Source organism: Hypomesus transpacificus, chromosome 25 (genome assembly GCF_021917145.1).
Source record: "Hypomesus transpacificus isolate Combined female chromosome 25, fHypTra1, whole genome shotgun sequence".
Taxonomy (NCBI): domain Eukaryota; kingdom Metazoa; phylum Chordata; class Actinopteri; order Osmeriformes; family Osmeridae; genus Hypomesus; species Hypomesus transpacificus.
This window is the reverse complement of record NC_061084.1, coordinates 30,268-144,855: the sequence shown is the minus strand read 5'-3', so window position 1 is coordinate 144,855 and position 114,588 is coordinate 30,268. Positions and strand designations below refer to the sequence as shown.

Here is a 114,588-nt window from a genome sequence, read left to right as displayed (position 1 = left end):
ACACATGCACACTCTCCCCCCCTCCTTCCCTCCCTCCCTCCCTCCTCATGTGTGTGAGGTCCCATAGAGGAGTCATCAGTCACCAGGGCTATTTTTCTCCTGCTTTTTATTTTCAATCTCAGGCTACAACATGACGCTGGCCAACCAATCCCTCACACAGAGTTGACCAAAACACCTCAGCTGACGAATGGGAGCCAACCCCATCTGTCTCCTGCCACCGGGCAACAGGGCTGGATGTTCCGGACCCAAAACAGAACCCATGACATCACAAAGGACAAATCCTTTCTAGATCTCTATCTCGTCTGGGACTGAATGTCTGTGCTTTGGTCTATACTCTATCTCAGCCTGCTATGTCCTCTGTCAAACGTATCAAAACGGTGTGTCTGTCCCAACCTTTTATATGGGACTGTGTCTATATATGTGTGTAGGTGTTTGTGTGTGTGGGTATTTGTGTGGGTGTGTGAGTGTGTATATGTCCCCCAGTGGCAGAAGTATAACTGTTTAACAGTATAAGCAGCTGTATGATAGTGTGATAAACTATTGTTTTTATCCCTATGTTAATTTTAACTTGAGGTAGAATGTTCAACTGTGTTATTTTGAGACAAAGCAAAATTTAGTTTTTCTTTCTGACATCATTGAGTAATTTATGGTCTTTAGTCACACAAAACAGAACGTTTGATTTATATCATTTTCTCCATAAAATACAACTAACAAATTCCAAGCATAAATACCCAAAGCAAAATTTAAGAAACAGAAAACAGAAAATAATTTGCCATGATAAGACGTATTAAATCAGAATTTTTGCTACACTTTAGTTTTGTTCAGTCGCTAAAACATTTAGTCAGTAGAAAAAAACATTCTATGTTCTCTGGTTGTGAGACCTCTCTAAACAAGAGTGTTATAGAACGCCTTGTTACAACAGTAGAACTTTACAGAACAAAGGCGCCATGTAGGTTCCGGAAAGAACCATTTAGGATTCCAAACTGCACCAAAGGTTCTATCTGGAACTTAAGGAATCAGAGGAACATTCTTTTTGATGCAGCACCCCTTGATCATCACACACAGCCACACACACTGCTGGGGACAAGAGACTTTGATCGTTTTGGGATCCTTTGAGGCAGGGGAACAGGCATCTGTTTTCGAAGAACCTGGCAACTTCTCTCACGGAGCAGTCAGTGGAGAGGGAAGCCGTTTCTCTAGCCTTCCAGTGTGTGATCTTTCAAACGAGCGAGTTTGAAGTTCTCCCCATTGTGGTGCTATTCCATGTCGCCAAACTCCTTGGAGAGAAGGGGTCGAGCCCATCTTTTGTTTTCCCCCCTCATGGCTGGTCCTTTCTCTCTCCATCCTCCCGTTTCAGACGGGACTCTGCGTGGAGCAGACGAGAGCGGGGAGGGAGGGAGAGGGGGGGGGCTGAGGGGGGGGGCTGAGGGGGGGGCTGAGGGCTCCGTGTGAGTTTGGCCGTGTGAAGAGTGCGTGTGGAAGTGTGTGTTCGGCGTGACAGATTCCTCGGCCTCCTGCGCGGGTGTGTCTCCCGCAACGACCGAGTGTGTGTGTGTTGGTGGAGGATGTGTGTGTGCTGTGTACGCCTCAGTCTCTTGCTCTGGTATGAGATGAGGTGGGATATACCCCTTCTGGGGCTTGGCTATCCCCCCCTGGTGGTCCGGAGACTTCAGAGGGCAGCGCCCCCTCTTATCCTGCCCCCTGAACCCCCTCAGTTTGGGGGTTCCAGTGCTCACGCCACTGCAGTGCCAACGTCGACCTATCAGCCACCAGTCTGCTCTCCTCCGGGCCCCAGCCCCGCCCACCTTCCTCCGCACCAATCAGTAGGTATGTCCGGCCCACGTGGAGGGCGGGGCAGCCGCAGCCCAGGTCCCGGTCAGGGACCCAGAGGGCCTGGGGGCCTCTGCGCACGCGCGAGGGAGACCCTGTACGAAAGACGGTCTGGATCCAGATGGAGAACTGCCACCAGGGACCAGAACGTTCCATCCCCCGTATCTGAACCTTCAAAACTGGGGTGGGGGGTGGGGGAGAGACGAGAGAGAGACATTGGGGGTAAGAGGGAGTGGGGGCAGACATAGAGAGGAAAGAGAGAGAGTAAGAGCTGAAGGTGGCAATGAGATTTAGAGTGTGTTTATTGATAATGAAAATCAACCACCAGGCATGTTTACAAAGAGAACACCAACCATAGTCTTTTAGACAGTAGGTCTCCAGATTCATCTTAACTTCGACCTGGGAGGGCTGGCAGTATGAAATACATTCCTCAGCTAAAAGAGAGGAATAGATACGGACAAAGACAAAGACAGAGAGAGAGAGATAGAAAGAGAGAGAGACAGAGATAAAAAGACAGAGAGAGAAAGACAGATAGAGAGAGAGAGAGAGAGAGAGAGAGAGAGAGAGAGAGAGAGAGAGAGAGAGAGAGAGAGAGAGAGAGAGAGAGAGAGAGAGAGAGAGAGAGAGAGAGAGAGAGTGTGTGAGAATGTAACGAATGAGCGAGGGCATATTCTAGCAGGCACATCAGCACATGTCTTTTCCACTAATTACAATATGCCTGCTTGTATTTGTCATCACAGTATCCTGTAACTAACAGATGACTCTATGCAACAGGTGAAACATTCCTCTCTGCACCACAAGAGGGAAGCAGATAGCAAAAACTGAAAGCCAAGAACACAATACCTGCAACCTACAAAAAAAGTATCACAGCTCAGTTGAATATACAGTAATTGGAAGTATTGTATAATATATATTCTATTTTATTTCATTTAGATATTCGAAAGTTTGTTGGTCCTTTTTTGCAAAGCAGTTTTCCTCACCTATGCTGTATTGAGGCTGATACATGGCGGTGGGGGAAACCTCTTGGATTCCTGAGTGCATAAAGACATTGACATACACAGGTGAATGGAATGCATATACAAACGCCTTTGAGCTTGTCCTTGCTGAAACACATGGGCTGCCTTTGTGCGCTAAGTGACAGGTTATTGAGTGTGTTGTGCGTGTCTATGTGTGCGTGCGTGTTTGTGTGCGTCCGTAATGGTCAAGAATGTGAATATGTGGGCTATGTGCACATGCCTCTCGGTGGAATGTCCATGCAGGAGATGAGTGTGTGTCAGGAGGACGGTTTTGTGTGTGTGTGTGTGTGGTCGTGTGGGGTCCTGTGGGGTCCGAAAAAATGCCCCCCGACAACCACCCACACACTTACACTGTTCTCCAGTAAGAAAACAAAGCCAGATGATGTGTTTCTTTTGAAGTGTCTCTGCTAACACCTAGCCAGTAGCAGACGCATTTCACTTAATGTGTGTGCTTGCATGTGGGTGACTTGCTGTGCGAACCATATATTATCCTGGCCCCTCCGATCAGTGTGTGTGTGGCTTGCAAGGCCCTCCATATATTACCACCGCTCTCTCGATCTCTCTCTGCCCCTATGCCTCTCTCGTCCTCCCTGACACAACTGGGGCACTGACACCCTACACCCCCACCCGGCTGACTGGGGGGGGGGGGGGGGGGGGGGCAAAAGCCAATGGAGAGGTGTGTGTGTGTGCGTGTGCGTGTGCTTTTGGTTGAAGTCAGTTTTAAAGCCTCAATGTATCTGTGTGTGACCTTAGTCCATTGTAGAGGATGCGATGAGTACAGTAGACACCTGGCGCGTTCACCTCAAAGCTCACAGCTTTACTGATTATACAACCCTGGCTCATTCTTTTGACGATGAGAGTGCGCCAGTGTGTGTGTGTGCGATAAGTGAACTTCCTGTGCCACAAAAGGTGGGGGATTCACGGTGGCTGACTTTGTTTTTAGCTCGCGGTCTCCCTTTGGTGCATGGGGCGCAGGGAAGGAGGAGGGAGAGAGAGCGAGAGAGAGCGAGAGAGAGAGAGAGAGAGAGAGAGAGAGCGAGAGAGAGAGAGAGAGAGAGAGAGAGAGAGAGAGAGGGAAAGAGGGAAAGAGGGGGAGAGGGAGAGAGGGGGAAGAGAGAGAGAGCAGCTATAGATAGCCCCCTTAAGATGGACAAGTAGTAAAAACAAACACGGTTTTCTTTCACTCACTCCTTTCACTGGGAGAGTTATGAGTCTGGACTTGTGACGGGCTCTCTGAGCGGGGCGACAGGTGCGAAGCCGGTGTGGCTAGCGCCCGCATGATCGGAGAAAGGTTTAGAAAGTGTCGCCGTCCGCCGGTTCTCTTGTCGGCACTCCCGCTATTAGCCGCAGCAACACGTGCGGATTAGCGCTCGCCGTTGGTAAAGCGGGCAGCGACGGCCAAGAAAAAGCGTCCGAAAATCCCTCAGATTCTGAATCGTTAATCCTAGATCAGAATAGAGGGTTCATGGAGGCCTAACTGGCTGCCGTGGAAACTGTCGCTAAGAGGGAAATACCGGGTAACCCGGACACACCTCAGCCAGATATATAGGACTCAGTGAGACCTACAGCGGTCACTTTAGATCTGAGTTTAATAAGGTGTTAGTGCTGTTGGTTCAAGGATTAATCTAAACCAGGTCAAGAGCAAACAAGGCTGGAGGAGAGAGGAGAGTCACTGAGTTTGTCCTCATGAGTGACAATGACATTAATTGACTCTTGAAAGCCAACATTGTGTTCTCATATAAGCCTACTCTTTAGTCATCAACAGAAATTTGAGTTTGTGTTCTGATGGATTCTGAAGAGTTATTTTAGTCTATTCTCACATTGACTATCAATTAAGCCTTGAAGGCCAGTTAATAATAAAATACACTGTTATTTTGACATGTAAAGCAGTATATATGTCACAAACATGTTGCATTTCATATACTGGATAGAACTGTAGTACCTACTAAATTGCATGTGGTAAAAGTATGCAATTTGGGATTCAGGTTATGTAAAGTCTAGATCCAAGATGGCAGACAGTATCTCAGACGTGATCATATTTCCCCATACTACTGGTGAAACTGTGCATGGGCAGACTTACGTATACAGGGGCGCAGAGGAGAGCTTCCCTGCTTGTACCCAGCGGCACAGCGGTTACATCTGAGCCCTGTCACGCCGTCCCGACATAGACACTGACCAGACGTCTGGTTACACCAGTGGCCCACCGCACCCATAGGGTGACACTGACATGCTGGGGGGTGAGAGACACAGACAGATACAAGGAGAGAGAGAGAGAGAGAGAGAGAAAGAGAGAGAGATTCAGAGAGAGAGAGAGAGAGAGAGAGAGAGAGAGAGAGAGAGAGAGAGAGAGAGAGAGAGAGAGAGACAGAGAGAGAGCAACTGTTATAAAGTAATCCACATAATTGAATTGAATTGGACATTTGACTTGTACAGAAGTCAGTGCAACACCCACAAGTTATCCTCGAAGACCAAGTAGAATGATAATGAAGAAAGACGTGGAGGAGTAGGAGTAGAAAAATAGTGGAAGGAGATCGTGAGGGGTAGGAGGGAGAAGAGAGAAACAGAGGGAGTGGAAGCTCTCTATGTAAGTGGGTCTGTTTCAACTCCAGTGTGCTACTTTAAACAAACTCCAACAGCTACTCCAAACACTCCACTGGCTAAAAGAATGAGGCCTATCTGTATTTCTAGCAGGTGTAAATCACACAGACGTTAACAACATCAACGGGGAGAGGTACACCTGTGTGGGAGGCTTCAATCGAAAAAACACTATGTTAATATTGCAAAGATAGTTAGAATAAATAGATAAAATTATAGTGGTCATTATTCGAGAAAATATGGATAGCTGGTAAAACACAATATTGGACTTATTTTTGTCAGCAGTAAAACGCACACTTGGCCACACGCACCCAGCCATGACAGTGTCTAAATCCAACCCACTGTCATCCTAATGAGCAGTGTGCCACCGGGTGTCACTGTCACTAAGGACATGTGACCTGTCAAAGGTCAAGGGTCAAGGCAGATGCCAGCCAGCAGGACACAAGAGAAGGAAGAGCAAGCCTACACACACACACAAATACACAAACACACACACACAAAATACAGGCTAGCACGCAAATACACCACACAGGTTCACACACACACACACTTCTCACCATGTGGAACCAGCCCATAAACACAGTGACTCGGCTTAGAGCAGGCAGACCCATACAGGACTAGGTGGTGTGTATACTTAGATGCAAATCCATACTGAGAGCTATACCTTCCAACAGACAGGCAGACACACACCAACATAAACTCAGTCTCACACTTAGAATTTCTGGCAAGGAAATGTATAGCTAGTCACACACATGTACTTAACCTCTTAAGCATGGACAAGTGCGCTATCCCCCCCCCCACACACACACACACACACACATGCGCACACACACACACACCCATCGGGGGGGTGTTTATGTGACTGACGTTGGCAGGCCTTGCGGTGGCTGGGGGTCTTGCTGTGGTCTCGCGTGTAGCCGTTGTGGCAGTACTGGCAGTGGCGCCCTGCTGTGTGGTGCCGACACTTCAGACACACGCCCCCACTGCGCCGGCCTGACTGCTGGAACACCTCCATGCTGAACCTACACTTGGAGGAGTGGCCGTTACACTCACATGCTGGGGAAGGGAAGGAGGGTGGGAGAGGAGGGAGGGAGGGAGGTGGAGAAACACTTTCATAATGAAATACTGTGCCAATGCCTGTGTGGTAACAGCCCAGATTATATGCTGCTACAAGTTTACACACAAATAAGACACATTCTGTCACCCCCCCCCCAAAATGTAAAACCACGCACAGACACAAGATGTACTCACAGACACATGGGTGAGGCTGAGAGGGCGTGGCTCGTTGCCAGGGCCGGTCGTAGTAAAAGTCCTCACACACATCACAGTCCGCCCCCGCCGTGTGATGCTCGCACACACACACAGCCCGTCCTGAGTCGTCGCGGCGACACCGAGAGGCGTGGCCATTGCATTTACACCGACCCCCCACCTGAAGATCCGAGAGCGCCAGGGGGGGGCGGACAGGAGGGGAGGACATTAGCGGAGAGGGACGAGTCAACTGAAGATTCCTCGACTTCTGTCTGGAGTTACGATTGTTGTTCCTCCGTCGCCTGAATTCCCGCCCCTTGTTGTCCCGCCCCTGACCCTCAACCCTCCAATCACAATTCCCATCCTGGCATGGCCACAAATGGTGTCCCTCCCTCTTGCGGCCACGCCCTTTCCCCTTGTTAGTTCCTTTCTTAGAGGAAGTAGACGTATCCCTGGGATGTGGGTCCCCATCTTCCTTCCTGGTCACGTTATGCCCCTCCTCCCCCTGCCCCGCCCCTTTGTTGTGGCCCCGCCTCCAGGATTTATCCATCTTTTCAGCCCCGTTCCTCCCTCTGTTTTCTGTATTTTTTGTCCTTGTCTCCTTTTCCACAAAGCCCAACATGTTATCCCCAGTGACCTTATCTCCAGTCACACCTTTGGAGCCTGCCCGCCACCTCAAAACCCCACCACCTCCCCTTAAGACGCCTCCACCCTCCCCTGCCTTCTCCTCAACCTTCCTCACCCTCGGCTCAGGCTGGTGGAACACCACCCGGATGTCCGTGGCCGTCACCCAGTCTTGGAGGGTGGGGCTGTAGTCGAAGTCCGGTGAGGAGGGCCTTCCGTCCAGGGTGGAGAAGGCCAACACCATGCCCCCCCGGTGCCTCTGCAGAGGCCGGGGGTCAGAGCACAGTGGCTCCGTCTCCTGGTGCCTGGTCTGGGCCACGGTCTGGGCCGGCATGCCGAATCTCCCAGGGCAGTCGCTGGAGTAGTGCTGCATGGGCTTCCAGGTCCTCCCGTGGTCCATGGACTTGAGGACGGAGATGGAGACCGGATCGGAGGGCTCCCCCTGCTGGCAGAACTGCAGGCTGATGTAGGTGACCTCGAAGCGCCTGCCTAGGGGGAGGGTGACGGCCCAGTCCCCGCCGTCCGACACCCCTCCCTGGGCTGCCCAGCAGGTCAGGTTGTGGGGGTTGTGGAGATCGGTGAGGGCGGAGATGTTGGCGTCGTGCTCGGAGGGTCCCCGCACGGAGTGGGCGGCGCTGACGGGGAGCCCGTAGGCGGCGTTGATGAATTCTGACAGGCAGTGGCGCGGACGGCCGTTCAGGTGATAACACGGGTCATGCGGCGAGGTCCAGCTCAGAGGGGAATGGGAGAGGGCCGGGGAGAGGAGGGACGGTGGGAGGGAAAGGAGGAGGAGGAAGAGAGAGAGGGAGGGAGGGGAGAAGGGAGGGGAGAAGGGCAGGAACATCATGTCATCGAGCCTGTAGGATTGAAAGACAGAAAAAGTGAGTGTGTGTGGGTGGTGGGGGGGGGGAAGGGGTTCAAATCATGAAAGGAATTATTTCATTTATACGACTTGCTTTTGAAGCCAAAAGTGGGGCTATTCCGAGAGAGACCTCCTGGGTCAGGCTTTTTATTACAAACATACTAGTCCTCACCACCACAATGAATCCTACGATTGCAAGTGAGATTACAACTAGTACTATCAATGGAAAATCTCTATGGTTCAGGCATATTTGGTCCGATACATTCTTTCAGTTATCTCTTAAGGTGTCTATAGGTACCAGGAATTGGTACCGCTTCTGAAAATCTATTTAATTAAGGTTCTCTCTTGGGGGAACGAGTGTGGATGTGTGACCAACCAAGCGGGTCTGTCTGCAGATGACAGAAACCATGCCCAACAGCTGGGTCTAAAACACAAGCTGGACGACATCCATCAAGTTTATGGTCGTCCCTTTCACATCTCTCCTCAGGCTTTAGACGCACATGCGATATGGACTCCGAGGGCAGCGTGGAGAGAAAGAGAGTAAGAAACAGACGGGGTGTGTGTGTGAGATAGAGGGAGAGAAGTGTTTTGGAGAGGAGGGAGAGATGGAGATTAGGAGGGTGGTAGATGGAGGGGAAGATTTATAGGGAGAACGCGAGAAATGCGTGTTCGACTAGAGCCTCTGTCCGGTCGCTTCCGTGGCGCGGACAAACACAGACTTGTAAGTTTCAAGTGCTAACTGTACGTTAACTGTGTTGAACAAATCCTTTCCCGCATTGGAGGGATGGTGATAAATTCATCCCCCCGTCAGGAACTGATACCGGATAAGGTTTGCTAATTTGCGCTGGCGGACATAAGAGAACAATGCATCTATGTACTTATTTCTTGACAAAATTGATATATGAGGACAAAAAGACATGGTGGTTTTTCTAGTCCTCAAGTCGCCTTGGGGAAAGCAAGCACAAGTTCCACACCCAAGATTTCACACTAAACTCACAAAGACGACCATTGTTGGAATCCATCTCGTCCAGTTCCTCCCTGCGCTCTCTCTCTCTATAAATGTCTATCCCATTTGCGTTGGACCTCTCAACTTTCTCCCCCTTTCTCCCCCTCCATACATCTCTCTCTCCTTATTCTCCTCTCCCACTGCCCCTACTGCTGCCTCTTCCGCCTTCTCTACTCTCTCGTCCCCTTTCCCCCCTCGTTCTCTTTCTATCACCTGCCCCCTTCCTTCTGTTATGGGAGTTTTCCTAAGTGCTGCTAGATTGATGATGTCCTAACAAGCGTTTGACACTGACAGCCCAGTCAGCAGGGCAGTATAAACCTACCCCGTAGGAGAGAGGGAGAAGATAGAGGCGAGGGCAAGGGGACAGAGAGGGGAGAGAGGAGAGGGAGAGGAAACGGAGAGAGGAAGAGAGGAGATTAGACGGGGAGAGAGGAGAGAGAGGGGGGAGAGAGGAGAGAGAAAAAGGGTGGAAGGAGAGAGGGGTGAGAGGAGAGAGGGGGGAGAGAGATAGAGAGAGATAGGGAGAAAGGAGAGGGGTGGGGTGAGAGGAGAGAGAGTGGGGAGAGAGAGATAGAGAGAGATGGGGAGAGAGGAGAGGGGTGGGGTGCGGCTCCGGTGCGAGTCATCCTGCTTAATTAGACCTGGGGACGAAACATGAGGCTTCCCCCAGGACCCCCAGCACTGTAGGGGCTCAGAGGGGGGTTAGGATTCCCTCATCCACCGGAATATCTTATATTTCCCTATGCAATCCCTCAAACTAACTGAGAACACCCCTGCCGCCCCCAGAGCTGTGACAGAGTGGACCGGCTGCTCCTGGCCCAGGTGGATGAGGTGTACCGGGGGATATCGGGAGGCGGTGTTTTGCGGCGTTGCTGTTGGAAACGCCACGTTTAGCTGGCGGAGGTGACGAGCGGTCCGACTGTTGACGGTTGCATTCCGAGGGTCTGGTGTACCCCCCTATCCCGATTCCTCGCCCCCCAACCCCTGGACATTCCACACGTGTTGCGACATGCCCCATGGGAACCTGAACACACTGCTAAAAACCCTTGGCCTCATTAATTGATCCTCTGATTAATTGGATCTCAGGTTTCATTAGGCGTCAGTGTCTTGGCTGGGGAAGTCACTGTGGCAATAGGAGAGAGGAAGGGGAGACAGGAGAGAGGAAGGGGAGACAGAAGGGAGGCTGTGATCATTCATTTTCTATGTATGTGGTTATGCTTCACGAAACACTTAATACATCCAACTGTAAAGGCTAAAAAGGAATATCCTATACTGTACATGTAACTTTAAAGAGTTGGCCAAGGATAACATGAGCAGAGTGGCACTGAAATAAGTAAGTAGGTACATTAGTCGGTGGTGGTTGTGGTGGAGGTGGGGGGGTGGAGGAGGAAGGTTGGTTAGCAAGTGAGTGGTTATGGGGGCTAAGGGGGGTAGGGTTGACATTCCTGTAGCATGATCTGACACATATCTTGGTCAGGTTACATCACTAATTAAACATGGTCTGCACCGCCATCACAGCCACTTGATGGATGGATGTTCTTCAGAGAACATCTCTTGGGTCTTCAGTTCACCCCTTCCCCCACACCCGCCTTACATCCCCTCACCAACCCCTCTCCAGCCCCCAGGCCGAATCCGGACCCCCTCACTCCAGAGAAACCAGATCGGCAGTCTGGCACCGCCTGTGAAACCCACCGGATATGGTTTCAACGGTTTTTCTCCGGCGCTTTCCATAAATTCACACGCCCGCCTTGTCGGAAGAACGGGGGGGGGATGAGTGGCATGCCGCGACAATCAAGCTTTCAGACTTTAAAGAACTCTCGTGTGACGTTCCACGACAACTCTCTCACGGAACGAGCACACAAATGACTTCCCAGTATGCGTAGGCCTAGAACTTCACCATAAACATTCACCAACACAACTTCCCCATTTCAAACTCTCAAAGGATACATTTCCTCAACAAACAAAAAACGCATTATCGATCTAGTTTGACCAGGGGGAAAAGTTAACCGAACGGTTAAGGTGATGTCAAGGATATCTCTGGAGGGGTGCTCTTTACGGGCAGCTATGCTCGGCTTGGCAGGCCAAGTGCTGGAAAAATACTTGCTGACAACCCAGGACATGTTTACAGCATAGTCGAACATGGCAGGGTCTGGAGACTGGAGCTCAAGCCCCAGAAGCAGGGTACACAGGTCTAACAACCCACAAGCCCTGTCCTAAGACTTTTACTTGTGTGTGGACACGTGCAGGGCCGGCCCAAGCCTTTTTGGGGACTTAAGCAAAATTGATTTGGGGGCCCCTCGGCATCGCTTATCGTTGCCGATTTAAAAAAAAGAATATATATATATTTACATAATACATTAAACTGTAATTTAATTTGCTCTTGGGGGCCCTCTGGTTGCCACAGGGGCCCTAAGCAGCCGCTTAGTTCGCTTATGCCTTGGGCCGGCCCTGGACACGTGGTACGACTGGCAGTAAAAGTGTGTTAAGAATAATGAATGGGCATTGTGTAAACAAACAGGCTCCAAGGGAGGACACGGTTAAAGAGACTGATGGCAAGGTAAAGGAGGAGAGAGATAAAGCGACTGTGGTGTTTACGTGGAAATGGTGGAAGGAGGATTTCTGGCCTTCGCTACCTGTCAGCTCCACTTGCTGCTTGCGTTCCATGCTGAGCTCTGAGGCTGTGTGTGTGTGTGTGTGTGTGTGTGTGTGTGTGTGTGTGTGTGTGGTGTGTGTGTGTGTGTGTACGTGTGTGTGTGGAGCTAGGTTATAAGGAGCAGATGAGCTGGCTTTGGCCTGTCTCACACGTTTTAACATTCCTCGTCATGGGGAGCAGTCAGGCCTGTGCCCCAGCCGACCACGGCCCTGCGTCACCGCACAGCACGCATCCCAGCGTGACTATACGGAGCAACGAACAAGATGAGGGAAGGGGGAACTCTGGGATGATGACATATTTGTGTCCATGTTGTACAGTAGTCTGCAGACCTAGTTTGGTGTGTCAATATAATCACTTGTATTAGCATTGGATTTGTCTACACCTTGAAGTAGAAGGGTACAGTGAAACTATGCTTATTCTGAAGCTAGTTGTCACAAGATATTCTCTTTGCATCCTGTGCTAAGGCCTGAAGCTGTGTATTGTATCAGACTGCGCTAAATCAAGTCTATCTGGTCAATTACAAAAAGCCAACTGTGTGAAACTGATTCAGGCAGCTGTTTGGGCATGTTGTCACAGCTGACAGTAACACCTTTGTTAATTTCCTATTGTCCTTAGCCCGTTCGAAATACAACACTGCGTCTAAACCCGCGGGGTGAGACATGCAGAGAAACGCAATAGGCTGAAGCCTACTATACCGTCCCTGTATTCCCCAACGGCATTCCGGCCCTCGGTGTGCTCCCGCTTGAGCCCGGCGTGTTATTCCACACGGAGTGGATTCCAGGAGCGCTGTTTTAGGTGTAATAATCTAATTTTAGTGGGGCGGTGAGGGAGGTGCAACTGACAGGCCGCGCAAAATGGATTATCGCAGCTCGTATCTTTAGCTAAAGGCCGCTGTCTCTCAGGTCCTCACCTCCAACAGACCGCCAAAGGGCCTCTCGCGGGGACGCCTGACGTTCAGCCGAGATTCGAGAAGAGAAATGGGAAAGATTTGACAGAAATGACAAATAAACCAATGCCTAAAACATACCAGACACACTTCTGCTTGCCTGCTTTGACATATTTCGGTTCTGAATAAGAAAACATATGCCATGATACTTTTAAAGAGTAAATGTTTTCTCTTTTCCCACGCTAGTTTACAACCTATCACACAAGTTGGCAACGCACATCTCCTTAGAGGTTTCGCTTCAAATGTCGATTTTGAAAAACAGATGGACATGAAATCATTGTCCGTGATTTCATGTAAAAGTAATGCCAAAAACAACCTGAGGCGTAATGGAAATAAAGACGAGACCTTTAGGTCGCCTAATTGTGCGATTAGTGAATTCTTGGTAGACTAATTAATAGCAGGCCACCAGAAGAACTCAATTAAAACAGATTAATATGATATGTTTCTGTTGGTTAATTTTGACTGTTGACTTTGGTTTTGATTTGTCTATGCTGTAGACATTACAATTTAGTTGTATGTAGCCTTAACCTTTGATATGGAAAAAATGTATAAAATCTACCGTATAGTCTATAAAATAGCCTAGTCTGACTAAACATGTGGCTAAATAGGAACTAAACAAATATAGGCTATGTGGGAGAAATTAGCCTGAGCCTATTACACTTATTATTCAACAAGACGTAAATGACCTTGACGGAACTGGGACTAAAACGAAAAATAGTTTAACAATTAAACTAGGCTGCTATTTTTTAATGATGACCTGAACTGTGATGATGATTGCGATTCTAAATATTCTAATGATAATTATTACAAAACTATTGTGGTCAATTATGTCATTTAAACGTTCAGCACACAGCCTACAGCCAACGGCTGTTATCTTTGGAGCTTAAAAAGATTTTTGAAGTGAGCAACTGAGCGAAATAATTTGGATCGTATGGCCTATAACTTAGATAAATGGGTTTAAGAAAAATGCCGGTATTTGGATAATTTAACACAAATGATGGTCATATTTAGTAAGATTATTTTGGCAAGAGTCTTCGTGCGCATAGCCAAACTGTTTCCCATCCTCAATAACCCAAGCATGGTTTCCTTGCAGTAATTAGGATATGCTCAATTTGCTCTAACAAAACAGGATAATTTACGCGCTTTCAATTTAACTACAACCGCTAATTTATTATAATTATCACGATTAATCTTTTTTATTTCTGAAATAAGTAGCTAGCTTACATTCATGATGTAGGCCTGATTAATGTGTGCCTCAGGCCCTGGCAACATTGTTTAAGACAAACAACCGAAGTAGGCTACAGAAAATAGTTAAATACTAACACATATTCACAAAACAAACGGATAAGACCTTTATATAATAAAGGCCAGGCCTAATTTTAACTTGTCTGTCTGTCTGTCTGTTTGTCTGTCTGGCAATTAATATAATACACTAAAATCAACAAAGACAAATATTTTTACTAACACATACATTCACAAAACAAACGGAATTTTATGGCCAGGCCTAATTTTAACTTGTCTGTCTGTCTGTCTGTTTGTCTGTCTGGCAATTAATATAATACACTAAAATCAACAAAGACAAATATTTTTAAGAATTTTTGTCAAATTTGATAAATAGGCTGAATCGCAAATAAATAAACACACACACACAAAATAGACATGGAACCCATTACTGACCCAGATGTTCATTTGATCTCATAAGCACTAGAATAAACTGACCACCAAATTAATACAAAAGGCCTATTTCTTTTGTAAAATGACACTGAAGGGTGCAGCAGTAAGTTATTACGTTTAGCCCCCATGTGTCATTGTGATATACATTTTCTATTAAATCTACAACAATCGAGACTCAACTCGGGAATCTATTTTTTCATACTGAACACAGCTTGTAGCGCGAACTTTGGCACTCTCGTCGACTTCAACCAATCAACTTGTCAATGCCAATTCTAAATATATAACCCTGTGAACCGCGGTGAGAAATAAGCAACAGCCAGACATATGAAGGAAAATATAGATAATACACACCATATGCGTCCCAATGTCGGATCTCCTTTCGCTGTCTGCTCATGCGGTCTGGATCAATAAGAAAAGCAGCGCACAGTAAGTGAACAGTGCGGCCCCGGCTGTGCCGTCTGGAGTGAGGATCCAACTCGCAGCAGAACGCCCCGGTAGGCGGGCGGTTCAGAAAAATTGACGCAAACGCACAGACGCTGCCTCTTCTCAAACAACGCACATCTGCCAAGTATGTCCCTATAGGCTACAGTTGGGTTGGACTGAAGTCCATCTCAGCTGGCGGGCAATTTGAGGATTCTATGAGACAAAGTGGGTGACCTTCGTTCGTACATCATACACGGTCTGAAAAAGCTTCCGATCCGCCAATTTGTTCCAATTATCAGAGGGTGTAGTGGGAACTTCAGTGCGTGCGCATGCTGCTCACACATGTGGTAGTGAAGTGGAACCTACAGCAGACGAACAAAGGCTGATGCAGATGGAAAGCATGAAATAAAAGAAAGAGAAATGATGGAGGGATGGGGCTACGGGTGGATGGGAGAGGAGGAAACTTTCCCAGAGAAACCCATAAAACTGATTGATGACTTCCCTGGAGGAATGTTTCCCCAGGTGTGTGTGTGTGTGTGTGACTATGTGTGTGTGTGACTATGTGTGTGTGTGTGTGACTACGTGCGTGTGTGTGCGTGCTCAAGTAGTTAGAAATGCTATCCTTGGAAGGAGGACAAGTGCAATAAAGTAAATTGAGGGGGGAAACAGCACGATTGTGCATTATCACCATTACATTTTGGCACGTTTTGGTGTGAATAAAAGACACGCCACACTGTTCAGAGCCCTGAGCCAGATGCAATAAAATCACTATCAGACGTGATTTGATAGGTGTATGGCAAGAAACAGGGCCCTAGATGCGTTCACAACCCTTATATAAAGCAATGAGATATTTGATAGCTTAGGGGTCACCCAACTATTGTGGGAGGGTGAGGTTAGTAAACTATGTAATAGTTGTTTTACCCGCCCCTCAGGCAATCTCCATGGAGCTATATAAATGGATGTAAACAAGATGAGGCAATAATCAACTCAACCACTGTCTCTGCCAAACATTCTTCTAAATAATTAGGAAGGTCAACATGCAAGTTATTTTTTTTGACAGATTAAGAACAGATTGTACAAGGTACAGACATTGATGGGTGCTGTCTGACGCAGAGCTGACACCTAAAGTGTTGCAGCATGCTAAAGCAACACAGGAGAACACACAGAAACCAAATCTCCCCCCCCCTATCGAACTCCTTAACCACCAAGCTGCTGCTGGCATTGTAGCAGTGTATGCCAAAGAGCCCTGAAAACTGCCATTCCTAAAATGCCACTAGAGAGATATCCAGGAACTAGGATGGTAACAGGAAACTGGGCGTAAAAATGACTGCTACGGCAATACACCGTATTGATTACGGCAGTGCCGGGGGTCAAAGGTCAACTGAGGCTGCGATGCAGTGTGTAAGCCAGGCAGGCTCCTCTTCAGGACTGGGCTGGGGAGCCCCTCCCTGCTGGGCACCAGACCAGCGCCACCGAAGGCAGAATGTGGTGGCAACCTGCCACCTGTCATGGCCAAAACACATAAAAGTACGGTAAGTCTTCAGGAAACAGACCACAAAACTCATCTCCTTTCTGTTGAAGTGAAAGCGAAATGTAGTTAACCTGACTCATTAACAAAGGATATACTGATATACTGCAGGAATATCTCACTTTGTCTGTGGCTCATTTGAGTTTGTGTGCAGACAGGGAGCATGCAGAAGAATATCTGCTGATTGGAAAAGAGTTTAGCCTAAAGGTGAGTTGAGCAACTTGCCACTGGTACACCTGCATTGGTGCCAACATGCCTGCTGCACTCATCCTCACACAAAACTGATGGAAGAGGACCAAGACCAGGACCACCTTTGGGGGCCACAACAACAAACTATTTTGTCCCATTACAGTGAACTATTACAGAGAGGGCAATCATTAATCAGCTAATTACTGCTTGACTGAAGTGCAGTGTTCTCACTCAGCCACAGAGAGGCAGTGTTGCACACAATATCAATTACATCAGCACTCAAGAACTACTCAAGAACACTTCCTCAGAACTAGACCTATTCAATACCCCATTAACAAGCTACCATAATTTTATGTTACATGATAAATGTTCAGACGTGTTGCTTGATTTAGTGTAACAAAAGCTGAGTTTATTCAACATTAAAAATGTGCATATTGCATTTTTGAAAACCATGGTTTAGGTGAAAATATGTACTGTACAATAAAAGATAAAAATCAAAACAGTTCATGCCGATATGTAAAAACAGGTCAATTTCATCAGCCATGTTTCTCACGCTTCTTCCTTGACCGTGCTGCAAAATATCTGCTGGGCAAAGTATTATGGGATGGATTTGGAGGACAATCCTGACTGACATCAAACAATAACACTGACAATTATAAGGCACCGTACTGAAACATCAGGAGTGTAACAATGTCTATGACGAATGTCTTTCTATGTGAAGTCATTCTGTAATTAGATGCAGCAGCACACAATCACCACTAGATGGCCTCGTGGGCAAACATTCAGTTGTTGAAAGAGGACAGTCATCATGCTGTGTAGTCTGAAAGCATGAAACATTCTGGAAGACTTGGTACGCTCTTGCGGGTCTCCAAGTGGCAGGATAGGCTGACTATTGAAGCTATAATCCAAAAAAATGGACGCCGTATTGATTCTACTGGATGTAGTGTTGTAAATGTTTCCCGTTCCAAAGACCTCGTCAAAGACTGAGGTTCTTCTGCTGTGCAGTTCAGTTCTGTTGCAGGAGCGTTTGTCGGCCATTTTGGATGGTTTCACAGTTCTCCAGCATCATGCGTGTTCCCTCCGTCTCCTCCTCCCTCACTCTTTGCCTCTCCACCTGCTCCCTTCATACCCATATCCCCTTTCCACACCTCCTTCAGACAGTCTAAAAGAGACAAAGATGGAGGAGGAAGAGAGAGATAGAGAATGGATAAAGAAGAGAGAGTGACCAGTGTTTGAGTTCTTGCTTGTGTGAGTTAAGTCTGATGGTCTATTCATTAAGGGTGCATGTGCAGGGGTGTGGTAGGAGGAGGTACTGTATGGATCCCCCAAGGGAAAGTTGTAGAATGTTTGTGTGTGTGTGTGTGTGTGTATAACCTTGCTCAGAGTCGTTGAGCACGTAGTTTTCACACAGAAAGCGTTCCAGTCTTTCTTCCTGGTGGTGGAAGTACCAGTCCTCGACCACCTCCTCAAACTGCTCCAGCATGGTCTCACACTGGGATGCAGAACAGTAGTCAAACACACACATAACATTTACATCGTCATTTAACAGTCACTCTTATCCATAGCGACTTACAGTAAGTACAGGGACATTCCCCCCCGAGGCAAGTAGGGTGGCACGGCCAGGAAATCGAACTGGTAACCTTCTGGTTAATAGCCCGATTCCCTTACCGCTCATCCATCTGCCCCCCCCCCCCCCCTCAGACACACACACACACATTAAGAAGCACACCCACCTGCTTCTTCATGTCTGACACCTCCACAGAGGGCTCGTCCCAGAGCTCGTAGGGAAGCCCCAGCTCCACCTTCACTCCCTTGTTCACCAGGTTCTTCAGGGTTGACATGGTCTGACTGGTGCCCTACACGCCACAAACACACACAGAGACACACACACGCCCACACACACACACAGACACACGCACACACACACACACACACGCCCACACACACACAGGTGCACCGCTCGTTAGCAGGTGCAGAGCTTAGGTAGTTTGGAACCGCGTTCAGGGGCGGAGTTTGCCCAGATGTAGGTTGTAAAGGCTACATGCTGCCCTCAGACACACAGGGATGTCATTCTGGTTGGGGTTCGCGGGAGGGAGACCGGGGTTTGACCCCCGAGGAGTGTGTGTGTGTGTGTGTGTACCTTGGCGTATCGCAGGCTGCCAGGTCTCTCGGCGTGGACGCTGTACTGCAGGATGCCCTCACAGATGTTGTCGACCGCCTCGGTCAGACGAGTCTCTCTGGGAACACACACACACACAGAGACAGAGACAGACTGGCTATCAAGCCACTGTATACCTGCAATGAACACATCCTCCCCCACTGCCTAATACAACCGGACATTCTCAACAATAAAAAGGTGAAAGGTATGTCACACAACTGTCCACTGGTGAGTGCCCGGGTTCTGACAATCTCTAGAAAAACAGACTTCTGGATTTTCCAGAAAAAAGACTACAAACCCAAACGATGCTGCAACACCCCTTCTGAGTCCCACGTGTCCTTCATGCTGCAACGGCCAGCAAACTGATCGGTAACAGTGGACTAAGCGGTACAATGAACACAGGGTCCCCTTCCAGCCAGTGCCGGTGACTTACGAGGTGTTGTATTTGATTTTGCGCCTACGTTTCCCGTTGTCCAGCACCTCCCCTAGCTCCAGGACTTCCTTGGAGCGGCCGCTTTTCTCCAGGGAAGCCTGCAGCTCCACTGTCAGGAACTTACACACTGCTCAGATAAACACGGACGCAGAGATCAATTCAAGTCAAATAATGAATTGACTAGATCATAGATTTCCAATGCAGAAATAGATTCGTGTTTTCACAATGAAGACATTATGCAAATCTAGTTAGCTTCCTAACTTAGCATGCTAGACCGACTCATACGATAGGTGCAAAATTACAAAAATAGAGGAATTATTCTCACCTTCACATTTATTTGGCAACCTCTCATTCTCTTCAGCCAAAACAAAGCTGCAGAACCAAAGAAAAGACAAAAGGATAACTGTCATTTCTATTATTTCCCTTTCTCTTCTGCTTCAAAAGCCCTTTACAAAAGCCACATCGGCATAGTTGAAAAAGAGTAAACTAAGTTTGCACTTGCGCTGTAGGGTGGTTGATATTTCCCAAAAGGCATGAGTGTAGATCATGTTTCACTGATTAAGGACTCCTGGTCAATCACAGAAAACCTTGATCATATTTACAGGGATTTTTCTTCTTCAAAGAGATAGGACAGATTATCGAAAGTATAACTATCCTGAGTTGAATTTTACAAATGATTTTTTTTTGTTGCTATTTAGATTTATTTATTTTTATAACAAACTCTATTTACAGCCACGCTAGCAAATTCAACGTCAGCTTTCGGATTTTAACATGTATTTTCTGGGACCCAGTGATATTTATAGATTAATATAATTACTAAACCAAAGTGGGTTGCAGGGTGTTAGCGCCACTGCTGACAGTTTGGTATGGGACAGGAAGATAGTTAGAATAGACTGAGAGGTAGAGTGAAGCGATTAAAGGGTAACGGATTGATAAGGAAAGGTGTGGTTTATAATTAGCAACGACAGATGACAAGACATTTCATCTAGCTGCCAATGAACAAGTATTTTTAACATTTTGTTTCAGTTTGCTTTTGTAGTCCCCCCTTACAAAAAAAAACAGGTTTATGAGACCAAAATAGTCTAGCCAAACCAACAGTTTGGCTAGACTAGATCAATTGATGAGTCATTGTGCTGGCATTGAAGGGGTTAAGACTTAAATTGGTGGTGGTGGTGGTGGTGGTGAGGGGGGTGGGGGGGGTGGGGGTGCTCAGGTGTCACTGGGCACGCGCTTAATGACAACAGAAACTGTCCTATGGGAGGGACATAGAAAGAGAGAGAGAGAGAGCGAAAGAGAGATAGAGAGAGCATGATAAAATGAGAGTGATAAATGAATGAGGACTTGCGGGAGAAAGACCACAGTAGAGAGAGCAGTGCAGAGGGAGGGAGGGCTCCTGTGCAGAGAGAGAGAGAGCAGCTTCAGGCTGTCAGGAGAGGAGTGGGTTCAGGGACAGGACAGAACTCTATACACCAACCCTGATGAAAGGAGCAGACCCAGCAGTAAGAGAGACGTACACACACACACACGCACACACACACACGCGCACACACACACACGCAAACACACCAGGAGCTGATGTCGGTAAGCTAGGTAGGAAATCCCCAAGCAATGCCTGTTTCTGCTGCTTGCTTTACATGGAACACACATTACCCTTTCTGCATGCTTCCAGGTTGGTTTTGCTTGTATCTGTGTGCGTGAGTGGGTTTGGTTTTCGGTGTGGTTCTCCTGCTGGTAGTCAGGCAGAAGGAGGTAGAGGTGAAAAGTGGCGGAAGAAGTAGAAGGTCTGAAGTAACAGTCTTTTTATTTTTTACTCGCTGTGGCTGTCGCTAATTGTATGTTACGTCTCAGAGCATGGAGATATTCTCTATAGCTATTGTCTGTCTGGAGGATAGTGTTACAGCAACAGCAACAGATACACACACAGGTCTACTGATGTTCCTCTACCCTGTCATGGTTATGCACACACACGCGTGGCACACACATGCATGCACGCACAAACTCCCACATATCCAGAACCACACAAACACACAAACAAACACACAAACAAACACACAAACAAACACACAGATCAGTTGATGTCACATAGAGACACATGCTTGTCCATGCTCTGGGACACAGGTAAAGGGTTTCCCCTGAGTATAGGATGACAGCCAGGGAGCGGGTTACGCTTGCGTAATCACAAACACACTATTGCTAGGCTCTTTAAAAAGTCATAATATGGAGCGGTGGCAGAAGACACAGAGATCAGGCAGTGCAAAGTGTTCACTCACACAAACACACGCAAACACACATCTACAGTATGAGGAACCCTGAAAAGTTGCAACAAATGGATGTTCACTCCACAAATAGTGAATTTCTGATTTTTTATTTGTGTAAAGGTGTTTTTTATCAAAGTACTTCTTAACCAGTTGGATTAATCAAGAACTTGCAAGTATAAAGACAACATCAACCTCCTTTGACAGGAACCTGGTGGACAGTAATGCTCGTCAAGTACTGAAGCGAGCGACAGCTTGCGAGCCCGTGTCGGTTGCCTTGGAGACCGGAAAGACAGACAGAGACAACAGGAGAGAAGATTACACCTCTGGCTCTCTAAACATACTCCAAGGCAGCAATGGGTCTCCCAGACAACAGGTGACCCTATAAAACATATGACAAACAAAGACACAAGATCGAAGTAGAGGAACCATTTCTTGGATCAAGAGGGAACGTGACGTACCTGGGCTCTGTGAGTTCCTTCCTGCTCGGAGAGTGAGGAGAAGCCTACGGGTCTTCCAGAGCAGGTATTGTGCTAGCTTTTACAGTTAAGGGACAGAGACACACAAAGTATTCAAACATTTGGGTTTGCTTCATTTGAACTCTGCAGGTGTTTTGATAGTATTGATAACATCCTTGTGTAACTCATGGATTATTACAGTAAAGGGGGGTTAATGGGTGTGCTTTGTGGGTGTTTCCGTGTTACCCTTTCAGCCCCCCCACCCCCCGACCCTAACCCTGGGGATGCTTGGACCCACTGTTCCTCTGGACTGCGCATGTTCATAGTTGATAAACATCCCCTGACATTGGAACTGTTCTAACCATCCACTATCTCTTCATGATCTCTCTCTCTCTCTCTTTGTCTCTCTCTCTCTCTTTCTCGCTGTGCTCGCTCATGGTCCTCAGTATGCCGGAGCGTGTGTGTGACTTCCAGGGCCAGAGCTACCACAAGCTCAAGAGGGCATGCATGAGGAGGGGCGTGCTCTTCAAGGACCCCGCCTTCCCCCCCTCCGCCCAGTCGCTCTTCTACAAACGAGAGCCACCCCCCGGGCTCAAATGGAAGAGGCCAAAGGTGAGAAGGACAGTAATGACAGTGGAAGGCACCATGGTGAAGAAAGGGGGGACTGGGTGTGGTTGGAAGTGTCAACAACAACAAGACATACAGAAATCTAGGGAGTCAGATGGCTGGGTGAGGGAGTCGGGCTAGTAATCAGAAGGTTGCCGGATCGATTCCCCGCCGTGCCAAATGACGTTGTGTCCTTGGGCAAGGCACTTCACCCTACTTGCTTCGGGGGGAATGTCCCTGTACTTACTGTAAGTCGCTCTGGATAAGAGCGTCTGCTAAATGACTAAATGTAAATGTAAATATCTAGAGTGCATTTAGTTACAGACTATACACAGAACATTTCCATCACTTGCACACTCCAGGCACACGCACACACATTGTACACTCACAAACGCATGCTCCTGCACACACACACTTACACACATTTACACAGGATTGACATAGTGTCAGAGCAGATTTAGATACATACAGACAGTTATTTCCATCACACACACACACAAACACACACCCTACACACACACCAATATACCTCATGGCCTCTCCCAGGACTCGGGGCGCCCCAAACATCCCCTTGTCTAAATCTAGTAGTCCGCTCAGCAGTTTGTATTCTAGATCGGTTTAATTAAAGTCCTTTCTAATGTAAGAGAGGCGTCACTGCAATTTCAGCTGCTGAGAGTGTGTGTGGCGCGTGTTGCGGACTGAGACTGGGACCCTGGCAGGGTGTCACTGTGTGTTTGCTCTGGGATCTATGAAAGCAACACTTGATTTAAATAGCATATGTTTACAGGCTGTTTTTAGGACCGGAGGGTTGTTGTAGCTTGGAGTGTGGGTTATATTATGAATGTACATTGTATGAAATAATAATATAATGTAGTCCTTTAGCGAATGCTTTTATCCAAAGGGATATACAGCAGGGCATTTCAGCCTAGGACATCTTGAACTGTAGTCAAACACTGTTGAGCTGTACCCATTTCTGCGTGTTGAACCATCTGTAACCAGAGAAGAACTCTGGGGTTCAACATTGAACCTGTTTTAGTTTAGTAAGATCCTGTATGGAACTGCAAGTAGTTCTTTCGGAAAGATTCTTAAATGGAACTTTGCAAACTCAAAAGGAACCCATGTGGGCCTTCTTGATGGTTCATGATTAAGTAACAATAAACGGCTGGGGTTGTGTTTCTAATGCTCTGCTCAGGTAGTTTAGGAGTCCAGTCACAGGGAGTCAAATGATAGGCTGACGTCAGTCACCTCCCTCAGTAGTCACACACACACACACCTAAACACTTGGACACATGACTTCCCATCCATAACCATCAAAGCCAAAATCGGGTCACCTTCCTGAGGTTAACATGATATCATGGAGTTCATAACTTTTCTAGAGTTACATTTATACAGGGATTGACCCCTTGAAGTGTGTATTTGTCTTCTTGGACTTCAGTGTATGCGTGTGTGTGTGTGTGTGTGTGTGTGTGAGAGAGAGTGTATCTGCCAGTACCTCTACCGTTACCTGATAGTCCGAATGTCAAGAGTAAGATCAACAGGTCCATGAGGACAGGATCTGTCTTGTCCTCACTGCTCCCAAACAAGGCTAGCAGAAACGTAGGCCGCATTTCAGAATTGATAGATTAGATGGATAGAAGTCCCGAAAAAGTTGCTGCCGTGTGTAAATTTAAGACAAATGGAATACTGTGGCATAAATCATCTAATCATTGTACTTTACCTTCAATTGCTCAAATCCTTTATTTTTCTCTCCTTGTCTCTCCTCAGGAACTGTGTAAGGACCCTCGTCTGTTCGTGGATGGCATCAGCACTCGGGACCTGCACCAGGGCAGTCTGGGTAACTGCTGGATGGTTGCGGCCACTTCCTGTTTGGCCTCGGAACCCTCTCTATGGAAGAAGGTGAGAATTCAAAAGTCACCAGACATATTTTTCCTTTTCAACTTTTTTGTGTTTTCGTTAACCTGAATCGTCAATGAATTAATGAATACACATTTTAAATGTACAGAAAAAAAGTTAAAAAAGGATGGTCTTTTCTCTTATTAGTGAATTGATTAGACCCTTAGACCCAAAAAGTTCAAATATAATTTATTAAACCATGGCCGCCATCACAGAACATATATACTGGACATAGACATTTAACATAAACATAAAGTAAGTGGAGCAAAACCTGTATTTACACCAGTCTTTGGTCTCCTATTGGATAAAGTGTCAGGTGATCTGTATTTACACCAGTCTTTGGTCTCCTATTGGATAAACCGTGTCAGGTGATCTGTATTTACACCAGTCTTTGGTCTCCTATTGGATAAAGTGTCAGGTGATCTGTATTTACACCAGTCTTTGGTCTCCTATTGGATAAACCGTGTCAGGTGATTCCGGACCACCAGGAGCAGGAGTGGAACCCCAAGCGTTCCGACCTGTACGCCGGAATCTTCCACTTCCGCTTTTGGCGTCTTGGCCGCTGGACGGACGTGGTGGTGGACGACCGCCTGCCGGTCAGCGAGGAAGGGACGCTGCTGTTCTGTCGCTCGGCCACCCCACGCGAGTTCTGGAGCGCCCTGCTGGAGAAGGCCTACGCTAAGTAAGACTCGCATGGGGCGGGGGAACACGCTAACCTGTGTGCAATGTGCATAGGTTGAAGCTCAGGTTCCATCTGGTTGCTGTCACCTATCTTATGTTTGTCAGATCTGTGTGAACCTGTAGTGCAGGAGGCCGACAGTACAGCTTGTCAACGGAACACTTTTCGGTAATAAATCAGAGGATATATGAGTCGAGTTACCATCCTGGATCCTTGCACGTATTTTTTTATTTTCAAACACTGACGTACACAGCTCCTTAGGGTAAGATAAGTGACTGATGTGTACGGGATGGTTCAAGAAGTTAAACAGAGATTGTGCCACCCCTGTCTTCCACCACCACCTCTTCCCCCCTTCAGACTGAACGGCTGCTACGAGGCCCTGGAGGGGGGCAACACGGCAGAGGCCCTCATCGACTTCACCGGGGGGGTGTCGGAGCCCCTGAGCCTGGAGCGGGAGGCCCTGGGTCTGCACCCAGAGCAGAGGAAGACCCTCTTCCAGACCCTGGCCAAGGCCAGCGCACGCCAGGCTCTCATCACATGCTCCATACGGGTACATGGACAATATCCCTGCTGAAGTAATCATGATATGCGTTTATTTGAAATTTGTATTTGTGTACATTGATAAACATGTAAAAATGTAAATGCACCGGAATTAGCTAGATTAGCTCGTTTTCATCCGTTGTCCCTTGGCAGGGCATGACAGAGGGATATGGAAATAAAAGAAAGAAATAATAAATAAATACATTATTTAATTCAAGTGTTCTAAAGTACTCAAAGTCTGCGTGAGCCATCATGTGTTTGGTGTTATAGCACAAATAAACCCTGAGTTATAGTGTCCGCTTCGAGTGTGGATATGATAAACGTCAAGGAGAAGTTAAGCATCTTCCAATGAAACGCTATCGAGATGAAACTTGGATCACGGAGAAATAGACAGGCAACCTACAAGAGGACATTGTTTGATTTAAACGGCACTCATAAACAGCTGACACACCGGCTCAAACATTTAATGTGTAGCCATTAACATGACCTGCCGTTCTGTTCTACACAGTGGCACAGGGAGCAGGAGGACGGTAGGGTAGAGGTGGTGATAAATGGTTTGGAACTGGGCCAAGCAGACAGCTATGGTGGCAGTGGTCCTTGGAGAGGTCACCTAGGAGACATTTTTCGACCAGGTTGCAGAGGACAGACAGGCAGCTGTGTGGAACCATTGTCCAGGCATTTCACTGTCACCTTTACGCCATGACAGGAATGACACTGGCCTCTGTCTTTATCATTGCGGCACGTTCTCTCTGTTGGCAGGGACTCTGACCCCTCTCAATGGCCCTGGCCTGAGAATCGCTTGGTGTTGTCTGGGTGACAGGGTTCGCTGTTATAGGGTGTTTGAAAGTTCTGATCTCTGGGGTTGTTTTATGTTTTGCTTTGTGTTTGGCCTGTCTCCCCCCTCTTCCCAGCCCGCAGAGGGTGAAAAGGTGGAGTCTGTTTTGAACTGTGGTCTGGTGCGTGGCCACGCCTACGGCATCACCGCCGTGAAGAAGGTGCGCCTGAGCGAGAGGCTGCTGGGTCAGAGCCAAGGTCAGGGCCAGGGTCAGGGCGGGACAACCCGCCTCCTTATGGTCCGAATGAGAAACCCATGGGGAACCGCTGACTGGACAGGCGACTGGAGCCAAGGGTGAGTGAGGGGCCGGTCGTTACTGGCTGTTTCTAGAATATCTTTCTCAGTCAAGTGTGTATGTTTCTCAAGTGTGTTTCCGTTCAAATAGGCTCTATTCAAATTAGTGACCACACACTTACCAGTTCGAGGTGTACTTAGAAAGCTCCCTGGATCAAAATGTGAAACTGAGCTTGTTTGCGCCCCCTGCAGGTCGCTGCTTTGGCAGCAGGTGAGCCGAGGAGAGAAGGAGAAGATGGGACTTGTAGTCCGAGATGTTGGAGAATTCTGGTAAAAACTACACAAACAATCTGTACCAAACATGTCACCAGTGTTACAAAAATAGAGCTCAGCCTATTTTTTCAAGTGGACTCTCTGTGTTGATATATCTACTGCACAGAAGAACTGATGTTAGGACTACCACTGATACCGAACCGTATTACATCAACACAAACTGTAGGTTAGAATACAGTGTTGCCCTGAGAGCCGTAGAAGAACCAGTTCGCTGACTGCCTGATTCTACCTCCTCCCTGGTCCCCTCCCCCAGGATGGAGTTTGAGGACTTCTGCAGCTACTTCACAGACGTGGTGGTGTGTCGCCTGGTGGAGAGATCCCTCCTGTGGCGCTGCACCCACTGGAGAGAGGCCCGCCGTCTCGGGGAGTGGACCCTGGCCCCCTCCACCCCCGGGACCCGCCCTCCCGGCGTCCTGCTACCCAGCCGCAGGGCACCCGACCTCGGGAGGATCGTGGCCAAGCCTGGGGGGACCCAGCAGAGGGGGGACAGGAAAGAGGAGAGACTTGGGGAGAGGCAGAAGAAGGGAGGGCCGGGTAAAGGAGGTGGAGAAGGAGAGGTGGCTAAGAGGAAGGAGGGGGGGAAGAAGACGAAGAGTAAGGAGAAGGAGGAGGAGAAGGGGGATGAGGAGGAGACAAGTGGAAGCTGGGATGAGCAGTTGGATAAGAGGAGTCGGTGCGGGGGATGTATAAACCACAGAGACTCGTTTCTGCACAATCCCCAGGTAAATTCTTTTTTTTTTAAACACAACCTGAACAAACAGCTCTTGAACGCACATTTCTGCGACCAAAAAAAGCAGGAGATTGACAATGCCCATTTTCCTGCCCCTCTGCCCCTCTCTCGCCTTTTCGTCGATGTCTCTTTCCGCGTCAGTTCATGTTCGAGGTACGCGGGAAGGGGGAAGAGGTGCTGATCTGTCTGCAGCAGGAGGACAGGAGGATACGGAGAAAAGACGGCGGAGGAGAAAACCTGCCCATCGGATTTGAGGTGCTGAAGGTGAGGGAGTTCTCGACACAACGCCGGCATGCGCGTGCTTCTGAGGATTTAAAAGAGAAACGAACGACAACCCGCACCAACAGCTTTACCCCCTACCAGGTGGAGGTAAACCGCTGCAGCCGGGTGCAGTGCGTGGTGGAGCAGGCGGCCAGCTCCGTCTACATGGACTCCCGGAGCGTGGCGCTGCGTGTTCAGCTGGCGCCCGGACGCTACGCCCTGCTGCCCACCACCTTCCAGCCCGGCCCCACCGGACGCTTCCTGCTGCGGCTCTTCTCCCAGTCCCACGTCAGCCTCAGGTGTGTGTGGAGGGGGGGGGGCGAGTTGGTCTGTGTGTGTGGGAGTCAGGTAGCTGAGCGGTTAGGGAATCGGGCTAATAATCTGAAAGTTGCCAGTTCGATTCCCAGCCGTGTCAAATGATGTTGTGTCCTTGGACAAGGCACTTCACCCTACTTGCCTCGGGGTAATGTCCCTGTAGTTACTCTAAGTCGCTCTGGATAAGAGCGTCTGCTAAACGACTGAATGTAAATGTGTGGGGAGGCTGCGCGAGTGTGTGTGTGTGTGGAGGGGGGGGGGGAGGTTGTGTGAATGTATTTGTGTGTGTGTGTGCGTGGAGGGGGGGGGAGGTTGTGTGAATGTATTTGGGTGTGTGTGTGTGTCTGTGTGAGTGCAAGAGAAAGGCTGTGTGTCTGTGTATGTATGACATGTGTTCCAGCCGGTATGGCAGAGGAAGAAAGACAGAGGTAACAAGAGAAAGAGCATGTATGCAATGTGAGAAATCTCAGGCTTTCTTCGTTTACATTTTTGGAACACAGCCGCCATATCTCTCTGCCTCTCTCTCTGCCTCTCCCTCTCTCTCTCTCTCTCTCCCTCTCTCTCTCTCTCTCTCTCTCTCTCCCTCTCTCTCTCCCTCTCTTTCTCTCTCCCTCTCTCTCTCTCTCTCTCTCTCTCTCCCCTCTCTCTCTCTCTCTCTCTCTCTCTCCTCTCTCTCTCTGCCTCTCCCTCTCTCTCCCTCTCCCTCTCCCTCTCTCTCTCTCTCTCTGTCAGGGAGTTGAAGGAGGACCTGCCCTCTCCATCAGTGTGGCAGTGTTGTTTACCTCAGCCAACCGTAGTGACCACCGTCCACCTCCGCAGAGCCTCCGGACTCAGCCAGCCCAAACACCCAGGTATACACACACACACACCCAGGTACAGATGGTTGAGCGGTGAGGGCGTCGGGCTAGAAATCAGAAGGTTGCCGGATTGATTCCCCGCCGTGCCAAATGACGTTGTGTCCTTGGGCAAGGCACTTCACCCTACTTGCCTCGGGGGGAATGTCCCTGTACTTACTGTAAGTCGTTCTGGATAAGAGCATCTGCTAAATGACTAAATATAAATGTTAAATGTACACACACACACACACAGGTACACACACACAAGTACACAAACATCAGAATCAGAAGTATTTTATTCGCCATGAATGTTTGCACAAACAAGGAATTTACTTTGGCAGGGAGGTGCATACATTAAACATATAGGAATAATGAAACTTAAATATGTGGACTAAATGTACAAAAGGAGCAAAGTCTAGCTAATACTAAGGGGGGTCTAGCTAATACTAAGGGGAATAAAAAATAAAATATAATATAAGTAACCTAATTTACAATCTAACCTAAAAATACAGATAGTGCAAACAATACAATAGTGCAAATTGAAATGTGCAGGGTGTCATTGTGCAGATTGTGATTTAAAGTCAGTATGAGTCCTTGGCCTTGTTAAAGAGGCCAACAGCAGATGGGAAGAAACTGTTCTTGTGGCGTGAGGTTTTGGTCTTGATGGACCGCAGCCTTCTGCCGGAGGGGAGTAGCTGGAACAGGGAGTGTCCAGGGTGGGAGGGGTCGGCCACAATCTTCCTCGCTCGCCTCAGGGACCTCGAGGTGTGCAGATCCTCGAGGGAAGGCAGATTGCAGCCGATCACCTTCTCAGCAGTGCGGATGATAAGCTGCAGTCTGCTCTTGTCCTTGGCAGTGGCAGCAGCGTACCAGATGGTGATAGAAGAAGTGAGGATGGACTCAATGATGGCTGTGTAGAAGTGCACCATCATTGTCTTTGGCAGGTTGAATTTCTTCAGCTGCCGTAGGAAGTACATTCTCTGTTGTGCTTTTTTGGTGAGGGAGCTGATGTTCAGTTCCCACTTGAGGTCCTGGGAGAGGATGGTGTCCAGGAAGCGGAAGGACTCCACAGTGTTGACTGGGGAGTCACTCAGGGTGATGGGGGTGAGTGGGGCTGTGTTCTTCCTGAAGTCCACAACCATCTCCACTGTCTTAAGAGCATTGAGCTCTAAGTTGTTCTGGCTACACCAGGTCACCAGGTTGTCAGCTTCCCACTTGTAGTAAGACTCGTCCCCGTCAGAGATGAGCCCAATGAGGGTGGTGTCATTCGCAAACTTCAAGAGTTTGACAGACGGATGACTCTAGGTGCAGCTTTTGGTGTACAGGGAGAAGAGCAGAGGAGAAAGGACGCAGCCCTGAGGAGATCTGGTGCTGATGGACCGGGAGTCAGAGATTTGTGTTCCCAGATTAACGCACTGCTCCCTGTCAGCTTTCATTTCTGCCTGTATGCAGGAATCAGATGGACCATGGTATGGTCGGAGTGGCCCAGTGCTGCACGAGGGACGGCGTGGTAGGCTCTACTGACTGTAGTGTAGCAGTGATCCAGAGTGTTCTCTCCTCTGGTTGGGCATTTGATGAATTGTCTGTATTTAGGGAGTTTGTGGCTGAGATTACCTTTGTTAAAGTCGCCGAGTACAATAACCGGGTTTGCATGCTCCACACTCAGAATCTGGTCGGCGAGCGTGCGTTGGGCATCTTTAACCTGTGGGCCCGGCGCCATGTAAACTCCGACCATGCGGTTACACACACGTACACAAACACACAACTACACGCACACAAACATACAGGTACACACAGACATATACAAGTACACCACACACACAGGTACACTAAATACACACACGGGTACGTACACACACACACTCACTCCCTCTTGCTGTTGTTCTCTTTACCAGACGTCTACGCTGTGATTCGCTGTGAGGACGACACCGTCAGGACATGTGTGTTTAAGGAGAATGGAAGCCCAGAGTTCAATCTGAGGGCTATCTTCTACAGAAGATACCCTGACACACACATCTCTATTGAGGTTAGACACACACACCCTTGAGTGAGCAATAATTTTGTTTTTGTTTTAGTTGCTGACAAAATCATTTGTTGTGTGTATGTGGGTGTGTGGGTGTACAGTTATGGAGCAAAGGGATGGTGTGGGACTGTTTCCTTGGCGGAGCCCGTCTTCAGACGAGCGATAGTGAGAGAGGGAGGAGCAGAGTGATTGACTTGCGTGGTGGCCAATCACAGCCAGGCTCTCGGGGTTGCGTCTACGTGGAGACTTCGTCCAGTGAATACCTCACAGACTTGTGATTGACAGCTCACTCAAATCCTACCCACTTCACTGGATTGTGAAAACTGCTGTCACCACTGGAATAAATTGAAGATAATTAATGACAGAAAATGATGGACATATTACAGTATACAGAATAAATATATTGAATAACACTTTAACATAAATTGCCTATTAATGACTGTGTTAATTACATTAATAATGCTATTGTTTACAAATGAACGCTGAACCACCCTTTAGTGAATGAAGAGTTAAAATGTGTTTATTTTGTGCCCTTTATTTTGTATTTTTTACATTATTAGGCGTATTATTTACATATCAGCTTTGTTAACACTATTGATATTGTACAAATATATTAGCTAGAGATATTGCCATGTTGCCAAGGTTTTGTACATTTCCACTTAGGAATGTAGTCCTTTTGTAAATGTAACAATAAAATGATTGTTGAATTGAAAATATGCAATGAGTAGCTTTAGTTACCCCATTCCCACATTCTGGAATAGGAATCCTGTCATCTTTAGAACCTGCAAAAAATGACATGCCTTTCAAAATATTTGTTCTTGGAACACTTTTGACCACAGGTAGAGAAATCTGGTTTGAGCTCAATCTGATCACTTCTTTGTCTTCATTTTGTTTTTGAACATTCTTTTACCTACAGGATCAACTGTCAAAATGGCCTCAAGGCATGGCTGAAAAGACGCATACGACCCAATAAGTTAAGGCAGAACTACAATCAGCAGCATGCAGAACTATATATAATCTGCAAACCAAGAAACTGTGCAACATTGTGAACGTATTTGACCCAGTATTGATGCCTTTGACACAAGGCAGGATAGTGGACCCAAGTGCAGACAGGAAGCAGGGTAGTTTTACAATGTATTTGATGGCACCAAGCAATATCGTAGTCCAGGGGCAAACAAAGGTTGGCAACAAGGTACCAATGCAGAGGTACACTGTGGCAGGCAGGCTAGTTGGACAGTGGGAGGTCAGAGGTCGGTGGGAGGTCAGAGGTCGGTGGGAGGTCAGAGGTCGGTATCAGGACCGAATGGCAGAGGTACACTGGGGAAGGCAGGTCCGTGGTTGGGAGACTAAACAGGCAGAGATGAAAACCGTGAAGACAGAAAAAACGAGAAACTGGAATAACTAGTAACAGGGAATGCAGAGAACAGAAGTTAAATACCATGACAAGAGGGGAACTCGGGAACACCTGGGTGGAGACAAACCAACTGGTGAAACAAATCAGGGTGACTACAGGTCAGTATCAGCACTCACCATGGCAACCTGTTCAGATAAAGGTTGGAGAACGCCTTATAGTAAACACATGCATAACATCAGCATACTTATACAAAGAGCAACATTCAAAGCATTCCTCATCTGAGTACATTCCGACGCCTGCGCACTAACGCTAAACCAATTCCATTTCTATACATGTACGCCCAACTGTGAACTCGTCTGACGTTGTGAAGGTGCGGATCTGCAAACATCCAAATACCTTTTAATAGCTGGAACGTAACACACCCAAGGTATGTAATTAACTATTGACAAGCACATTTAAACTGCTTTATCAATATGCGATCTGTTCGTTGTAAAACAGAACAACTATCTTGCCAAGTTTCTCACCTGTAGCGCCTCTCACATGAGGCTACACTCACGGGGAACGCTCTCATCACGTCATGATGTAGGTTAAACTAGCAAGTTACATAATGTCATCTGTTTTCTTTTGCATCTTTTTTTACGTCAGCGCACTGCTGCTGTTTTGTTATTTCGTTAAATCATTAATAATCCTGTGAACCACACCGGGAATAATGAGAACGTTCATATGCTTTTTACATGTTTGCCCGTCAGAAAATCTAAACCTACTCTAGCTTTGACGTGTGTGACTTTGTCAGCAGCAGCAGCAGCAGCAACAACATTACATGAATCACCAGTTTTTAATGTTTGTTTTGTTTGTCCAGGTTAATCTATGCCTACAGTCAACGACTAACGCACAGTCACTCAGCGGTTTGAACTAGAATAGGGCTATTAAAAAGAAATGTGACGCAGTAGTCAGACTTTGCTCAGACTATTTCACCAAGAGGCCATATATCAATCATTGTTGTCGGAAACACTCTTGACTAAAGATATAAGGTAGAATCTGGTTGGACTAGATTAACTAAATCAGTTCTCTCTTTGTTTATTTTCTTCTGAAGCATATCTTGTCGTCAGGTGACAAGGGTGTGCCATGGTTAGGGTATGATGGTCATCCACATCTTTTGTAAATGACGAAGTCAGAATGGTTTCAAAGCAAGGCTAACAACTCCCGCTTGACTGAAAAGTTAAGGTACAGCTATTGCCGGGTTTCCCAGATTTGTTAAGAAGCTCTTAACGCTAAGATCTTCTTAAGAACGTTCTAAGAGCTCTAGAGCGCCCTTAGAACGTTCTTAAGACGCTCTTAGCGTTAAGAGCTTCTTAACAAATCTGGGAAACCCAGCCCATTATCAGTAGCATGCATGCTGATATAATCAGCCAGTCTCGAACAATTGTTCTAGAACTGTGCAAGATTGTAAGCAGATTTGACCCAGTATTGATACCCTTCATTGACCTGCCTGTCCTTCTTATCTACAGGCCATAATCAGCATCCGCTCCCACCATGGCTAGTCAACCAAGCTTTATGCAGCGTCTACCGAAACCTTCCAAAGAAGTAAAAGGTTAGAGAGCGTCCTACAGTATATTAAAAACACACGCGTATATGTATATATCTGTGTATATATAGATATTTAGATTGTGAGTTTGTGTTCCCATGTATGGTCTTTTTTTTTCTCTTATCAGCTAGTTCGAAAGGTTGCTGTATCTTTCCTATCGCTCAGATTGCCATCGGTGAGTAGCGTTCAGATCTTAGTCTATCACTGGGAGAAAAAAATCGTTATTTTCTAGTGCAGATTTTTTTCTGCGCTTACACATCCTATCTCATCATTATCCCTTATCTGACTGATTAGCCAGGCTGAATGTTTACAACCTGTTTGCTTTGAGCCACAGCCAATGTTTTTTGGGGGGTTGGACCCTTCACAGGTGCTGTGTACCTGAATGACTGTCCCAGGCAAGAATATATCCCTATCTACCTGATAGTGGCCGGTGTGTTTGGGCTGGTCCTTGGCCTGTTCTCCTGCCTTCCCTGCACTGAGAAGCCTGCCGACAGCCCCCACAACCCTGCCAGCCGAGCCTGCTCCGTATGGAACAGCCTGACCTCCACCTTCCTCTTCTGTTGGTTCATCTGTGGTGAGTGTGTGTGTGTGTGATGAGTAGAGAGAGGGAAGGGCAAGAGTGTGTGGGTGGAGCAACAAGTGTTTGCAAAGTCTGAGTGTATTCACTAAAGGGCACACCTGTTACCTGTGTTTCTCTCCTAACTCCTTTCCCAGGCAATGTGTGGATCTACTCCATCTACCCCCCCAACTACAACCAGACTCTGACCCAGACGGAGGGGCCTTACTGCCACAGAACCCTGTACCTCTTTGCTTTCTGGAGCACCACACTGACATACATCCTGCTGGGTGTGTTTCTGCTTGTGGCCTGCTGTGCCTTGGTCTGCTGCTGCATCCTGGGAATCAACGATCCCGACGACGACGCCAATGTGGTCTGAGGATGGAGATGTGGGGTGGGGAGGGCTGCATTCGGGACGGGAGAGCAGAAGAGAGTTGGGTGAGGGGGGGGGGGGGAGAGAGAAGGAGAAGAGCTTGTAAAGCTGCTAAACTTACTGAATTAGAAGTTACTCATGAACTGTTTTTAGCCAAATGGCGTGTTAAGGTGTCTGTCTGGACACAAACATAGGCAGGATTGCAAGCTACAATTGCGAATGCACACAAGCAGTACAATGCACATTTTTCTATTAATTTTGTGTGAAAAATATGTATTTTTATCACTCTTTAAACTACACTTCTACATCACATACAATTGATGATTAAGTGATTGATGACTGTTAAACTACCTCCAGTTTAATCACATAGCTAACTGACTATTGTTTGGTCTGGCCGCATGATCTTATGATATTCACAAATTACTTTTTTTTTATAGTTTCATTGATGCTTCTAATGTGTCCATGCTAAAACCAAAGTTTGAGTCCCAGACCTTTTAGAGTAACAGTTTTTTTTAATCAGTCACAGAGGACTGACAACAACAGACAAAAATATTAACATGTTTTGTCAAAACAAAACATTCCAGGCCTTAGGCATAGGGGCTTAGTGTTAGTGATATAACTAGTATAAAAGCCCAATACAATGGATAACACAAGTCTAAAACCAACAGGCAATCCATTTATCTAAAATCAGTGACTAGATTTTGACAGTTTAAACCATCATTTTGGTCCATGTCATCAAGCCATAGGATGGTATAGTCCAGCCATAGGTGTGGCTTGCAAGGCGTAGATGGGTTGGGAGGGGTGCAGTGTGACCTGCACGATGCCAGGGGGGGCAGTGGGGGTGACGTTGACCTGGGTGGGGCTGCGACGAGCCTTCAGCTCACGGGCCATCTGACACCAGCTGCAGCTGGAGCAGCAGGTGACCATGCAGCAGTCGTCAGCGATACTGCCCTGGTTTGGAGACGTGATGGATGAGTCATTAAAATAAAGGGAATAAAGTTTCTATTAACATCCTGGAAACTAATGTAAGTCTGGTCGTTCAGTCTAAATCATACAAAAATCGAGTATGTGTATGTATGTATGTATATATATATATGAGTTAAGTAGCACGGGATCCTCGTAAATGTACCTGTATGCGGTACCTCTCCCTCAAGGTGCTCCTGAGGGCCAGAGATATAGGAGGGATCATTCCACCACTGATCCAGTCCAGCAGGGGGAGACAGTGACTCTCCCCGAGGCCTGAGGTCACCTGACACGCCAGGCAGCACGGACACCAGAACCCTAGACAACCTGCAGGGAGCATAGGTCCAGTCAGGAACAGACACATGGTACAAATACAAAGGCAGACACACAAACACAGACAAGCACACATACGCACTCATGCAGGCAGGGCCAACATGAGTTTACGCACACACATTTGAAGTTGTGTTTTGAATGAAAAGCATAGACTGTTGTTTGGTATTTACAACACAGTTCAAGGCATAGTGCTCAAAACAACACACAGGTCTGGGTGTCTTGACAGCAGTCAAACATTCCGCTGGACCACATTTCAGTCTTGAGGTCTGGGCCCCGGAACGTGCCGGACTGGAAGGTGACCACGGACATGGGCTGCACGGACATGGTTGAACTTGGGACACAACTGAAACTGTTACATCACGTTCGTGCAGACTTGCAGATCTGAAACGTGTAAGGGATCAAAAATATTATTCCCCCCCCCCCCATGACATCATATGAGACCGGTTGTTAGGACGTCTGTCCCTGCATCCCAAGAGGGCCTGTCACCTTACAGAAAAACAACTGCTCCATTTAGTGATAGAGAAACCGCCAAGTATAGGAAGTTACATTCTAAGACATTACTGCTTTTGAGATTCAAAGAAACTGTATTCAATATGAGGTTAGAATATCCTAATTGACCAGAATTTAGGCTTGAAGAGGAATGAAACCTGGACTTAATTCATGTAAATACATCTATGCAGCTGTTATGGTGCGTTTAATATAATTTAGTACTCTTGATCCACTAAACTGTTCTTAGATCTTATTACAATGTTTGACCAAAAATAATGTTACAGGTTACCAAGCAACTTAACACACCCACAAAAACTATTAGAGAACAACATATATATTAAGAATATGAAGTAAACAAATGTAATGCAAAGAGGGATGCAATTAATATGAAATATTTGACTCAGTAAAATGAAACAGCACCTACCGAGAAAAAAGAGCGATCTTGTCTACTCGTTGTCTTGACAGGCTTGAGATGGAAACAGAATATCACAGAGATATATCCACCTCCCACAACGAACACGCACATGCACACATGCACACGCACACAAGCACAGGTGATGCAAACAGAATTAATGAGCAGGTATTAGCAAACGTCTGTATCGTCCTTTGTTGCCAACCAGGCCTCCTGGCAGGAGGACATCCCCAGTGAGGGAGTGGGTGTGGCTTGGAGAGAGAGATTTACAAGGAGCCATCGAGAGAGAAAGAAAGGTCCTGAGTGTGTCCATGTAAGTGTACACCTGTAATCTGTGTGTACCTCATCTCCTGTCCCCTGCCTTGTTCAAAATCTCCAACACAGTTTACATTGTCGTTCATTCAAAAGACTAGTAACAGTGTTGATCAGATTCGCTGTATTTAATGTCAAGAAAGTTTTTATTTCGATTTGTGTTTACAGTTCGCCGTAGCATAGCTTACAGTGTAGCATCATTTGAAAGGAAAGTTTGGTTTGGGTTCTTTGGAAGGCTATACACTACAAATATGAAACAACAGAAGAACTCCACTGACTGACTAGAACCTTCCCCTTTCCTCATTGCTTGGACCATGTCATGCCAGCAAAGGCATGCACTGTTCAGCGCCAGGTGTAGCTTGCATGACGAAGGGTGGCAGAGCTTGCATGCCGTAGGGTTGCTGAGCTTGCATGCCGTAGGGTTGCTGAGGGGGGTACATTACACCTGGACTGGCATGGTGCAAGAAGGTGGTGGTGGTGGTGGTCTGCTGGACTGCAGTGCGACGAGCCTTGAGCTCGCGGGCCATCTGACACCAGCTGCAGCTGGAGCACCAGAAGATCATGCAGCAGTCGTCAGCAATACTGCCCTGGTTTGGAGACGTGATGAGTCATTAAAATAAAGGAAATAACGTTTCTATTGACATCCTGGCATTCCTTCTGAGTGGTTATGTTTACTGGGCTCTGTAGACATCATCAACCATCTTAACACAACATGAAAATGATATTTTGCTTCCAGAATAATTACATTTTAATGACAGTGATTTCAGTATGTGTTGCAAAGTTAAGAAGTACATGTAAAGGCTGAAGTAGTAGTTACTAGGTTGTTCTGTACCTGTATGCGGTACCTTTCCCTCAAGGTGCTCCTGAAGGCCAGAGATATAGGAGAGATTAATCCACCAATGATACAGTCCAGCATGAGGAGACAGTGACTCTCCCCAAGGCCTGAGGTCACTTGACACCGCAGGAAGCACGGACACCAGAGCCCTAGACAACCTGCAGGGAGTATAGTGTATGCACTATGCACTATGCACTTTGCACTAGTGTGTATGCACATTTTGCATACACAAACACCCTCAGTCAAGCACCCATGTGAACGTGTTTTGAACACGTAATTGAAAGAAGAAGAAACAATTATGATTTGTTTTGTTGGCACTAACAGGTCTGCATGTCTTCAAAGCAGTCGTACATTCCGCTGGTCCACATGTCAGTCTTCACGCCTGGTGCAAGGTGCAGAGCCATTCCAGGCTGCGTGGTCACAACTGACATCGCCATGGCTGCACTGTGGACACCAATGAGTTCATTCAAGTCAAAGTAAAAAAACAGACTGAAAAACAAATATCCATAAACAGTGTAATCGCCGAGGCAAGTGCTGTATGCGTGCCAGTACGCTTTTTTGGTAACCTGGCCCACAACCCGTCGTTCTTCCAGGTAATTTCCATCGCGTCTTCTTGAATATGGTAATAGCTAAACTAGTACTTATCTCAGTCAGTGTAACATGGGGAAGTTTATCTAGCCTACACTGTGTTCAAACAAGTAGGTAAGTGTCTGTAACAGAATTCACATTAAATACCAACATAAATGGATGCTAGCTCTTAATTGAGATATTTCAATATCGTGATGGCACCATACCTTTTTCGAGAATCGTGTACGAATCCAAAATGTCCTCTTTTTATGGAATGGCCCAGCTGGGACAACTGTACAAAAACTTACCGATACCAACCTTTTTATGAAAGTCGACACGTTTCGTCCTAGAAGGATAATTCTCTGAGTATAGTGAAGAGAAACTATGCTATTCAACAAGTTAATACAACGGCAATGCTCCTTGAGTTAGTCAGAATCAGATCAGAATCAGAATGGGATTTATTCGCCATGAAAGTTTGCACAGACAAGGAATTTACTTTGGCAGGAAGATGCATACAATAAACATATAGGAACCTAAGATTAAAAAATGTGGAATATCTATACTAAGGGCACACAGGGTACATAAACCAGCAGTACTAAGTGGAATTAGAATTAAATAAAATCTACAATAAAATAAATCTAAGTTGTCATAAATTAAATGTAAGTTACCACTTACATTATAAAAATACAAAAAATACAAATATTATAAAAAATACAAATGTGCAAGATACAATTGTGTAATGTAATGTGTTTGAAGTAGCCTAGTCATTAGAGTCAGTGTGGACCCTTGGCCTTGTTGAAGAGGCCAAAAGTGGAAGGGAAGTATTGGTCCTGATGGACCACAGTCTTCTGCCGGAGGGGAGTGACTGAAACAGGGAGTGTCCAGGGTGGGATGAGTCGGCCACAATCTTCCTCGCTCGCCTCAGGGTCCTCGAGGTGTGCAGGTCCTCGAGGGAAGGCAGATTGCAGCCGATCACCTTCTCAGCAGTGCGGATAATACGCTGCAGCCTGCTCTTGTCCTTTGTAGTGGCAGCAGCGTACCAGACGGTGATAGAAGAGGTGAGGATGGACTCAATGATGGCTGAGTAGAAGTGTACCATCATTGTCGTTGGCAGGTTGAATTTCTTCAGCTGCCGAAGGAAGTACATCCTCTGTTGTGCTTTCTTGATGAGTCTTTTTACTTGAAATCTATAATCCCTCGAAGGATCGATCTCGGGATCGATCCTACTCTGGATAACCTTTACGTGTTGTTCAAATAACATCCGGTTGTGTATCAGTCAGAGGAAGTTTGAGGTTTTCTTCATAACCATTGGGTGGATAAAGAACCTACATGAGATGTCATGGGTGAAGGAGCAGAGGATGGTGTGTAGGGTCAGTGGACGGAGGAGAGGAGCGTGTGGTTAAAGCTGGCGGATGCGCCGACAAAATCTCCGACACAGTTATCATTGTCGTTCATTCAAGAGATCAGTAACAGTTTTATCCAGATTCGCTGTAGGCTTTAATGTCAAGAAAGCTTTTATTTCAATTTGTGTTTACAGTTCGTCATAGCGTAGCATAGGCCTACAGTGTAGCATCATTTGAAAGGAAAGTTTTGTTTGGGTTCACTACAAATACACTACAAATATGAAACTACTGGAGAACTCCACTGACTGACTAGAACCTTCCCCTTTCCTCATAGCTTGGAGCATGTCATGCCAGCAAAGGCACGCACTGTTCAGCGCCAGGTGTAGCTTGCATGCCGTAGGGTTGCTGAGGGGGGTACATTACACCTGGACTGGCATGGTGCAAGAAGGTGGTGGTGGTGGTGGTCTGCTGGACTGCAGTGCGACGAGCCTTGAGCTCGCGGGCCATCTGACACCAGCTGCAGCTGGAGCACCAGAAGATCATGCAGCAGTCGTCAGCAATACTGCCCTGGTTTGGAAACGTGATGAGTCATAAAAATAAAATAAAAAAAATGATACATTACATCTTTCAATATTCAAAATATATGAAATGTTGGCAAAGATGTTTATAAATTTAGAAATAAACTATTTATAATTATTCTTTACTTCGGCGTGTGGGTTTAAGTCCTGCCATGTCTCTCTTGTGTGGTGGATTTTTTTCCACATAACAACCAGCAGAGCTATACTGCCGTCTGATTGGTTATTAAACCTCCAATTAAATGAACTTGAGATATCATGTGGTGAAAAATGTCACAAAAAGTTTAAAAAAAACAAGCTGTCATGTGACGTCCATTGTAATGGACACAGGGTCTGAAGATGAAAATGATATTTTGTTTCAAGAATAATTCCATCTTAATGGCAGTTACGTCACTATGTGTTGCAAAGTTAAGAAGTATCAGTACACGTGTAAAGGTCGAAATGTTAGTAGGTTGTTCTGTACCTGTATGCGGTACCTCTCCCTCAAGCTGCTCCTGAGGGCCAGAGTTGTGGGAGAGATCATTCCACCACTGATACAGTCCAGCAGGGGGAGACAGTGACTCTCTCCAAAGCCTGAGGTCACCTGACACGCCAGGCAGCACGGACACCAGAACCCTAGACAACCTGCAGGAAGCACATGGGCGGTCAGGAACAGACACACACACACATTTATATGTTCATTCACACCTGCAGTCAAGAACCCATGTGAATGTATTTTTGAACACGTAAATGAAAGAAGAAAAAAAAATAAAGTTTTGTTTTGTTGGCACTAACAGGTCTGCATGTCTTCAAAGCAATCACAGATTCCGCTGGTCCACATCTCAGTCTTCACACCTGGTGCAAGCAGAGCCATTCCAGGCTGAGTGGTCACAACTGACATCGCCATGGTTTCACTGTGGACAACAATGAGTTCATTCAAGAAAATGTAAAAACCTAAACTGAAATCCAAATATCCATAAACAGTGTAATTGCATAATGCAGTATGCGCCAGCATGCTTTCATGGTAACCTGGCCCACAACCCTTCATTGTTCTTCCAGGCAATTTCCATCACCTCTTGAAAATGATAGTTACCAAGCTAGTAAATATCTCAGTGTAACATGGGGCAGTTTATGTACAGTGTTCAAACAATAGTTAAGTGACTGTAACAGAATTCACATACAATTCAAAACATGTTAATGGATGGTAGCTCCTAATTGATAGATTTCAACATCATGATATGGCACCATACCTTTTTCTAAAATTGTGTACAAATCCAAAATGTCCTCTTTTTATAGAATGGCCCAGCTGGGACAACTGTACAAAAACTGACTGATTCAAACCTGTCTATGCAAAACGACTTCCACAATTCTTAAACAACGAAAGTTACATCCTGAAAGGGTGAGTAGTGAATAGAAACCTATGCTATTCAACAAGTGAATACAACGGCAATGCTCCTTGAGTTAACCTTTTCCCTTTTAATTAATCTTTTATCCCACAAAGGATCGATCTCGGGATACATCTGTCCTACTCTCAATAACCTTATTTATGAGTCGTTCAAATAAGATCAGGTACTCAAGATCTTTATATAAACATAGGTTTCAGGTTATTTATCACTCAGAAGAAGTTTGAGGTTTTCTTCAGAACTATGTGGTTGGAAAAGGCGGAAGAGGAAGAGAGGAAGATATGCCATGCTGTGAATGCCCGTTCCAATCACATTCTAAACTGATGTAAACTGATTATCTCTTCTAGATGGACTGGTCCTAGATCACTTTTAGTTTGAGGGTTTAGTTGTACTTAATTCTAAATCAAAAAGTTCCTAAGAAAGTAAAAGAGGTGGCAGAGATGCACCCTTCACACTAAACAACAGTTGTTTTTATGAATTACTGTTCCCAGATTCCTAGATTGTTTTGTCATCTTATATGAGTTCTTATCATTCTTACCCTTTCTTCAGTAGGTCTCGTCACAAGGGCTGTACGGCTCTGGGTGTGATGAAGATTATCTTCTCACATTCTCAAGAACCCTCCGAGATCAGGACCTTTCTTTCCTGTCCCCACTAAAACATCCAATCGGCTTGCAGCAGCACTATGAATGTACCATTCTGTGGTTGTGGGTTATTATGCTTCCTGTGTTTTTCGCTTAGCTTGTCATGTCTCAGGCGTGTTTTAATCACAATGATTTTAGTTCCTTCACCTTCCTTTGTGGTTAGAGTGAGGAAGCAGGTGCTGGTGCAGGGCTGGCCGAATCTGCCGGTCTCTAGGGTAGAGATTTTTGGAAAGATCTTCAATTGAACTCATTAATGTTAAACGCCTTGGTCCAGTTTTTGTCTGGTCTAATGGTCTTCACCCATTCACAGAAATTGGTTATTGCAGTCAGAGTCTGATAGTGTCAGATGACAAAGATAGTAACATATTCTCTCAGTACGATTGGCCTCCGAGGTGTTCAGGGCATGTAAAGCGACCTACACAGGGTCTGGAACCACGGTCATGGACAGTGCTCCCCTGGACAAGGTGTGGAGGGAAACTACTAGTGAGTCATTGGAATACAGGACATTGGAGTTCTATTGGCATCCTGGTGTTCATTATGAGTGTGTTGTGTTGACTGAGGTTTGTAGACATCTGCAAGGTGTTACTGAGAGAGATACAGGAGGGATTATTCCCCCACTGACCCCATCCAGCAAGGAGACAGAGTTGAGCAAACACATTATTCTTGACTTCATTGCAGTGTAAGCAATGTCAGAGTCACATATGTGAGGCCGTATGGGCCATAATTCATACTTGGTCTCACATACACGCCATGACCTCACATATATACCATTATACTCTCACAAATATACCATTATACTCTCATATATATACCGTTATACTCTCACATATATACCATTATACTCTCACACATGTACCATTATACTCTCATATACCATTATACTCTTGCACATGAACTGGCATACTCTCTTACATGCACAGTCAAAATGTCCTTCATTTAATATCATACGCTCTTACACAGATTGCTTTTCTCTCTTACACACACAAAAATACCCTCTTGTACTAAAGTATGACAATATATGTAAGAGAGACAAATAGTTTGTGTGAAACACAATGATAATATATGTTAGTAAGATTACTAGTCTATGTGAATAATAATAGTTATATGTAAGAACCATAATTACTCTTTAAATGTAATAGAATAACAGGATCTGTAAGATAGAATACTTGTCTATGTGAAAGTTTTATTGAAACAGTAGAAAATTCGATTGAAAAGGAAGTAGTACTGAATTCTCAGTTTCTGAAATGATGTAATTAATTTAAATATTAACAATACTAAAATACTTGTGCACAATAATATTTGCGAATTTAAACGTTTTGAGCTTTTTTATACTATGGTATACTGTATATGTGAGGTTATGGTGTATGTGAGACCAAGTCGTTTATGTGCAAAAGTATAATGTTATATATGTGAAAGTATAATGGTATATGTGTGTGTAAAATGGTATATATGTGAGAGTATAATAGTATATATGTGAGGTTATATCAAACTCAAACTACAGGGCTTGGTATTGTTTATATTACCAATACAACCCACATAATGTGGATTATATGTCAAAAATCCACAAAGGAACTAGCAAACGAGAATGAATCAATGACTAATAAAATCACATTTTAATTGTTGAGCACTTTTTCCAAGCAAAGTCAAAGAGGGCTTCACATACGCCCGTAAAACTGGATCTTTGTCAACCTAAGATCCTCAAAGCACACGTGGAAAAACTCCCAGGATGAGTCAGAGAGAGGGGATAAAGGGAAGAATCCTATATTAAACCCATACATGCATTAATATTCTCTCAACATCTGTGTTTTAAAATAACCATTTGGGTCAACCATCTATTGGGTCCATGTCACTTTTAACTGGAGAGGTGAGGGGTGTACGGTGGCTGGGAGGGGTCCATATTGATCTGGATGGTGGTGTTGCCCCGAGCCTTCAGCTCACGGGCCATCTGACACCAGCTGCAGCTGGAGCAGCAGGTGACCATGCAGCAGTCATTAGCCAAACTGCCCTGCATGAAGCGTGGAGAGAAGGTTGAAAGAAGTGATGAGTCATTAATATCCTCAAAATAATGATGATGTGGTGTTTCGTTCATTTTATGGCTTGGCTGACATCATAATAATAATCATCATCATCATAAGCTTGTTTCTTAACCCTACATGTAGAAAAAGTGGGATAAGGTGTAACAGTATAGTGTTCTGTACCTGTAAATGGTACCTCTCCCTCAAGGTGCTCCTGAGGGCCAGAGATATAGGAGGGATCATTCCACCACTGATCCAGTCCAGCAGGGGGAGACAGTGACTCTCCCCGAGGCCTGAGGTCACCTGACACGCCAGGCAGCACGGACACCAGAACCCTAGACAACCTGCAGGAAGCATGGGTCCAGTCAGGAACACACACACACATTTGCATAGACAAATGCATGCACAAAAGCAAGCCAGAAGTCCAACACATAAAAAACACACGCACAAACACACATTTGAATTTTTTTGGGGGGAGGGAAAACATGTCAAATATGAATACACTTTGAAAGACCTCTCGTACAACACAGTTAAAGGTATAGTTTGGTTTTATTTGGCACTAACAGGTCTGCATGTCTTCACAGCAGTCACAGATGCCGCTGGTCCACATCTCAGTCTTCATGCCTGCTGCAGCCAGGAACGTCCCAGGCTGATGGGTCACCACGGATACCGGATGCATTGCCATGGCTGCAACGTGGACACCGATGGGTTAATCATGTCAAAACACATCAGTTTATATATATATTTTTTTTTTTTGGGGGGGGGGGGGGGGGGGGGGACACCAAATTCCTAAAGTTAAAATAGTAATTTATATCACTATTTATCATCTGATTTGTTACAACACATTGTCTGCACAGACATCTCGAAAGCTTTTTTTTGTTTAAAACAAGACATGCACCTGCCTCATTTTATTTCCTTCCTGTATTGTATTCTCGAACGCAGCTGTTTTGTCTTTGCTTTACTTACTTACCTACCATGTACACTAGTGGACTTTTCCATTGCATAGAATATATATAAAGTTTACAAATACATTAACACTTTGATAGTTTGCTAGATTAATTTGTAAGCGTTACATACTTTGTTTATGAGAATGATTAGCTCACTTAGCATTTATGAATTAAACTAGAAAACTGTCGAGAAGAACTGGACCAACAATTGCAATGTAGCTGGAAAGTTTACTTGTTAAAAATGCCAGATTAACCTGAAACCTGGAAATAAAGGTATACTAAGGACATACTAAATGAAACAATATAAAGCATACATCTACTAAAATATACTGTATATAAAGCAGTCTTAGCTGTACAGTTATTTCTCTCTTTGTCATTTCAGTATACTATGATCAAAATCCAAAATATTTTCCATTGAATGGAATACGGAAAAACGTTTTTTTAATAAATAATAATTAAAAAAATAAAACACATACCTGGAAGAAAAAATCGGTTTCTTCTGTGTCTTGAAAGGTTGAGATGAGGACGACTGAAGTGAAAAGACTGAATTGAACTATTATGGACAAACACGGCCTCCCATGTCACAACGCACAACCATATTTCACTATTTTCAAGTCATGAAATTTGTTTGGGGTGTGTAAACATCAGTAGAAGAGAGAACTTTGTTTAGGGAAGAGTAAGGCTTACAGTTTAGAAGGAACTTAAAACAATGTATGTGTGTAAAAGACTGACTGGAGGGGAAAAGCTACAAAAACAGAATTCGTTCATTTAGAATTAAAAAAATTAGCTGTCATTTCAGTGTACTGTTACACTTTAAGTGTGAATTATTAACTCAATTGAATTGTCATTATACTATAGGCTAGGCTGTTTGTTAACTGGGAGTGGGCACTTTCTGGAAACTGAGAGGATTGGCTCGTCATCATGACATACACATGGCTCAGTGAAACAGGATAAGCAGGATATCCATGAATCTTGTAAGTACCCCCATCTCGTACGGTTTCCCCTAGAGAAAACAAACCCACAGCAGAAGAATCAGTAACTAAGGAAACACAGAAGACTAAACAGCAAACTGCAAATGTTTTTTCTTCGACAGGTCTACAAACGCCTTTGAAAGCAGATTTGTTAAAACTGGTGACGTCACTACATCTCAAAGGCAACATATCAAACAACTCTGCGGAGTTTCCCCCCCCCAAAACAACGTTTCTTTACCTCTGCGAGCTTTCAATTATAATACTTAAGCAATAAGGTACTCGAGGCAGTACTTTATCGTGAATAAAGTACGTGCTCCAGGGTTTGCTGGCCTTCCGCGCCTTTAACACGTTCTTTATTGACGATAAAGTAATTGCCTCGAATACCTTATTCCTTTATTATAATACGGGTAGATGAAATCAAGCATTCTGATTGGTTGAGATGGAGTTCCGGGGTGTGCATTGTTGAGCGATAAAATACTGTACTGCCTTTTTACATTTACCTCAAAGGGGAGAGTACCATGTTAGTGCACACTCAAAATAACTAAAAGGTTGCCGAAGAAAAAGACAGTCTACAAGTACTCGTGTTCACCAGTTTATTGGTTGGCAAGCTAGACTAGCAACATTCGGTTAATTTTTGAGCAATAATATTGCACTGTCCCGTGCCATCAGTGCTAATTAGCTGGTCTAGCTGAAACGTTGCCCGGAAGCTCAGGTCTAACCATTAGTTGCTAACTAAATATCCACTTATTTAATTTTAGCTTCGTAGCCACGCAATTACATGATCTGGTCTTGGCTTCTTAGAACTACGTTTTCCACGCATGCACAATTTATGTAGATATCCAAATCAACATAAGCAAACCTTAACAACAGCCTAATGTTGGTCTCACATAATCTGTACATGTACTGGATATTATATGAAAAGTCTTCTGGCCCAATAGATCAAATGGGGTGGGGGGGTTCCAGGAGAATGCTGCCTGCACCCTGGGAGAAGAAGTGGAGCAGGCCAACGCCTTCCTCTCCAGGATCGCCATTTCCACTAAATATATGTCAAAAGCTGGTAAGCATATTGACTTCTTTCACATCAACATGCATTCTAGAGCATGCCCTTGCACTGACCCATGTTCCTTTGCAACACGCACTGACATGATCACACTCTTGTGCATGGGATGGAACCAAGCCAAGGTCCAGAACATGAGCTTCTACCTCAGCAGACGATTCCTGAAGGCACCCTGGAATGTTCTCAATGCAATAAAGCAATATATATAAATATATATCTTGTGGTAGATCAACCATCTCATTCAGCCTTTGTTTTAGTCGTACGTCGTAAAGTGCATAAGCATTTGGGTTTTTCTTTCCTTATTTAGACCAAGCAAAGTCTGCAACAACAAAAAGACAGCCTGGAGGCCTTAACGACAGAGCTGTCAGTCGACAACTCCACAATCCTGCAGTGGGTGACCGATGTTCAGGATTGGGCTGAGAGTGGTATGTCCGTACACAAAATGAACATTACATAATTTGACTGCTGCTGATAGACTACAAATGTCATATGAATGACTGTCGATCTGTGTTTAGCAAGAATGCATGAAAGTATTTTCTGCTGATGTCGTCAGCTTCTGCAGGAGTGGGGGGCAGATGTCGTCAGCTTCTGCAGGAGTGGGGGGTGGGGCAGATGTTGTCAGCTTCTGCAGGAGTGGGGGGGGGGCAGATGTTGTCAGCTTCTGCAGGAGTGGGGGGGCAGATGTCGTCAGCTTCTGCAGGAGTGGGGGGGGGGGGGCAGATGTCGTCAGCTTCTGCAGGAGTGGGGGGGGGGGCAGATGTCGTCAGCTTCTGCAGGAGTGGGGGGGCAGATGTCCCCAGCTTCTGCAATATCATTGTTTCTTTAGAAAACTGAAGAAAAATACATGTAAATGCAAATTAGTGTATGATAATTATGAGTTATGTACATTGTTGTTTTAAGTGTCCACTTCCTAAGAACAAAATCCTAGTACGTGTACACTGATCAGCCATAACATTCACTGACAGGTGAAGTGAAAAACACAGATGATCATGTCATTATCATGACACCTGTCAATGGGTGGGATATTCATTAGTCATTTAGCAGACGCTCTTATCCAGAGCAACTTACAGTAAGTACAGGGACATTCCCCCCGAGGCAAGTAGGGTGAAGTGCCTTGCCCAAGGACACAACATCATTTGGCGCGGCCGGGGATCCAACTGGCAACCTTCAGATTACTAACCCGATAGCCTAACCGCTCAGCCACCTGACTCCCACTATCCTATATGAAAGTGAAAGTTTAATGTTGTTAAAAAGTTTCATGTCTTCAAATTCCACAGATCTCAATACAATCGAGCAGCTGTTGGAAGTGCTGGACAAACAAGTCTGATCCATGGAGGCCCCACCTCACAACTTACAGGACTTAAAGGATCTGCTGCTAATGTCTTGGTGCCAGATACCACAGCACACTTGTTCCGGGAGTACAACGGTACTTAGGAATGGTTTGCTGGACCCAATGTTGGTTTCCTCAAGGACTCTTGCTTAGAGACTTGTTGCTCTTAATGGTTCGTGGCAACAGATTTAAATTGTTGAACTTGCTGTGAAATATATTTTACAGTTGTTTGCTTTTCTACAGGTACACTTGCACTTAAAGCGATTCATGTTGTTTAATTGTAACTTGTTGAACTGCATGCTCTTATGGTTCTTCCCTTTGGCACTTATTTTGAGTTGTTCACAATATGTGCTTCATGTTTTGGCTACCCGCATTGTTTTTGGGGCTATCTTGTTGTTATTGGCCGGGTTTCCCAGATTGGTTAAGAAGCTCTCAGTGACCAATGCACTTTATAAAGCTCTCTCTTGGAAGTCGCCTTGGATAAAAGCGTCTGCTAAATGAATAAATGTAAATGTAGCACATATTCAGAGGTCTAGTGGAGTCGAAGGGTCAGGGCTGTTCTGACAAGGAGGAGACAAAGGGGGTCCTACACATTATTAGACAGGTGGTCATAATGTTATGGCTTTAGGGACTCTCTACAATTGATCTTATCCTGAACCTGATAAAGTTATGAGGGGAAATTACAATTATTACATTGCCAACCCGAAGTATGTCTTACATGTCTGTCTACTACATGTCGACATGTTTACATGACCATGCTTAACACAGCTGTCTACAATATGTCTACACACATATATCGACACTGGGTCTGTCACCTACTTGTCAAAGCACTGTCAAAAATGTCCTTTATGGTTTTGATGGCTGTCCCATTCACATCCATATATTCCTGAGGACACACCACCTCAGACCAGCCACAGGACATTTTGGACTTGCATCCCGGGAAAAGCAAAGGGACGAACCCAAGCTTATCAAAGACAGGGGAGGATATTGGGAAGGAGCAAAACGTACAGATATATGAGGGGAAGGTGCACACAGGGGAAGGACAGGGGAATCATAAATATATATTATTAGTATTTTAATTTAAATTAAATAACTGAATTCCTTCATGAATGCTCTGACCACGCTAGCTTACTAACGTTGCTAATGGCTAACATGCATTTATTACCATGCACTTTCACAAAATTAAGCTACAACTTTGGAGCATCCCCATGGTTACCTTGAGTTTACTTGCTTAACTATTACATAATTATCACACATTTTCTGCCTGAAATGCTGCATTTACAATAAAATAAAATAAATCTGAACATCTTTAAGTAGATACTTACCGCCAACTTCTGAAACAATGGAAGTCATTTGTCAGCGCAGTAACTAAGGATGTCACATTTTGATTGACAGGCGATTGATAAAGGTCACGGCGTAATTCCATACTGAAAATACTGAAGATCCGTCCCTTTAAAATGCCACAAACGGGTGCTCGCAAAGCACCTCAGAATTTAGCTTTAAAGCAGAGAGCAATTTGTAAATATTGTTCATTAATATATTGTATATTTGTATAATTGTTATTGTGGATATGAATGCAGCAGGGACAATTTTAGGATCAGACCTTTAGGGGTGCTCAGCCCCCAATGAGAATGTGACATGAATACAGTGCCTGGCAAAAGTGCTAAACCCCCTTGGTAATATAAATCCCTAATTTCACTCGATAACAATTACTACATTTATGTAATATTATATAAAAATATTGAATGAATGATGAAAAAACTAAGGATGTCCCTTTCTTCATGAACTACCAGCATAAATGATAATAATCAATAATATATATATATATTTTTTTAGGGGTGCTGAGATGAAATTTAGCACTCCTAAAAAGGGTCTAAAATCGCCACTGGAATGCAGTATTTGAATATTAATTTTAGATAAGCTACACACATTTTAGGTGACATTTTGGGTGAAGCGCCGCCTTGTGGTTCGGTTTTTCGTAACATAGTATACAAAATCGAGGGACACAGAAAGACGTACACTGTTACGAATAGACTGTGAGGTGAGGTTGCCTATCATCACCAGCAGCCAGACAAACCTACATAGAGACGAGAGCTTTCACAACTAAACACTTTCCATTACCTGCGACCGTGAAGGTAATTCATGCGTCATTTGCGTCACACTAAAGAACTGGCCCATTAATTTCATTACATGGGGTCAGTTGTCGTAATAAGTTAAAATGCAATATATATGACAATGTTTGCCAATAGTTTTTGACTCAGCACCGGTACAGGTACAGCCTGAATTTGCTCTTTGACCCAGACGGGTTATATGTCAAACTACAAGTTCAACCAAAGAGACATGAGATGAGAAATATGTATCAAACAATGAAAAGTCCTTTATTGCCATCATCAGTACACAAGACCAGACATATACCTGACAGTAGTGAGGAGTGCTTCAACAGACCTTCTTAGACACACGCGCACACACACACATCATACAACAGAAGTGATAGATACATTAAGGGGCATACAGTGCCGTCACACACACACGTGTTGTATACAGGTAAGACAAGTACTCACAACCACGAGACTGTGTTCCAGCACTCTCTCCTTCCCATGCAAGCATGCACAACTGAACACAGGTACCAACTCTCACCACCTCTCGCTCTTCCAGACACAAACACACAAAAAAACTAAACAAAAAACACATTTGAGCACAACAGGGGCAGCAGCACAATTCATGAGTGATTCTAAATCTGACTCCTCGAGTCTGGGTTCTGAAAGAGTCATTTACTTGGGTTTTCTGTGGGCTAGATATCAGCCTGGCCGTTTCCTCCCCGATAGAGTGGGGTACGATGGGTGGTCTGTTTGGTGGGTGTTGAACGTCAGATACAACACAGGCTCTCTTTAAGGGGGGGCCTAGGACATTCATGGTCTAAGTTAGCAGCAGTTGTGGTGTGGGAGACAAACAATCCAAAGTGTCAGATGACAGGTTGATCTCTTCCATGCAGGGTTAAAACAGCGAAATAACCATGCATGTTAGAAAAAGAAACAACACAAAAAAAGACTGCAAACTCACATGACGGAAAGCAAAATCGAAGATCAAAAAGTTCATTTCCAACACGGTTGATTTGACTTCCATTTTTTTTTATTTCGTATTTTTCTATGGTGTGGAAAGAACAACAACAAAAAAAACAAAAGAGTTGAGAGCGGTAACCTACACAACAGTAACAGTCTCTCCTGCTCCCTGTCCGTCCCCACCCCACTTGCGCGTGGTCCCCCTCCCCTTCCCCGTCACTACTCCATGAACCCGCCGGTCGACCACACAGTGACCCCCGGGGGGCAACCATGCTGTAGGCCAGTGAGCGCTACCCGCCCTGTCCACAAGTGTCTGCCCAGTGTACTCATGTCTCCAGTGAGCGCTACCCGCCCTGTCCACAAGTGTCTGCCCAGTGTACTCATGTCTCCAGTGAGCGCTACCCGCCCTGTCCACAAGTGTCTGCCCAGTGTACTCATGTCTCCAGTGAGCGCTACCCGCCCTGTCCACAAGTGTCTGCCCAGTGTACTCATGTCTCCAGTGTGTACATCTGCTCGTGTGTGTGTGTGTGTCTCCTGTCCTGTCCTGTGCCCACAGTCTGGTCTCCTCTAAGACGTCCCCCTCCCCCGGCCACAGTGTGCTCAGGTTCCGACCCCCCCCCCCCCCCCCCCGGCTCCCCCAGTGGTTCACCCGGGTGCTGGCTAGTGAGGTTAGAAGCTGGAGACCCTTACCCCCCGGCTCCCCCAGTGGTTCACCCGGGTGCTGGCTAGTGAGGTTAGAAGCTGGAGACCCTTACCCCCCGGCTCCCCCAGTGGTTCACCCGGGTGCTGGCTAGTGAGGTTAGAAGCTGGAGACCCTTACCCCCCGCAACCTGGAGGTTCTGGAGAAACAGCCACCAGGCAGATCTCTGTGAATCTGTCATTCATATCCCACAATCCATATGTCAGATTCACGTTCACAATCTGTCAGTTGTGTCTGTAAGGCTCTGTGAGTGACATCACTGTAGAGGGACAGGTGGTGGGGGGGGGGGGTAGCCAATCAGGCCTTGTGACTTCTGGGCTAAGCCACGATTCTGTTGCTCCTCTCACTACAGGTTCACTACTCAACTGTGCACACATACATACAATACCTACACACACACACACACACACCTCCCCAACGCTGTCCAATCCACTCTGAGGACAAGCGCCTTGAATTTCATGTTTGGCACCAGATTTGTCATTTCCTGGCCAGTCACTCCCTTAAAACTACTCGCCACTCGTCCTCTCTTCCCTCAGCCTCTGCTGGTCTGTTCTCTCTTTAGGAATAAAAAGAAAAGACTGAACGCCCATCTCTCCATCTCTCCCTTCTCACTCGTGAAACAAACGGAAAAACAACAAAACAAAAAAAAAAAAACTCAGAAGTTTTTTTTTTCTTTTTTCTTTTTTTCAAATTCAAGGCACAATGTCTATCAATGATCACCTATCCTCCTGTCTGTCTGTGTCTGTATGTCTGCCTGTCTGTCTCAACTCTGAGGTACAGGGCCCGAAGACTCCTGGGCACCTCACCGCGACAATGCTAGCTTTCTCATTCTTACATCAGCTGCATTTTCTCTCCTCCACAGGCTGTAACACTGTTCAGAGATTCGTCTGTTCAACCTGGACGATGACCTCAAGTTCAAAAACCAGTGAACAAACAAAAAAAGAAAACAGAAAATGAAATAAAATAAACAGATCGAATAGAACGAACCGTTCCAGGAAAAGAAAAAGTAATTAAGCCTTGTCCTGTTTCTCGTTGTGACAGTATTTCTTTTAAAATCAAGTCCACCAGCTCCTTTTTGGCAAGCTAGTCTTTTCTTTTTTTTGTACGTTTTTTTTTTTTTAATTAGCACTAAGCACTGATAGATAGGATACATACACCGTTAACGTGTGTTTTAAGTAGATGCTTGTCATTTTTTTGTACTTTCCCCCCCACTCTCGTAAGTATGAATTTCAGGTATTTTGTCAGGTATTTTTCACTCATCCTGTTTTAAAGGTTTTTAAGTTAATGCAAGCAGGGACAGAGTTTGCCATGAAGTCTTGCTCTAGACATGGTGGTGGGTCGTTAGGGGGCGTGTCCAGACGCTCTACGAGACGCCGTTGACCAGAGTCAGGGTCTCGCTGGGCGTGGCCATGCCGTTGCTAGGGGAACGCTTGGCGGGCGTGCGCTCCTCTCTCTTGGTGCTGCTGCCGTTTTCCTGAGGGGGTGAGGAGACGATCAGACGTGCTGCGTGAAGGAGTGTGTGTGTGTGCGTGTACAGGTGTGTGTGTGTGTGCGTGTACCTTGGGCTCGGGGGCAGCGGGTGTGTCCTTCTGGGGCAGGTTCTGTCTGCTCTGGGACTCTGCCCTGGAGATGTAATCTGCCACGGTCACTGCAAAACACACACCCCATCACTCTGGACACTCAGGATAGCACACGTTCACTTGGACAGCACAGACGACTCTGGCTGAGTAGGGCGCAGGAGGGTGTGTGTGTGTTTGTGCAACAGGACAGAGGGAGGGGAGTCAGGATGGGGCAGACGGGACGCTCACCGCTGTCAGCTGGCTGTCTGTCGCGGCTGGCCGAGCCGCCCTCGGGGCGGTTTCCGCGGTTACGGCGGCGGCGGCTCCTGTTGCGGCGCTGCGGGCGTCCCTCTTCGTCTGGTGGAGAGATGAAGAGAGAGAGAGAGAGAGAGAGGGATGAGGGGGTGAGGGAGACAAAAGGTGGATGGATCTAAACACTCAGACGCAACTTTTGGCCGGAATACCTTAAATACTACTGACATTTAAAGATGGAAGTGCGGCAAAAAAAACAAACATCTACAAGCCAAAGACTACCCAAGACAGCCCGTTTCTTACCAAGTCCGTTCTCGTTGGGGCCGGCCTGGCCGTCCGACTCAATGGCGGCGGCGTCCATCACGCTGGGCTCCTGGTCGTTACGGCGACGGCGCGAGCGTCTCCGGCGGTCGCCGGGAACCCCGCCATCGCTGGTGTCTGTGTCTCCGGCCAGCTCGCCCTCCCCCTCCAGCAAGGAGAAGGGGTTACTGTCGGGATCTTTCAAGACTGGGGAGAAGGGGGGGGGACAGGAAGAGAGGGAAGGGGGTAGAGAGGGTGAGGGAGATGGGAGAGAGACACAAGACATGCCATTTAGACCCCTGTATTCGGTGTTGCGAGATTTGAACAAAGAAGGTGCCAGAGTCAGAGTGCTACAGCGAGTCGGAGAGCCACAGGGAGTCGGAGAGCCACAGGGAGTCAAAGAGCCACAGGGAGTCAAAGAGCCACAGGGAGTCAAAGAGCCACAGGGAGTCAAAGAGCCACAGGGAGTCAAAGAGCCACAGGGAGTCGGAGAGCCACAGGGAGTCAAAGAGCCACAGGGAGTCGGAGAGCCACAGGGAGTCAAAGAGCCACAGGGAGTCGGAGAGCCACAGGGAGTCGGAGAGCCACAGGTAGTCGGAGAGCCACAGGGAGTCGGAAAGCCACAGGGAGTCGGAGAGCCACAGGGAGTCGGAGAGCCACAGGGAGAGAGAGCAGTACAGGGAGAGAGAGCGTTACAGGGAGAGAGAGCGTTACAGGGAGAGAGAGCGTTACAGGGAGAGAGAGAGCGCTACAGGGAGAGAGAGAGCGCTACAGGGAGAGAGAGCGTTACAGGGGGAGAGAGAGCTACAGGGAGAGAGAGAGAGCTACAGGGAGAGAGAGAGAGCTACAGGGAGAGAGAGAGAGCTACAGGGAGAGAGAGCGCTACAGGGAGCTCTGTACCTGAGCTGATGGAGTTGGTAGGCCTAGAGCTGGGGCCCCCTCGGCCACGCCCCGTGTTGGTGCCCCGCCCCCTGCCACCGCGGCGGGAGCCCCTGTCGTCCCCTCCCACGCCGCGGGGGCGCTGGTCGCGCTCCGACACCTCTTCAGACTCTGAGGCGTTGGAGAGCTCAGAGTTGGTGCCTGAGAGGAGCGGGAGAGAGACGCACGCAGGGTCAGGGAAAAGGCCGCGGAAGAAAGACCCCAGGATGGGAGTTGTAGTTCTTTCCTCACCGTATCCAGAGTATTGGGAGTTGGAGGGCCTGCGGCCCCGGCCGCGGCCCCCGTAGGTGCGGGAGGTGTGGAGGGAGTTGCTGCTCTCGTCCGTCAGGTAGCCCTTCTCCCGGTCGCCGCCCGGGCCCCCGGTGCGAGCGGGCGCGGTGCGGTAGCCCACGCCGATCTGACGCAGCTGCTCGTCTATCTGGAGGCGCTCCAGGCGGAGCTGCTCCACTTCCTGCCGGAGAGGAAGAAGAGAGAGACGGAGAGGAAGGAGAGAAAGAGAGGTATGTTGTTGACATGCCATTTTGTGTGACGTGTTAAGAAGCCCTTATTAGTCAAACCTTGTGGCAATCTTTGTGGCACACACACACACACACACAAATCCCCCTTTCAAGGGCCAAAATTATTATCCTGGAATGGCAGCTTTCTTTTTCAGTCAAGAGCCTTGGGGGGGGGGGGGGGGGGGGGGTCTAAGGGCCGGGCCAAAGTTCCCTGCCAGCATGCGGGGGCGGGGGGGAGGGCTGAGCGAGGTGAGGAGGATGGTAGTGTGTGCGTGTGTGGGGTGGGGGCTCGAGGAGGGTGTCACTTCAGAATGTGCCAGCTGCCCTCATCAACAACAGCTGAGTCTGGTGGGAGGGGCTCCACTGGGGTGGGGGGCATGTTATTTCTGGAGGACCAGAGTCCAGATATCCTGTAATCTAAACTTCTGCCCTGCACCGCCCCCCTCCTCACCCACAGCCTCCCCTAGTTCCCAATCCTAGACCCTTGCTGAAACAGAGAGAGAGGGGGGGGTGGGGGGTCTATTTATAAAAGCACACGGGGTAAGGGCAAAATGAGGTGCTCTCAGCAACTTTTCCACATGTAGTGGGGGGAGGGGGGGGGGAGGCGAGAGAGGGAGGGAGCTAGGTGACCAGTCTGGCCACTCCACCCACGGGAACGCCCCCACATGACTCCATCTACTACCCTATTGTGACCGGGACAGTCTATAGAGGAAGGTTCAGTCACGTGGGTTAGTGAGTGGTTCATGCCCTCTCTCTGAACAAGAGCCGTTCCACCCTTCATTCAACTCCAGGCCACAGCAATGACAAGAGGCCCCCTTTAACACCCACCTTTGGTGATGTGGACCACTAACCCAGACGTGGGTACCAATAGAGACTCAGTGAGCCAGTGTTGGAGAGATTGTGCGAGTGAGAGTGAGTGTGTAAGTGGAGAGGCAGTGATGGACAGTGTGTGTGAGTGGAGTGTGTGTGTATGTGTGTGTGTGTGTGAGGGCCAGTGTGGGCTCACCTGTAGGTAGGCCACGTGGTACTCCAGGAGGGCCTGGGCATTGCTGATGTTCTCCTTGGTTCCCACAAACACAAAGGGGACCATGCCCTGAGGAGGAGGGGGAAGAAGAGAGGGACTGTTCAGTAAGGTACCAATCCACATAAGGTACCATAGGATAAGGCCATTTTAATGGACGGGGAACCCAAAACTATTTCAGTTGATAGAGATGACAAACCAGACATGGAAATGGTACACAGGAAAGCACACATCCATAGACAAGCGCTGGCATGAACAGAGGACCGCCTCTAAAACACACTGAAAACAACCAGACAGCCGTACAGAGCCACGGCCGACCCGGCGCCTGCCCTGGAGAGAGAGAGGCAGGTCCCAGTGGCCCTGGAGCGTGGCCCTGGAGCGTGGCGTCGACACACAAAAGGCGGCTGAAAGCTAGGCAGCAGAATGGGACACCGCAGGACATGTGTACACCCTGGTGCAGGACGGTAGCAGGGGGAAGATTTGTGAGGAGGTGGAGGAGGGGAGGGAGGGGAGGGTTTGAGCGGCCGAGCGCTCCATTCACCTCTTTGTTGCCAGCAGCAGTGTGGTCTCTGCCTGCCCCCTGCCTGCCTACCTCCTCCCGGGGAAGCTTTTTGTCGTTGTCCCCTTCGATGCGCACCCGCACCACGCCAGACTTGTCCACGATCTCCTGGATGACCTTGCCGTTCTTGCCGATGACCTTGCCTGAGGGACAGACGGATCAGGGAGAGGGGGGAGATCAGGGGGTATGAGGGAGAGAGATCGGGGCAGAGGCAGAGAGATCAGGGGAGAGAGAGAGATTAGGGGAGAAGCAGAGAGAGATCAGTGGAGACAGGGAGAGAGAGAGATCAGTGGAGAGAGATCAGTGGAGACAGGGAGAGAGAGAGATCAGTGGAGAGAGAGAGATCAGGGGAGAAGCAGAGAGACAGATCAGTGGAGAAAGAGAGATCAGGGGAGAAGTAGAGAGAGAGATCATTGGAGAGAGAGAGAGAGAGATCAGGGGAGAAGCAGAGAGTTCAGGGGAGAGAGAGAGATCAGGAGAGGCAGAGAGAGATCAAGGGGTGGGGGGAAAGAGGAGGCGAGTGAGGCGGTGAGTGAGAGGAGACATCCAGAAAACGTTAGGGGCTGCAGGTGATTTAAGACCAAGCTGCCGTGGTGTTACCTGCCTCCAACTTGGGTGTTGAGGCAGCGGGGAGAGGCCCATCGAACTGTCTCTGTGCAGGCAGGAACACTAGTGTTTCCCAGACAGACAGGAAGTGAGAGGCTGTACTCACCTACGAGGTTCCTGGGGACCTGGAAGAAGTCTTCTTTGAACTCCAGGTAGACCCTGGCCTGCTTCACTGCTTCTGGGGTCTGCAGCACAGGACACACCCCCCCATTGGTCAGGTCAGGAATTAACGAAATGTTGATAAGGAGGTTGATGGTTGGTGTATTTCTCTCACACACTCACTACCCAAATTCCTACACACACCTCTCCGTAGATTCTGAAGGTACAGCTCTCCTCCTCCAGCTCGATGGCAGTGACGCCGGACACCTTGCGTGCCTGCTGGATGTTGGCGCCGTGTGAGCCGATGGCCAGCCCCATCAGGTCCTCCCGCACACGCACCTCCTCCTGATAGGCCGACGCCAGCTGCTTACTGGTCTGGGGGAGAGAGGGAGCGGAAAGGTGACCAAGACTGTGTGTGTGTCATTGAAGCTAGCAGGGTAATTGTATTAGCGATCTACCTACGACAGCAACACACTTGAGGAGGGTGGACATGAGAAGGGCTACACGTGTGGGCTGAACAGTGTACGTGTGCATGTGTGTGCGTGTGCATGTGCGTGTACCTCCAGATGCTTGGTGGCCTCCTCGTTGCGGGACATGAGCATGAGCTTGGTGCGGATGCTCCGGAAGTGCATGTCGCTCAGGAGGGCGGCCCGCTTGACGCTGGTCTCGTTCGTCGACTGGATGGAGCAGACGGGGCGGGGGGGGGGGGGGGGGGGAGGAGGAGGAGGGAGGGGGGTGTGAGACAAGCAGCATCGAAAGCCTGACCGGGGGGGGGTGAGGCCGTGCCGGTGACCGCATACTGACCAGCACGATGAGCTCGTGGGAGTCGGCGCTGTAGAAGATGCAGTTGGCTCCGATGGCTTTCCTGAACTCTTTGTGGATGTTGTCGTTGGCGCAGCTGTTGGCGACACACATAATTCCCAGGATGGGGGAGGGGGGGGGGGGTCAGGGCTTGTTGTTTTGAGGGCTTCCTCACCACAACAACACAGGCTTTGGCTGCTGAGGAACGCTGACATTGCATAAAGCTTGACAGAAAGAGGGCTTTCTAACTACTTTTGACTCTGCACTGCTCTTAAAACCCTTTTAACAAGGTGCCACTTGGGACAAACCCCACAGGCCAATAGGGTTCCATTAGGCCCAGCTCCACGGCAGTGCACGGCGCTAGAGCGGGGAGATGGAGGGAGGGAGCGAGGAGATGGAGGGAGGCAGGGGGGAGATGGAAGGAGGGAGCGAGGAGATGGAGGGAGGGAGCGAGGAGATGGAGGGAGGCAGGGGGGAGATGGAGGGAGGGAGCGAGGAGGCGAGGGGAAGGAGGGAGGGAGTAAGGAGATGGAGGGAGGCAGGGGGGAGATGGAAGGAGGGAGCGAGGAGATGGAGGGAGGGAGCGAGGAGATGGAGGGAGGCAGGGGGGAGATGGAGGGAGGGAGCGAGGAGGCGAGGGGAAGGAGGGAGGGAGTAAGGAGATGGAGGGAGGCGGGGGGAGATGGAAGGAGGGAGCGAGGAGATGGAGGGAGGCAGGGGGGAGATGGAGGGAGGGAGTAAGGAGATGGAGGGAGGCAGGGGGGGGAGGGAGGGAGCGAGGAGGCGAGGAGAAGGAGGGAGTAAGGAGATGGAGGGAGGCAGGGGGGAGATGGAGGGAGGGAGCGAGGAGGCGAGGGGAAGGAGGGAGGGAGTAAGGAGATGGAGGGAGGGAGCAAGGAGATGGAGGGAGGGAGCAAGGAGATGGAGGGAGGCAGGGGGGAGATGGAGGGAGGGAGGGAGCGAGGAGATGGAGGGAGGCAGGGGGAGATGGAGGGAGGGAGGGAGCGAGGAGATGGAGGGAGGCAGGGGGGAGATGGAGGGAGGGAGGGAGCGAGGAGATGGAGGGAGGCAGGGGGGAGATGGAGGGAGGGAGGGAGCGAGGAGATGGAGGGAGGCAGGGGGGAGATGGAGGGAGGGAGGGAGCAAGGAGATGGAGGGAGGGAGCGAGGAGATGGAGGGAGGGAGCGAGGAGGCGAGGGGAAGGAGGGAGGGAGTAAGGAGATGGAGGGAGGGGGGCACTCACATGTCTTGGAGGTCCTCGGGGATGGCGATGGGGACTTTGTGGAAGGAGGTCCGGGAGGAGGGGCTGTTGGGGTTGACGGGCCGGATGCGCTCCGACGTGACGATCTCGTTGTATGTGGCGTCGCACGCGGCGTACTCAATCACGTAGAACTGGGGGGGGGGGGGGGACCAGAGACAGGCGCTCTCAGAGAGGAGGAACAAGACTCACTAAAAGACACCTGCTCTGTCCATTACTGGGTTTAAACACCCAGTTCTATTTTGTATTCAATATATTTGAATACATGTTTTAAGATGTATTAATATTATTATTAGGATTCACTACTTGAAAAGATGTTGAAACAAATGTTCTCCTAGACAGCAAGTGCTTTGGTAGTTCAAACAAGGGGAACAACAGGCAAGTTAGAGGAGACTGAAATGCTGCACCCCTTCCACACACAGGGCATCCATCCACCTGCCACACTGGAGATTCATGGGGAGGGCCCCAAAGTTTATCACTAAATGACACCTTGCTTAATAATTCATTTAAAAAACGTTTCATTCGTTTGATAAATGAGGCAATTCTCCTTTCCCCTCAGAAAGCGAGAGAGAAGTAGGAGGGTTTGAACACACACCATGCTCCAGAATTGAAAGCCATCGGTTAACACTCAACATTCCAGCAGGCTCTTATCACTGATCCAAAATCAGCTCCAGCAGAACAGAGAACCTGCTGCTATCACCACCTTCCACCCCTCTGACCCAGTCTTTAACATGGACACACACACACACACACACACACACGCACAGGCACAGGCACAGGCACACACACACACACACACACACACACCGTTTCATGTTACAGTGTTGCTCATCCCACACCATGTGCTACCTAACATGCATTACAACCTCTGACTCAGGTTGATCCTACAGGGGACAGGGAGGGTGTGTGTGGCTGTGTGAGGGTGTGTTTCTGTGACTAGTGAGTGTGTGTTTCTGTGTTCAATCTTTAAAAACCCTTTGGTAAGAACAAAAATAAAATCTTAGCTAATATGGGGCTCTCTTATCATTTCTAATCTAATGAGATTTCGCATCTCATCTTCACCATTTCTCTTGGTGGTGAACCCCCCCCCCCACCATTATCACACACACATACACACACACACACACACACCCTCCCTTCTAAGTGAGTGGCCCCCATGCCGGCCCCGGCGTGATCCCGGCCCCTGACTCACCAGTCCCTGACTCACCTCTCCCTTCATCATTCGGACCCGGGCCAGCCACCAGCCACACGGCTCCTGCTCATTGGCCCGCGAGTACACCTGGAGGAGGAGGGGGGGAAGGGGGAGAGGGGGGACTGCTTAGTGGGGTGGATAGGGCTGCCACGCTGAGAGAAAAAGACGCATCCTGTCAGGGGTGTGGACACGGATACCGGGGGCAACCAGAGGCAGGAGGACAGACAGGACAGGAAGTAAAAACCAGACACTGGAGGACAAAGAAGAAAAACACCACCCCTGGCCTGTCGAGGCTGCTTGGCCATCGTCCACGTCTCCCAGCCAAGGAGAGACGCAGCCTGGGAGAGTGGACCAGCTCCTCCCCCATCAGGGGTCTGCAGCCTGGGAGAGTGGACCAGCTCCTCCCCCATCAGGGGTCTGCAGCCAGGGAGAGTGGACCAGCTCCTCCCCCATCAGGGGTCTGCAGCCTGGGAGAGTGGACCAGCTCCTCCCCCATCAGGGGTCTGCAGCCTGGGAGAGTGGACCAGGTTGTGGGGGGGGCTGACTGGAGGGTGATGCTGTGACGTAGACTGTGGTCTAGAGGCGGTGGCCCGATACTGGGCTCTAGTGAAGGAAGGGAATCCGTTCTAATCATGTGCCTAAATTGGGACAGCTGGTAATCTGTCGCTCCCTCTCTCGGGTGGAAGCGAGGTGTCTAGGAGGTGCGCGACACGCTGGGTAATCTCCGGCAGGACAGGGGCTCGTGGGTAATCTCCAACTATGAATGGAAGTATGCGTCTGTTTATGAATGTGTGTGTGTGTGTGTCCGACAGGTGGGTGGACGACATGGTGGGGGGGTCCTTCCTACCTCCACCTCCTCTCCCTCGCCGATGTCCTTGTGGTAGTCTGCTGGAGGAGGTAGACGAACGTCACTGAAAGGCAGCTGTCTCTCTGGCTGCCAGCTATAGGGGAGAGAGACACGGAGAGAGACACAGAGAGAGCGTGAGAGAGACAAAGAGAGAGACACGCACACACACACACAGTGAGTAAGAGTGAGAGGTGGGGGATGTAAAAGAGAGAGGAAACACAATCCAACACACCTGTCAGTCAGCTCCCAGTCAACAGGCTGTCAGATACATCTCCTCCCCACCCACATTCACCCAACAACTGTGGACACTGCTCACACACCAACCACACCACTTAACGTTCTATATAGGCCTACTAATGTATTGCTTGTGGGGATGTACACTACCATAACCAAGCATTGGGGCAAAGCAGGCCTCATCATACAACAACGTGTTTGCTACGATACTGCACAACCAGAGACTCCATAACTACCTCTGTGGGAAAGAGGGGGGGGGGGGGTGCAACCCAGGCGTGGCAGGGGCCACTGTCCTACCCCCTCATGCCTGCATACCACCGGGGACTATTTTTAGGAACAGACCCCCTGATCCGACAGGCGGGGCGATAAGAGGAGATGGGGCTTGGGACAGAGGAGAGGGGGCTTGGGACAGAGGAGAGGGGGCTGGGGACAGAGGAGAGGAGAGGGGGCTGGGGACAGAGGAGAGGAGAGGGGGCTGGGGACAGAGGAGAGGAGAGGGGGCTTGGGACAGAGGAGAGGAGAGGGGGCTGGGGACAGAGGAGAGGAGAGGGGGCTGGGGACAGAGGAGAGGAGAGGGGGCTTGGGACAGAGGAGAGGAGAGGGGGCTGGGGACAGAGGAGAGGAGAGGGGGCTGGGGACAGAAGAGAGGAGAGGGGGCTTGGGACAGAGGAGAGGAGAGGGGGCTGGGGACAGAGGAGAGGAGAGGGGGCTGGGGACAGAGGAGAGGAGAGGGGGCTGGGGACAGAGGAGAGGAGAGGGGGCTGGGGACAGAGGAGAGGGGGCTGGGGACAGAGGAGAGGGGGCTGGGGACAGAGGAGAGGGGGCTGGGGACAGAGGAGAGGAGAGGGGGCTGGGGACAGAAGAGAGGGCTGGGGACAGAGGAGAGGAGAGGGGGCTGGGGACAGAAGAGAGGGCTGGGGACAGAGGAGAGGAGAGGGGGCTGGGGACAGAGGAGAGGGGGCTTGGGACAGAGGAGAGGAGAGGGGGCTGGGGACAGAGGAGAGGGGGCTTGGGACAGAGGAGAGGAGAGGGGGCTGGGGACAGAGGAGAGGGGGCTTGGGACAGAGGAGAGGAGAGGGGGCTGGGGACAGAGGAGAGGAGAGGGGGCTGGGGACAGAGGAGAGGAGAGGGGGCTGGGGACAGAGGAGAGGGGGCTTGGGACAGAGGAGAGGGGGCTGGGGACAGAGAAGAGGGGGCTGGGGACAGAGGAGAGGAGAGGGGGCTGGGGACAGAGGAGAGGAGAGGGGGCTGGGGACAGAGGAGAGGAGAGGGGGCTGGGGACAGAGGAGAGGAGAGGGGCTGGGGACAGAAGAGGGGGCTGGTAGGGGACAGGAGAAGAGAAAGTATATGAAAAGGAAGAGGGGAAGAGAGGGGTGGTAGAGACCGGGAAGGGTTCTTTTGGTGGACAGCTGCAAGTCCTAGCACATGTGCTAAAGAGTAGGGGTGGGGGAGTGGCCGGTAAATAAACAACTCGGGTAGTTTTTGGGGTAGAGGACAGTGATTGTGAAAAGGGAAGGCAACCTACTTGTTTTCAAATACTATTGTGAGGGAATCTTCATGGACGTCCTTGATGAAGCCCTGAAAAACAGAGAAAAGAAAACAAAAAAACATTAAGATTCACGCCCGGTCCTTTTAATCCCCCATGAAACATCAGGCGGCCCAGCCAAGCGACTGTTCTGAACCCAGTTGGGAGTCGTGGCTCACACACAGACACCAGACGAGCTTTCTGAGGGGGAGGGCTCGTCTAGCATGTCAGCCTGACACCTCTCTCTGACTGCGAGCTGCGAGGGGGAGGAAAGTGAGCTTCGCACATCCTTTCAACAACACACACACACACACTAGTGTGTTCAATAAAGTGTAAGTTAGTAGTGCGGCATCTGGGTGTGATTCGATGAAGAGTATGAGAGAAGTGTGTGTGTGTGTGTGTGTGCACGAGTAGGATGCAACCCACGTGTACACGTTCTACAAACTTGCATACCGCCCTTTGGTTCATACCGCAGGCAGCATGTGACTACCGGTGGGACATCAGATCCCATCCCATCTATAGGGAGGACATGACACTATCCATGATCAACTGCCAAGTGCAAAAGAGAGAGAGGAAAAATAGATCTATATCTGTTGCTCGTCCATCACTGCCCTCCACAAATCTGTCCTCGTGCCCGGTGCCTTTTACATGGGGAGGGGGGGTTGCCTCGGTGACACTACCTTATATAGGACCAAGGGGGGGGTCTCTCAAGAGGGAGAGCCAGGCATGGGGCGAGGGGGAGAAGGATTTCACATTTCACCTGCTGGAAGGGGGGCGTCCACGCCCCAGAGAGTTGGCTAAGGTTTCAGGAGCTTGAGTGATGAGTGTGAAAGCTGGACAGCTCCTTGAACACGAGTCCCAACCCCAGGCCCCTCAGATCGTAGCTCTTTCAGACACCCTCAAAAGTCTGACTTGTAACAGCTCTACTGGTGTTCTGGAGCTGGCCAGAGATTCAGACTGGGTGGGTGGGGGGGGAAAGCAACTGCCACTCTGACAAGACAAGCTACAGGTCTCCATTGTGGCACAGCCCTTCCAGCTATTTCTTAGCCAGTGAGGTAAAAGCACAAACGTACCATGCTCGATTTAGGGCTAAGAAACGATGAGCGCAATATATCAGTTATCAAACAGTCGACCTCTCCCCGGACGAGGGGGCAGGTGTCACGTTCAGGAAGTACTCTGGGATCAAAGGTCAGGCAAGCCCCCCCCTATTTGGAGTGACTGTGTGGTCATAGGACCTGTTGGGGTGGGTGACCGGGAAGTCTCCGGTGGCCTCGTGATGATTTGATGATCCTCGCCCCATGTCCCTCTCCACTGTGGCTGGACAAGGAGCTCTGGAGTGGGCATGACGGGGTTCAGGAGTGCCCTGGGACTGAAGGACCATCCCCGGGGAAGCCGAGGGGCGTCACGTGGACGCCGAGGGGCCGCACGCAGAAACTGCCAGATGCAAAAGCACTCGAAGAGTGTCACTTGTTGTTTTCTAGGACTCTTAAAAACAGATGGCCAAAAACGCTTGGTACAACATATCCAATTTAGCACACACACACACGCTGTTCATCCTAAATAGAACCTGACCCAACTGACCTAAATTGTCTACTTCTAGAAATCCTCTTTAAATCAAGAGAGAGCAGTGTTAGCCTGTGTTAGGCTGACATCTTGCGATGTACATGGTAACGTAAATGAAGAGGTAGATGAACAGCGTGAAGTGGAAAATGTCTCTTCACGCCAGCCTGAGAGTCCAACTGTCACCTAGTAAAACTGAGAAACAGGTGAGGCAGAGCGTGAGGAGTAAATATAGGCCAGAGAGTCTCGACGCCGCGCTCTGCCCCACGAGGGGAGCGAGTAGCAAGATGGAGGACAGGGAGAGAGAACGAGGAGAGAGAGATAGAGAAAAAGAAGGAGAGAGATGACACAGGAGACGAGACAACAAATAATCAGTAAAATACAAAAACGTTCAAAAGCAGGGAAAGTTGAGGGGATGGGAAGGAAGGAGAGGGGTAACGGGACAGGATGAGGAGAAGGACAGGGGGCAGTGTTGAGTGTTTGGTGTTCAGATTAGCAGCAACTGTTCCTGTCACACCTGCTTTGGGCCCTCAGCCCCAAGCTGGGTGTAGCTGAGCCATTTGATGTGTCATTAGGGGCATTTGACTTAAACACAAGAGGCAACATGCTAGGTAGACTGTTCCACCAAAATCGGATCCGCAGCAACTAGCTCATGGAACTGGACTATGACTGGAAGGGAAAATGAGTTATCAAATAGCATGATAGAGTGGGTCGTGTAGTAGATTTTTTCTAACACATTACTGGGGAACAATAGAGTACAACAAAGATGGGTTCCAATACCATGTGAATGGGCATTTAAGTAAACAGGCAGTTTTGATAGACATGGCATTCGAGCTAGAGAGCGCAACAGGGAAAAAAGGCTGAACCCATTTCTGGAGAAAAACTGCTAGGCACATTTTTCAGCAACTACTTTTCTAGAGCCTGGCATAACGTTTAAGGGCTGTCTTAAAGGTACTGACACATTATGTACATAATTGTTTCGTGAAAGTGCTCGGCAATATCCTTATCCTTTGCTTGCCTTCTCCTTGTACAAACTTTAGCTAGCTAGATAGGAAACTTAACAAAAATCAATGTGTGTTGCTAGCTAGCTCGCAGGCTAATATTCAAGTATCCAAACCAGTCCAAGGAGTGTCCGGAGACAGTCATCCAGTTACAAACTATCAAGTTAACTCGCCCAAGATGATATCAAACAGCGCAATAACCAAGCTTGTTACACACAACTAATCAACTGTTTTGAATAAACATGTGTGAGCTTTGTCCATGTCTGATGTGCTAACAAGAAGCTACGCTATCCATACGACGTTATCATTTGTCTAGCCAGGCCTCCTAAAATGATGCGACTCTAGAAATTCTGGTTAGCTACCTAGCTTACGTCGTTAGCTAGCTAACTGACTGGCCTAGCTTAGTTGGCTATCTTGCTAGCTAGAGAACAAAACTGTTTGTCCTTCCACCAGTTTGTCCAACACTTGCCGACCAATTTATCCTTGCACTAAAATTTGCTTGTCTAAAGGTTTACCTTGTAAAAGGCCCCATTCGAGCCGCGAACTTCCACCGCCAGCCCGTCCATAGTCGTCGGTAGATCCCCACGACTATGCTTATCTGAAGCCTCCAAGACTCCGTGTGCGTCCGGTACCACCCCCAGCTTCGCTGGCCCGTCGCCGCTCTCCGGCCGCTTGTGGATTTCCAGTGTTTCGGGTGGTGGGAGAGGGGCAATGGTGAAGGTGTGGGAGTTGGATGTTGATACCAACGGTTAACGTTGAAACGAAGATCCGACCCCCAGCAGTCTACTTCAAAACGTTGGCTGGCTACTTAATTAGCCTCACTAGCTTGATTTCTCGCTCAAGCAAGGCACTGCGCTTAGGAGCAACACGGGGCTGTCAAGTTGATGTTGCCTCAAGAGCAAATTTCACGCTGGTAAGCTAGCAAGCTAACGTTATGATGCTATGACGGTGAGGGAGGATGTCGTTAGCAAATAGCCGGCTAACCTATCTCGCTTATTAGCCAGCTAAGACCACATTGATTCCGTGCAGGTATTCTAGAGTAAGCTAATACAGACGTTGCAGTGAAGTATTAGAAGAAAGTCGTCGCCGGGGATTCTTTTTTGTGTTGTAATTTGCTGCGAAGTCCCCCTCCCGAACAAACGTTTGTGGTGCACTATTGCCCGGCAACTCCTTAACTCCAACTGCCCGTCCCCACAAACGCACGCCGACGGAGTGAATGAGAATGGGACTGAATGACCTCGAAAACCCCACCCCTCACTCAACAAAACCAACCCAAAGGCCTATATCAGCCATATCATTGGTTAATACACTCGTCTGTCAACTAATGTTTTCCTTTATTGGTTAGGTAATTAAAGGCTGGTCCATGTATTGTCCAGGGATAGATCCACATATTGGTGATACTGTCTGTCAGTTAAGTGGTTGCCCAAATTAAGGGACTCAATTCAGAACATGAATCACCACCTTTTAGAATGGCAAGCCCAGTGTGAAACTGATAACAATCTGAACTTCACAGAAACACACGTTTTCAGTATTCGTTTTTTTTTTTACTTAGGCCTATGCAACTTATGTGATGTAATATAAATTGGTTTGGTCTTTAAGCCTGTTTTTTTCATTACATCTCGTGATAATCAGCCAACAATGCCTACGCTTCACAAACAGGGGCTGCCTGATATGAGTGATAGCAGCAGTCTTAAAGAGAGCAAACATGGGTCTGGAAGTGACAGCACAGAGGCACACCCACGAATATGGGCCGACATAAGCAACTTTTCTTAGCTCTTCATTTGCCCAAAATATAGCACAATGTGTTCAGCATTTTGTACAAATATGTATTTACATTTTTGTGTCCACTGCAGTTGCATTAAGTTGATGGCGTATCCTTCTTTCTCCAGCAGGTGACAGCGTATAGCGGTTCAGTGAATTGATATTACATCCTTGCCTTTTTTTTTAAAGCTACACGCTAGGGGGCTAAACGTGGATGTTTGGAAGAAGAGTTACACCGCTGCTCAAAAATGTACGAATGCAAAAAAAATATATATATAAAACACTCAATGCAGGCGTAGGCTCAGTAGCCTATAGGTCCTCCAGATACATCTCTGTTTAAATCACACTTCTGCATATTTTGTGTAGGCTATGCAGTATTCCTTAGCCGATACTTTTACATGTGTAAATGTAGGCTAATGCATACATTTTATTATTTGAGCCGAACCTCTCCAGTGTAACGGGGGTTCATAAATGGAAGCGTAATCTAGTGTTCTACAAGAGCATGTGACAACATGATACGGGGGTTTGCCTCCTCTGAATACGGAACCTGTGGAGTAAGTTTAAGATGCATTTGATGTCAGGCAATGTTGGTCTAACGTGTTATGTATGACATTTTTTTTATTTTATAATAAGTCAGCTGCAATCAATAGTCACACCTTTCACACGTTTAATTGATATTATAAGCCACTTCCCGTCGCACTTTCTTGACAAAACTCCTTGACCTATGATGAATTTTAGAATTCTAGCTTCTTAAGTTGTTTTTAGTCTGTAATGTCACACTTTGCTAAACCAGCACCCTACTATTTGGGGTTAGAAGTGTGGTTTATGAAACTTCCTTTCATGTAAATTGAGCTGTAGGACACATGGGTTGTACAACCTTGACATTTCCTCATCAGTATTTCATGCAAAAGGTTCATGAACGCTTCTCTTTTGGCAAGTTAGTGCCCGTGTTGTCTGTGGCGATAGTTCTGATCTTGACCTGCGCCACTGTCAAGAGGTGAATCGATAGGCTACAACCCACGAATACTGCAGGCATTTATTACAGTTGAAAAGACCCAGGTATTTTTTATTACTATTAATTTATATTTGTGATAATTTATAGGCTAATGTAAAACTGTAAAACTTACATTTTATATTTAAACTAGGCCTAATTTATGCTATTTATTTATATAACCAATGTTTAAAACCAGGTTATAGTGGTCATTGGGTGTGTATGACTAATGAAAAAAAAAAAAAGACAAAATGTGTAGGCTATGACTTTGAATCAATGTAGTTCCGTTACTAATGACACAGCATGGATCCATTAACTAGAATTGATTGTCGCACGGAAACGTCATAAATGTTATAACTTTATAATTTGTAGGCAATGGCTGGCTTGCATTTAAACAGAAATAAACCCATTGGCCAAATTCTTCTGCCTTTTTTGTCTATTGCAGCATTCAAATTAGTCACGCTTCGATTATTATATATTTTTCATGCCACCTACAGTGCCCTCCAAAAGTATTGGAACAGTGAGGCGAATTCCTTTATTTTTGCTGTAGACTGAAAACATTTGGGCTTGACATCAAATAATGAACGTGAGACCAGAGATCAACGTTTCAGCTTTTATTTCCAGGTATTTACATCAGGATCTGATGCACAACTAAGAAAATATCACATTTTGTTTGAATCCACCCATTTGTCATGTGATCAAAAGTATTGGAACAGATATACTTAAAACATATTTAAGTGAATAAGACTTAATATTTAGTTGCAAATCCTTTGCTTTCAATAACTGCAGCAAGTCTGTGACCCATTGACGTCACCAAACTTTTGCATTCTTCCTTTTTGATGCTTTCCCAGGCTTTCACTGGTGCCTCTTTCAGTTGTTGTTTGTTTTGTGGGGTTCCCCCCTTCAGTCTCCTCTTAAGCAGGTAAAATGCATGCTCTATAGGGTTTAAGTCTGGAGATTGACTTGGCCAGTCTAATACCTTCCATTTCTTGCCCCTGATGAACTCCTTTGTTGTTTTGGCAGTGTGTTTTGGGTCGTTATCTTGCTGCATGATGAAGGCTCTGCCAATCAGTTTGGTTGCATCTTTCCTTAAATTGGCAGACAAAATGTTTCTGTAGACTTCCGAGTTCATTTTGCTGCTGCCATCATGTGTTACATCCTCAATGAAGATTAATGAGCCCGTCCCAGAAGAAGCCATGCAAGCCCAAGCCATGACATTACCTCCACCGTGTTTCACAGATGAGCTTGTGTGTTTGGGATCATGAGCAGTTCCTTTCTTTCTCCAAACTTTAGCCTTTCCATCACTTTGGTAAAAGTTAATCTTTGTCTCATCAGTCCATAAAACTTTGTCCCAGAATTTCTGAGGTTCATCTCTGTACTTTTTGGCAAATTCCAGCCTGGCCTTCCTATTCTTCTTGCTAATGAGTGGTTTGCATCTTCTGGTGTAGCCCTTGTACTTTTGTTCATGAAGTCTTCTGCGAACAGTAGATAGTGATACCTTCACTCCTGCCATCTGGAGGTTGTTGCTGATCTCACTAACAGTTGTTTTAGGGTCTTTCTTTACAGCTCTCACAATGTTTCTGTCATCAACTGCTGATGTTTTCCTTGGTCTACCTGTTCGACGTCTGTTACTTTATGCACCAGTAGTTTTCTTCTTCTTCAGGACATTCCAAATGGTTGTACTGGCTATGGCCAATGTTTCTGCAATGGCTCTGATTGATTTTCCATCTTCTCTAAGACTCACAATTGCTTGTTTTTCACCCAAAGACAGCGCTCTGGTTTTCATGTTGTTTTCACCTCTGAATACAGTCTGCATAGACAAAACCTATCTTACCCAATCTGAACCTGAGTGTAGACATTCAGTGGTATTTATTGATTGAATAATGTATGTAATAGGACACACCTGGGCAACAAAACACACCTGTCAGTCACATGTTCCAATACTTTTGCTCACGTGACAAATGGGTGGGTTCGAACAAAAAGGTGATATTTTCTAATTTGTGCATCAGATCCTGATGTAAATACCTGGAAATAAAAGCTGAAACGTTGATCTCTGGTTTCACATTCATCGTTTGATGTCAAGCCCAAATGTTTTCAGTCTACAGCAAAAATAAAGGAATTGGCCTCACTGTTCCAATACTTTTGGAGGGCACTGTATGTGCATTTGCGTGGATTCTGCAAAATGTGCCTCGAGTAGCCTATGTGTCGAAAATGACCCTGGATGAGATGTCTGGAGGAGGAGCGGCACATTATAGCAGAGGTGTTCTTCCTTTGAAACATATCCAATTTATCAGCGATTGTAAATTATTTCAAAAACCACTATTCGAATAAAGGTCATCAATCAGTCAACAAATAACCAGTTTATTTATAGAGCAATCATGTTAATCGCAAGGGTTTCCATTGCGTAGCCTAAATTTTCAGGATATAATTCATGTCTATTTTATGACCTTGGCTTACCTTAGCACAGGAATCTTTTAACGCCTATAGGCCGCTGATAAGAGGCTATTATTCATTTAAGACCGGACTCATCACGCCATAGTCCCCCTCTGAGACAAAACGTATTCAACCAGTGCTATCAATATGACAAGTTGTAATAAAATGTTTGGCTGCATGATATTACCTTTCCGTGTTGGTCTGAGAAGATCATGAGAAACTTGTATTTAATTATAGCTTCTGATGATCATCTCAGACCATTCTACTTCAAGTGTAGGCTATACTTGTTTGGCAGAAAGCCTATTTTGAGAGGGAAGACTTCCTGCATTAAATACAGTAGGCTAAATCATGACAGTTTGTGACACTTATCACACAAGTTGTTATTATCACAGCAAGCCCTTAGCTGGTACCATGGTGCCTTAGCGGTTCCTTGCTTACACCCAATGTCTCTCAGATTTGTACTTAATAAAAGAATGCAAGTCCTGTTATGAAAATAGATTAGGATAACATTGGCCTTGTGATAAAAAATTAAATAGGTCCCTCAGTGCATGTTTAATTAAAACAGGCCTCAAGTAAATGTATGAATATGTCCTTAATAGTTTCTCGGGATCTCTCCCGTCTTTGCAGGCTCAGATTCATTCCAAGACCGGACTGTGTCAGAAAATCAGCAGCAAAGTTTCAGCAACCTTCCCCAAAATGTCCACCTCCAACGTGTATTGCCCTATGATTCAGTATATGGTCAACTTCACCTCCAACAGTACAAAAGGTCCAGCCATAGTGTCCCTCCACGGCCTGATCTCCACCCTGGGCATCCTGGAGAACGTGCTGATCCTGGGGGTGATCGGTCTGCGTGTGCGCCGCACAGTCATCAGCGTCTGGATCCTCAACCTGGCAGCGTCCGACTTCCTGGCCACCGCCTCCCTGCCTTTCTTCACCTTATTCATGGCCCAGGGTGATAGCTGGATCCTGGGCACCACCTTCTGCCAACTACATTCCTCCATCTTCTTCCTCAACATGTTTGCTAGTGGTCTGCTGCTGGCGGCCATTTCCCTCGACCGCTGTCTGGTGGTGATGAAGCCAATCTGGGCCCAAAACCACAGGAATATCAAGCTGGTTAGCAGAGTGTGTGGCCTTATCTGGGCCCTGTCTATCATCTGCACCATCCCCTTCTATCTCTTCCGTGATACTATTAAACGGAACTCTGGCCAAGTCTTGTGTTACTATAATTATGCCAAATTTCTACCTGTGGGGGAAGTTGATATTCCAGGGTTGTGCTGGGCCCGGCACGAGGCCCTAGCTGTGGTTAAATTCCTCGTATCTTTCTTACTTCCCCTGGTGTGCATTATCAGCAGCTATGTGATGGTGCACTACAGAGTGAAACAGAGAGGCCACCGGTGCTCCTTCAGATTTGTGCGCCTGGTCGTGGCCGTGGTGGTGAGCTTCGTGGCCTGCTGGGCACCGTACCACATCCTCAGCATCCTGGAAGCGGTGGCGTCCCGCGGATCACGCATACACATCGCCACGGCCACCACCTTGCCCTATGCCGCCAGCTTCTCCTTCCTCAACGCCGTGCTCAATCCCGTCCTCTACGTGTTCAGCTGTCCCAACCTGTGCAGCAAAATCCGCGAGTCCTTCAGCGCCGTTCTGGAGAACGTTCTGGCCGAGGACATAGGGGAGTTGTCACGACGACGCAGCACTATGCGGTCCTCCATTAGCACCTCAGAGATACTGATGAGACAGAAGAGCACCATCGCCCCTCCCCCTGACCAGAAAGAGGTCAATGGAGGAAGGGAAGAGGATCAATAGAGAAACAACCATCCTGCTGAGGAAGAGGAGAGGAGCAGGAGGTTCTGAGGAGCAGGTGGTTCTGAGGAGCAGGTGGTTCTGAGGAGAAGGTGGTTCTGAGGAAAAGGTGGTTCTGAGGAAAAGGTGGTTCTGAGGAGAAGGTGGTTCTGAGGAGAAGGCAGTGTGCTGAAATGGACAGAAAGGTTGTGAAGTTTAAGGCCATACAGCCATGTGAGAAAAGCCATCATAACCATGCCATTGTTGGATTTTCTCATTTGAATTAGTGTTATAAACAGTGCCATGTTACCTCTTTTTGTACTTTGTAATGTTGTACCAGATTTTAGATAATGGGGGAATTGGTTGCTTTTGGCATCAATTTAAACTGAAAAACAGGCTTAACAATGCAATTGCATGCAAATTGTATTTAGAATTGTGTTTATTTGATTGTCATGATCTTAGCAGTTGTGCTGTTGAAACTTTGACTGTTAAAATTGAGTGAGACAAACATCAGCATTTTTCTTTCAGGGATTGAAACTAACCACAAATGTTTTTCATATCAGCAAAAAAGTGAACTGAAAAATGTATTTAGAACAGCTGGGTATTCTGTACTCTGCATTTCTTGGAATGACGGAAGTTGCAAAACTGTGACGATGATGACAACGTATAATGCAATATGTATGAATACATTTAATTTTTGTTGTAAAATGCTTTATATGCTTTTAAATGTCAAAGCTAATGCAAATCATTAAATGAAAAATAAAACTTGACAAAACAACATATTATACTTGTTCGTAATCCTTCCCTTCACATGACTCAGCTTCATCATGACTGCTGTACATCTTTGCAAGGGTGCACAGGATATAACAGTAGAGTGTTCATATATTGTGTTTGATCTCCATCAATGTTCAAAAGTCTTCCAGCTGCAGAACAAGTTGTATCGTGTATGTTCACATTCTGAATATTCTCCCCCTAAGACTGCCAAGGCAAATCCCAGGCAGCAGCATTCCTCCCATGGGGTGGCACAATTGCTAAGTTTCTTTCTCAAAACCCATTGTTCCTCGCTCAAGCTGGAAAAGTGAGTCAGTTCCTCGAACTAAGGTCCCCCCCCCCCCCCTCCCCCCTTTGAGAGCAGCTGAATGCATCCACAGAGAACAGCTAACACAATGGCCAGACTCATTTTCTCAAAGACCAGGGAACAAGGCCAGCACAGTAAATCTAGTCCCCTCGGGTCTGTTTATCCTAAACGCTGATACTCTGGTCATGGTGACCTCTGGTGCTGAGAGGCACTTCCTTGGACGCTCTGTGCCGACGTCCCAGGCAGGGTAGAGACCTGCGTAGCTCTAGCCGGGCATCGTGGCACAGGAAGATGTAGAACAGGGGGTCTAGAAGGGTATTGAGGCTGGTCAGGCCATAGCACAGCCGGTAGGTCAGGAAAATGGACTGTTCCAGTTGGCAGGGTTTCTCGGTCAGGAGCAGGGACACAAACCTGTATCCCCCTACAAGGTGGTATGGTCCAAATATCACGATGAAGTTAATGGTGATGAGGGTGAGGATGCCTACGATCTTGTTGCGTTCTTGGTCAGAGACGGAGGGCGAGCGTTGTAGGGTCACACGGATGCGGGCGGAAGTGTAGCTGCAAAGGACGGGAAGCAGTCAAAGAAATGTTATGAATCAGTTCTTAAAGATGCAATATGATTATCTGGCAACATTCCATATATGGAAATAGAAACAGCATGGCTGTATTAAACATGTATTGAATCCCTTTGAAAACCATGCCTACTCACTCACCCCAGTATTCCACAAGGCAGAAGGAACCCGAGAACCACGGTGGCGATCTTGAAGTGGAAGTACCTGGGCCTGATAGGGTACTGCTCCAGACACAGCTTTCTGTTGGCATCAAACACTGTGTTCAGGAGCCCAATCAGACAGAACAGGAAGGTCAGTGTCCAGACCACCACCCCCGACATGGCCGCCACCCTCACCGTCCGCACGCCACGACTGCTCAGGGGATGGACGATGGCAAGGCAGCGGTCGAGCGCGATGAGGCACAGGAAAACCACGCTGGCGTACACGTTCACGTAGAATATGTAGCCCACAAACTCGCAGGCGGGCTGGCCGTAGGGCCAGCTATGGCCCCCCTGCAGGTAGAGGATCCAGAGAGGCAGGGTGAGCAGCTGGAGGAGGTCGGAGAGCAAGAGGTTGAGGATGTAGACCAGCTGGCAGCCACCCCCGCCAGAGCGGCCCAGTTGGTACAGCCCCCATAGAGAGAGCAGGTTGGACGGCAGACCCAGTGAAAATGCAAAGCTGTAGATGTAGGTGAGACCATCAGTATCAGTGTCCAGGGGGAGGTTGCAGGTGTCGTTGTGGGACATTGTCTCTAATGCAGGGGGGAAACCCTGAAAAACTGCAGAGAGAACACAAGGAGTAGCAGGGTACTGTAGCAAAATATTTCTTTGTTGAAAGAGATAACAGGCGGTTTTGCTGTTGAGCCCATCCAATTGTTTACTATGAAATGCAATGGCTCCTTCAGGGAAAAACAATGGAATAGACTGCTACCAGATATATCTCAAATGAGATGAGTCCACAGGTGGGTCCACTGTTTGATAAACATGTGAAGACTCCAGTTGGATCGGTTTACCTCTGGGTCAAGATGAGTTCCACACAGGTGTAAGAATGTTCTCCTGCTTGAGATCTAACCACTACATGTTAGCAACATGTCATTGTCGGCTACATGACCCTCAAAGATAACCGAGAGCTCTAACATAATTCTGAAGACGACGTTCCATGACCTAGAAGGTCAACAGGTGCATGTCACAAAATGTCAGATTCACTCAAAGTACAAAACCCCCAAAAAACAACGACCAACATAAAATGGTGTTTTAAAAGTCTTCAAACTCCATATTCAACTTCCATGAAAAGAATGTCGATCCTTCCAGACAGCTCCGTTCCATCCACGTCTGGGTGACCTGTGCACAGTGTTCGCACTGAAGGGTACACGGCTCCTTCACTCGGCCTTGTCTATTTCGTAACTATTTCCTCTGCAGGAAACCCACTTTTTCAACTTTAAAGGCAACATCCTGGGGCAGGAGAACGCCTTTCTTTTCCAGAACAAAAACACTGCACTACCTCCCTTTACCTCTCTCACTTTTTTTTTTTTATCTCCACAGTCTATGAGCACAGGACTAGACTATGACTGAGAAAGATATTTGGTAAAGAGAACTGGAAAGGAGAACTAGGAACTTGTAGCTTCTGTTGCACTGGAGCATCTCAACAATGTGTCAATTTTAAACGTTGACTTCCGTTCGCTGCTTGTTCAAAGCAAACATTTGATGAGATGCACGTGGTCTTCACATGTTTATTCAAGTCAGAATGATGTCATAGTTATGTGTAGTTGTTGTGGCAAAATTGAATCAGTAACAAATCTAGCTTTTGCATTTTCCATTAACAGAAACAAATGTGTGTGGGTGTATTTTGCTGCATGGGTGTTTGTGTGTGTGAGAAAGAATGTGTGTGTGCGTATTCTTGTGCAGGCCAGAGATAACACACACCACAGTGATCATGATTGGTTTAGCAGTGTGCGTGTGCGTGTGTGTGTGTGTGCGTGTGTGCGTGTGCGTGTGCGTGTGCGTGTGCGTGTGCGTGTGTGTGTGTGTGTGTGTGCAGGAGGAGACAATTCTGAGATCACTCAAACAAACAAAGCCAATTATGGATCACTCAAACATTCTCAGAAATGTATGAGTGTTTATCAACCTTAAACAAGAAACTTACACTCATAGCAGATTGCACAGTGCTAGATGTAGGTGTAGTTTACGGTATGTAAACACCGAGTAGGCTACCCTCAGTGAACTTTCAAGCATTCAAGCATAGGAAAAAAAGTCTTCAGCACATTTCAGATCGTTTGGAGAGATTAGGTGTGTTAAGACAATGATGCCGGGTTGTATTTTTACCACATGATTTCAGAGAGAGGAGGGTCTAATCGTTCTCATCTCGTTTCTTTTCTTTGAAATGTCACCAGATGACTGATGAGGATTTAGGTGTGGAACTATAAATGTTTTGTTTTTGGAAGGATAACGTTTTGATGGAAACCAAATGTTTACATTGAATTGAGTATTTTAATTACTGTTTGTTACATTTTATACTCATTATAAAATACATGAAAAAATAAAATCAAACTATTAAATTTCACTCAAACTATTTATGTTATATGTAGACAGGAATTCAATTGCACACATGATCTAAACTAAAACGAACATACATCCTATTGCTAGATCAAAATATATCATCTATGTCAATCCAGCTTGGTCTTGTTGTTCCTGGAGCATTTGTAGCAGCAGAGCAGCCTGCAGACTGAGAGGGCTGCCCAGAGGGAGGCCCCGCCAAGGGCCAGGAACAGCACTGCCACATCCAGGCTGTGGTAAGAGAACAAGGCCAGGCTGGAGGCCTGTGACCGGAGGTGGGCCGCTCCCTTGTTCCTCATCACGTACTCGATCCAGAAGGTGGCGCTGGCGAGCGGTGACACGGGCGTGTCGCGGTGCAGGCGGGAGAGCCTCTGCATGCTGTGGCGGTAGGAGGGGTTCTCCAGCACGTCTCTGAGGGCCACCAGGAAGTCCTCGGAGGTCAGGCTGGCGGCCTCCAGCACCCTTGCCGCCCCTCGCACCTGCAGGCGCAGCAGGTTGTCAAACTGGTCAAAGAGGAGGGGCAGGCCCAAGATAGGCACCCCGTGGTAGATGGCCTCATACAGGCCGTTAGTGCCTCCATGGGCCACGAAGACCTGGGTTTTGGGGTGTCCCAGGAGGTCGTTCTGGGGGAGCCAGTCCAGGAGCAGTGTGTTGTTGCCCAGAGAGGTGGGCCTCGGGCCCAGGTACCTCCACACCACCCTCTGGGGAAGCTGGGCGAAGGCTGTGGCGATGGCCTCCGTTATCTCCATGGGCAGGGCCGACACGAGTGTGCCCATAGACATGACCACCACACCGGCCTCGCCGGAGCCCTGCACGAAGCCCTCCAGCTCCGCAGAGAGAGGCTGCGGCCGGCCACACTGAAACCCCCCCACGTACACCACGTTGGGCATGGTGGGCCGCGGGAACTCCAAGACAAAGTCCACCCTCATCAGCCAGACGTCGGCCGAGCGCTGCATGGAAAGCAGGTCGGCCCCGGGGGGGAAGTGATGTCGGAGCAGACGGGCGTACAGGGGAAGGATGACCAGGCGCTCTTGGAGCAGGCTGGCCACGTGGCGGAGCGCGTTCTCCGTCCTCTGCAGGAAGTCCATCCTGTCAGAGAACAGGGAGTTGTACATGGGGACGTAGGACGGGGGGGAGGGGGCCACGGCCATGTGGGCCTCTCCCGCGTTGAGCCAGCGGACGTTGTAGACCATGGGCAAGCCCAGGTAGTGGGCCAGCAGCACGCCCGAAGGGAAGGCGGGATCGGTCAGCACCAGGTCGAACTCTGACTTCCTGAGTCTGGAGGTCAAGAGGGAGTCCTCCAAGATAGCGGAGATCATCCGCAGCGCCGTGCCGTGGAACATGACCAACATGGCGGCCACGTCCCTCTGCTGCTCCAGGAAGCGCCGCACGGGGGTCATCCGGCGCAGGTCCAGCGAGCGCCGCATCAAGACGGCGTAGAAATCGGGCCCGACGTGCCCGCCGCCCCCACTCTCCTCTGCGTCCTGAGGGGCGATCGTGACGGAACTGTAGAGAGGGGAGTTCTGGGGGATGTACCAGCTCTCTGCGGAACGCACCACGGTGAGGTCGTGACCCCTGGAGTGGAGCTCTCGCAGGATCACCTCCATGTTGACCCAGTGACTGCCGTCCTCCGGGACCACCAGCACCCTGCCGCCTTGGCTACCCACGCCCAGGAGGAGGAGCCAGAGGAGGAAGAGATGGACATTGGACAGCGCTGCTCGGCGTGCGGCCATGTTTTCTTTTCTGTGGAATAAACAAGAAAATACCAATCAGACAAAATGTACTTTCTCTCACTGATACTGCATATATTTTGAAAAGCATACAATATCAATTGTTTGATTTTCTGTATGCATTTTTTAAGTTAGCATACGAAAGGTTTGACTGGGGGACGAGATAACATTAAATGGACATTGAGTTTCGTGTGTGGACTCATTGTCCTTAATCTGCTGTGCAAAACTCCCAATCTCACCATTTCAGCCTATGCATCTGGCAGATGGCCAGGTGTCTGGGGGATTACGCAATCACAAACCATAAACTCCAAAAACAGGGGATCATGGCTGTTATGTAGGAAGGGAGGGGCTCATTTTTGGACATCCAACTTGTTTTTGGAAACTGATCCCATGGTATATGCACTGGAATCATGGGGCGTTGTTGTAGATTCACTCTATAATGGCTTCTCACCAAAAAGGAACCTTACTTTTCACCCAACACATTCAGCAGTGTGTGGACTGTTATTGAAATGTCCGAATCCTTAAACAGAATATGGAGGTTACCACGCGATGACATTGCAAATTGTAAACCTGCAGGGCATGACTGACTTATTATTTTACGCCAAGTGAGCAATTTGTCACCCAGACAGGATGTGGTAGATGTTGGGCAGATACTAGAAGTCTCTTTAACTTCCTGTTGTCTTCTCTCACACAGAACGTCTTCTGAGCAGCCAACGCAGTGAGGTCCTCCAGCCAATGATCTCAGCAGGCTGGATCCCCTGACAACACCGGGTCAGTGGAGCAGGACTGACCAGTACCATGTTGCCATGGTGACCTTCTGTCACAGGTGACAAGTTACATGGGTCGACTTGACCTGGGAGGTACTTGACCTGGGAGGTTTGCAGCACACTGCTTTACAACACTCATTTTACAACACTTATTGGGGGGGTAGAGAGGGTTGTCTGTTAATCGCAAGGTCGGCGGTTTGATCCCCACCTCCTCCTAAGCTATGTAACGAAGTATCCTTGAGCAAAACTCTGAACCCCAAGTTGCTCCAGATGGGCAGGCTGGTGCCTTGCATGGTAGCTCGCTGCCGTCCGTATGTGTGAGTGTGAGTATGAATGTGTGAATGAGAGGCAAACATTGTACAGCCCTTTGAGTGCTGCGAAGAGAAAAGCGCTATATAAATGCAGTCCATTTCTCATTTACCATAACACTCGACAGCAGCATTGATGTAATGTAGCACCACAACCAGATGACTCTCACAGCTTCAGCACAGGACTGACCCTGAGCCGTGTGCAATGACCAGCTTCTCCTACCCATCACTCACGCTGTGCATTTCTCCGACAACAGCGAAATATCGACATATTCTGCGGGTTGAGCCTCTTTCACTGCTCTGCCCTGTCCCCCCTCCACCCAGCTACAACAGGCGTGATTGTGAACAACACATCGTTCGGAAAGGCAGTAACAAAAAAACAATCAACTCCACACAATAAACTCACTGTGTCCAGTTGCACATCGGGCAGTCAGTCCCTGTCTGTGTGTATGGCTGGGCTGTTTCCTTGCGGAAGATACTGGAAGACCTGGTGTGGAAGGTGGCGTGCTGCACACTGGTTGGATAGAAGAGGACGTTCTGGGTTACTGGTAGAGAACGGTTTTGTTGTCCATCTGACCTCAATCCTTGTTTTTTGGGGACACATTTTGGAACACTCGAGCTGTTTCAGTACAAGACGCAGAACACATTTCTCTCTCCCAAGGTGGAACTTCAGAACACTGACCCAGGAGAGGGTTCTAATGAGCTAAATCTAGATGCAGCTGTAGATATCTGGCAGGGTTTTAACAATATTGAAAGAACAACACATTATGTTTTTGGAATCAACCCGACTGTATTTCCAATGTTCTAAAGTTAAAGTTGTTCCTTGTTTTCCATTAAATTTATTTTCTTGTGGCAAGGCTTCCCATCCATGGACCTCATCAGCCAATCTAACATGTCAATGAATCATGATAACGAGTACAAATAAAACTCCTTTAATTTGATGGATCACAACATTATGCTTGTTGAAGGAGGCACACGCTGTCATCTGTAACTACCAGCATGGTACTTGTTTGTCCAGGAACATTTGTCGAGGCGTTGCAGTCTGCAGACTGAGAGGGCTGTACAAACGACGGTCCCAGCTATTGAAAAGGGTCATCGTAAGTAGAAGGTCATGACCCTGGAGTGATCCTAGAGGTCAATGAGCCCATGTTGGATTGTGGCTGTCATGGACAGGCGCCTTAACGTTGCCTTGGAAATAAGAAGGTGGTAGAAGCTGGAAGCTGAGGGCGAATCACAACACCTGGTCTTATCATCTGCACTTCCTTGAGAAAGTGTGACATCAGTAATTCAAAAATAAACAAACCATCCTTTTTATGATTAAGTTTAATGCTAACTTTATTCTTCAGTTGCGTCAGATTGAAATGCACAAATTAATATGTGCTAAACAGTGTTTCTGTGCAGCATTGTAAGTTTTACGGCTTCAACAGATCAACCTCTGCAAAAAGATTCCAGTGAGCCATACACACATCGTCATGGTTACGACACGTAGCCCATAATCACTTTGGATGTGCTCTACTTTGGGGGAGTTCATTATTCAGTTGTGTTGTTGAAGCAAAACACAGGCAGGTGACTGGAATATCAAGAGAGTTCAGACTTGATGGTTAAATGTGATACACTTTATTTCCATGCCTCTCGCTTTGACAGATTTATGAAGGGTAACTCGTAAACGGTAAGATTTTTTTTTTTTAAAAGGTGTGAATTTTATTTCGTCGTTGTCTTTTCATAGACGACTGAAATGTAAAGTCACTGAATTCTAGAGGCTGGTGTTAGGTTAGTGCTACAAGAGAGCCTTCTGTTTTGAAAACGAAATTCCCCCACCCTCACACACACGCACACATACACACACACACACACGCATACACACACACGCACACATACACACACACACACTCATATTCTCATACATACAGTACACAAAAGAGGGATTCTGAGCAACACACAGACTGTATTTTCTCTGCTCCAATAAACCACGCACTATAACAAACTTTACAACTCTTTGGGGGACAATAATGCACTAAAAAATGAGACATAAAGCAACAGGACCAAGTCACATAAAAAATCTTTGTGATGTCAGAAATTACATGAACCTGGCGGTCATGAGGGTCTGGGGGCTGGCGGGGGAGATGTGAGGCTGGCTGGAGATGACCCCTGTCAGGGGAGAGGCTGCCACCATCATGGCTTGGGCCTGGGCTTGGGTCTGGGCCAACACTGTGGGCTGGGCGTTGATGAGGGTGAATGGCTGGCTGCGTCTCTTTATCTCTCTGGCCATCTGACACCAGGAGCACACGTTACAGAAGGTGGCGTAGACGCAGTCGTCTGTCATGTCCCCCTGGAGAAGAAATTACAACTTAATTTATACCGTAGTAAAAAAAAAAACTTCTGGCTAACAGTCTCACCACTTTTGGACCCACCTGGATGCCGTAGCGGTTGCGCACCGCCACCCTCATGGACATGGAGACGGGTGGAGTGCAACTGGGTAGCCCCAGCATCTGCATGCCGCCGCACCCCACGTCCAGCAGGGGGAGACAGAAACACTCTCCGAACTCAGAGGCAGTGGTGCAGGCGAAACACGGGAAGCACCAGTAGGCAAAGCAGCCTGAGAAGTTCAGGGAAGAGATTGATTAGGACAGATATAAAACAAAGCCTTACCTTACTCTTTATAACAGTATAAACCATGATCGTATTGACAGGCAGAATTGGCAGAATTCACAGTACAGCAAGTGTACAAATATGACGCAAAAAAAAGAGGTTAAAAATTCCTAATTACTGTAAAACCAAGAAACAAAACGTGAGGAACCCATACTTTTGATTTGATTTTCCGGTCTGAAAACTGATTTAAAATGACAAGTTCAAATGTAACCGGAGTAGCTGACAAACTTGTAAGTAGACTCACAGACTTGCAGATCATCAAAGCACCCACAGATGCCTGTACTCCACTGGTTGGTCTGGACTGCTATAATAGCCTGGGGTGGGGGCTGGGGGGGCTGGTTGTTTATGATGACACTGGTTGCCATGGTTTCTATCCAACAGAAAAATACCTGGGATTTGGTCAACAACAACAACACGTTTCTTCCAATGGCGCCAAATTGACATTTGACCTTGGACTGAAGCATAGGAAATGGCTTCAGAATATTTGTTCTCTCATGATCTGACTTCCTCCAGTTGTTCTGTAAGTTGACATGGCACCAAAGAGCCTTTGTATGAAACTGACAACAATCAGTCCCGCCCACATCCATTACCTTCATATTGTACACATTCCATGATTGATCAATTTGTTTGTCGTCCGTTCCAAACCTACATCAATGTATATCATTCCCTTAAATGCACACATTCAAAGTGCCTTCACACCAGCACTAACTGTATTATCACGGTGAAATACATCAACCACAATTCACATGATAGTCCATGGTAACTCACATTTGTGTGGGTGAGTTTTCTAGTTATGGAACAGAAGGCACTCACCTGGTCACTCACCTGAACTCAGGATGTGGGAGCATCGGTTACTAAGCTGGCTCAACATTAAACCTTCAGCAGAATGGAGGAACTGTGACTGGAACGGTGTTCATTTGCATGAGTGTGGTTTGCATGGGATTGCACTACCTTAGATTGTTTCAAAGAAGACAGGCGTAGGTCTCATACAGATATATTTTATTACAATAAATGTGCGTACATTAATAAGTATATTAAACATAGTGGTACTGTAATGTTTTTTAATAAGAGGCTGTCTGGATGAGTGATTTGATAATGTTTACAGTAGTGTATTTGACATAGACCAAAGAGTACCAATGGATGGGGCAAGCATGTGAAAAAGATGTCTTCTGGGTCTTTGTTATAAATCTATATGTATCTGCCTCAACAATATTCAATATTTACACAGATGTTTAATTGTAAATGCAAAGCATTAACAGTACCAGCCGAGCATGGAAGCAAAGAGAATGGACACATTATCCAACTGAATAATTACCAAAACAGCTCATTAGTAAAATATTGATGTTGAAGGGGTAGGTTAGGCTGCACGAGACTAGACAGGATTCGATGGGAATGGGCTGGACAGGTGCGCATCAGGATACAGGATCTGTCTGTGAACAGTGTGGCGTGACAGTGTGACTGGAGGAAAGAGACACACCAGACCCAACTGATCGGAGATCCGCCACATGAGGGATGTGAGTCCTGACGTTGGCAGTGCGTGTGATGACGACAGTGTGTGTGAGATGTGTCATGGTTACCAGTGGAGATGACATAGAACCAGTGGTAACAGATAGGGTAGTGTGTAAAAGCTATTTAGCTTGTGTGTTTATGATGATGAAGATGATGATGATAATGATGACCAGGTTCTTAGTGAGGCCGTGTATTGATGAGGGTGATGGGTTGCACTCTGGTCTTCATCTCTCGAGACATTTGACACCAGGTACAGGGCAAACAGAAGACGGAGTACAGACAGTCATTACATAGGGTGCCCTGAAAGAGAGAGAGAGAGAGGGTTAAAGAGGTAAAAAGAGAGAGAGAGAGAGAGAGTGCATGAAAGAGAAAAGCGAGTGTTTGTGTGTGTGATAGAGAGAGAGATAGATGTGAGAGGGAGAAAGCAGGAGAGAGATAGAAAAAGAGAGAGAGTTTACAGACAATTCCTTATATTCCGTATCGACAACCCTGATGTATTGTTTAAGAACAATGAGCGGAAACTAAGTGGGTGACCAAATAGAGAAAATGATGTTTTAGCCCTTGTCTTACCAAAGTCTTCCAGTCAAACCAAAACATCTTACAAAATTTGTGTGTTATCTGTGGACGTGGGTAAGGCTTCTTTATATTCGAAAGGTTAGTGGAACAGGTTTGGTTGGTTCCGGGTCAGATGAAAGGTAAGTGAAATGCCAAAGACCAGGAAAAAGACACCATCCACATGAAAATATATAGGAGGTACACAAGTAGATAAATAAAAATGACGTCAAATCATGGTGTAGGGCTGCTACTGTGTGACAAATGATCTCAATTTAATTTTGAAGGAAGAAAGCAAAAAAGTCACGAATCGAGGTGTGTGTGTTCTGTTTGTCCCCACCTCGATGCCATAGCGATGGCGTAGAGAAGCTCTCAGGGACATGGTGGCGGGGGGGATGGCTCCGAACCAGTCAAGCAGCGGCAGACACAGACACTCTCCTGCTTCCTTCGCTGTGATACATGCAAAGCAAGGGAAGCACCAAAACGCCAAACAGCCTGGGGGGAGAAAGTTTCATGAGTTTCATGGTGGGTCTTTTTTATTGTTATTCTAACTTTTGTTGAACTCTTATTTTGTCTTTGTTATTCGTCCTTTCTCTGTTTCAAACATGCACTTGCACCTTTCTACATACAGCTTAGACACACACACACCCACACACAGGTGTGTATTAGTACACTTCCACAAGGTAAAGCTTACAAGATTTCATGTCTTTAGTGCAGTCACAGATGCCTGAGCTCCATTGGTTGGATGTCGTTGCCATGGCAAATGCCTGGGGCTGTTGAATGATCATCTTTGTAGTAGTCATGTTGAAGCGAGAATTCTATGGAGTCAAGTTATAACAGTATGACAGATGACCAACAACCAGTTCAGATGTAATTTAAGACTGTTATGCCATACATACCGCATCTTTGATTATGGCAACATTACAGTACATTATTAGCGCGTTAAACAATTGTGTGAATAACAATTTATAATAATGTCATGAAGGTATTCCTTTCCTGCAAATAAGTTGACCATTTTTGAGAGAATGATACATTTGGGAACACTTTACATTAAGGTAACATGAAATATATAAGTACATAGCAATACTTATAGAAACAACATAGTAGTTACATAGGAAATGCTACATGTTTGCAGTACCTTAAGTTATTACACAAATGAGTATTGGTTTGAGGAAGTACAGACCGAGTGGGGGGGGGGTCAATGAATGTTGACAGGGATCTTGTATTCATTCAACTGCCCCTTTACAACATCCACTTCCCCCCTATACCCCTCCTCCATACTGTGTCTTGTAACACAATTAGCAAGCAGTACCACTAACACTTAACATTTAATGACAAAGCGATTCCTGTGTACTTACAATGTTTTTACAATAGATATTGCTAGTTACATAATAGCTACTACAGCCTACTGTAAAGTGTTACCACGAAATGTCACTCACCAAGTGTAATTGTAACAGTGTCTTAGTTAACAACAGTTTTTCAAAATGACCTTATCAGTAGTTATGTAGTAGTTGCTACAGTTCATGCTGAAGCTATGGTCTTACAAATGGAACAGGTAGAGAGACAGCTGTTTCATGTAAATTCTCATCAAAATATGTCAGCAAAACACCACAAGAAAGTTCTACATGCCTGCAGTCCCTAGCTTAAAGACATCATACAATTTCATACCTGTGTATTTTCCCGAGGAGAAGCTGGAGAGAAGAGTCTAGAAGGGAAGACACTGAACCCAGGAGACTGATGGGGTGCTGTTTTATAGAATGAGAAACTCTTAGGCTGACACACTGGTTTACCTCTCATTCATCTGGTTCATCCCGTTTTCATTGAAAGAATACATTCGACTCTCAGATCTTCCCTGCCCTGCACACTTAATTTCCACGTTTTGCCCCAGAAACTGAACTGCCCCAGTGTGCCATCTTTTGTACCTTACTTCACAACCATAGAAACCTAGTTAATTCAACTACACTTTTGTTTTACGGCCAAGCTAAGCTTCCACCATTTGACATGCCGGGTATGACATCATCACCATCCGACACGCTGCTTCAGTCAAATATGTCAATAAAATATTTAGTAAGATGTTTATAAAAGGGTGTTTCTTTGAAATATATGGAGGGTCTTAGCAAGGTTGCTAAGCTACCACCAAACAGGAGGGCATGTGTTTACCTTTATCTATATGTCCGTTGTCCATACAGATGGTAAATTAAAAGAATTGGATCCTATTAGAAATATGTTTGCTCTGGTGATGGCAGAAAGTCTTGGCCAAGAGCCCAGGGCTGGACAGCCTAGGTTCACCTGGACAGGTAGCATTCCATGTCACTTGTTTCATACTGGGAACTAGCAGTAAAGCTTAATTCACTAATAAGTGGCAAGACAAAACCAGACAGACTGTACCTAATTTCACAGCCCTTTTCATGTAAGCTGAGCTATCTGAATGTAATACTGATACTCTAGTCATATTTAATATTTTAAGCGTCAGGTACCACTTGATAAAAAGTAAATCATCATGCATGCCTGATCAACTAATCCTGCTGTTGCAGTAAGACAGACTGCTGCCAACCACTCAATGGCTCAGCTAAAAGTCTTACAACAATGTAGAAGTAGTCGATGGGAAATCTGTCCAGTCAGGTATGTGATGATCCCTTTACCCAACGTGCCAGCTAGATGACCTTAGAATGGTCACGTTTGGAATCTTGTTAACTGTAGAACACACCAGGCAGGAAGGTTTTGTTTTTCATGCTTGGTGTTGACGACTGTACATGCTAGCTAGTACTAATCTTGTGAAACATTTGAATGTAAACACTACAATGATGCAACTGCAAGCTGCTCCTTTGGCTATTCTGAAAACCTCAACCTCCACAACCTTGTTTGGTAGCCAGAGGTTTCTCTCCTAGTGGTCAGCACTTCGCTAACCTAAGGTAGCCAGTCAGTGTGCAAAAAAGAAAAACAGTTTATTCACATTATTGCCAACCTGCTAGAGAATTAAATACTAGGAAAATATGTTCTAATGTACTTTAATACTCTTTCATCATATTAAGTCACTTAAACTTGATGAGGTCAAGAATTACAAAAACTACCCAATCAACAGTTGTTTAAAGTTCATATGAGGTCAAACGTGAGGTAGAATGTGTAGTTCAGACGTGGGTGATAACCAACCATAGATGTGGGAGAGGGCTCATTTGTCAGATGATGATGCCTCTTCTAAATCATGTGCGCCCCCTGCAGGGAGGTGAGAGTGATGGGTTGCACTCTGGTCTTCATCTCCTTAGACATTTGACACCAGGTACAGGGCCCACAGAAGAAGGAGAACACACAGTCATTACATAGGGTGCCCTGAAAGAGAGAAAAAGAGTGAGAGTGAGACAGAGTGAGAAAGAAAGAGGGTTAGAGAGATAGAAAAGAGAGAGAGAACGTTGGAGTGAGAGAAAGAGAGTGAGCTAGACAGAGTTTTACAGACAATTCCTTTACAACCAGTATCGACAACGCTGATGCATTGTTTAAGGACAATGAGCAGAAACTAGGTGGGTGACCATAGACAAAATTATGTTTCAGCCCTTCTCTGACCAAAGACTGCAGATGAAAGGTAGGCTAAGTGAAAATGCCATAGACCAGAAGAAAGACACCATCCACATGAAAATGTATAGGAGGTACACAAGTAGATAATAAAAATAACATTTCACGTCAAATCACGGCGTAGGGGTGCTATAATGGGTGACAAACGATCTCAATTTAAGTGTGAAGAAAGCGAAAAGACATGAATCGAGGCATGTGTGTGTTCTGTTTGTCCCCACCTTAATGCCGTAGCGGTAGCGTAGAGAAGCCCTCAAGGACATGGTGGCGGGGGGGATAAGGCCAAAGCAGTCAAGCAGCGGCAGACACAGACACTGTCCCGCTTCCTTCGTTGTGATACATGTAAAGCAAGGCAAGCACCAAAACGCCAAACAGCCTGGGGGGAAAAGTTTCATGAGTTTCACGTTAGTAATTTTTTTTTTTTTTACTGTTATTCTTTCATTCTCTGTTTCAAACATACACTCGAACCTTTGAGCATGCTTAGACACATGCTCACACAGGTGTGTATTAGTACACTTCCACAAGGTAAAGCTTACAAGATTTCATGTCTTTAGTGCAGTCACAGATGTTTGAGCTCCACTGATTGGATGTCGTTGCCGTGGCAAATGCTTGGGGCTGTTGAATGATCATCTTTGAAGTCATGTTGAAGTGATGATTTTGCGGAGTCAAGTTAGAACAGTATGACCGATGACCAAAAACCTACGCTGGCCCACGGGTGCACAACAAAACAACATTAGCGAAGCAAACGAAACAACATTAACACACAACGACATTAACAAAAACGTAACATGCATAAAAACGCTACATATAAAAATAAAAAACTATCACTAGGCCTACTTACAACAACACCACACCATCAGCCGAGAACACAAGCATTGGCCGAGAACACGGTAGTATTGGCCCAAAACACATCAACATTTGCAGGAACGCTGCGTTTCAAGTTGCTCACAACTGAAGTGCTCCAGACCACTGTCACACTGAATCAAAAACTGAACCCCCCAACGGACAACACAGATTTGAGAATTGTAGGCTACATGAAGTCAAGAAATACAAAAACTACCCAATCCACAGTTGTTTGCAGTTCATATGAGGTCAAACGTGAGGTGGGTGATAACCAATCATAGATGTGGGAGGGGACCAAGTTAAAGAGTAGGAGTTTGAAGCTAATTAGTTAAATGACATAATTGAGCCCATGTGGTCCAGGCTCATTTGTCGGATGATGCCTCTTCTAAATCAAGTGCGCCCCCTGCAGGAAGCTGATAGCGGTGTATCGGGCCGAGGAGGAGTTGGTATAGACAGCTGCTTGTCTTTTGAGCTCACGGGAGATCTGGCACCAGGAAAGTGGGTAGCAACAGCAACCGTAGAAACAGTCACTCCACCCCCCCTATAAAACACAACCACACAGATCATTAAACAGTACACAGTTGCAATGAGTAGAGACAGAGTGACACAATTTATAGTCTTCTGGCTTTGTAAGTCTTTGTTTTGATTGAAACTTGTATGAATACACTGAAGTATAATATATGACTGTGACTATTAATCTGGACATTTTAATACTATTACATATTTTAGTAGGTAAAAAGGCCCTCTCAAACCACATGTATCAACATATGCGTAGGATTTGTCCTAAGAATAGTCTCCTATTCATCCTGTGACCAGCAGCTTCTTTCAGGGCCTGCATGTTTCCCACACCACCTCTCTGGGTCAGCATCAGCTCCTATAGCAAGTCTCAGACTACTGCCAACTTCTCTCCTTTGCTGTTATTCTCTCTCTTCTTCTATCTCTCTCCCCCTCTCCCTCTCCCTCTCCTCTCTCTCTCTCTCTCTCTCTCTCTCTCTCTCTCTCTCTCTCTCTCTCTCTCTCTCTCTCTCTCTCTCTCTCTCTCTCTCTCTCTCTCTCTCTCTCTCTCTGGCTACATTAACCACGATTCACATGATAGTCCATGCGGTAACACTCATTTGTCCACTTGAGTTTTCTAGTTATGGAACAGAAGGCACTCACCTGGTCACTCACCTAAACTCAGGGTGTGGGAGCATCGATTACTAAGCTGGCTCAACATTAAACCTTCAGCAGAATGGAGGAACTCTGACCGGAACGGTGTTTATTGGCATGAGTGTGGTTTGCATGGAATTGTACATCCTTAGATTGTTTTACATCATGGTGAAAAGGCGTAAGTCTCATACAGATATATTTTATTACAATAAATGAGATACAGGAATAAATATTTTAAACATAGTGGTTCTGTAATGTTTTTTAAGAAGAGGCTGTCTGGATGAGTGATTTGTTATTTGAACATGTTTACAGAAGTGTATTTTACATAGACCAAAGAGTACCAATGGATGGGGCAAGCATCAGCAAAATATTTATTCTAGGTTAAAGTCTTTGTGTTAAATATATATCTGCTTCAACAATATTCAATATTTTCACAAAGGTTTTACTCTAAATGCTGAGCTTTACTGTACAGTATCAGCAGAGCATGGAAGCAAAGAGAATGGATACATTATCCAACTGAATAATTACCAGAACAGCTCATTAGTAAAATAGCGATGTTGAAGGGGTAGGTTAGGCTGCACAAGACTAGACAGGATTCGCTGGGAATGGGCTGGACAGGTGCACCATCAGGATACAGGATCTGTCTGTGAACAGTGTGGCGTGACAGTGTGACTGGAGGAAAGAGACACACCAGACCCAACTGATCGGAGATCCGCCACATGTGGGATGTGAGTCTTGACGTTGGCAGTGCGTGTGATGACGACAGTGTGTGTGAGATGTGTCATGGTTACCAGTGGAGATGACACAGAACCAGTGGTAACAGATAGGGCAGTGTGTACACAGCTATCCAGCTTGTGTGTTTATGATGATGAAGATGATGATGATAATGATGACCAGGTTCTTAGTGAGGCCGTGTATTGATGAGGGTGATGGGTTGCACTCTGGTCTTCATCTCTCGAGACATTTGACACCAGGTACAGGGCAAACAGAAGACGGAGTACAGACAGTCATTACATAGGGTGCCCTGAAAGAGAGAGAGAGAGAGGGTTAAAGAGATAAAAAGAGAGAGAGAGAAAGATAGAGAGTGAGTGAGATAAACAGAAAGGAGAGTGTTTGTGTGAGTGAGTAAGAAAGAGAGAGATAGAAAGAAAGAGTCTTACAGACAATTCCTTTACAACCAGTATCGACAACCCTGATGCATTGTTAAGAACAATGAGCAGAAACTAGGTGGGTAACCAAATAAAGAAAATGATGTTTCAGAGCCCTTCTCTGACCAAAGTCTTCCAGTCAAACAAACAGATCTTGCAAAACTTGTGTGTTATCTGTCGACGTGGGCAAGGCTCCTTTATGTTTAAAAGGTTGGTGGAACAGGTTTGGTTGGTTCCGGGTCAGATGAAAGGTAAGTGAAATGCCTTAGACCAGGAGAAAGACACCATCCACATGAAAATATATTGGAGGTACACAAGTAGATAAATAAAAATAACACAATTCACGTCAAATCACGGTGTAGGGCTGCTACTGTGTGAACAATCTGAGAACAAAACATTTAAATTGAGAACAATCTCAATTTAAATGTGAAGGAAGAAAGTGAAAAATACATGAATCGAGGTGTGTGTGTTCTGTTTGTCCTCACCTCGATGCCGTAGCGATGGCGTAGAGAAGCTCTCAGGGACATGGTGGCGGGGGGGATGGCTCCGAACCAGTCAAGCAGCGGCAGACACAGACACTCTCCTGCTTCCTTCGCTGTGATACATGCAAAGCAAGGGAAGCACCAAAACGCCAAACAGCCTGGGGGGAGAATGTTTCATGAGTTTCTTGGTGGGTCTTTTTTTTACTGTTATTCTTTCTTTGTTGTTTGTCCTTTCTCTGTTTCAAACATGCACTTGCACCTTTGTGCATACAGCCTAGACACACACACACGCTCACACAGGTGTGCATAGACTTCCACAAGGTTAAGCTTACAAGATTTCATGTCTTTAGTGCAGTCACAGATGCCTGAGCTCCATTGGTTGGATGTCGTTGCCATGGCGAATGCCTGGGGCTGTTGAATGACCATCTTTGTAGTCATGTTGAAGTGAAGATTCTGTGGAGTCAAGTTATAACAGTATGACAGATGACCAACAACCAGTTCAGATATAATTTACTGTAAGACTGTTATGCCATACATACCGCATCTTTGATTATGGCAACATTACAGTACATTATTAGTGCTTTAAACAATTTTGTGAATAACAATTCATAATAATATCATGAATGTATTCCTTTCGTGCAAATAAGTTGACCATTTTTGAGAGAATGATACATTTGGGAACACTTTACATTAAGGTAACATGAAATATATAACTACAGAGCAATACTTATAGTAACAACATAGTAGTTACATAAGAAAGGCTACATGTTTGCAATACCTTAAGTTATTACACAAACGAGTCTTGGTTACATAATAGCTACTGCAGCGTACTGTAAAGTGTCACCACAAAATGTCACTCAACAAGTGTAATTGTAACAGCGTCTTAGTTAACAACAGTTATTCCAAATTACCTTATCAGTAGTTATGTAGTAGGTAGTAGTTGCTACAGTTCATGCTGAAGCTATAGTCTTACACATGGAACAGGAAGAGACAGCTGTTTCATGTAAATTCTCATCAAAACATTTAAGCAAAACACCACAAGAAAGTTCTACATGCCTGCAGTCCCTAGCTTAAAGACATCATACAATTTCATACCTGTGTATTTTCCCGAGGAGAAGCTGGAGAGAAGAGTCTAGAAGGGAAGACACTGAACCCAGGAGACTGAAGGGTGCTGTTTTATAGAATGAGAAACTCTTAGGCTGACACACTGGTTTAGCTCATACCCAGACTGGTGTTCATCTGGTTCATCCAGTTTTTATTGAAAGAATACATTCGACTCTCAGATCATCCCTGCCCTACACACTTCATTTCCATAGGTATCGCCCCAGAAACTCAGTGCTATCTTTTGTACCTCACCTCAAATCCTTTTAGGGGGTGTTCCTCATTGTCACAACCGTCAAAGAACTGTCAATGTCTGACTTCAAAGGTGATTTTTGTGAAAGTGACACAGTAACAGGATTTATCCTGTCATAGGACTCAGTTCTGTACAGAACTATACCACAAATACTTAGGTTGTCCTTATTGGACTTTTTCTAGCGGATACATTCAATGCATTTAGTCATGCATGGCCCACTTGGCTGTGATGATCTTTTGCTAGAAACCTAGTTAATTCAACTAGACTCTTGTTTTATGGCCAAAGCTTCAACCTTTTTACATACGGCCATGACATCATCACCATCCACTGCTTCAGTCAAATATGTCAATAACATAAAATATTTTGTGAGTTGTTTATAAAAAGGTGTTTCTTTGAAATAGAGGGAGGGTCTTAGCAAGGTTGCTAAGCTACCCCCAAACAGGAGGGCAGGTGTTCACCCTTATCTATATGTCCGTTGTCCATACAGATGGTAAAGGAAAATAATGTCTCCTATTACAGATACGTTTGCTCTGGTGATGGCAGAGAATCTTGGCCGAGAGCCCAGAGCTGTGGAAACATCCTTTGACCTTGGGTTGTACAGACAGTACTAAGGATTTGTCAGATGTTGACAAAAAGAAAGCCAAGTTCACCTGGACAGGTAGCATTCCATGTCACTTGTTTCATACTGGGAACTAGCAGTAAAGCTTAATTCACTAATAAGTGGCGAGACAAAACCAGACAGACTGTACCTAATTTCACAGCCTTTTTCATGTAAGCTGAGCTTTCTGAATGTAATACAGATACTCTAGTCATATTTAATATTTTAAGCGTCAGGTACCACTTGATAAAAAGTAAATCATCATGCATGCCTGATCAACTAATCCTGCTGTTGCAGTAAGACAGACTGCTGCCAACCACTCAATGGCTCAGCTAAAAGTCTTACAACAATGTAGAAGTAGTCGATGGGAAATCTGTCCAGTCAGGTATGTGATGATCCCTTTACCCAACATGCCAGCTTGAAGACCTTAGAATGGTCACATGTTTGGGATCTTGTTATCAGAAGAACACGCCAGGCAGGATGGTTGTGTTTTTCATGCTTGGTGTTGACAACTTTACATGCTAGCTAGTACTAATCTTGTGAAATATTTGAATGACAATGACGCCTCATGCAACTGCAAGCTGCTCCTTTGGCTATTCTGAAAACCTCACCCTTCACAACCTTGTTTGGTAGCCAGGGGTTTCTCTCCTAGTGGTCAGCACTTGGCTAACCTAAGGTAGCCAGTCAGTGCGAAAAACCAGTTAACTCACATTATTGCCAGCCAGCTACAGAATTAACTTTTTGGAAAACCTGTTCTAATGTACTTTTTTAAAACTCTTTTCTACTCTTTCATCATATTAAGTCACTTAAACTTGACAGACTAGTTCCTGATAGCATGAATAAGACTGGTCACACTGAAACAGAAACGTCAAAGTTGTGTAAATCTATTCCTTCTGTTTTTCTGTTCTGTTTTCTGAATGCAAACAAAACTTTCTGTCACTTGTCACTTGCTCATTTCAAAGAAAACGGACAAAACGCAAACAGATTTTTTTGAATTTTAAAAGAAGGCAAGAAATACCAAAACACAATCACCACTAATGAAAATCTGCGGCTCATACAATACAAGCTCATGACAAGAATATATTACACAAGATCAAAAATAAATACATTTGATGCCTCTTTCTCCCCTGTTTGGGTCAAATGTGGCATATACAAGGAAACAATTATACATGCCTCCTGGGAAGGTGAGAAGGTCCGCAAGGGATGGTTAGAGATTCAAAAATGGATGACCACTACTTGTAGAGTCAAATTTGAACTCACAGGCATGAGATGCATTTCAAAATACAGATACACTTAAATATCCCATTGGATAGATGATCATATTTTCCGCTTCGGTGTATAAAAAGTTCATCTTAAAGGATTGGAAAGGCTCCGAGGCCCCATCATTACAGTTATGGAAGGGTCTAATGAAATACTATTTAAGTATAGAAAGATCAATGTTTGAAGACCGGAACAGAAGGCGACAATTTACAGTAATGAGGTGTGGCAGGACTTCTTGAAGCATTGTACATTTAAAAGCCAAGCAATAGGGAATAGGTGGGGTGTCTGAGAGCTGGGAACCATGTGTGTGTGTATGTGTGTGTGTGTGTGGAGGGGGGGGGGGTGATTGTGTGTGTGTGTGTGTGGAGGGGAGGGGGGGGTGTTTGTGTGTGTGTGTGGAGGGGGGGGGGTGATTGTGTGTGTGTGGAGGGGGGGGGGTGTTTGTGTGTGTGTGTGGAGGGGGGGGGGTGATTGTGTGTCAAGAGGGTGTGTGAGCGGTGGGAGGGTGTCTGAGGGCGGGTGACGGTCTGTGTGGCGGGTATGAATGTGTGAATATGAGTGTGGTAAAAACCATAGGGAGGTGTATAAACTGTAAAACATTACAAAGTATGCTGATATCTGTATTGCCTCTTGTGTCTAATAGTAAAAAGAATTATTAAATAGAAAAAGAAATGCAAAAATCACCCAATCAATAGTCGTTTGCAGTTCATATAGAGGTCAAACGTAAGGTAGAAGGTGTAGTAGACTATTAGACGTGGGTGATATAACCAACCATAGATGTGGGAGGGGACCAAGTTAAGGAGTTTGAAGCTAATTAGTTCAATGATATAATTGTGCCCATGTGGTCCAGGCTCATTTGTCAGATCCTGCCTCTTCTAAATCAAGTGCGCCCCCTGCAGGGAGGTGAGAGCGATGTATTGGACCGAGGAGAAGGAGGAGGGGGAGTTGTGATAGACTGCTGCTCGTCTTTTGAGCTCACGGGAGATCTGGCACCAGGAGAGTGGGTAGCAACAGCAACCGTAGAAACAGTCACTCCACACTCCCCCCTGTAAAACACAACACAACCACACTGATCGTTAAACAGAACACAGTTGCAATGAGTATAGAGTGACACAATTTATAGTCTTTCTGGTTTTGTTAGACAAGTGAAGTTTATTCTCAACCGATAGTTGACAAGTCAGTAAAGACATGTGCTTTTATCTGCAGAATAGTGTCTTATGGTGGCAGAACTGCAGTACTGCAGATGTGACGGTCCCATTGAGGTCATCCATGAATTAATCATTTGTTTAATCATAAGAGCTGGAATGAAACCTATATGGTTATATGTGACATGCCAGATTATGTTATCAAGCACCATGATCTGTACAGCTGTTGTGTTAGCTAGTTATTTTGCGTCGTGCCTAACAACTCCCCTTACCTGTTCTAAAATCAGCGCAAAACACGGCCTCTTGGGGCTTATTGCTTTTCTAAAACTGTTACTACAAATATTTGATATGGTTTCATAAATAAAAACAATTAGAAACCAAATAGTTTAATAATAAACAGTCATTCTTCCGCCACTACAAAGTATAGTTCCTACATAAATTGTTACCACGCAACAGTCAGATGGACATCTTTGCCGTTCTTCACGGTGGCATAAAAGTCGATGCGCAGTTATGTGGAATGTTAAAGAATGTTATGAGGACAACCTGTGAGGTTATGCTGGAATTTACAACGGCATGGAATGCGATATAGCCAATCACAATCAAAGATGGGAACAACCAGTTTTAGAATGTACATTTTAATACTATCACATATTTTAGTAGGTAAAAAGGCCCTCTCAAACCACATGTATCAACATATGCGTAGGATTTGTCCTAAGAATAGTCTCCTATTCATCCTGTGACCAGCAGCTTCTTTCAGGGCCTGCATGCTTCCCACACCACCTCTCTGGGTCAGCATCAGCTCCTATAGCAAGTCTCAGACTACTGCCAACTTCTTTCCTTTGCTGTTATTCTCTCTCTTCTTCTGTGTCTTCCTTCCTCTCTTTCAGTCTCTCTATCTCATCATATCTCTCTCTCTCTTTCTCTCTCTCTCTCTCTCTCTCTCTCTCTCTCTCTCGCTACATTAACTACGAATTATTCTCTCTCTTCTTCTGTGTCTTCCTTCCTCTCTTTCAGTCTCTCTATCTCATCTTATCCTTCTATCTTTCCATCTCTCTCTGACTCTCTCTCTCTCTCTCTCTCTCTCTCTCTCTCTCTCTCTCTCTCTCTCTCCCTCCCCCAATCTCTGCATCTTTTTATTTTGTGATATCTCCCCAAGTCTCCTGGCTCCAGCACGCCATGCATGTCATGGCTGACGGCAGGTTGTGGACCACATCCAGTACACAAGCTGCCCCCGTCTCTGGGAAACTGATGCAGATCAGAGCTGGTGGATCAGGTAGCCAGGAGCTGGAGCAATGTTGCCAAACAACCAGTTTCAACAACACCTACTCTGGAATGTGTGTGGGCTAATCATCCCTTAAAGCCGCAGTATTATCCAGTTACAATGCCATTCCTTCTGGTTCATGCAACACACAAGATGGTCTTTGTGCAGTGGTTGTATTAAAATCAACACACTGTACACCATGGAAAGTTGGCAATGCAAAGAATGCTATATTTTTTTTAGGGGGGAGGGGGGGAGATTCTTTGAATCATTTGGGGATTGTGTGTGTGTAGTAAGCATCATCTAACCTGTAAAAGCACCACTGCCATGTAATTACGGTTCGTTTTTCTAAGGGTAAGACCAATGCCACCTGTGTGTGTACCTGGATGCCGTATCGCTCTCGGACAGAGGCTCTCATGGCCAGAGAGGCAGCAGGCACACAGCTGATGCAGTCCAGCAGAGGCAGGCAGGGACACGTCCCCACTGACCAAGCCACCTTGCTGGTGTACAGAGGCAGGCAGCACAGCGCGAAACAGCCTGGAAACACACACACACACGTAAACATCACACACAAACACACGGACACCGTTGGTCTTCTGACCTATTGTAATCAGTTACTCCCAGTGGTGGAGTGTGTTCATGTGTGGGTTACAGAGTAAGAGGAAATGTTTACTGAAATATTCACACCTTGTTAGTCAAGAGTTACAGAAGACACTCGGAATCTGGCCTAGTAAGACTTAGTACACAATAAAATAGGTAACCTATTCAGGCAGAGACAGAGAGAAAGAGTAAAAGACAGAGAAAGAGAGAGGGTGAGAAAAAGTGGGAAAACATGTGAGTGCATGAATAACAGATGAAGAGAGAAAAACGGGGACAGAGTGACAAAGAAAATGAAGTAGTGAGCAAGACAAAAAAACTGAGAATAAGACAAGTAAACAGACAGACAGAGAGAGAGACAGAAAGAGAGAGAGAGAGAGAGAGAGAGAGAGAGAGAGAGAGAGAGAGAGAGAGAGAGACAGACAGACAGACAGACAGAGCGCTCCAGCAGGCTCTTACTGTCTCCCAGGTCCTGGTGGCATTCACAGAGGCCGGTGCTCCAGTGGCCTTCCTGGGCCGGGCTCCCTGGCTGTTCCCTCACCACCTGGAGCTGGGGAGAGGAGAGGAGGAGGGCCTCTCTGTCCATCTCTGCCCAGGGCGCAGAGAGAGACAGACACACACACACACAGCTACAGGGTGGCTGTCTGTTCTTACAGTATATGTGTCTTTACAAACCCTAACCCTAACACCTAACTATGTGTAATTCGTTAATTTAGGATAGGAAAGATGACACCCTTACTGTTCGGTAATGTTTTGGTCATGAACAAAAATGTAAATGGTTAGAGAGCTGCCGATCTAGGTAAAAGATTAACAACTGAAGGTACATTACTACCTGCTGGAATGTCTCCGAGCTGCCAGATAAACCAAATGGAAGTTGACTTCTATCTTTCTGCCTCTGCTCTTTCTATCTCTTGTGATCTCTATCTAACACGCTCTCTCTCTCTCTTTCTCTCTCTTTCTCAGATGACTGGTCATCCTGTCATCCAGCCTGTTATCTCATCTTGTTATCTCCCTGTTGCTCCAGTGTTGTGTCAACACTAAACATCCACAAAGGGGGAAAAACTCTCCTGTTCTCATGAGAATCCAAACGGAACTGGTTTTGGTTCATTTATACACAGGTGACTGTTCTTTTCAATTCATTCTACTTCATAGGATTCTATAAGACCTGTTCCTAAGTTCCTTCTGGACCTACACAGCTTCACCTGAGGCATGCTGCTCTACATTTCATATTCTTCGCTGAGACGCCCCTATACCGGCTGTGATTTTCCATTACCATTGTGTGTACGTGACTCCGTGTGTATGTGTGAGTGTGTAATTGGAAGTGTGTGAGTGTGTGTGTTTATCCCTTGAGTGGTGTTTATATTTGTGTCACTCACCCAATGGTCTGATGGACCCACAATATTATTGGAGTTTTACATCAATAAAGACATAACACAGCAGCCTACCAATTAATTACCAACATCAATTTCACAAGTTGAATCATCTGCTTTAGAAATGATTTGTTTATTAAAATTGACATTGGGTAACTTTGACAACACGAGAGAATTGTGTTTATTTTGTTCATTTGACCTTTATTTTGACAGGGTGTTACAGTGACACCCATGGCTGTTATTATGAAACCAAATACACATCAGTATAAGAGAAGGATTAAACAACACAAATAATTGAAAACATAAAAACAAACAAAAAAACATCAAATGACCTTGTTAAAGCATTCAAAAGGCCTTACAGTGACCACCATATTGCTGAAGATATCATCTTAGAAAAAAGGGATAGAAGAGGGGCGCCTAGCGAAGGGTTTACATGCTTTCTTGAAGAGGGATTCTATGAAGACACAGACAGACAGACAGACAGACAGACAGATGTTAGTTGACAAGCGTCAGTAGCAAACCAATTCACAAAACCAATTTCTCTTGTGTGCTCCTCTGCACCCTCTCACTCACCTTGCCCGAGTGTTTTACTGCACATGCATTTCTTCACATCTTCTATCTCCTTCCAGGTTTTCGGGATGCCTGGCTTGCGACATGTCTCTTTTCCAACAAGAACTGAGAGCAGAGAGAGCATTGTTACAGTAGAGCCATCCAGTTACTCCTTCAATTCCAATACACACCGAACATGAATCATCAGTTTTATTCGACTCCGTAATTGTGATACACACCAAACACAAATCTATCTAAATGACTCCTTCATTATGATACTCATCAAGCTGAGAGACGGGCACTCACCTTGACATCTGCACCCGTGCCGTACTAAGGGCCTTTGGGAAGGGTCGACAGTGTACACGAAAGGCAGTCTGGCAGATGACACTATAGAAGAACATAATATGAAGCACACCATGGATAGGTAGGTCAGGTGTGTTCCATTTACATGACAGTTTGTCTTTACAGAACTGGTCCGCAACGTTTTCCTCACAGTGGGTGACGGTCAAGTAAAACCTCTCCCGGTCAAGTATTAACAAATAGCAACTGAATTATAGTGAAAAGTCAAGTTTATCCTGGAATTAGGTAGCCCATGTCCTTATTTTAGGCAATGTTGTCTGTGGGTGGGAGGCATCACATAGGCCTACAACATGTAAAACAAATGGTTTGATTGTACATGAAACAAATTGCACATACAATGACTGAATACTGACCACCTCATGCAGAGCAAGATGCAATAACGAAACACCAATACACGCAGCTAAATGACAACATCTACATTTCTGTGCCATATATATATATATATTAAAATAATACCTGTGTTTTCACTCCAGATGGAAGTTAGGATGACCAGCAGCAAAGCAACAGAGATTTGCTTGGACATGATGTCAGCGGTTAAGTCGTTTGTCTGCTTCTGAGGTGGGATCTGGGGGTAAGTGGAGGGATTAGGGTTTTATTCCATCTCAGATATCAATGTGACCCACCCCCTCACCTCCTATTCACCTGTAAGGCTGTCTCATTCTAATGGGAGGTGGAGGTAGTAGGTGGGGGGTGGGGGTGGGGTGGTGGTGTGGTGTTTCTGCTCTGATGATGGGTTCGAACAAGTCCTGCTCCAGGTTCTTTGCTCCACTGCGCATTAGTTTACCCGTGGCATGCCCCATAGTGATAGCGAATTTTGAGGGCCTACGTCAGCACACACAGCAGCCTAAACACTCTTGCCTTTATTCGTCCCACAATGGGGAAATTCGGGATTATTATCATAGACTAAATTAGTTACTACATGCTGCGTTGTTAGATTTTCGCAGGTCATTGTTCTAAATTAGTTTTGCTCACGGAAATTTGTATTAAAATGGTAGTAACCTAATTTGTTACCTACTGGTAAATAATTGTGCATGTCACTACTAAGACTTTGATAAATGCTCGAAATATGACTTCTGTGTTGGCATATTTCATCACAACGGTCACCTAGTTGTTCATTAGGCTGACAGCTGAGTCATAATGTTTATGTTCATGCGCACATACACTTCGCGAGGTTAGTGTTTACATGTGGGTGTACACAAATCTGCCAATCGTGTACTCATTCTGTGCCATATAAAAGTCCTTGCGATGACGTACTTGGTCCATAAGTGACTCAGACGCAACACAAGGAAATCCCCAGTGAGAGTAACGACGAAATGTGCTTCTCCTTTAAGTTGAGGCTTCCTGAGTGTCACTCCAAGGGATCTGATAAACAACAACGCCGTATTACGGAGTCAGGTCGTCTTTGAGAAGGAATTTAATCGAAATATAACGCGAAAATCTCAAAGGTAAGACTACTGATTATAATGGGTATAGGCGAAATGGTTTCATGGTATAATGTTGGAAACAGCATACGCTACAAGTGTAAAGAAACGTACATTTATTTAGATACAAGTGGATCTAGAAACTCGATATGACATTTTAAGAATTAGTTGACTTGCTAGAATAATATCAAGGTATGTCCAACATATGGGCATACAGTGGAATTATATGTTGATTAGTAGCCTATGTAAGAATTATGTAAGTGCTCATTCGTTCTTTCTACATTCCGTTCGTAACAAGCTATGAACCCTAATAATAACATTCAAGTTTGTATAATTGACAATCAATTGGTTGTCATACCAAGTAGCTTGTTTTTAATTGCACCTAGAGCATTAGTTGATATTTCAGTGGTTTCTGCCTCTACAATTCACAGTTTATCGTTTATCGGCACTGCGGAAGTGAAGACTATCGAGCCGTAAAAAAGGACATTTTGTGGACATCTAGTGGACATAACGACAAAGCACAGGCTCAGTGTAGCAGAGATGTACGGAGTGTCCAGGATACCCGAATTGATCCCAGCAAATGGCCCGCGGCAGCCCAACGCAGCGGGCCAGTATAATCCAGGACATTCTCAGGTGGCTCTCAACGGACACGGTGTGGTAGCCAACCCGCAGAGACTTGGCCAGCGAGCACCTAAACTCGGACAAATCGGCAGATCTAAGAAAGGTAAGCAAAGCCAGATGAGCACCTGTTTTTCTTTGACTAGAAGTGCGACCAGAGGTGTTGAAAACCTGGCATACCTATATATCCAAAATGACAAATGTTCTCCTAAACACTGTCATCCAAAGGAATTCTCAGCATTACAGCCTAGTCTCCCAGACCAATAAGAGGCATGAGTACCATTCTGTAAATCTGTCACAAGTGCAGCTTATTCGACTGTTTCTTCTCTCTTCCAGTTGACCTGGGGGACGAGGATCTGGATGACCTCATGAACAATAACGGACAGTGTCCCGTTCTCTCACCCATCTCTTAAACGTACGTCGGCCGTGCCAAACACGCCGCCAACCCCCCCCCCCCCCCCGCAACCCCCCTCCCCCCTTCTTCTCCCCCTTGGGGACGCCAAAACTCCAATCAGAAATGGCCTTGGATCTTTTCAAGTGACCTTTTAGGGAAGCTCTCTGCAACATGGCACAGCACAGAAAGTGACCATCCTGTGGCTGGAATTCTACTCCTTTGCATTGATGGCTTGTTTAATGTCTCTAAAGTATCAACTGTTAAGCTGTGAATGAACTGAATGTGTGAATGGCTGACTTTACTTTGCCCTACCTTGGCAGTAAACATGGGGTTTGTGGGACAGGGCAGCATACTTAAATCTATTGAGCTTCTCGAGCTACGTTTATGAAGTCTGCACTGGTTAAATGAGGTAATTCTAGAACTATGGTTGGCTGGTAGAAAGCTAGCCACAGTTTAGCCACTGTTTCCTCGAGTTGGGTGTTTCGTGTCGGAAGGACAACTGTTAACGTTTAACGTTCAAGTGGAACATTGGGTTCAGATTGTGGTTTCAATCTCTGTGGTACTCTTAAACCAGGTGTACACTTTCTGTGGAATGTTTATAGTTTTTTTGAGAATGTTTTCTTCAAGATATATAATGATTAATTTATTGTTGTAAAAGAAATACTTTAGTATTCTTAGTAAGTTTGGTTTATTACTCTGTAAAAAAAAAGAAAAGAAAAAAAGATGACAAAAGGCCGTTATTTTAAACATATCTTGGAATATGTTGTGTTCTTGTTGAGTTATGGTGTAACAATTTGCACTTTGTTACTTTTGTACACTATGTGTTCAAACTTACCATATTTCTATGCATGGAGTCTATTGAAGCATCAAAATAATTAGAAACCAGTTTCCAGTTTCAAGGGCTACTCTCTGAATATTTGGACTAAGTTCACCAAATCAGTGTCTTTAAAGGGTCCTTATCAGTGACTCCATTGTTTTATCCTGTTTATGTTGGTCACTAGGGACCCTGCACATATCAACTGTTAAGCCCCACCCTCAGTCTCCTGCAGGGATGTGATTGGATGTAAAAAAGGGTTCTGAAGGTTAATAACAATTTAGTTTGTTACCAAGAACTATGACCTATGAACTATGCAGTTCATAGGTCAGACTTCAGGACTGCTTGCCCGATTGCGCTGCACTGTTTGATGGAGTGGTTGGTTTGTAAATTGTGAATATTTGCATGATGATGGTGGCTTTCTTGCATCATGCTTTGTTAGAAATAAAAACAATGCCTGTGGTATTTTCAGAGCTGTGTTTGAGTCCCTGCCTGCCTCATTTATGGTGTAAGTGTAATTATAATTCCACACGTTTGATATCGCAATGTGTTTTTATATTCCAGAAATGTTGCTTTAGGGTATACTTAAACAGTATATCAACAATTATACGGAGAGAGAATAACAACAATAAAAGTATACCTATCCTTCATGATACATGTCAATTGGTTGGTCATAAAAATGGTAAAAGACAAAAACATGTAGGATGCACGGTTCTTAAAAAAAAGAAAGTTTTTCAGAAATATCTTCATTCAACAACAGTTTTTCCAACACTCAGTTCCTTTAAGAATCTCATTCAGGCAAAAACAGTCAGTTGAACTTTCACCTTGTACATCTCACACATAATATTCACTTTTTTCGAAAACCGAAGCCACAGAGCTAGTCTCGGCTACACTATTATTGAGCTATGCTGTTGGAGAGCTACATTTTACATTAGACAAACATTTTCCTACATTCTCAACATCGAATCCAAGGAAACACAATATAAAAGACCAGGAACTTGTGTTGAGAGTTACAGTAATACAACACCCACTCCATGTGACATTAAAGACACCTGCAGTGCGAGGGTGACTGTGTTGAGAAGTATTTCATATTAGGACAGGGCTTGTAACAGCCCACTATGAAATCTCTGTGTGTGGGTGTACTGTGTGTGAGTATACTGTGTATGTGTGTGGGGGTACTGTGTGTGTGTGTGTTTGTGTGTAATCTGTGGTAAGTAGCTGGTGCGATTCACCTTATCCTGTAAAGTCAGAGCTAGCATGAGGCACCGTGTCGGAATACAATATCACTGTATCTCCACGGTGTGAAGTCACACCTAGTTTCCGCTAAGCGCTATTGGTAAGGCTACGTCTGGTAAATACTGTGTAAAACGTCAACACATGAGTGAACAGTTTCCTCTTCGTGGATATCACTGTAACCCCTGAGCTTGTTGAGTAGGAGGTGCCCCTGCAAACACCACAGTTTAATTGATTACTCTCAATTACACTGGGGAAAGCTAATCGCTGCTGTTTTCTCACGGGGGGCTGCGACTGTTGGCCTAGACACGCCATCTTGGCTCCGATACAAGCCGACGTCCGCCCTAAGAACCTGTCCATTAATACGAGGGGGATCCAATTATAATGTGTTCGTGAGGTCCACTGGTAAACAATTGTGGAATGTTTGGAGGGGACGAGAGACACCATTTGAAATAAGGGTGAGAGCCGTGGTGGTCGCTGAAAGTGTCGAGGGGCTATCTGTTATTGCAATAATCACATCCACTAACTCTTTCCAATGACGCATATCCCCAACTGTCCTCAATGCAAAGTGTAACAAGGCACACACCGCTCCGTGGCCTACCAATAGGGGGGGGGGAAATCTGTCATCTTGACTTTGCATTTGTTCCGGTCAGTTCTGGGCCGAGGCAGCAGGGGGAGCTCACACATACTCCTTAGTGCTGCTGGGGGCACGGGCGGCGCTCATGGGTGGGTACTTGGACACCTGCTTTCTCCTGGGACAGGAAGAGGCCAGCATGGCCCCCCCGAGCACATCCAGAAGGGAGCCCCCCCAGGCGATAAAGATGGCCGCTCCAAACTCGAACCTGAGCGGGGGCGAAGGAGAAGAGGGAGAGTGAGACACAAAGGAGGGGAAGACGGACTCCCGAGAGGCTTCTCTGGAGATGTGTTCAAGGTAAGGGATCAATAATATAGAACCCCAACGGTTGAAGGAAACAGCTCAAAACGAGAAAAAAACAGTACGGCTCGTTGATAGATGAACCCCTGAACAACCACCACGTGAAGCGCACGGTCACTCACTTGGTGTTGACAGGCGTGTAGGGGTTGTAGAAGGCGCGGATGACGTTGTGGGCGAACCAGGAGCAGGCTACGATGGCACACAGAGCTGGAGGATGGACCACACAGGCAGACGCACACAGAGACATCAGACAAACAGACATGAGAGAGATGAGTTCCTCTCCTAGACCTCATTAAGAGAATTAAAGACTTGTGACCTTTGAAGTGACCAGGGAGGGTGGCTGCCTACAGACCCTCCATTATGAGACTTCTACAGTCTTTCATCCTCTTTGACTTATTAAGAACCCGGTGAAGACCTTTTATGTGACAGAGTCTATAGCACAACTGCTCTCATTCACTACAGATGACCTTTGACCTGTGCAGGGCTTGGGGCTGTAGGTGGGAGGGTTTCTAGTCGGAGGACCTAATGTCCTCTTCAAGTTCAGAACAAACGGGCCAAGATCTGAGGAGCTTCCCTTGATGTGCAGCCTGTACAGAGGGTCAATAGGCACAGATCTCTGTCTGGCTTGGATGTGATCTTACATAAGAAACAAGTAGGACAGCCTTGAGTTTTTCAGGCTGGATCAGGAAATGTTAGACCTTTCACTTGCTAAACAGAATGACCTGATGCCAGTAATACAGACTTCCCGTACGGTGATACTATAAACATACTCATAGGACTCCAACTCGCGGGCCCTTGTTTAGCTGACTAATCCACGCACAGCCATTTTTAGACGTACTACACCGGAGTCATGACATGCTGAAAGTGATTATCAGCCTGTCACTCCCCTTCTATCTCCCTCCGACCCCCCTGAATCCCTCCCTCCCTCCATCTTTCTTCCTCTACCCCCTCCCTCCCCCTCTATCTCCCTCTACCCCCTCCCTCCATCTATCTCCCTCTACCCCCTCCCTCCCCCATCTATCTCCCTCTACCCTCTCCCTCCCCCATCTATCTCCCTCTACCCCCTCCCTCCCCCATCTATCTCCCTCTACCCCCTCCCTCCCTCCCCCCCTCTATCTCCCTCTACCCCCTCCCTCCCCCATCTATCTCCCTCTACCCCCTCCCTCCCCCTCTATCTCCCTCCATGGTTGCTCACCTCCCACCAGCAGTATGATGCCACCAGTCATGGCGACGCGAGACTTGCGGACTTTGTCGCCCGCTCCACAGGTGGTGCACTTCATGCCCATGCACGCCACGCCCAGGCCGGCCACGGAGACGATGATGCCCACGATCATGAGGGCGCGGGTGGCCTGGAGGGCACCTGGGATGGGAAAGGGGGGGGGGGGGGGGCGGCGGGGGGGGCGGGGGGGTAGAGAGAGAAGGAGAGACTATGAAGGAGAATTCGAGAAGGGAGTAGCATGACGTTGAGCGAAAAGGAGGGTGAGATACAGTAAGGGATGCATAGAGACATAAACACTGACAACTCTAAATACAGCTGCTGTACGTAACAGATAAGTAAATACGTTCAGCAGAGAGAGAGAGAGACAGAGAGAGAGAGAGACAGAGAGAGACAGAGACAGAGACAGAGAGAGAGAGAGAGAGAGAGAGAGAGGGAGACAGAGACAGAGAGAGAGAGAGAGAGAGAGAGAGAGAGAGAGAGAGAGAGAGAGAGAGAGAGAGAGAGAGAGACAGAGAGAGAGAGAGAGGGAGACAAAGACAGAGAGAGAGAGACAGAGAGAGAGAGAGAGAGGGAGGGAGAGAGAGAGATAGTGAGGGGGACAGAAGAAAGGTCTCTTAATAAACACAGTGCAATACATCAGGGATGTTTTATGTGTGTGTCCTAAGATTGTGAGTTACATTCACATTAGGCTGTCAGTGGAACTTGAATGTGTGTTTGTCCTGGAACCACAGGCCTGGGACACACACACACTCCAATCTGCTGTTGTTTAAAGGGGGTGGGGGGGGGGGGGATTCTATGGAGTTAGATTAGTTTCATAATTCAAACAAACGCAACACGATTCAAACAAATTTAACACGATCCAAACAAACGTAACACGATTCATACAAACATAACACGATTCAAACAAACAAACGTAACACGATTCAAACAAACGTAACACGATTCACAAATGTATTTCGTGATTCACAATTGTAACGCGATTCACAAATAAATGACCCTATTACATTCGTTTGCAACCTGACAAACACAAGTTACAAATCCCTGCATTCGTTGGTGTGAATCCTTGCATTCGTTCGTGTGGATTTTTGGAACTTTCCTGACGCGCTTTGAGCCACAAATGCATTTTTTCTAAAAGATATCCTCAGCAGCCTATCAGATCGTCTCTTCCAATTTTAGCCAATCACCGGAGAATGTCTAATATGGGTAGACGGGCTCTGCGTTAGCCTAGGAAACACGGAAAATGACTAAACATGAATCCTGCCATTCTCAACAATATTTAATCAGGTATGATCATCGGTTTAATAAGATTAACAAGCAATATTTCACCTACATGCTACCAGACGACATTGCTCATTATCTGAAGGAGACGATGTCCGTCATTATGGCAGGTTGTTGAAGTCCACATAGACACGTTAATATGATTGGCTAAAATTGGAAGAGACGATCTGATAGGCTGCTGAGGATATCTTTTAGAAAAAATGCATTTGTGGATCAAAGCGCGTCAGGAAAGTTCCAAAAATCCACACGAACGAATGCAAGGATTCACACCAACGAATGCAGGGATTTGTAACTTGTGTTTGTCAGGTTGCAAACGAATGTAATAGGGTCATTTATTTGTGAATCGCGTTACAATTGTGAATCACGAAATACATTTGTGAATCGTGTTACGTTTGTTTGAATCGTGTTACGTTTGTTTGTTTGAATCGTGTTATGTTTGTATGAATCGTGTTACGTTTGTTTGGATCGTGTTAAATTTGTTTGAATCGTGTTGCGTTTGTTTGTTTGAATTATGAAACTAATCTAACTCCATAGGATTCTGGTGAAAGCCCAACTGTCACAGGCCTAATCTGTCACCCCCCCTTATAAAACTAACACAGGCAGAGCCCCTCCACTCGCTCTGTCCACCTAGAACCAGTCTGTGCCAGTCCTGGCCACCACCCCCCCCCCCCCTCCCCCAGGGCACATAGAGAGAGGGGGGGGGTGAGAGATAGGAAGATAGGGGAAGAGAGAGGAACGAGAAAGAGCTAGATAATGAGGGGGAAAAGACTGGTACAGAGAAGGAGAGGTAGTAAAACCATGGGGTGAGAGGGCTCATTAGAGCGAGCGAGGGATGGAGGGTGGAGCGAGAGAAGAAGAAGAAATACCTCTCTCCCTGCTGCATTCATCCCAAACAATGGAGGCTCCTTTCCAGATTCATGAAAACAGGCCCAGAATGTCACCTCACCTCAGTGCCCCCCCGCCCCCCCCACACACACCACCACCACAACAATCCTCAACCCCTTTTTCCCTGCTTCTACACCCAGGACCCCCCCCCCACCACCACCACCAGTACCACCACCACCACCCAACACACACACTCCAAGAACTGCTATCAGGTGCAGTCAAAACTGGTTGAGACCGGAAAAAGAGTAGGGTGTGTGTCTGTCTTTCTTTTCACCCCTAAAAGGAACCTAATTTGAAACTTGGTAGAGGGGGGTCGAGTAGTAGGGCGGCACCCAGATTGGAGAGGATACTAAGGGTTAAGGTGAAAGGGATGGAAAGGGGGTGTGTGTGGGGGGGGGGGGCTGAATTCCCACACAGGGTATCCTAGTGGTGCTGTCTCTATGGCTACACCCTCGACTGGGGGCACGATGCTGGAACCATAAATAAAGGTCCCTTCCTGGCACCCTTCATGCCCATGCATCAGCTGTGCTCCTGGGCCTGGTCGATGTGGGTGGAGGGGCTCTGGGAGGACAGGCGGCTCCAGAGCGTCAGGGGAGGAGGGCCGAGCTGGCGGTCAACAGCCAGGGACTGAGAGGAGGCTGTCGGTCACCTGACTGGAAACTCCCCCGAGGGCGGAGGGCCAGAAAGCGAGTGTTGGAGAAGCGGAGAAGTGGGTTTGGAATTAGAGTTCCAGTACGCGCCCCATCATGTGCTTGATGGAAGTCCTAGTGGGATGTGTTGTGAGTGACACATCAGATACTGTATGTGCTGATGTAAACATGACCTGTGGGACTGAACAATAGCGATGTTAAAAAGTCCTACCAGTGTCACACTAATAAGGAAAAACGGTATAACTTAAGAGGAAACGATAGCCCACTGTATGGTAATACAGCAGGCGATTAGAAAGGAACAGAAGAACAGCCGACCCTGACCCGAGGTGACTAGAGTGCACAAGTGACACCAGCCAGCTCTATTAGGGCACCTTTCATTACAACAGTTACGGCAATTACCAGTTGACCATTGATTTGAATCTTAGTGTCAGACCTTCCTATTCCTAAAACAAACAAAATCAACTGCCAATTTGCGGCACCAACTGTGCGCCCCGTGCTCATTTTACGCACTGTGCTCTAAGAGTGCCGCCCATAGCGGTTGGATGGGTTATATTTAACGATGCTTTAATGTAATATATTTATACTTACTATCAAGCTGCAGAATCGAGTCGTAGACTTTACATTGAAGTTGTCCGGTGCTGTGAGAAGCACACGACATCCATAGTCCCTGATACAAAGCTACCGCCGTGATGATGTTGTCTCCGATATACGCAGACATCTTCCACTGAGGAAGCATGGTTCCCACAATGAGCCCGATGACACCGATGAGAGATAGGGCAAATCCTAACAGCTGAATCCCAGTGCTTGCCATCTCGAAAACACAAACCTCGACTCGACAACTATAGATGGTTTTGCTAAAGAAGTTCCTTGGTTTGCTATTTAAACAATTATGAAATCCCTTGCGTGGTGAGTCCAAAAGAGGCAGTTGAGCTTTTATTGTCTGAAGTCTATATCCTTCAGATAAATTGTCAAGTACCCTTACTAATGCAGCAAAATATCGCGCAGTCAAGGTATAGGAAGGTTGTCGAGGAGCGTGGAGGACTTGGTATCTGCGTGTGCGAATAGAGATGTTACTACTAGTGAGAGGCATATATGAGGTCTTGATACCTCCCTTCTAAGATTTTGCTCGAAGGACCAGACTACGTCACAGCCAGTAGGCTACCGACCCCTGACTCACAACAGCAACAGGTTATTGCCATGTATATTACAGTCGCAGTAGAGCGCAAGTTCCCATACCACACCGACGGTATCCAGGCTATTTTTAAAGGTGTTTCTCTGCTTTCCCAGCAGACATTAGACATCTCAAACTTACCTCACAAGTACCAGGTACCAGCAGCTCAACCGAAATGCCTACACACGCGTTCCAACAATTTAGGGTTATATACTGACAGACGTTTGAGTAAAACATTTTAAATAATAAAAATAAAATAAAAACTAATTTTAAGAGGATCATTTTGGTCTTTTTGATCAGTTCCTCTCGCTTTCTTTGTGTATGTATGCATCCATGTGAGAACAAGCGTGGGATTTTAACACCACTGTACCAGATCCGCTAAATAGGCAGCGGCTGTAATTCAATCACAACTTCTCTTTCTCTCCACATAAAACGCTGTACCCCCAACCGTCTGACGTTGCCTTTCGCTCCAGACAATAGGGTGTACCCCGATCTCGTGAATGCCATACACTAACATGGCAGTCATAAAACCCAAGACCATTCATCTATTCACTTCACAAAGCTAACATCCATGGGTTTCGATCTTTCTTTACAGACACGTTTACCGTTATAGACGTTATAGTCCCGTCTCAGACTTTAAGACGGGACTCGAGGAATTTCCTCGCGCCAATAAACCATCTTACCCGGACAATGTACTGTACACAGACACCAACAGCCCTGTGAGAGAACAGCTGTAGACCAGACTTGGCGTTCTACTCTGGGACACCATCATGTTGCTTCTCCATGACAACAGGAGTGGACTGTACAACTATTACATGGTACCAGGAGTGGACTGTACAACTATTACATGACAACAGGAGTTGGCTTTACAACTTTTACATGACACCTGGAGTGGATCATATAGCCATGACATGACACCAGTAGTGGATCATACAGCATGAGTTGACCCCCAGGAGTAGATGATATAGCATGAGTTGACCCCCAGGGTTCCTGGCTTCATTAGTCTGCAGGGCAGCTTCTAGGCTAATTACACAGCATCTGTCCCTCTGGATTAATCAATCATCCCAGTGTGGCTACTTCCTGGTGGGATCAGAAACAAAACGGGCCATTGTCCCAGGAGCACAAGACTGGCGCCACAGTGTGTGTATGTGCGTGCACCATTGTGTTTGTGTGCATGTGAAAGAGTGTGTTTTCATGTGTATGTGTGTGTGTGTGTGTGTGTGAGAAGATGTGCATGTACTGTATGCACATTAAAGTATGTGTGTGCGATTTCAAGCTACTTAGCGATAACATAGCAGCCCATGAGGAAATGCTTATCTGCCAACAACTGAAAGGGTTAGCAAGGTACTGGTGTGGAAGATTAACATCGCTTTTATTATGAATCCATCAGTGTTATGTGCGTTTCTGCTGGAATGGGCGTTTCCCACAAAACAGGATGTCCCTTGGCTGCCACCTCCAACCCCTCCAACACTCTGTCCACTTCTCAGACTCACCCTCCACCCCTCCGCCTCTCTCTCTACCTCTCCTCCCATTCCCGCCTTCTCCTCTCTACCTCCATTTCCTGCCCTCAGTGTGGTGCTGGGACCCGAGCCTGGCTTAGGGCCTTCATGCTGAGGTCTGGAGATCAACAATGAGCCTTTTGTCGCTGGGGAGACGTTTCCTATAAGTCGGACGACCTGCTATGGCTTGACCGCAACAAGAACGGGAGTCATGGAAGAGGAGGAGGGAAATGAGAGGATGAGGAAGAGAAGAAGGTAGAGGAGGAGAGCTGGATATCTAGAAGAGGATATATGAGGAGGGAAAGGAGAGGAGGAAAGGAAGAAGACAAACGCTCCTGGAATCCCCTCTTTCCGGCACAAACTGGCATAGTTACCCTTGGTTACGTGATTTATCTGACGTCGTCTTGGCAGGCATACCAACCAGGGCCAGAGTTGCCAGGCACACAAAAGAAACAGGGTTTTCTACCCTCTCTCTCACCCTCTCTCTTTTCACAACCCCCTTTTTTTGTGTGCATAAACACACATTCGTCTTGTCGGCTGAGCAGGCTGCACAAAGCAGCGAGAGGAGAGCAGCAAAACAGCTAAATCAGCTTCAAATAAGGACACTTGCCCTTACACTTCTGGGCCTGTTTTCCTCCCTCTCGGCCCCCCTCTCGGCCTCCCCCATTGGTCTGAAGTGAGCAAGTGGAGTGATTAGAGTGCGGTTGGAGCCTCCTTAGAAGCCAGCGAGGCGTTAGCAATAAACCACCCAGGGAAACCAGAGCGTTTTCCCCCCTGAAAGCCTCAGTGTTGGCTGAAGCCAGCGGCGCCCAGCTCTGCTCTGGACCCCTCCAGTCTTCTTATGCAAGGAGATTGGGGGTCTTTTGTCCGGGAGCAGCAGGGCAGCTCCCAGCCTCGGCC

General features: G+C 46.5%; 18 protein-coding genes and 4 long non-coding RNA genes across 33 annotated transcripts in view; 6 read left to right on the top strand and 16 right to left on the bottom strand.

The window, feature by feature from the left end:
* Positions 1–513, top strand: part of si:dkey-33c9.6 (active breakpoint cluster region-related protein) — a 4,159-nt gene extending 3,646 nt beyond the window's left edge. The window contains exon 11 of the mRNA XM_047048783.1: positions 484–513. Within this exon, the coding sequence (XP_046904739.1) occupies positions 484–513 (30 nt within the window). The remainder of the gene's footprint in view (positions 1–483) is intronic.
* ntn5 (netrin 5) lies at positions 90–15,167 on the bottom strand. Its single transcript, XM_047048942.1, is given in 8 exon segments — positions 90–1,724; positions 1,726–2,009; positions 2,184–2,264; positions 2,811–2,861; positions 4,927–5,076; positions 6,309–6,497; positions 6,693–8,170; positions 14,806–15,167. Coding segments are annotated over 7 exon segments (2,691 nt in total). The 5' UTR covers positions 8,161–8,170; positions 14,806–15,167; the 3' UTR covers positions 90–1,256.
* Positions 15,168–16,981: 1,814 nt separating this feature from the next.
* cnpy4 (canopy FGF signaling regulator 4) lies at positions 16,982–19,691 on the bottom strand. Its single transcript, XM_047049048.1, has 6 exons — positions 19,511–19,691; positions 19,186–19,312; positions 18,735–18,831; positions 18,328–18,450; positions 17,969–18,086; positions 16,982–17,756 (listed from the first exon to the last, which is right to left on the bottom strand). Exons 1-6 carry the CDS (start codon positions 19,593–19,595, stop codon positions 17,644–17,646), a joined length of 663 nt encoding a protein of 220 aa, XP_046905004.1. The 5' UTR covers positions 19,596–19,691; the 3' UTR covers positions 16,982–17,643.
* A 1,937-nt stretch (positions 19,692–21,628) lies between these two features.
* On the bottom strand, positions 21,629–24,756 carry LOC124487017. 2 transcript variants are annotated; one of them, XR_006958323.1, is made up of 4 exons: positions 24,222–24,657; positions 24,009–24,089; positions 21,902–21,977; positions 21,629–21,716 (listed from the first exon to the last, which is right to left on the bottom strand). It is a non-coding gene; the product is annotated as an uncharacterized LOC124487017 (long non-coding RNA). The 2 variants fall into 2 exon arrangements; XR_006958322.1 differs by lacking the exon at positions 21,629–21,716 and adding an exon at positions 24,669–24,756 and having other exon boundaries at positions 21,911–21,977; positions 24,222–24,388.
* LOC124487013 (calpain-5-like) lies at positions 21,881–31,906 on the top strand. Its single transcript, XM_047048994.1, has 13 exons — positions 21,881–21,965; positions 22,345–22,510; positions 24,269–24,400; positions 24,868–25,079; positions 25,434–25,626; positions 26,528–26,745; positions 26,938–27,015; positions 27,272–27,740; positions 27,890–28,012; positions 28,112–28,308; positions 29,057–29,175; positions 31,056–31,186; positions 31,285–31,906. The coding sequence occupies exons 2-13, from the start codon at positions 22,346–22,348 to the stop codon at positions 31,459–31,461; spliced, it is 2,214 nt and encodes a 737-aa protein (XP_046904950.1). The 5' UTR covers positions 21,881–21,965; position 22,345; the 3' UTR covers positions 31,462–31,906.
* A 538-nt stretch (positions 31,907–32,444) lies between these two features.
* On the bottom strand, positions 32,445–33,624 carry LOC124487018. The gene is made up of 3 exons (XR_006958324.1): positions 33,062–33,624; positions 32,622–32,722; positions 32,445–32,529 (listed from the first exon to the last, which is right to left on the bottom strand). It is a non-coding gene; the product is annotated as an uncharacterized LOC124487018 (long non-coding RNA).
* On the top strand, positions 32,775–35,516 carry LOC124487014 (transmembrane protein 272-like). 3 transcript variants are annotated; one of them, XM_047048995.1, is made up of 6 exons: positions 32,775–32,964; positions 33,631–33,755; positions 34,046–34,128; positions 34,250–34,297; positions 34,490–34,696; positions 34,837–35,516. In XM_047048995.1, the coding sequence occupies exons 3-6, from the start codon at positions 34,071–34,073 to the stop codon at positions 35,055–35,057; spliced, it is 534 nt and encodes a 177-aa protein (XP_046904951.1). In that variant the 5' UTR covers positions 32,775–32,964; positions 33,631–33,755; positions 34,046–34,070; the 3' UTR covers positions 35,058–35,516. The 3 variants fall into 3 exon arrangements, with proteins under 3 accessions (XP_046904951.1, XP_046904953.1, XP_046904954.1); XM_047048997.1 differs by having other exon boundaries at positions 32,777–32,964; positions 33,631–33,761; XM_047048998.1 differs by lacking the exon at positions 33,631–33,755 and having other exon boundaries at positions 32,777–32,964.
* Positions 35,517–35,543: 27 nt separating this feature from the next.
* LOC124487016 (cornifelin homolog B-like) lies at positions 35,544–37,288 on the bottom strand. The gene is made up of 3 exons (XM_047049000.1): positions 36,554–37,288; positions 36,181–36,341; positions 35,544–36,002 (listed from the first exon to the last, which is right to left on the bottom strand). Exons 1-3 carry the CDS (start codon positions 36,669–36,671, stop codon positions 35,787–35,789), a joined length of 495 nt encoding a protein of 164 aa, XP_046904956.1. The 5' UTR covers positions 36,672–37,288; the 3' UTR covers positions 35,544–35,786.
* Positions 37,289–40,453: 3,165 nt separating this feature from the next.
* Positions 40,454–42,950, bottom strand: LOC124487015 (cornifelin homolog B-like). The gene is made up of 4 exons (XM_047048999.1): positions 42,801–42,950; positions 41,655–41,773; positions 41,344–41,504; positions 40,454–40,872 (listed from the first exon to the last, which is right to left on the bottom strand). Exons 2-4 carry the CDS (start codon positions 41,764–41,766, stop codon positions 40,651–40,653), a joined length of 495 nt encoding a protein of 164 aa, XP_046904955.1. The 5' UTR covers positions 41,767–41,773; positions 42,801–42,950; the 3' UTR covers positions 40,454–40,650.
* Positions 42,951–44,493: 1,543 nt separating this feature from the next.
* Positions 44,494–47,209, bottom strand: LOC124487060 (cornifelin homolog B-like). The gene is made up of 5 exons (XM_047049077.1): positions 47,075–47,209; positions 46,342–46,868; positions 45,483–45,605; positions 45,102–45,262; positions 44,494–44,908 (listed from the first exon to the last, which is right to left on the bottom strand). The coding sequence occupies exons 3-5, from the start codon at positions 45,601–45,603 to the stop codon at positions 44,756–44,758; spliced, it is 435 nt and encodes a 144-aa protein (XP_046905033.1). The 5' UTR covers positions 45,604–45,605; positions 46,342–46,868; positions 47,075–47,209; the 3' UTR covers positions 44,494–44,755.
* Positions 47,210–47,344: 135 nt separating this feature from the next.
* LOC124487061 lies at positions 47,345–49,317 on the top strand. Its single transcript, XR_006958325.1, has 3 exons — positions 47,345–47,893; positions 48,201–48,318; positions 49,171–49,317. It is a non-coding gene; the product is annotated as an uncharacterized LOC124487061 (long non-coding RNA).
* Positions 49,318–51,576: 2,259 nt separating this feature from the next.
* fxr2 (fragile X mental retardation, autosomal homolog 2) lies at positions 51,577–68,455 on the bottom strand. 4 transcript variants are annotated; one of them, XM_047048955.1, is made up of 17 exons: positions 67,748–68,455; positions 64,672–64,724; positions 62,913–63,006; positions 62,066–62,152; positions 60,859–61,007; positions 59,619–59,712; positions 59,375–59,491; positions 59,019–59,189; positions 58,822–58,900; positions 58,092–58,252; positions 57,536–57,622; positions 56,264–56,483; positions 55,994–56,173; positions 55,097–55,300; positions 54,791–54,898; positions 54,542–54,630; positions 51,577–54,456 (listed from the first exon to the last, which is right to left on the bottom strand). In XM_047048955.1, the coding sequence occupies exons 1-17, from the start codon at positions 67,796–67,798 to the stop codon at positions 54,346–54,348; spliced, it is 2,055 nt and encodes a 684-aa protein (XP_046904911.1). In that variant the 5' UTR covers positions 67,799–68,455; the 3' UTR covers positions 51,577–54,345. The 4 variants fall into 4 exon arrangements, with proteins under 4 accessions (XP_046904911.1, XP_046904913.1, XP_046904912.1 ...); XM_047048957.1 differs by having other exon boundaries at positions 58,143–58,252; XM_047048956.1 differs by having other exon boundaries at positions 62,081–62,152.
* Positions 68,456–69,456: 1,001 nt separating this feature from the next.
* LOC124487117 (prostaglandin D2 receptor 2) lies at positions 69,457–74,309 on the top strand. Of its 2 annotated transcripts, none has more exons than XM_047049181.1 (2): positions 69,457–69,547; positions 73,045–74,309. In XM_047049181.1, the coding sequence occupies exons 1-2, from the start codon at positions 69,506–69,508 to the stop codon at positions 74,221–74,223; spliced, it is 1,221 nt and encodes a 406-aa protein (XP_046905137.1). In that variant the 5' UTR covers positions 69,457–69,505; the 3' UTR covers positions 74,224–74,309. The 2 variants fall into 2 exon arrangements, with proteins under 2 accessions (XP_046905137.1, XP_046905138.1); XM_047049182.1 differs by lacking the exon at positions 69,457–69,547 and adding an exon at positions 69,906–70,052.
* A 995-nt stretch (positions 74,310–75,304) lies between these two features.
* Positions 75,305–77,317, bottom strand: si:dkey-165a24.9 (G-protein coupled receptor 4). The gene is made up of 2 exons (XM_047049183.1): positions 75,991–77,317; positions 75,305–75,835 (listed from the first exon to the last, which is right to left on the bottom strand). Exons 1-2 carry the CDS (start codon positions 76,572–76,574, stop codon positions 75,442–75,444), a joined length of 978 nt encoding a protein of 325 aa, XP_046905139.1. The 5' UTR covers positions 76,575–77,317; the 3' UTR covers positions 75,305–75,441.
* An 871-nt stretch (positions 77,318–78,188) lies between these two features.
* Positions 78,189–81,809, bottom strand: ugt5g1 (UDP glucuronosyltransferase 5 family, polypeptide G1). Its single transcript, XM_047049179.1, has 2 exons — positions 81,592–81,809; positions 78,189–80,123 (listed from the first exon to the last, which is right to left on the bottom strand). The coding sequence occupies exons 1-2, from the start codon at positions 81,606–81,608 to the stop codon at positions 78,491–78,493; spliced, it is 1,650 nt and encodes a 549-aa protein (XP_046905135.1). The 5' UTR covers positions 81,609–81,809; the 3' UTR covers positions 78,189–78,490.
* Positions 81,810–82,588: 779 nt separating this feature from the next.
* LOC124487119 (placenta-specific gene 8 protein-like) lies at positions 82,589–84,714 on the bottom strand. 3 transcript variants are annotated; one of them, XM_047049186.1, is made up of 4 exons: positions 84,648–84,714; positions 84,079–84,204; positions 83,597–83,781; positions 82,589–83,514 (listed from the first exon to the last, which is right to left on the bottom strand). In XM_047049186.1, the coding sequence occupies exons 2-4, from the start codon at positions 84,197–84,199 to the stop codon at positions 83,263–83,265; spliced, it is 558 nt and encodes a 185-aa protein (XP_046905142.1). In that variant the 5' UTR covers positions 84,200–84,204; positions 84,648–84,714; the 3' UTR covers positions 82,589–83,262. The 3 variants fall into 3 exon arrangements, with proteins under 3 accessions (XP_046905142.1, XP_046905141.1, XP_046905140.1); XM_047049185.1 differs by having other exon boundaries at positions 84,660–84,709; XM_047049184.1 differs by lacking the exon at positions 84,648–84,714 and having other exon boundaries at positions 84,079–84,630.
* A 779-nt stretch (positions 84,715–85,493) lies between these two features.
* On the bottom strand, positions 85,494–86,698 carry LOC124487121 (cornifelin homolog B-like). Its single transcript, XM_047049188.1, has 3 exons — positions 86,590–86,698; positions 86,236–86,390; positions 85,494–85,643 (listed from the first exon to the last, which is right to left on the bottom strand). Exons 1-3 carry the CDS (start codon positions 86,696–86,698, stop codon positions 85,521–85,523), a joined length of 387 nt encoding a protein of 128 aa, XP_046905144.1. The 3' UTR covers positions 85,494–85,520.
* A 743-nt stretch (positions 86,699–87,441) lies between these two features.
* LOC124487120 (cornifelin homolog A-like) lies at positions 87,442–91,278 on the bottom strand. The gene is made up of 3 exons (XM_047049187.1): positions 89,996–91,278; positions 89,681–89,835; positions 87,442–89,222 (listed from the first exon to the last, which is right to left on the bottom strand). Exons 1-3 carry the CDS (start codon positions 90,099–90,101, stop codon positions 89,091–89,093), a joined length of 393 nt encoding a protein of 130 aa, XP_046905143.1. The 5' UTR covers positions 90,102–91,278; the 3' UTR covers positions 87,442–89,090.
* A 356-nt stretch (positions 91,279–91,634) lies between these two features.
* Positions 91,635–94,358, bottom strand: LOC124487193 (cornifelin homolog B-like). Of its 3 annotated transcripts, none has more exons than XM_047049341.1 (5): positions 94,177–94,358; positions 93,993–94,075; positions 93,414–93,534; positions 93,085–93,239; positions 91,635–92,475 (listed from the first exon to the last, which is right to left on the bottom strand). In XM_047049341.1, exons 3-5 carry the CDS (start codon positions 93,517–93,519, stop codon positions 92,353–92,355), a joined length of 384 nt encoding a protein of 127 aa, XP_046905297.1. In that variant the 5' UTR covers positions 93,520–93,534; positions 93,993–94,075; positions 94,177–94,358; the 3' UTR covers positions 91,635–92,352. The 3 variants fall into 3 exon arrangements, with proteins under 3 accessions (XP_046905297.1, XP_046905296.1, XP_046905298.1); XM_047049340.1 differs by having other exon boundaries at positions 93,993–94,049; XM_047049342.1 differs by lacking the exon at positions 93,993–94,075.
* Positions 94,359–94,948: 590 nt separating this feature from the next.
* Positions 94,949–100,337, top strand: LOC124486994. The gene is made up of 3 exons (XR_006958321.1): positions 94,949–95,206; positions 95,331–95,418; positions 100,257–100,337. It is a non-coding gene; the product is annotated as an uncharacterized LOC124486994 (long non-coding RNA).
* LOC124486993 (placenta-specific gene 8 protein-like) lies at positions 96,768–100,248 on the bottom strand. The gene is made up of 4 exons (XM_047048952.1): positions 100,126–100,248; positions 99,753–99,881; positions 99,079–99,233; positions 96,768–97,339 (listed from the first exon to the last, which is right to left on the bottom strand). Exons 2-4 carry the CDS (start codon positions 99,877–99,879, stop codon positions 97,169–97,171), a joined length of 453 nt encoding a protein of 150 aa, XP_046904908.1. The 5' UTR covers positions 99,880–99,881; positions 100,126–100,248; the 3' UTR covers positions 96,768–97,168.
* A 4,284-nt stretch (positions 100,338–104,621) lies between the features above and the next one.
* Positions 104,622–112,115, bottom strand: cldn7a (claudin 7a). Its single transcript, XM_047048951.1, has 4 exons — positions 111,607–112,115; positions 108,182–108,346; positions 107,109–107,193; positions 104,622–106,894 (listed from the first exon to the last, which is right to left on the bottom strand). Exons 1-4 carry the CDS (start codon positions 112,106–112,108, stop codon positions 106,732–106,734), a joined length of 915 nt encoding a protein of 304 aa, XP_046904907.1. The 5' UTR covers positions 112,109–112,115; the 3' UTR covers positions 104,622–106,731.
* Positions 112,116–114,588: the final 2,473 nt, after the last annotated feature.

Coding starts and splice junctions, on each gene's coding strand:
- cnpy4 (XM_047049048.1), bottom strand. CDS start 19,595: ATGACAGTTATCCTTTTGTCTTTTCTTTGGTTCTGCAGCTTTGTTTTG. Junction 19,313..19,510: donor GTTGCCAAATAAATGTGAAG/GTGAGAATAATT, acceptor TTATCTGAGCAG/TGTGTAAGTTCCTGACAGTG. Junction 18,832..19,185: donor AAAATCAAATACAACACCTC/GTAAGTCACCGG, acceptor GTGTGTTCCCAG/AGAGACTCGTCTGACCGAGG.
- LOC124487013 (XM_047048994.1), top strand. CDS start 22,346: ATGCCGGAGCGTGTGTGTGACTTCCAGGGCCAGAGCTACCACAAGCTC. Junction 25,627..26,527: donor TCATCACATGCTCCATACGG/GTACATGGACAA, acceptor CCCTCTTCCCAG/CCCGCAGAGGGTGAAAAGGT. Junction 26,746..26,937: donor ACAGGCGACTGGAGCCAAGG/GTGAGTGAGGGG, acceptor CGCCCCCTGCAG/GTCGCTGCTTTGGCAGCAGG.
- LOC124487014 (XM_047048995.1), top strand. CDS start 34,071: ATGGCTAGTCAACCAAGCTTTATGCAGCGTCTACCGAAACCTTCCAAA. Junction 34,129..34,249: donor ACCTTCCAAAGAAGTAAAAG/GTTAGAGAGCGT, acceptor TTCTCTTATCAG/CTAGTTCGAAAGGTTGCTGT. Junction 34,697..34,836: donor CTTCTGTTGGTTCATCTGTG/GTGAGTGTGTGT, acceptor CTCCTTTCCCAG/GCAATGTGTGGATCTACTCC.
- LOC124487016 (XM_047049000.1), bottom strand. CDS start 36,671: ATGTCCGTGCAGCCCATGTCCGTGGTCACCTTCCAGTCCGGCACGTTC. Junction 36,342..36,553: donor CTGTCAAGACACCCAGACCT/GTGTGTTGTTTT, acceptor TGCTCCCTGCAG/GTTGTCTAGGGTTCTGGTGT. Junction 36,003..36,180: donor GGGAGAGGTACCGCATACAG/GTACATTTACGA, acceptor TCTCCAAACCAG/GGCAGTATCGCTGACGACTG.
- LOC124487015 (XM_047048999.1), bottom strand. CDS start 41,766: ATGGCGATGTCAGTTGTGACCACTCAGCCTGGAATGGCTCTGCTTGCA. Junction 41,505..41,654: donor CTTTGAAGACATGCAGACCT/GTTAGTGCCAAC, acceptor TGCTTCCTGCAG/GTTGTCTAGGGTTCTGGTGT. Junction 40,873..41,343: donor GGGAGAGGTACCGCATACAG/GTACAGAACAAC, acceptor TTTCCAAACCAG/GGCAGTATTGCTGACGACTG.
- LOC124487060 (XM_047049077.1), bottom strand. CDS start 45,603: ATGGCAATGCATCCGGTATCCGTGGTGACCCATCAGCCTGGGACGTTC. Junction 45,263..45,482: donor CTGTGAAGACATGCAGACCT/GTTAGTGCCAAA, acceptor TGCTTCCTGCAG/GTTGTCTAGGGTTCTGGTGT. Junction 44,909..45,101: donor GGGAGAGGTACCATTTACAG/GTACAGAACACT, acceptor CGCTTCATGCAG/GGCAGTTTGGCTAATGACTG.
- fxr2 (XM_047048955.1), bottom strand. CDS start 67,798: ATGGACGGGCTGGCGGTGGAAGTTCGCGGCTCGAATGGGGCCTTTTAC. Junction 59,713..60,858: donor CCCGAGGACCTCCAAGACAT/GTGAGTGCCCCC, acceptor TGTCGCCAACAG/CTGCGCCAACGACAACATCC. Junction 54,457..54,541: donor CCGCTGCCCCCGAGCCCAAG/GTACACGCACAC, acceptor TCACCCCCTCAG/GAAAACGGCAGCAGCACCAA.
- LOC124487117 (XM_047049181.1), top strand. CDS start 69,506: ATGATACGGGGGTTTGCCTCCTCTGAATACGGAACCTGTGGA. Junction 69,548..73,044: donor CTGAATACGGAACCTGTGGA/GTAAGTTTAAGA, acceptor CCGTCTTTGCAG/GCTCAGATTCATTCCAAGAC.
- si:dkey-165a24.9 (XM_047049183.1), bottom strand. CDS start 76,574: ATGTCCCACAACGACACCTGCAACCTCCCCCTGGACACTGATACTGAT. Junction 75,836..75,990: donor CTGCCTTGTGGAATACTGGG/GTGAGTGAGTAG, acceptor CGTCCTTTGCAG/CTACACTTCCGCCCGCATCC.
- LOC124487119 (XM_047049184.1), bottom strand. CDS start 84,430: ATGAAGGTAATGGATGTGGGCGGGACTGATTGTTGTCAGTTTCATACA. Junction 83,782..84,078: donor CTTTGATGATCTGCAAGTCT/GTGAGTCTACTT, acceptor TGAACTTCTCAG/GCTGCTTTGCCTACTGGTGC. Junction 83,515..83,596: donor GCAACCGCTACGGCATCCAG/GTGGGTCCAAAA, acceptor TTTCTTCTCCAG/GGGGACATGACAGACGACTG.
- LOC124487121 (XM_047049188.1), bottom strand. CDS start 86,698: ATGACTACTACAAAGATGATCATTCAACAGCCCCAGGCATTTGCCATG. Junction 86,391..86,589: donor CACTAAAGACATGAAATCTT/GTAAGCTTTACC, acceptor TTCTCCCCCCAG/GCTGTTTGGCGTTTTGGTGC. Junction 85,644..86,235: donor GCCATCGCTATGGCATCGAG/GTGGGGACAAAC, acceptor TCTCTCTTTCAG/GGCACCCTATGTAATGACTG.
- LOC124487120 (XM_047049187.1), bottom strand. CDS start 90,101: ATGACTTCAAAGATGATCATTCAACAGCCCCAAGCATTTGCCACGGCA. Junction 89,836..89,995: donor CACTAAAGACATGAAATCTT/GTAAGCTTTACC, acceptor TTTTCCCCCCAG/GCTGTTTGGCGTTTTGGTGC. Junction 89,223..89,680: donor GCTACCGCTACGGCATTAAG/GTGGGGACAAAC, acceptor TCTCTCTTTCAG/GGCACCCTATGTAATGACTG.
- LOC124487193 (XM_047049341.1), bottom strand. CDS start 93,519: ATGACTACAAAGATGGTCATTCAACAGCCCCAGGCATTCGCCATGGCA. Junction 93,240..93,413: donor CACTAAAGACATGAAATCTT/GTAAGCTTAACC, acceptor TTCTCCCCCCAG/GCTGTTTGGCGTTTTGGTGC. Junction 92,476..93,084: donor GCCATCGCTACGGCATCGAG/GTGAGGACAAAC, acceptor TCTCTCTTTCAG/GGCACCCTATGTAATGACTG.
- LOC124486993 (XM_047048952.1), bottom strand. CDS start 99,879: ATGGACAGAGAGGCCCTCCTCCTCTCCTCTCCCCAGCTCCAGGTGGTG. Junction 99,234..99,752: donor CCACCAGGACCTGGGAGACA/GTAAGAGCCTGC, acceptor GTGTGTTTCCAG/GCTGTTTCGCGCTGTGCTGC. Junction 97,340..99,078: donor GAGAGCGATACGGCATCCAG/GTACACACACAG, acceptor TGTGTTTTACAG/GGGGGAGTGTGGAGTGACTG.
- cldn7a (XM_047048951.1), bottom strand. CDS start 112,108: ATGCCTCTCACTAGTAGTAACATCTCTATTCGCACACGCAGATACCAA. Junction 108,347..111,606: donor CTCGATTCTGCAGCTTGATA/GTAAGTATAAAT, acceptor TTCCCATCCCAG/GTGCCCTCCAGGCCACCCGC. Junction 107,194..108,181: donor CATCATACTGCTGGTGGGAG/GTGAGCAACCAT, acceptor TCCATCCTCCAG/CTCTGTGTGCCATCGTAGCC.